The sequence below is a fragment of the Triplophysa rosa genome, linkage group LG23 (genome assembly GCF_024868665.1).
Source record: "Triplophysa rosa linkage group LG23, Trosa_1v2, whole genome shotgun sequence".
Taxonomy (NCBI): Eukaryota; Metazoa; Chordata; class Actinopteri; order Cypriniformes; family Nemacheilidae; genus Triplophysa; species Triplophysa rosa.
In genome coordinates this window covers 748,668-892,846 of record NC_079912.1, presented here as the reverse complement: position 1 = coordinate 892,846, position 144,179 = coordinate 748,668, and the positions used below count along the sequence as shown (strand labels likewise).

Genomic DNA, 144,179 nt, shown 5'->3' with positions numbered 1-144,179 from the left:
ACAAGAACCCACGTGGGGGTAAAACAGTAACAACGGATAAACAGAGACAAAGACTAACTAAACACTAGACTAACCAACAATAGACAAGAACTAAACGTAACACTTACTAAGACGAGACTGGGGGATCCACAACAGGAACACAAGCATGAGGAGACGGTGAGCACAACATGAATACAATGCTACATCCAAAGAGGCACAGCATCAAGACATGGAGCTAACACAATGACCGAACACAGGACAATGAAACATGAGGACTATATGAAGGGGAGCAAATCAAGAAGGGACAGGTGCAGGGCATGAACTAATTAACGATGTAACTAAGGAGACAAAAGGGCGGGAACAAAGACGCGACACCGGAGAGAAAGAGAATGTGGAAGGCCAAGTGGGCCAAAACTTCTCTCTCCACATTAAACAAGGGATCCTGCTGTGATTCTGCCACAAGATCAAGAAAGCCATGACAAGACGAGGCAGAATCACGACAGAACCCCCGCCTTAAGGAGCGACATCCTGACGCTCCTCAAGGTAACTAACAGGACAAGACAGACTGAGACAATGAAATAAACCAACAAAACATGGCATACAAAATCAGGGGCATACAAGATAACCAGACCAAGGGGTTGGGGTGACTCAATAAAAATAACAAACAAGGGAGGGGGGGAGGGGGAACAACAAAGTTCATGGGGGGAACAGTTTTAGTCCCTGGGTGCGCTCGAGGGCGCGGAGTCCTGGGGGACTTGGGGGAAGTGGGGGAAGTCCTGGGGTGAACTGCCAACTGGAATGCCGGCCGGACAAGGCTGTGTGCCGGCTGGAAGGCCGGCCGCACAAGGCTGGGGACCAGCTGAGTCACCGGCAGGAAGGCCGGCAGATTCACCGGCTGGAATGCCGGCTGATTCACCGGCTGATTCACCAGCTGGAAGGCCGGTTGAGTCGCCTGCAGGAAGGCTGGCAGATTCACCGGCTGGAACACCGGAAGCACTGGACTGGACACTGGCTGCACCGGACTGGACGCCGGCTGCACCGGACTGGACGCGATGGTGGAAAAGCGCTCAATGTAATCGAGAAAAAAATGATTATTAAGTAACATTCCGTTTCGCAAGTTATTTTGGCTTATGTTCTGCTCTGAATGCCCCTCCCGAAGCCGAAACTCCCTCAGCCTATACTGTCAGCGAACTTGTGTGTGGTTTCTGGTGGCATTTAAAAATCAGCACGAATGAAGATGGGGGAAAGAGATCAGCCACAAAAGCATTTGGTCAACAAAAAAGGTAAAAGCAGTTCCGTTGTTTGGGAACATTTTGCATTCGAAGAAGCGGACGTGGATCAAACGCAAATTATTTTTGAAGATTTCAATTTGAACACGAAATGTCTTCAAACGGCGTTTATTCCGGAAGACCATACCTGGCAAAATATAGCGCATGGACTGAGGGAAGCTATAGCTGCATGGGGTTTAAACGAGGAAAATGCCTCAAACGTGAAGCTGGCAGCTGAGGTAAATGGATGGATGAGACTTCAGTGTTTCTGACTCCACTTGGCCATAGGTGAGTAGGGTTCCTTCTTACAGATTATGTGTAATGTGGTGATTTGATTTAATTTAATTAGGTGATTTTACAAAAGCAACAACAACATTAGGCCTAAGCAATTATTTCAGTTACTGTGTGATTGTCTGATCATAGCTAACCTTTTCTACTACTACCGTCAGTGCTATTGTTATTATTATTATTTAATAATAATTTTATTGTTATTATTATTACCACTGAACTACTTTTTGATGTTTTCTTACACTGTCAGCAAATTTGCATTGTGTTGTGAAGATCATATTGATGATGCTAAATAATAGTAGTATTTATTGTAATCTTAGAGAATGCAATGAAGTATTCCAGGATCGACCGTGCAATGGGGGTCTGCAAGAAGCTCATCAGCAGCTTTTCCTATAGTTGGGAAAAAAAGCGGGACCTTGCAGAGGCACAGAAGCTGCTGAATCTGTCTGCACACTCCCTTAAAACGGAATGTCCAACTAGATGGGGATCTAGGCGCAGGCCATGATTGACAGAGTCCTTGAGCAGCAGAAGGCTATCGCCCAGGTCCTTTCTAGCGACCGAAAATTCAGACATCTTACACTCTCTTGGCAGGACATTGATGTACTGGAGGCCATCAATAAGTGTCTTAGCCCTCTGGTTGAATTCACTGACGCACTTTCTGGAGAGAAATATATAAGTTTGTCTTTTCTGAAACCAACCCTCCACCTCTTCAACAATTCAGTATTGGAAGTGCAGGAGGACGTACATGGACAGCTTGGACGCTATTGCTATTAGCATGTAACACGTAACGTTAAGGCTGGATAACACTGAATGACATCATCTTTACACGGAGTTTATCAAAAAATTTTAGCCCTTAAATACCTTTACCTTTAAACAACAAATTTGTATGAATCTGACCAGATATCAATAACACAGTTCCCGGTAAGACACATCAGTCATATGCCTCTAATATTCAGGTTTGCTGTAAAGAAACAGACATCGCTTGGCTCATAAAAGGTATTGTTTAAATACTGAATCGGTTTTTAATTTGTTGTTACACAATTCACCTTAAGTTGATGACATTGATTTTTTTAAAATAAATTATAATGTTTTCACTTACCTCATTGTTATGTTACGAGTGTTATTTTCAAATCATTAATACTAGGCTAACGTTATATATATTTTCTCAGCTCCCAGTCAGAATCAGATGACAGGAGATCAGGGAGAGGACGACATGTTTCAGAATTATGATGAAGTCAGAGAAGACACAAAGTTTAGGAGCAGGACACACCAAAGGATAGCTGTGACCTAAAGCTTCAATTTATTGTTTTAATAATTTTGTGAAGTTTTCCAAAGATCACAGACAAAGTAGTACTGTTAACCACAAGAAATACGAGAAATGGTTAAGAGCCGGGATAACATGAGAAGAACAGGGACATCTTTTGAAATAGTAGTGAGCATTTTTACTGTGTATTGTGAGAATTTCATATAGTCCATTCATTTTAATCATTTTAAATATTTTACTTTACAATATTCCAATATGAAACCTTATTTAAATCAAAAGCATTTGTTTGACGTATTTAATAGTTTTTGTATTTGCATTTTACCAGACAATTTCTCTGTATCAGTTATTATATACAAGCTTACATTAATGCATAAATAAATAGTTACACACAAAAAAGTACACACTAAGAACTAAGATATGGATGACTGCACAAGCACATATAATGCATGTTACGTACAGAAACAAATATGTACAGTACATTCTATGTTTATTATTCAAAATATGTTTATTCTACTATATACTACCCTGTACAATGTCTCTTATATATGTTATTATCCCCCATTTTCTGTAAAATAGTCTTTATTTTATATATGCACAATTTAGAATCTTTTAGACTGTAAATCGTATTATATTGTATTGTCATTGTGTTAAATGTCTGTACTAGAAGCTTCCAACACCAAAGAAAATTCCTTGTGTGTGCAAGCACACTTGGCAATAAAGCTCTTCTGATTCTGATTCTGATTAATGTCTTAAGTATATATATTATTATATTTTATTTACAATTTGTACAAATAAAAACAAATTTATGTATCCACAGTGTTACGTTTATTCTTTAGCATCAGCTAGCGCTTTCATCAATAGACCATTTGATCTTCAGTAGCTGACGTGCTGTGGCACTCTTAACGTGATGACAACAAACTGTAGTACCAGTTAAGGTTTAAATCCTTACGTGTAATGAAGTAAATCCATGCTCGGAAAATTATTAAATCTCTGTGAAGCTTCATAAAACGGGACACAGCCATGCCTGAAGGAACCACGGTCACGCGTGTATTTAAACGCTGCAGGTCATGACTGAACTAAAGTTTTGTATTATAGCACCGTTCCATGTTTAATATAGTATTTTAACAATACGATGTATTTCACTTATCTATATTACACGTTAATTCCCCCCAAAACGAGCGCTGGTAAAGCACATTTGCTATGGGTGAATACAACCCGGTAGCTTTCCCTGTCATGGCTCTGCCTTTATTTAGTCATGTTTTTCTTGGTCCTGTGCAGAGCTATGACAAAGCAGAGCAGTGCAGTGTTGGCTTGCTCACCAGGAGACTGCATTTATTTATTTATTTATTTATTAGATATTATTTATTAGAATGATCTTGCTTGGTCTATAAACACCATGCACTGTGCTGTGTTTTACCTTTCTGTGTTTTTCTTATTTGCTCCTGTAAAGCTGCTTTGGAACAATGCACATTGTGAAAAGCGCTATATAAATAAAATCGAATTGAATTGAATTGAAAGCCTTTGGTTTTGTGCGAGAAAACCATGGGAGGTTTGTCTTTAGACATTCCATGTGTTTTCTCGTGTCTTGTCATTGGCCCCGCCCCTCTCGTTTCATGTATTGCTTCCCTGCTGTGTCTGATGTTTCCCACCTGCCCTGTGTCATTATCCCTCGTTTGTCTTGCCCTATTTAATGCCCTCTTGTTTCATTGTCCTGTGCTCTTGCGTTGTATGTACTTGTACCTGTGTACCCATGTTTGTAGAGTTCGCCGTGTCTACCCGTGTCCTGCTTCCTTCCCTTGTCTGTGATAGTAAGTCTTGTGTATTACCTTGCCCTGCCCTTGTTTCCCTTCCGTGTTTTGTAAGACGTTGTGTCATTGTTTTTTAGTTAGGTTTTAGTTGTTTCTGTCTTTACGTTTTTCCCCCACGTGGGAAGTCTTTGTTTTATATATATATATATATATATATAGTCTTAGTTTCGTTTTCCCCCATCGAGGGTGTTTTGTTTTGTGTTCTTTAAATAAAAGTCGTTGTTAACCCCTTCACTGCCGCTGCCTGCATCTGGATTCTTCCTCCACTCCACAATCGTGACATTACCGCCCCCTGAGATTTTACCGGGAATACGTAGGCATCACTCCATGCATTGAGTGCATTGAAGACAAACTGACAGCGGAGATGAAGAGTTTGATAAATGTCATGGTAATAATAATAATAATAACAACAATAATAATAATAATTAATAATAGGTTAAGTGTTTGACATTTTGTTTTACTTTTAATACCACAACCTTCAGATTTAACATATAATTCTTATTTCCTTTATATGTTTCCTCCAAGAAGAATGCCCCTCTTGAGACAGCAGCAATGGGTCCTGATGTTACAGAGGATGCTGCTGCTCCAAAGAAAAAGAAGAAGGGACTGGGCAGCTTCTTCAAGGTCACCACAGACAAAACTGCAGGACTTCTTCTCCAACAGGATCATGCCTTGCTCTTGAGCTACAGTCGTAACTGCAGACAGAGACACTGGATGCTGAGGAAGACCCACTGTAGTGGTGGAGAGAATCTCAGCGGTTCTTCCCATGGCTTTCCAACTTGGCGAGGAAATATCTCTGTATTACAGCCACAAGTTGTTCTTCAGAGAGGGTCTTTAGCACTGGTGGAAATATTGTATCCTGCTCGCGTTCATCTTTGAAACCAGATCATGTAGACAGGCTGGTCTTTCTGGCTAAAAACCTTTAAGTGTTGTACATATTTGTTAGTCTGACTCATGTTAAACTTGTTTTATGTTCGTTCTAAGCCATTATAGTGGGCCAGCCTTAAATTGGTTTGAGTTACTGACTGGAATTTGATTGTTGATTATGTAAAAAGTTTTGAAAACCAGATTAGGATTTTTTCAGTTTGTTATGGCACATATGCGAGCAAACATATTTATACTTATTTCTAATTTATTTTTTATGTGTTACAATATAAAAGTGTTATTTGTGTTTTTTTTGTGCTCTTTATACAATTATAAATTATGCAATTATTATATATTGTGCAAGGAGAATTCACTGTTTTGTTCAATAAATGCAACATATTTCCAAAATCAATGAGTAATCGTATAAAACAATCGGGATTTCAATTATGACCCAAATAATCGTGATTATGATTTTCCCCATAATCAAGCAGCCATAATTTTAAATATGTGAACAATATGTCATGGTAATCCCATTGGGGGGTCACCTAGAGCCTCAGAAACCTGCCAGCCTGGGAATCGAACTTGCAACCTTTGAAGTTTTAAATCTGTCTCTCTGACCATTAGGCCACAACTATCTTTGACCCAATGCATCAAATATTGCCTAATAAGTGAACAAGAGTAATGATATGCAATCCTCGGGAGTTAAAATACTTCACTATTAACATCCTTTAACTGTTGGAAATTGTAAGATGTGTATATTTATCCAGTGATATTTGGAGATGTTTTAGTAAACCTAATTCAAAGTATATACAATATTTAATATAAATAGCCTACATAAAGTTTAACAATAACAGCTTACATTATTTTATTTAAAGATTATTTTCATTTTAAAAGGTTATATAATAAAGTTAATAAAAAATTAGTTGTGAATGCTAAATTGCGATGGGTGAGACTGGAACTATAATTGTAATATTGCTGTAAAATTATAATATACGTAATCTGTGCTTCCACGCCCACTTGACGCTCATCAAAAACGCACACATGCGCAGACAACCCCTAAAGCTTAGTAACATTTCCTTCAAATGAACTAACCCTGGAACGTCTTCAGAGAGTAAGTTGCTATGGTTACTTACATACCCTGAAAGTTATCTCTGTTTTTGGAACCGAAAGTTGGGGTTATCCGCTAACTAACCCTTAAATTTACCCGGGTATGTCACATAACCAGCTTTCTGGAATACACCCCCGGTAACTTATGGATATCACCCAGCACCCGAAATAATACCAAAACACTTCAAAGCAGCCTCCATTATTCGCAAACGGTGTATAAAACCTTGAAAAATAATATATGAGCCCACCAAATCACAGAGATGCCAATTCGCACGGGCTTAAGATCACAGACAACCTCTGCAATTAATACAAATGACTAGAGGTCCACAGGTAATACTAATTTTGTGCGAATAGTGTCATGGTTCGGGTGTGAGGAAGAACCCAAGTGCAGGCAGGACTGAAGGGGTTAACAAAAGACAAAAAACAAAAACCCACAATGGGGAAAACAAGACACGATAACTAAAATAAAAAACTGAAACAAAACACTTCCCACGGGGGCAAAAATAAACTAACAAAACAACTAGCGACAAACACGTCACGAACGTCTAAACAAACAAGCAAGGTAAGGGTAGGCAAGACAAGGGTATCCACGGGTAAGGTAAAACACGAAGCAGAAGCACACGACTATGGAACAATACAAAACGAACTAGCACAGGACGGCAAACACATAGGGAACACAAACAAGGGATGATAACACTAGGCAGGTGAGGGTAATGATACACGGCCGGGATATAATACGGGAAACAAGAGGGGCGGGGCCAATGACGAGACACAAGAAAGCACATGGAATGCCAATGATAACCATGACTTTCTCACACTAAACACAAGGGATCTGTCACAATCCTGCCACAAGACTAGAAAATCATGAACAAGAAGGCAGGACCATGACAGAGCCCCCCCCTTAATGAACACCCCCAGGTGTTCACCAAGGGGCCCACTAACAAGACAAGATCGACTGGGACAGTGACAAGAACCAGAAGAACATAGACAATACAATCAGGGGCAGACAGGTAATAGTGACAAATGGGTTTGGGTGGGACAATAAAAATAACAAACATGGGAGGGGTGTGGGGCAACACGAGAGTTCATAGGGGGAAGTCCAAAATGATTGCGGCTAGGAGGGGAAGTCTTGGCCCGGGGCGGCGCTTGGGAGCGCGAAGCCCCGGGAGGCTTAGTAGGGGCTGGGGCAGGCTTGGCTGCCGGCCGGACATGGCTAGGGGCTGGACGGACTGCCGGCCGGGGTGCCGGCTGGTTGCATCGGCCTGGATCCCGGCTGCACTGGGCTGGGCACCAAACTGGATACCGGACCAGACACCGGACTGGACACCGGACCGGACACCGGGCTGGATCCCGGCTGCTGCACCGGCTGGGCTGGACAAGACAAGACACTGGACTGGATTCCGGCTGCACCGGAGTGGATACCGGCTGTACCGGACTGGACACCGGCTGCACTGGCTGGGCTGGATCCCGCGCCCCCCTCCGTTGCCTCTTCTTCTTCAGCCGAGCCACCCGTCTGGTGGTCAGCTGAAGGAAGGAGGTGAAGGGCACGGCTGGCTCGGGGTTGGAGGCCTCCGACGAGGACCCCCAAGACTCTCGCCTCCCCCGCTTGCCACCAAGGCTGGCTGGAGGCAAGGCTGCAGGGGTTGAGGCGGACGGTGTGGCGGTGTCTTCAACCCTGATCTGCAGGGCACAACCCTCCGGGATCGCGGCCAGCGGAGATGGGTAGCTGGAATGGGTTGAGACCCTGGACTCTGATCGGTATGTGGCGTACTGCCACACAACGTCAAGGTCCAACGGTCTCAATGACCGCATCTCCGCCCGCGAAAGAGGGTCCCTGAGACCGGCATTGAAGATCACCGCCAGTTCCGCTTCCCTGAAGACCACCTCCTCTGCGGCATCCAGGAACCTGTTGACATAGTCCCCGAGGTCTGTGTCCCCCTGGCTAATGCCGCAGAGGAGGCGAGCCTGGTTAGATCGGGTGGCGTCCATGGCTGCCTGCTGGGTTCGTATCTGGCTAGTTCGTTCTGTCAGGGTTCGGGTGTGAGGAAGAACCCAAGTGCAGGCAGGACTGAAGGGGTTAACAAAAGACTGATTTATTAAAAGTGAAAACAAAAACCCACAATGGGGAAAACAAGACACGATAACTAAAATAAAAAACTGAAACAAAACACTTCCCACGGGGGGGGCAAAAATAAACTAACAAAACAACTAGCGACATAACGTCTAAACAAACAAGCAAGGTAAGCGTAGGCAAGACAAGGGTATCCACGGGTAAGGTAAAACATGAAGCAGAAGCACACGACTATGGAACAATACAAAACGAACTAGCACAGGACGGCAAACACAAGGACATTAAATAGGGAACACAAACGAGGGATGATAACACTAGGCAGGTGAGGGTAATGATACACGGCTGGGAAGTAATACGGGAAACGAGAGGGGCGGGGCCAATGACGAGACACGAGAAAGCACATGGAATGTCAATGATAAACAAACCATGACTTTCTCACACTAAACACAAGGGATCTGTCACGATCCTGCCACAAGACTAGAAAATCATGAACAAGAAGGGAGGACCATGACAAATAGTGCTCAGGGCACATCAAGCGATCTCTAACAAAGCAATAGAGACGCATAGTACAAACATGTTTTACTCACATAAGATTGCTGTGCCATTCCTATCAGATCCAATATTGATGGCACAGACAGCACTGCTTTTTAATTCGACCTGTGCGTTGCTCACGAAGGAATCCTTGGAGAAATTAAATGAGCAAACGCTCCATGTTTTTCCCACATGAGCTGGAACGTCTTTAAAAATAAACTAATATCGGAATCCGAAGGAAGGTTATGCAGCGACTGTATTCTTCCACAACACAGGGATGGCACAATATTTAGCTATCTTTAATGGCATGTTTGTTTATTGCTTGCTCGCTCTATCTGGTTCCGCGCCACCGGTTATGTCATGCGCAAACCAGTGGGCGGGGCTAGAGAAGTAGTCGTTGATATTTTTCTTTGGAGGCGGTGTTCAACCATAGATAGGTGCATTCCAGAACCTGGTGTTCCCTGGGCCTGGTGTCAATAACAGATGTAATCTCAGTAACAAGGGCGTTTTCAGTTCTGACACTTACATAATGTTCGCGTGAATACGATTCCCTTTATATAACAAAAGCTTGGGTTAAAATTGTGATTTTAATTCATGCCTCCTTTAAAGTTAATGCATACTCATAAAACGTTTGTCAACCAATCAGATTGAAGCATTCAACAGCCCCGTGATTTATAGTGATTTATATATTTAACACAGTGAAATTACCATATATCACCACAGGAATTTTACTTTTTTATTTTTAGCCCACAATCCTTTTTGTCTTAAATTTGTTATCGTTTAATTTTTTTTATTTTAGTATTGTTGGGGAAGTTTTTAGTTTTAATTTGATTTATTAACAGGGCATGGAAAAGAAATAGACAAAAAAGCAAAAGACTCAAGAATACTGAATTGCTATTTTTATTGTAAATAGAGGTTCCCCCAGTGGCGGTCCTTCCTACAGGCGACATAGGCGCTTGCCTAGTCTAGTGAGGGGCGTCAAATATGCGGCGAGAAAAATTATAATTAAAATTATAATGTCTATTTATTTATTTCAAGAGTTTTGCCATCCCTCTATCTACAACAATACTTTGACATAAAAAATAAATTAAACTTAAGTAAAAGAAATGACAATTCTGACGTGACCTTTAGCTGTCAATTAGCGTTTATTTATTAAAGTTTATTTTTTGTATATTTATTATTGAACAGGTTTATTCTTTTGCACATATTGTTATATTGTTTGTATTATCATTTATTAAATAAATGTGCAATTCTTTGGACAGGGGCGCCATCAGTCAAGCTCGCCTAGGGCACCTAATGGTCTAGGACCGCCCCTGGATGCTCCAATTGATCATTGGCCGATCACAATCGGCCGAAAATCACTTTGGAAAGTATGATCGGCGGTCTCTATAAAGGCCGACCCAGAAAAGCCGATCAGATGACGCAAAATGCGCCAGACCTTTTTTTTACGCGCTACGAAAATGGCTTCACCGGTCGGGCAATTCAACAAGGTATGTGAAAAAGACAATACATTAGCAATCTGCAACGTGTGTACCAAGCAAATTCCACGAGGCGGGAAGCACCCAAAACATTTTAACAGCACCAACCTCATCAGACATTTGAAGGTTAGTAATGTAAAGGAGTGTGAGTAGTTTTCAAAGTTAGCTAGCGCTAAAAGAGAGCAGGACAGTTCAGCAGCCCATCAGCTGCAGAGATCGCGTTAACCGAAAATTCTCCGTGATTTTTTTTTATCAGTGATGAAAAATCATAAGGCAATCCGTAATTTTGACGGATTACAATAAAGGTGATTTGTAATTCTCCTTTTAAATTTCCTTTTATCAGAATGTGATCGTAATGGACTGAACGTGATTGTGAGCGGCAGGAGGTAAGCTATCGCAAAGGGACGTGTGTTTCCTATTGATTAGCTCACTCTCAAATGCCTGGTCAGTTTAGCAAAACGCGCGCGCAGTCAGCAGAGCCTCGAGGTGCATATGCATCCGTCACTCCCCGCGTCCCGTGCACGCATACACACACATGCGCGCAGTGGTGCCGTCTTTACAGAGTTTTTACCTAATAAAATAGCGTCTTTTTGGATAAATAATAGCTTTCAGTGAGTGGGAAAATGTCTCTGCGTTTTCTCTGTTCAGTGAGCAGCAGAAGCAGCACATATATGACCAAACCACAGCTTACTTGTGAGTACAAAACACCTTTAACAGGCACCTGTCATTGTTACTGATTGGACATTTGAACAAACATTTGTCTGTAATTAACCTATTATTTTATGTCTGACAACAGAAACATTAAATATATAAATGAAAAGTCTAAATGAAAGTCTAGCGCAACCTCGGTAACAGAGACGTTACAAAAGCATCAACCCTACTGCAAGGACAGTAAGAAGCATAAAGAAATATCAGATAAAATGATGGAATACATTTTCTTTGATCATCAGCCACTATATATTGTGGAAGACGAAGATTTTCGGCGACTCATGTCACAGTCTGCTATGTTTTATGTAAATATGTTACTTGGCAATATTCTATTGTCAATTCATGAGACTTTCCTTTCTCTTAATTTGAATACTTGATATACAATTATTGTTGTAACGCTGCTGCAGGTGGATGAAAGAGGCCACAAAAGTACTGAAGGTGAAAGTGAATCTTTATATAAATCGGTGACTCAAACAACAGGTGAACATCCACAGGAATCAGGTAACTCCAAAAAAACAAGAAAACATCCACGGGATACAGGTTAACATCCACTTACAACAATCCATCAAACAATACGATACATTACTTCAATACCAGACAAAGAACAAGAGCAGGGTGAGAATTTATATTGAGTCTGGGTAAAGAGCGTCAGGTGTGAGAGTCATTGAGGAGGGACAGGTGAGGGAGCGTGGAGAATCAACATCCTTGGGGCAAACGAGGAAAACATACTAAGGGACCGACGGAGTTGTTAAATATACAGAGTGGCCGCGGGTCCTTAAAATGTCTTAAATAAAGTTTTCCCAATATAAGGCCTTTAAAAGTCTTAAAAAGTATTGAATTCAGATTCTACGGGTCTTAAATATTTTGGTCACATTTCCGCAACAAAATCTTTCCGTCTGACGGACCAAATGAGTTTAAAATCATTGAACAGACCTAAGATTTTTCTCCCTGCTATAGTTACTGCGTCATCAGAGAGAACTGAGGTCGCAGAATACAGGTTGAAGTACAGCTAGTTTGCGGCATCCTAGCTAGTTTAAATGGTTTAACTGCAGGTTTAATAAAAATGGCTAGAACGGTGAGTTCTCGTGGTGGTTAAAGCCGGTGTCTGGAAAAGTTTACGAGGCAAACTGTACTGTTTTTCGGAGATGTTTTAAACTCTGTATCAGCATCGATGTGGTGAAATCACACAGGCACAGAGGGAAGCAATGAGCACGCAAAAGGCCTCCAGCAGATTACAAGGTTTCTTTATCACTGTTTTTATATTTTAAGTAATGGATAATGTACAGCCGCTTGATATTTCAAAGTAAAACCCGATAGGAGCCTGGCGCGAAGCAGGGTTAACGTTACAATCGGCTGGTAATTTGAGTGGTCTCTAAATGATCAGATGCTGTGTATATGAAATATACACTCACCTAAAGGATTATTAGGAACACCATACTAATACGGTGTTTGACCCCCTTTCGCCTTCAGAACTGCCTTAATTCTACGTGGCATTGATTCAACAAGGTGCTGAAAGCATTCTTTAGAAATGTTGGCCCATATTGATAGGATAGCATCTTGCAGTTGATGGAGATTTGTGGGATGCACATCCAGGGCACGAAGCTCCCGTTCCACCACATCCCAAAGATGTTCTATCGGGTTGAGATCTGGTGACTGTGGGGGCCATTCTAGTACAGTGAACTCATTGTCATGTTCAAGAAACCAATTTGAAATGATTCGAGCTTTGTGACATGGTGCATTATCCTGCTGGAAGTAGCCATTAGAGGATGGGTACATGGTGGTCATAAAGGGATGGACATGGTCAGAAACAATGCTCAGGTAGGCCGTGGCATTTAAACGATGCCCAATTGGCACTAAGGGGCCTAAAGTGTGCCAAGAAAACATCCCCCACACCATTACACCACCACCACCAGCCTGCACAGTGGTAACAAGGCATGATGGATCCATGTTCTCATTCTGTTTACGCCAAATTCTGACTCTACCATTTGAATGTCTCAACAGAAATCGAGACTCATCAGACCAGGCAACATTTTTCCAGTCTTCAACTGTCCAATTTTGGTGAGCTCGTGCAAATTGTAGCCTCTTTTTCCTATTTGTAGTGGAGATGAGTGGTACCCGGTGGGGTCTTCTGCTGTTGTAGCCCATCTGCCTCAAGGTTGTGCGTGTTGTGGCTTCACAAATGCTTTGCTGCATACCTCGGTTGTAACGAGTGGTTATTTCAGTCAAAGTTGCTCTTCTATCAGCTTGAATCAGTCGGCCCATTCTCCTCTGACCTCTAGCATCAACAAGGCATTTTCGCCCACAGGACTGCCGCATACTGGATGTTTTTCCCTTTTCACACCATTCTTTGTAAACCCTAGAAATGGTTGTGCGTGAAAATCCCAGTAACTGAGCAGATTGTGAAATACTCAGACCGGCCCGTCTGGCACCAACAACCATGCCACGCTCAAAATTGCTTAAATCGCCTTTCTTTCCCATTCTGACATTCAGTTTGGAGTTCAGGAGATTGTCTTGACCAGGACCACACCCCTAAATGCATTGAAGCAACTGCCATGTGATTGGTTGATTAGATAATTGCATTAATGAGAAATTGAACAGGTGTTCCTAATAATCCTTTAGGTGAGTGTATATGTATTAGAATGTGTATGTCCACCGCAGGTTTGGTCTTAAATTTCATATAAAGTGGCATTAAAATGGTCTTAAAAAGTCTTAACTTTAACTTGCTTATATCTGTAGACACCCTGATATATAAATAATGCTACTGAGAAAGCTTCAAATAGCTCCTGTAATCAGTATCGGACGATATAGCTTTCAGTGATTGAGGATCGGTGATCGGCCCCAAAAATCCTGAATGGAGCACCCCTAATTGTAACATGAGGACTAGTACATGAACATAACAAGAACAATCAAACAGATGCTTTAGGATTACTCTTCATCATGTCCTTTCTGTAGAAAAAAGCAAAAACACAGACATTTTACCAATTCAGTTTTGTTCACATACCGTAAATATGGTAAGTTATGTTGTGTTATATTTACATGTTTATTGGGTCATAAAACTTACCTTGGAACCTGAATCACGACTCTTAGCTCTCAGCTTGTTGACCTGAGATTCAGCAATATCAGCCCTCTCCTCTGCTTCATCCAGCTCATGCTGCAGTTTACGGAACTTGGCAAGATTAACATTGAAATGTTCCTCCTAAAACATAATAAAGAAAAAAATGTTACTCAACACAAGATAATATGATAGAGACAAAAATATGTCTCTAACTGATTGATTTTGATAACTTACAGCCTCCTCAGTAGATCTCTTGTAGGACTTGACCTTCAGCTGGAGTTTTTCCACCAGGTCTTGAAGACGAGCCAGATTCTTGCGATCCTCTTCGGTCTACAAATCACAAGGTAAGTTTGTATGACTATGAAGACGTATAAAAAGATGTTTGTATAAAAAGACAATTTATGTCAGAGAAAGTGACCTGGTAGGTGAGCTCCTTGATGCGTCTCTCATATTTACGGATTCCTTTCACAGACTCGCTCGCCTTCCTCTGTTCTAGTTCCACCTCATTTTCAAGCTCTCTCACCTAAGAAAACCAAAAATGATTTAAAATTTACCAGCTTTTAAACATCATAGTCATAATTCTAGTCAGATTCATAAAATGTTTAAATACTGAGTTTTAACTAACCCTGGCTTCCAGTTTCTGGACCTGCTTCTTGCCACCCTTCATGGCGATCTGCTCAGCTTCATCCAAACGGTGCTGCAGGTCCTTGATGGTCTGCTCCATGTTCTTCTTCATACGCTCCAGATGAGCACTGGTGTCCTGCTCCTTCTTCAGCTCCTCAGCCATCATGGCAGCATCAGTGATGGCCTTCTTGGCTTTTTCTTCAGCATTCCTGCACTCCTGCACTGCCTCCTCCACCTCAGTCTGAAGCTGAGAATTGTCTCCCTCTAGCTTCTTCTTCTGATTCAGCAGGCTGGTGTTCTAAACATTGAGAACATTGACTTGATATCATCTCTCGATGACTAAGAGAGGGTTTGAGGGTTTTTTAAAGTGTCTTACCTGAGAATGCAGCAGCTGAACTCTCTCACTGACATCCAGAAGTTCCTGCTCAGCCAGTTTCCTTCCTCTCTCAGTCTGTTCCACCAGAGATCTCAGTTCATCCAGTTCAGCCTGCAGCAGATTGTTGCGTCTTTCCACGATGGCAATGTTCTCTTTGAGTTCATCATTACCCCGAAGAGCATCATCCAGCTGCAGTTGGGCATCCTATGAAATACAAATAAAATGATTGTAAGATTTTGTGTGATTGTTACCTAAGCATCATAATGTTTGAGATGATTGATCATACTTTGAGATGTCCATGAAGACCCTTGAGTTGTTTCTGAGCTTCTGCTGCCTGTCTGTTAGCCTGACTGAGCTGAATCTCCATTTCATTGAGATCTCCTTCCATCTTCTTCTTTATCCTGAGAGCTTCATTCCTGCTGCGAGTCTCTGCTTCAAGTGAGCTCTGCAGGGTATCCACCATTCTCTGCTGGTTCCTCTTGGCCTGCTCCATCTCTTCATCTTTCTCAGACAGTTTACGTTCAATGTCAGCCTTTACTTGATTGAACTCCAGTTGAGCTCTCAAGATCTTTCCTTCTTCGTGTTCAAGAGAACCCTTTAAATGTAAAAGAAAGTGTTCAGTTTATTTTGTCCAAATACTAGCATAGTGAACAAAAAATAAATTTAGTTTGATTCAGGGTACCTCAGCCTCCTCCAAGCCTATCTGGATCTCTGCTTTTTCCTGCTCCAGCTGCTTTCAAATTTTTTCCAACTCGTGGATGCTTTTTCCTGACCCTCCAAGTTGTTCAGTGAAGTCAGAAATGTCCTCTGTTAAACATAAAAAAAGTTTTAGGGGGAAACATGTCAGACGTAAATTGCTATTGCTACTGCTATTTAAAAAAAATCTCCAGTAACCTTGAAGGTTCTTGTTTTCTCTCTTCGTGGTCTCAAGATGATCCAGGACCTCTTCATAGGAATTCTTGAGTTTGAAGAGTTCAGTGCTGAGAGATCTTGACTCTTTCTGGGCACTCTCTAGTTCAGTCTGAGACTCCTCATACTTCTGCTTCCACTCAGCCAAAACCTGATTAGAAAGTTATGTTAAGCACTTAACAAACAATAATCACAACTTTGTCAAAAAATGAAATGATAAAATTGACAAATACATAACACACAAGAAATTTAGCACCTTGTCAAAGTTTCTTTGTTTCTTGTCCAGAGCAGCAGCAGCAGCATTAGATCTCTCCACATCAACCATGAGATCTTCAATCTCATTCTGAAGTCTGTGCTTGGTCTTCTCCAGAGAGGAGCATTTAGCATTGACAGCTTCCACAGCTTCTTCTGCATCCTGGAGACGCTGAGCAAGTTTCTTCCTAATTGTGACAGTACAAGGAGGGTTTAGGAACTGATTAGAACAACTTAAAACAGAAAATGAACTGATAAATGAACACGTAACAATCTAATAACATATATTTCTTGTTTCTTACTTAGCATCCTCGAGCTCCTCAGTCCTCTGGATGGCATCAGTTTCATACTTGGTTCTCCACTGGGCCACCTCAGAGTTTGCTTTGGAGAGACTACGCTGCAGTTCAGCTTTGGCTTCCTGCTCCTCCTCAAACTGCTCCCTCAGCAGATCAGAATCATGACGGGCAGACTGCACTGCGTGGGCCAGGGCATTCTTAGCCTATAAAACATACAGTGAGAGGTGTTGTCCAACGGTGAAAATAATTTAACCTCTTGAAAGACGTGAACTTAAAAGCAAACCTTGACTTCCTCCTCCAGTTGTCTCTTGAGGTCTTCAATCTGCTGGGTATAGGACTGCTTTCCTCTTGTCAGCTGAGAGACCAGGGAGTCTTTCTCCTCTAGCTGTCTGGACAGTTCACCTACAATGCAATATCCAACTGTTGTGTTTTTGGTAATCATGTCATTAAGCAGCTTATTCCACCACGCTATGGTCTTACCATTCTCAGTTTGCAGCTTGGCTTTCTGCATGGCGAAATCATTGATTGTACGCTGGCCTTCTTCAACCTTGGTTCTGTACTCGCTCATCTGGTCTTCCAGAGTTCTGCACATTTTTTCAAGGTTGCTCTAACAATATATTTGAGAATTTAGATTAAAGTTAAAGGTTTGCATTTTTACATTATTCTTACTGACTCATGTTTTTGGGTTGCTACTGACCTTTGACTTGACAATTTGTTCCATATTGGACACCACATCATCAAGCTCTAACTTGAGTTCACTTTTCTCTTTCTCAAGCTTCTGTTTCACTCTCTGAAGGTTGTCAATCTGCTCTCCAAGATCAGCCACACTGTCGGCATGTTTCTTCCTCAGTGTAGCAGCGGTGGCCTCATGATGCCGAGTGGCCTCTTCAAGGTCTCTGCGCAGTTTCTGGAACTCGGCTTCACGTTTCTTGTTCATCTCAATCTGGGCAGCAGTGGCACCACCAGCTTCCTCCAACCGCTCACTGATATCCTCCAGTTCTCTGGCCAGATCTGCCCTCTGTTTCTCCACTTTGGCACGAGCAGCTCTCTCAGCCTCCAACTCTTCCTCAAGCTCTTCAATTCGGGCCTGGAAATGAAACATTGATGTTTGCATTAAATTCTTTCAACAAAGGCCGCATTTATCTTTGACGTGGATTAAATTTGTTGAACATACTTGAAGCTCCTTAAGTTTCTTCTGGAGCTGGGCACCAAGGGCTTGTTCATCCTCAATTTTGCTGTTGAGCTGGCCAATTTCAAAGTCCTTCCTTTATGGAGATATCAAAATGTTTAATGAGTGATTTGGATTTTAATATGATAAATATGAATTTAAAATGTATGAGATGTTAGTTCGTACTTCTTTAGCTTCTCTTCCATTTGCTGTTTGTCATTTTCCAAGTCCATGAGGCTCTCCTGGGTCAATTTTAAATCGCCCTCCAGCTTTCTCTTGACCCTCTCGAGATCCATGCGCAGCTTCTTTTCTTGCTCAAGGGATCCCTCAAGCTTATTATATAAGATAAAATATTTTAAAAAAATGAAAGCAAATGATACTTCATGCGAATGTGAGGTAAGATTTTTTGTGATACTTACGTCATCCACTTGTTGCTCCAGCTTGGCTTTAGCTTTAGTGAGAGTGTTGACTTTGTCTTCCTCACTCTGGAGGTCATCCAGCGTTTGCTGATGGGCCTCCTGTAGAGCTTTCTTCTCCTTGGTCAGTTTAGCGATGATTTCATCCAGAGCTGACATTTCCTCAGTAAGGTTTTTAACCTACGGAAGGGGACCAGTAGGTCAGTAAATTCTCAGGTTTCATTCAAGTTTAATTCCAAGAAATGTTTTTATAGCTAACCTTGTTCTCAGTGGCATGTTTCTCTTTCTCCACTTTGGCCAGAGTGAGCTCAAGATCATCAATGTCTTTCTTGAGCTCAGAACATTCATCCTCCAGCTTTCTCTTCTTTGCAACCAGCTCAGCATTCATTTCTTCTTCATCCTCCAGTCTCTCTGTCAGCTCTTTGGCTTTGGCCTCAAGCTGAATCTTGCTCTTGATCAGACCCTCACATCTCTCCTCAGCATCTGCAATATTGTCTTGCTCCTGTCAAAGTGAAAAAAGAATGCATGAATGGAGAAGTTTCATTCGTGGTGTTCACACCTGGCTTGATAAACAAAAACAACATTTTATTTCCACATAGACTTACAGACTGCATTGCAAGCTGCAGGTCATTCTTCTCTTGGAGAATAGAAACCATCTTTTCCTCAAGATCTTTCCTGCGGGCTTCAGATTTGGCATAAGCCTCCTTCAACTTGGTGAATTCCTCCTTCATGTTGGCCATCTCCTTTTCAGTCTCAGCACTTTTCAGCAGAGGTTTGATCTTGAAGTAGAGCTTCATCCAGGGCCAATTCTTGACACCCATGAAGGCACGTACATTCCACTGGATCACAAGAAGTGAGTCTCTGTAATGTAACAGAATTTTTTTATAACTGCTTAAAGATGAATTCATGCATTGAATATCATCATTCATTGTTATGATTTCTGACCTGCGCTCAACAATCTTCAGGAACTCAATTCTTGAGAGAATACCACGAGCTCTTGCTTGAATACCAGTTATGATGAGAGCAAGACGATCGTCTCTCATCTCTTCAAGGGTACCCAGGAGACCAGCCTTGAAGAACACCTTGGAAGAAAACAGATACATACTTAACATCTTTCACTAAATTTGGGTTGAAAGTTCCTTTCAATTAACTATTTTGTCACTAAAAATGTTTGAAACATTGTACCTTAGTGTGTCCTAACTTGTATTGGCTGTGATCAAGGTCCAGAGAGCCGAGAAGTTTTTCTGCTGCTTTCTTGTTGTCAATAAACTGTCCCTCAGGAATAGCAGATGGGTTCAAAATACGGTATCTGAAAAGAGATGTAAATCATTTACTACTCTGACAATTCGTATTTTTAAAGCCACAATATGGAATATTTGGACTGCTAGATGGCGCACTTTCGAAACAACAACAAAAGGCGAAGCTAAATGACGTTATGTAGGAGAGTGGAATTATGGGACATGTCGTTTTCACCATCCAGAGGCGTATGGAGATCGCCCATCATGTTCACGGACGAGGTAATTAATTAATTTTATTTGATGTCATCGTAATGAATTAGCTTGCAAGAAACGTGGGATGTAATGCTACGTTAGCCCGCGACTGATATTGGACTTTGTCCATTGATTTGGTAGCGTAATGCTACACAGTTTTACCTGTTTATGTCATACAGTCATCGTTTAAAAAGTAAATTGGAACGAAGCCACAGCATTTACAAGTAACGTTACTGGCTACATATTTTTGTGCGACATATGCTGTATTTCATAGGGTAACTGCATTCATAACTATTCAAATAATCTGTGCAAAAGTATTACGTGTACAATAAAAAAAGTGCTTACCTGTCTATTAAAACACATGCGAGAGCAGAGTCTGTGTCGAGTCCAAGTTGGTCGCGAAGCTCTCTCCATTTAGAAAATGCTTTTATTAATATTAAAAAGGATATTAATCCTTGTTTTATTTCTTCGTTTGTCCTTCAGCCTGCTTGCCTCATTTGGCCTACGTTTACACTTTTTTGGGTTTCCTTTACTCGCCAAAGAGTAATCGTGATCCATAATAACAGAACAACAGATGCTGCGTCCCAGATGCTGTATAACCACTTTCGCATTTGCGTGTTGCCTCTACAACCGGAAACTGAGGGTAGTGCGGCACACCGGATATTAAGTCACTGATATGCGACAAATACAAGGGAGACAAGGGACGGGCCATTATTTTAAATAGGAATTTCTGTGGATTTGCACATTCTTGGGAACATTTGGGATAATGTAAGTACACAACTGCATGATATACGTATATCACACTGTGCAAGTGATTTTTGGATATTTTATAACAAACTTCTTCCATACTGTGGCTTTAATATGTGTACATTTGATGAATTTTACCTCTGTTTGAAATCTCCATACAGGATCCTGTTGGGGAAGCCCTTTCTGCAGATTCTGATGCCTTCCAGCACACCGTTACAGCGCAGCTGGTGCATGACCAGAGGATTCTCCATCGCCCCAGGAGTCTTAGTCTCATTGGGGATCAGGCAACGCACAAAGTGAGGGTGAGTGGATTTCAAGTTGTTCATCAGTTTGTTTAAGTTCTCCTATAAGCAGAAATGAAGCATAACATAAGAAGGTTGGCAGTTTTTCATTGTGAGCAGTATTTTATTTTGTTAAAAAACACCCAGTTCTCTGACTAACCCTGTGGAGCGCTGACACAGTCTGGAAAGAAGAACCCTTCTTTTTGCCACCTTTACCTCCTTTACTATCTTGGGCTGAAATCAATGGAAAATATAAAAAATATTGTTTGAACATGATTACAGATCACAATTTTTAAATCAGGATTAGTACACACCTGAGTCCGCACCAGAATAACCAACAAAGAGGACAGACAGCAGTTTCACAGTAGACTTTTGTAAGAGTCCAACCACAGTCTCATTGAGAGGATCCTTGTTCTTCACCAGCCTGTTTGAAATGTTGTAGTCAACAGTGCCAGCGTAGTGAACCAGGGAAAAATGAGCCTCTGGTCTACCCTTGACAATCCTGGGCTTCTGGAAGGTAGGATTCTTACCCAAGTGGTTGTCATAAAGCTTTGCTTTAAATGTTGCATCACTGGCTTTGGGGAACATGCACTCCTCTTCAAGGATTGACATGATACCCATGGGCTGCGGATAAAAGAAGTATTAAAGATAGTGTTATTTATATGCATGAGTAATGGGTAAGTACGACAGAATTCTCTTTTTGCCATTTTGTAATATTTCTGCATAAAAACTCACCTTCTCAATAAGCTCAATGCAGGCCTGCAAGTCCATGCCGAAGTCTATAAACTCCCACTCAATACCCTCCTTCTTGTATTCCTCTTGCTCCAGAACAAACATGTGGTGGTTGAAGAACTGCTGCAACCTCTCATTAGTGAAGTTGATGCACAGCTGCTCAAAAGTGTTGAACTGCAAGTGGAATAGATTTTGTGGTCACAGTGGTGAGACCGGTGCAACTGCATGTGCTGTTCTTCAATGATCTGTTACTGTTTGCTTACATCAAAGATCTCAAATCCAGCAATGTCCAGTACACCAATGAAATACTGGCGAGGCTGCTTGGTGTCCAGGGATTGGTTGATTCTTACAACCATCCAAAGAAACATCTTCTCATAAACTGACTTAGCCAGAGCACCAATAGAGTAGTACACCTGGAAATAGTGAAATTGTGTTAAACATTAGATAAATGCATTCTTATGTTTGTCAGTATGATTTTGCAAGCCGTTTATTCACCTGCTGGACACTTTATCCTTTGGTGACCCACTCATTTCCTACTTTGACTCTTGGATGACACAAACCCTTGAGGAGGTCAGCAGAGTTCAGGCCCATCAGATATGCGACTTTGTCGGCTTCTGGAAAGATGAAATTGTGTTAAAATGTTTAACTATTTACTAGAAAGTCAAGAGTGGTAGTACAGCACTGACTGCACAACAAAACTTGCCTTCACTTCCATCGGCTTCTGCCTGCTCCTCTCTTTGCTTTTGTTTGAACTTCATGTTGCCAAAGTGCATGATGGCACCATTCAGCTTGTAGATGCCTGTCTTTTCATCTGTAGTGAAGCCCAATACATCAAAGGCTTCCTGTAGTTTGAAAACAGCAAGACAAATCGGTCATTATTTTTGCACACTTTAAATTCACCAATGTTGGTCAACATATTCTAATAATGTCACGGATGGTGAGGGAAGAACCCAAATGCAGGAAGGCGGCAGTGAAGGGGTTAAACAAGATATTTATTTAAACTAAACAAAACAAAACAAAAACCTACGAGGGGGTGTAGAACAAGAACATAACTAAGATACAAACATAAAACAAAAGACTTCCCACGATGGGGCAAAAAATCTCTCAAACTAAAATACGACACAACGTCAAGGCAGGGTAAGGTAACTAAATAAACAAACAAACAAGGCACATGATACAGACAATGCACAGGAACTCACAAATACAAGCAACAAAGTACCAGGTACACAGAACAATCCACGAGCACAGGACAAAGAAACATGAGGGCATTTATAGGGAAGACAAACGAAGGATAACGAGCGAGGGCAGGTGTGAAACATAAGACACGGCAGGGAGACAATACAGGAAACGAGAGGGGCGGGGCCAATGAAGAGACACTGGAGAGAATGCATATTATTGTCAAAAGGACAACAATATGTTTCTCTCCACACATAACCAAAGGCCTTGTCATGGCTCTGCCACAGGACCAAGAAAAACATGACTAATAGAGGCAGAGCCATGACAGAAGCCCCCCCTTTAATGAGCACCACCAGGTGTTCACCAAGGGGTAGACTAACGGCACAAGACAGACTAACGCAGTGACCAAAACAGACAAAACATGGAAAACAAAATCAGAGGCAGACAAGCAAGAATAACAAAGGGACTTGGGTGGGACAATAAAAACAACAAACATGGGAGGGGGGGTGGGGGAACAAAAGATTTCATGGGGGGAACAGTCTTAATCCCCGGCTGCGCTCAAGGGCGCGGAGTCCTGGGGGATTCTGTGGGGGAAGTCCTGGGGGGGATCGCCGACTTGAGCATCGGTGGGACAAGGCTGGGACCTGGCTGAAAGGCCGGCTGGACAGGGCTTGACGCCGGCTGGAAGACCGGCTGGACATGGCTTGACGCCGGCTGGAAGACCGGCTGGACATGGCTTGACGCCGGCTGGAAGGCCGGCTGGACAGGGCTTGATGCCGGCTGGAAGGCCGGCTGAACAGGGCTTGATGCCGGCTGGACAGGGCTTGACGCCGGCTGGAAGGCCGGCTGGACAGGGCTTGACGCCGGCTGGAGGGCCGGCTGGACAGGGCTTGATGCCGGCTGGACAGGGCTTGATGCCGGCTGGACAGGGCTTGACGCCGGCTGGAAGGCTGGCTGGATCACCGGCTGGGACGCCGGCTGCACCGGACTGGGCACCGGCTGCACCGGACTGGGCGCACTGGCTGGATCACCAGCTGGGACGCCGGTTGGATCACCGGACTGGATGCCGGCTGGATCACCAGACTGGCGGACTGGATGCCGGCTGCACCGGACTGGACACCGGCTGATGCACCGGCTGGGACGCTGGCTGGATCACCGGCTGGGACGCCGGCTGGATCACCGGCTGGGACGCCGGCTGGATCACCGGACTGGACGCCGGACTGGACGCCGGGCTGGATCACCGGGCTGGACACCGGCTGCTGCACCAGCTGATGCACCGGCTGGGACGCCAGCTGAATCACTGGCTGGGACGCTGGCTGGATCACCGGCTGGGACGCCAGCTGGATCACCGGACTGGACGCCGGACTGGACGCCTACTGGATTACCGGGCTGGACACCGGCTGCTGCACTGGCTGATGCACCGGCTGGGACGCCGGCTGCTGCTCCGGCAGGGAGGGAAGTCCGCGCTGCCTGCCGCTGCCTCTTTCTCTTCAGCCGAGCCACCCGCCTGGAGGTCGGCTGAAGGAAAGAGGCAAAGGGTGCTCCGGCTGGGACTCCTCAGACGTGGAGCCCCAGGACTCACGTCTCCCCCGCTTCCCACCGAGGCTCGCTGGCGGCGGAGAGCACGGTGTGGCAATGCCCACAACCCCGATCCGCAAGGGACCATCCTCGGGGATAGCCGCCAGCCCCATGAAAGGCTCCGCCATGGACATTCCCCTGGGCTCCTCACGATTCATCGCGAGTTCGACCTGGTCCGCGAAGCCCAGGTGTCTCAACTGGCGCATCTCAGCTGGCTCGAAGGGTTCATCGAGGCAGCTGTTGAATATTACTTTCAACTCTGCCTCGGTGAACCCCGAGTAGCGCGCGGTGGACAGGAAGTCCATGGCGAAGTCTTTCACGGGGGTCCCCCTCTGGTGGAAGCCGAACCGGACGTGAGCCTGGCGGCTCCTGTACACCTCGTCCGACTCCATGCCGCCCGCTGGGTTCTATGTATGGCTCGTGGATTCTGTCACGGATGGTGAGGGAAGAACCCAAATGCAGGAAGGCGGCAGTGAAGGGGTTAAACAAGATATTTATTTAAACTAAACAAAACAAAAACCCACGAGGGGGTGTAGAACAAGAACATAACTAAGATACAAACATAAAACAAAAGACTTCCCACAATGGGGCAAAAAATCTCAAACTAAAATACGACACAACATCAAGGCAGGGCAAAGTAACTAAATAAACAAACAAACAAGGCACATGATACAGACAATGCACAGGAACTCACAAATACAAGGCACGAAGTACCAGGTACACAGAACAATCCACGAGCACAGGACAAAGAAACATGAGGGCATTCATAGGGAAGACAAACGAAGGATAACAAGCGAGGGCAGGTGTGAAACATAAGACACGGCAGGGAGACAATACAGGAAACGAGAGGGGCGGGGCCAATGACGAGACACTGGAGAGAACGCATATTATTGTCAAAAGGACAACAATATGTTTCTCTCCACACATAACCAAAGGCCTTGTCATGGCTCTGCCACAGGACCAAGAAAAACATGACTAATAGAGGCAGAGCCATGACAAATAATTCACTAACGTCTGTAGCCATCAGCTCTTCGGCATCATCAATAGATGCCACTTGCGTCTCTCCTTGGGAGATGTACAAGTAGTCATAGGGGTTGTTCGTGATAAGCAGCATATCTGTAAAGATCGGACATCACAGTTAGTTGTGCAGAGAAGCACGCAGGTTATGCATTTAAAAAAGTATTTACTGAGACATAAACACCTACCTAACAGTTCTGGTTTCTTCTGAGACAGAATCTGGTAGAAGATGTGGTAGTCTCTCTCAGCCTTGAGCTGATAAGTGACACGAGACTTCTCAAGCAGATCTAAATCACAGAAATTCATGTTTAGTGTTAAATGTTTGTAGATACATACTGTATATCATAGCTGTGAAGATGCATTCTAACTACAACTTAAAAAGTGTACTCACAAGTCTCAATATCAGCAGATGCCAGTTTTCCACTCACACCAAAGTGAATTCGGATGAATTTTCCCTGTTTGGTAAAGAAAATTAATTCACATAATGATTAATGGTAATTGTCACAGATACGCTGTGCACACTGCATATTCTCCAATACAGGCTGAACTTACGAAGCGTGAGGAGTTGTCATTTCTGATAGTCTTAGCATTGCCAAAGGCCTCCAGGGCAGGGTTAGCCTGAATAATTTGGTCTTCCAGGGTTCCCTAGAAGCAATCATGTTTAAAAAAACATTTAATGCCACAACCTTATTTGGTTGGTTATTCTTAAGAAAACATACTCATGGCTAGTATGTGTATGTGTTGTTCTGTGGCTGTATTAACCTTTTTCTCAGATGCTGCATCTTTTTTGCCCGTTACAGCAGCAATGCTGGCAAAGTACTGAATGACTCTCTTGGTGTTCACAGTCTTTCCAGCACCAGATTCTCCACTGTGGAAGATATTAAATAGGGAACATTTAATTTAACATTTCGTTGAGCCCTTAGCCTGCTCACTAGATGTTTTGTAACTGTATTGTATTACAATGGGTATAGAAGTGAATCATTTAAATATAATAGCTGGGATAACGTACGTGATCAGGACAGACTGGTTCTCTCTGTCTGTTGGGAGAAATCAAGGAGAATTGAAAAACGTGTACATCATTGTGTGTATGATAATTAAGTTTGTACGTTTAAAATGCAGTTCTTACCTGACAGCATGTACTGATAGGCGTTGTCAGAGATGGAGAAGATATGAGGAGGAGCTTCAGTCCTCTTCTTGCCTCTGTAGGCCTTGACCACAGATGAATCGTACACTGGCAGCCACTTGTAGGGGTTGACAGTGACACAGAAGAGCCCAGAATAGGTCTGTATCGCGGGAGATGAACAGGTTGAGTACAGTCACATGAGTATGTGCAGTAAATTCACAGATTGTCAGTTCTTAACTCACGTAGATCATCCAGGCCGCGTAACGCTCTTTGAGGTTAAACAGCACAGCGGGCTCGTGCAGGAAGGTGAACATCACCATGTCCTCAATTTTGTCGAACTTTGGCGGGTTCTGAGGATGAACATCTACTTCCTTCACAGTTACTGTCTGTGGATAACAAAACACACAAACGTGTGTCACACTGCAAATCTACACCATTTTCTGTAGGTATTGAACAATCCAGTGCATCCTTACCTTTCCATGTTGAGTGTCAACAGTGACCTTGTCACCGTCTCGACTGATGACGGAAGCTTTGACATACTCCTCCTCAGCATCAGGCACAAAGCATTCCTTCTTCATGTCAAAGGGGCGAGTTTGGGCCTCTAGACGCTCCTTCTCCGATTTTCGTAAGAACGAAGCAGCTGACCCAAACTCTGCCATTACAGCATCACTCATCCTGAAGTCTAGAAGTTAACAGATGAACAGTGTCATACAATACATGCATCCTTCCTCCTTGATCAACACTGCAGAGAAGCATTCACAAAGACAAGTGAGGCTGTGCCACAGTACTAGCATCACGGTGACAGAAATGATCAAGTGATGAATTTTACTACGGTTAATATATATATTTACAGGTAGGTATAACTTCTCACCTTGTGTTTGGCAGACCTCTGTACCCCTTACCTGCAGAGATGATGTTACGCTAAAAATGAATCAAACAAAATGTTTGAGGACACTGACTTGATTTTAATTTCACACCCATATGCCGTAAACACTCTATGCTAAGGTGTAATACATAAATGTATTTTTGAGTCAGTTTTTGAAGCAGTGCTCTTCCAGTGGAGATCTTTCAAACCCTTCCTATTACCAGGCTTTTTGGTTCTTACCTTAGGGTCGTCCTGTGTCTTGTCTCACTTCACTTTCGATGTCACCTTTTTTATAGGGGGTCACTGATCCCAAAATGGATGTTGATCATGGATGCTCCACCCCGAAATAAACCTTCAAGATTGGCCACCTTAGGATGTTCTCTACTGTTGACATATATGGTGGGATGTAACAATAGGATTCAAGGAAGAAGGACGACAGAACACCCATGTAGCTTAGAAGCGACATCGACACCACCCTAATTAGGAACTCCATTTATGACGTTGTCTCAGGTCAGCAAGAACAACAGGTATCTATTTTGGATCCTTCCACATAGAGGGACCGCCAAACATCTGAGAAATGCCAACATGTCATGGTATGTTAAAACAATTGTATTTTTTTGCACCGCCTCAATATACTTTTGTTCTCTTATAGGCAAGTTCTGGAAGTTTTACCTCCAATTAGCACAAAAGATTGATGCATTCCCAGATAGAGTTTATTCATTTTTGCAGTTTGGGTTGTAAGATAATGTTTGTTCAGGAGGTAAGAGGTCAAGAAATGAGTTTATGCTCTCAAAAAAAAAAGAATAAACTCATGTGTGTAATCCACTGGCACACTGTTTTCTGAGATATCATCTGATTGGAACGCACCATAATCATCTTAACATCAACATTCATCACACAATGCAAATGACAAAACTATTTCAGGTTTGTCTGTAGATGGATGCGATGGACAGCTAACAGCTGGCCTTTTGTGTGGGACCCTCGGCTCGATTGTCATGGCCTATACCAGCAATTCTTGTTGACAAGTATTGTTTTTCCTCAACCCTTGAGTACAAAGATAACTGTACTACATTTTCTCACCTTCTTAACAGTCACTGCTGAGGGTCTTGGACAGCTGTAGATCTGGACCTTTGTGCTGTGAGAGGCTGCAGCAGCTGTTCTGCAAATGTTACGGTGTGAACTGTTGAGAAGAGCTGCATCTTATGTTAGGAAACGTGGGATCTTTAAACAAAAGGATTAGGCTGTTCAAAAAACACGTGGTCTATTTAACATCACCAGTATAAAAAGTAATGATGTTTTAACATGCATACTTAGGAATTATATACACAACTTCTATTCTGACAGATGTCAGGTAACTAGAATATCACTTGGATACCACTGCTGTTAGATTTAGTTGTGAAACAGGCTTTAAAGGTCACTCTAAAGGTTACATTAAGTTAACCTTTACAGTGCATTATGGTTTTTGAAGTTTCTGTTTACACTCACCAATCACAAAGATGTTTACAGAATTTTTTTAATAGATGCCCTTTGATTTATTTCATTCAAATAAAATCAGTTTAGTTGGGTCAACACAACTCAGTTGGTTCATGTCCAGTTATTTTTCCTGACTGTTTAATATTTAGAACATTCATCAAAGAATTAGAAAAACTCTATTTTGTAATTGTTGAGTGTTGTCATGTACAGTAAAGGCACTAGCATTAACAATGTAATGCCTTCAGATCAAAACAACAAGTAAATATACAGTAGTTTTACTGATCCTATTCTCAGCCTAAGCAAATGCTTTACTCTGTTGCACATTGGGAACCTCTTAAAACAGCAACATTACAAAAACTTAAATACAAACAAAATACAATAACATTAATAAGTCTCCTCGTGTTCTCGTCTTGTTAAATAAATAAACAAAAATACAGAAATTAACACTTAATTACCACATAGTTCAGTCCAATTCAAAGGAACTGGAAATCATCTGCCCAGTTTCAGTGATGTTACTTTAACACAATCCATTAATGTAGTCCCAACTCAAAAGGACCAAGTCACCTGAATAAGCATGATGACATTTACATCACATTTAAATGACTTAAGTTAATTAACCTACATTAGAGCTAAATCAATTTTTTGACGTGTGAAAATGATGATAATGCACAATAAAATATAGACTTAATAGATTAGGAAACATATAGGGCCCTATCGTACACACGGCGCAATGTGGCGCAAGGTGCATCGCAAGTGTTTTTGCTAGTTTCAGCCCGACGCAGTTCTCATTTTCCCGTCCTGCGCCGCATTGTTTAAATAGCAAATGCATTTGCGCTCATTTGTGCGCCCATGGCCGTGTTGGTCTAAAAAAGAGGTGTGCTCAGGCTCATTGTTAGCACGTTGCTATTTTGAGGAACTGAAAATAGACTGCGCCATAGACCAACTCAAACCTGGTCTAAAGTCAATGGCGCACTATTTTTTTAGTTATTTAAAGAGCGCGTTAGGAATATGCGCCTATAGGCGGGTGCACATCGTGTGTGCATTCTGCCTATTACACACAGAGGGACACGCACCAGCACACAAACATGCCAAATATTAAAAATAAATGAATTACAATGTGAAAGATTATTATTGTGGACGTAAAGATAAAATATCGAGCTTGTCCTGTAGATGGTCTGCTCACGTGCTTTAACCTCTCGCACGAGCAGGCGCGTTTCCTTTCTGGAGAAGCGTCCGGTCTTTGCTCTTCCGAATTCCGCCGTGTAAATAGCGAATCCACCATGGCCACCTTAGACACACTCTAAGATACCTAGCCTGTATTTTATTTGATTAATCTTTTCCATAAGGTCTCATTCATTAGCAAAACACAAAAACACATCAAACATATTTTTCAGCATTATTCTTGTCTTTGTTAAAGGTACTTTATACAAACTCTAATCTTCATTGTTTCTTCATGTTAGTTCATTGTGCGTTAGCATACAATTTTTTATTTACAATTTTTATTAGTAAATGTCAAAATGAACATTAAGATGAATACTGTACAATGTTATTTTAACATGTTATCTTAAATTCTTTTAAATTCTAACATTAATCTATTCTTCAGTATATTACAGTATATACGTATAGACAATTAAATTAAGGTCCTAACATTACACGGCACTCATTGTGTCCTTGGTCAGTGATATTTAATTACTGCTTAGCACCTCAGGTATTGAGTGTTTGGTTAAGCAGAGGAGGTTTCAAGGTTCCTTTTCGCAAAGCTAACTTACGGAAAGTATTGTATTTGCTTCATGTTGTATACATTGTTTTAGTGGTTGGCATGAGTAATAAAGTAAATGAAGACATTTACTCTATATTAACAGGACATTTGGAAGATCTTATTTCGTAAATCTCTTTTCCTTTAGCAGTAGCTCTACTGTATCTACTCTTAGCATGACAAGGTGGAACATTCTGATCTCACACTATCCTGAGATGGAGGCGCTTCATTCTCAGCTGTTTAGGCCCCTTGACGTCTCAACTCAACAAAAGGTCAATGACTTGAACCTTTGCGCTTCATGACCATTGAGCAGGCTAAAAATGGGGACTTGGGAGGGTTAGTTTGATTTACTTGGACAGGAGAACTTGCGTGTCTGTCGGAAGTCATGTGATGCTTTTGTTTCTTAGATTGAGTTGCTTGTCATTTCTTCGTCATGCCTTGACCAAGCCAGATGCACGATGGAAGCAGTCGATTACAGGTATTAATATCTTTTTGACTATCTTTTCATCTTTAGCTAATTGTTGTAAATTTGTATCATAATTCAGCATTTTGAACGTTCGCATGCCTTTTGACCTCTCCTGTGCAAATGTTTCCCCCCCAGGATCCTCTCAGCCACACACATGTACTTTGCCCTCTGCAAGAGAAGACTACTGTGCTTTAATGCACCCCTGAGGCTCAGATGAATGAGGTAATTCAACTTTTCTATTGGATTTTGAGTCGTTGAAACATGATGATCTAACATGAACAAACAACTAAATATGCAGTGAAAAACTGCATTTCTCATAAAGAACATTGAGTCAATAAGAGCTCGGAACAGATGAGAACTCTTTCAATGCTGTTTAAAAATACTTCCACAAATTGAAGACAAAATAGTTTTGATTTTTGAGTTTTGGTTTCTATTTTTGTTCCATAGTTTTGAAGAGTTTATTGTTACACTGCTTATTGTTAGTTGAAATACTGTAACGTTAACTAATAGAACCTTTTTGTAAAGAATTACTTTAAAAAGACTTTTATCAACCAAGAGGGGACATTATCATAACATTTAAAAAGAATAGATGGTCATGAAAGGATTTATGTTTTTGTTTTCTGTATAATCTTCTTAAGAATTGTGACTTAAGGTTGAAGGCTTAGTCTGTTAAAAAAAATTAAACTGGTGAAATGGTCCTGAAAATTCTTGCGGCTAAATGTTTTTTCAGTTATATGTGTAATTACAGACTGGCCCTGTCTGAGACTTCTCACACCACAATTTTCAGTTTTTTTATATGCAGAAATCAACTTTTGTGACAAACCAAGGAAGTTAAAAAATAGGGGCTGCTTGACCAGCACCTATACAATGTAAGAATAAGTTGTGCCCTCAAGTGGTGATGACTGGCAATTGCAGATCTCAAATTAACATCATCTTAAAAGGTTCAGGACAATATTATAGTGTTAATAATATATAATATTATTATTATTTTAAATATAATATTATTAACAAACATTGATGAGACAAAAAAAATTCTACATTAATGGAATTAAATGTTGGTCAAGATTTAAATTATTTATTTTTGATCTTTCAACTTTTTTAGCATTTTCTGCTCTGTGAAAATGTGAATTATTTTTTATTTAGAGTGGTAGTTCAGTGGCTTTTAACACAGTCTGCACTGTGATTTGCACAGTACTTTAACTGGTCAAATCTCTTTCATGGTCACCCATGAAGCGTATTAAATATACCTGGCCCATATATTATTCTTTATAGTTTTGTTTGTCATGATTTATGATGTGCATATGCTTTAATCTGTTTAATGTTTTATCTTTAAAACATCGATTATACTTACCTAAGACTTTATGAAAACATTGTTTTTTTCAGCGGCAGGCAAGCTTTTTGACGCAAGGGCCATGTCAAGTTTTGTAATCTAACTATAGGGTCACAACATACTGTGTGCATGATAAATTAAGCTTTTACTACTTATTACTCCAAACCGGCACTCAATAATCACTGTACACTGGGGAGATGCAGTTACCTTGTGTTTAACAAACACAATATATGTATATTATATTGGCAGCTTTCTGAAAAGAGACAAAGCCTCAGTCAGAGCCGGCCCTCCCTATAAGTGAACTCAGCGGCTGCTTAGGGCCTCGCCGCCACTAGGGGGCCCCCAAGAGCATATGCAATTACAGCTTTATTGTGATATATTCACAACACACATCCATTTTCTCACGTAGGGCCAGACCCACAATTTTTTCTGTGGTGAGTGTCAAAATTTGTGAAATTACTGACAAAACGCAACATTGCAATATAAAAATAAGTGAGGTGTCCAATCAAATGAAAGGAGGCGGGAGTTACTGGTTACAAAGCCTAGCAGTTACCAGTCATATCAGAGAAGACGGATACTGTCACAGTGTCACGTCTTTTGCTGTTCAGCAAGACGCTTCAGTTTTAAAGTGGAAAGAGTGCTTTGCAACACACGACATACTGTAAGTGACTAAAAACGTCTTGGTTACGGATGTAACCTCGGTTCCCTGATGGAGGGAACGAGACGTTGTGTCGAACCGACAGAATGGGGTTTGTCTTGAGAACCTATCATCTTCTGAGTATTTAGAAAAGGCTAATGAAAATTGGCGAATGAAATTTGCATGCCGGGCTCCTCCCCAGATGTCTGGGTATAAGAGGGAAGCCGGCGTGCTCATTCATTCACCTTTGGTCTGAGGAGCCTAAAGCATCCTCCCCCGACCGCTGGGGTGGGCGGCCAGTGTTGTGGCATGAGGGACACAACGTCTCGTTCCCTCCATCAGGGAACCGAGGTTACATCCGTAACCAAGACGTTCCCTTTCTGTCGGTCTCTCGACGTTGTGTCGAACCGACAGAATGGGGTTCCTATGTAAGACGCCACAGCACTGAGCCGCGTCACAATCTCTAGCGGAGCGACGTTGACTGGCCTGGGCGAGTCAGACGAAGACGCTAACGCGAAATTATGACCTTCCAGTGGAGAGGAAGGGGGACCCAGAGCTTAACACAAAAGTTGGGAAGCCCCCTAACGCCGGCCGTCACAGGCGGAGGCCTAATTCTCTAAATGGCGAGAAGCCGCCCGGCACCGTATGGGCCACTGGGTAAGCATTATTCCCCCTGGGGGAAAAACGCTGCAGAGGCCACTACCTACCGTAGGGAGGAATGAATTAGTGGAGACACCACATGGTCTCACCATCAAGGGAGAACTCATGGGAAGAAAGTGCGGACAGGAGTTAACCGCAAGGTGGGAGTCCACCTGGGGAGGTCATGGGTTGCCAAGGTGGGAACCATTCATGAGGATACATCAGACGGAACAGCCCACGGAGGGGGTGTTACCACGTCTGGAGCACTAGGTCCGGTTAGAGCTATGTGGGAATAACTCAACTGTTCCCCGGCCTAAGGGGGCAGGGCTGCTCTACCCAGCCTGTCCCCTGGAAGGGTGCTTAGTGAATGGATGGAATGCCTGTTCTTTACCCGAGGGGAAAGAAGTGAGGCGGGATTGCCACTGCTCCCCCCGGAGGGGGAAGGGCTTCCGCAGGTGTACACCCTACCGGCTGCCGGTCCCACACCTTGCCAGGATGCGGGCTGACACTGGTTCCGCGCGTAGGTATTAGAACCTCACGGAGTTGTTAGGCATAGCCCAACCCGCAGCTCTGCAGATGTCTGTCAGAGAGGCGCCCTGAGCCAGCCACGAGGCTACATACATTCCCAGTGTGGAGGGGGAGAGGTTACTCCCCCGTCCCTCTTGAGGACGGGACAGCTCGTAGCCGACGAGCAACTCCGCAGGTCTTCTCACCGAGAAGAGCACCAGGACGAGAAGAGGCGCCACCTATGGGCGTATAGCCGACCAGTGGCCGAAGCCCTAGCCTGAGTGACGTCCCAACCGCCCGAGGGTGGGTCACTCAGGATCTCCTCGTCCCGTCCAGACATGGAGCCAGGTTTGCCTGGGATGCCGTAACGTGCCCCTTCCCCTGGTGAACCAGGGGGAGCGGCCAGGGGGGAGTTGTTGTCAGAGCCTCAGCTCCGAGAACCCAGTCCTGGTTAGGCCAAAGGGGCGAAACTAGTACCACTTGATGCTCCTCTTCCCTGGCCTTGCACAGGACCTGTGCAATGAGGCTCACTGGGGGGAAGCGTACTTCCACTTGTCCCGCGGCCAGCTGTGCGCAAGGGCATCCGTGCCGAGGGGGCCTCGGACAGGGAGTACCAAAGCGGACAATGGGTGGAGTCCGGGGAGGCAACAGGACCACCTGTGCCTGCCCGAACTGCCCCAAATGAGCCGGCTGCGCGGGGAGGGAGTCGCCACTCTCCGCGAGGCGTCGACTGACGAGAGAGCGCATCGGCTGTCTGGTTCAGGACGCCTGGGATGTGTGTGGCTCGCAGTGAGCTGATCACCTGCTGACTCCAGAGGAGGAGGCGTCGGGCGAGTCATGTTAGCTGCTGTGAGTGCCACAGCAGCTGTGCTGTCCGACCGGACCAGCACGTGCTTCCCTGCACGAGAGGTAGTAGCCTCCTCAATGCAAGTAGCACAACCAACAACTCTAGGCAGTTGAAATGCCAACGCAGGCGGGGGCCCGTCCACCGCACCGACACTGCTTGCCCGTTGCACACGGCACCCCAACCTTGCACCAGGGGGTTAGGGTGTGTCGGCAGAAAAGCGTGTGACCATACGCCTGCTGCCAGTGTGCCACGCTCTCCAAGGAACTTGACTCTGCAACCAGTGTTGGAGCGGTCGTATGTACATCGACCCGAGGGGGAACCACCCCCGCTGAGGATGCCATGTATCCCAGGAGCCTCTTGTTACAGGGGGACCGCTGACTGTCTGATCTTCAGGCAGTTCAACACTGATCGCGCGCGCTAGTCAGTCGCGCTGCCTCTGGGAGGCCGCGAGGGTGCGGGCTTCCTCGTCGCGGGTCTCGCGCCCCCCACCGGGGGGTGAGCGGGGCAGCTCGTGAGGACAGAGTCGAGTTCCATACTGAGAAAGAGGATGCTCTGCACCGGGGAGAGCTTGCTCTTTTCTCAGTTGACCTGTTGCCCCACCGATCTAGGTGCCGGAGCACCAGGTCCTTGTGTGTACACAACCGATCTCGAGAGTGTGCCAAACTTGAGCCAGTCGTCGAGATAGTTTAGTACCCGCACACCTCCTTCCCTAAGGGGAAGGAGGGCGGCTTCCACGACCTTCGTAAAGACTCGTGGAGACAGGGACAGACCGAAGGGGAGGACCCTGTACTGATATGCCCGTCCCTCGAACACGAACCGTCGGAACGGCCGATGTCGAGGGAGGATCGAGACATGAAGTACGCGTCCTTCAGGTCGATTGCCATGAACCAGTCCTGACACCTGACGGACGTCAGGATGCGCTTCTGCGTGATCAACCTGAAAGGCAGCTACTGTGTAGGTGCCTGTTCAGAACACACAGACCCAAGATAGGGCGCAACCCCCCGCCTTTCTTGGGGACAATGAAGTACAGGCTGTAAAACCCGCTGAACATCTCGGCTGGTGAGACGGGCTCGATCACTCCCTTCACCAGAAGGGTGGCGACCTCGGCCCGAAGTACGGGAACATCCTAGCCTCTGACTGAGGTATATCGGATGCTGAACTTGGCGGGCGTGAGGCGACTGGATCGCGTAGCCGAGACGGATCGTCTTCCCTAGCCAGCCTGACAGTCTGGGAAGCCGGACAGGCTCCCAGAAATGAGACGGGGACTAAAGGTACGATCTTTTTCATCGTCCCCCCGGGGGGTGGTTCGATGGCTAGCAGTACGGATTCCTTGCCGGGGGAGGTCCCCCGGGGAGGAGATCGGCTCTGCTGTTTTTCCTGCCTGGCGACTGCGCAGCTCAACGCACTGTCTGACTGAGAGTGCTGAGGGCTGGTGTTTATACTCGACACTGCGCTTCGCCATGACGCAACGTCGAGTTTGCCGTTCACCATCGTGCAGAGGGTGAGAGCGGCTGAGGTACCCCAGTTTATACTCGACATTGCGCTTTGCCATGACGCAACGTCGAGTTTGCCATTCACCGTCGTGCAGAGGGTGAGAGCGGCTGAGGTAACCCAGAGAGAGAGGAAAGTCTCCTTTTTTTGAGAGTAAGTGGGCGCTAGCCCCCCGGAGGGGGCCAGCAGATGGAGAGACGGGGCAGGATCCGTCCCTATCCGACTTCCCAGCGATGTGGCTGGGGTCGGGCCCAATGGTAGCCTCGATCCCCCTGAGGTCTTCCCATGACAGCCGCTTCGCCGCGGCTGCTGATGGGGCGATGGTCTCCTCTTCGCTGCTCCTCCAGGGGGGCCGCCCCAGAGCTGGAGGGCGTCGAAGAGGACCAGGGCTGCTGGGAAGCAGACAGTGCACGGGACTCGACGGCCGAGGCGGCCGAGTTGCGGCACGGAGGACTGCTTCTTACTGTCGAGAACCCTCCGGAGAGGCCGCGTGCGGGTATCGCGCCCCCCCGACGGGCGGGGGGTGAGCGGGGCCGCTGCGGCTCGACAGTAACACCAACCAGCCCCCCTTGCGAGACGGGTACGTCGAGAAAGCGGACCTTCTCAGCATTACTCATCTGCGCAAGGATTGGCCAGAGGAGTTTCTCATGGACCACAAGTGTGGACATCGTCCGATCCAGGGCCCGCGTGTTCACCTTGGTCGCCCGTAGAGCGAGGTCGGTGGCGGCGCGGAGTTCCTGCATAAGCGCTGTGTCGGTCTTACCCTCGTGGAGCTCTCTCCACGCCCTGGCCTGGCAGGAGCCATAGCGTGGAGAGAGGAGGCAGCTTGGTCCGCCGCAATGTAAGCTCTCGACACCAGAGATGCCGAGACACCACATGCTTTGGACGGGAGTCTAGGTCGAGCCCCCCCAGGTGGCTGCCACCTACGGGCATGAGTGCACCGCGGTGGCATACTCCACCTGGGGGACCCGACGTATCCTCCAGCCGTCTCAACCTCGAGGGAAGAGAGAGTGACAGAACTTTGTTTGACGTGAAACGTGCCGGGAAGGGGCGTTCCAGGTCTTACAAAGTTCCTCATGCACTTCCGGTGAACACGGCACTGGAGGCAGGCGCGCTCAAACCCGAGGCGCCATGTAGCCAGCCGCGAGCGCCGGGAGAGGCAGTGCGGGCACTGCAACCCAACACTCACGGCGGCCCGGGAAAGCATGGCCGACATCTCAACATCTGCTTTTTCCTGGGCTCGACCCCCCGAGGGAGGGAGCCCGAGGAATCGTCGGAGTCGGATGGCAGTACGTCACCCCCCGATGCTGCAAGAGAAATCTCATCATCACGCATCGTGTCCGAATACGTGATTGAGGAATAAGACGGCGGACCGTCTTTTTTTGGGGAACGGTCAGACGAGCGAAACGAGGTGTGAACGGTCCGTGAGCCGTGGCTGGCGGATTATCGCTCACAGTAATCCTCATATCACCCTCGCTGCTTGCCATAGCGGACGGCAGGGCCGTAGTCCTGCCGCCACGGAACGGGGAGCAAACGAGGTGGTGGCTGAGTCCCGTGGGAACACAGCCACCTGTGACGCAACGTCTGAATCGTCACCGCCCGCAGTGCGGGCAGGACATATCCACAACGTCTGCCCCAGCGTACTGGAAGCAGGCATTATGTCCGTCCCCCTCCTCGATGAGTGTGTTGCACCCATGAGAACAGCGGGACAAGCCACGCTGGAGAAATTTGCTCTTTTAGAAAAGGAATAACACAGAGTTGTGTTTAGTTAAAAGAACACATGTGTGTTGTCCTTAAAGGCACAGTGCACCCAAAAATGAAAATTCTATCATTTCCTCACCTTCGAGTTGTTCTGTATAATCTGTATAAATGTCTTTGTTCCGATGAACACAGAGAAAGATATTTGCAAGAATGCTTATAACCAGACAGGTCTTGCCCCCCATTGACTCCCATAGTAGGAAAAATTACTTTTATCATTTGTTTGTTCTTTTGAACAGAAGAATGTAGGACAACAAATGGTTCTGGGGTACTTTGACTACCATTGTATTTTTTCCTACTATGGGAGTAGGTGACAGAATTTTCATTTTTGGGTGAACTATCACTTTAACTGAACACAGAATGTGTTGTTTTAACTCAACCATTTTTAAAGTGTAATATAGGGCTCCCCCTTACAGTCGACTATTCGTTATTCGACTAGAAGACACTTATTGAAACAAATTTTTATTAGAATAAAATAGAACTTTATTGTCATTGTTTAGGGAACAATGAAATATAGTTTAGCAGCTCTTCGCGATTGTACAGTTATATAAATAAAATATACAGTTGAATGTCAGAACAGCCAAGACCTACATACATAAACAAAGGTATATAATGTATACACACAATAATATAAAAATATAAATCCTCTGAGGTAGTGCAGTGACAGTAAAGCAAGTAAAGCAATAGTGCAGCAGAGTAATATAGTAGGGGAGGGTTATTGCTCCTTTATAGGAGTTTTACATTTTAGTTTGGTTGGGAGTGTGTAAGTGATTACTGTATGTATTTAGGCTAGATGCTGCTAGAAACTGTTTTTCAGTCTGTTGGTTTTGGTTTTTATCAGTCTGTACCTTCTCCCAGAAGGTAAGGGGGAGAACAGATGATGTCCAGGGTGAGCAGGGTCTTTTGAAATACAGTTGGCCTTCTTCTGAAGTCAGCCAGTGTAGATGTCATGGAGTATGGGCAGTGACATACCAGTCACACGCTCAGCTGCCCTCACTACCCTCCGCAGGTCCTTTCTGTTCTCTTCTGTACAGCTTCAGTACCATACCATACAGCAGTAAGTTAGAAGGCTCTCTATTAATGTTGTCACGGTACCAAAATTTCAGTAGTCGGTACCAATACCAGTAAAATTCTATTTGAAATCCCCAAATAGCATTCTCACATAGGTGTTTCTCCTTTCCAGGTGAGTGAGCGCTGTGTGGAGAGCTGTGATGACGGCATCTTCTGTTGATCTGTTTGCTCGATATGCAAATTGGTGTTTATCAAGGTCAGCAGGGATGGCAGAGAGAGAATAAGTCTCTCAAAACATTTAGTGATGATGGGGGTTAAGGCGACTGGTCGATAATCATTAAGGCAGTTCACTGTGCTTTTTTTCGGAACCGGAATAATTATAGCAGACTTCAGGCAGGTAGGGACAATGGATTGTAGAAGCGAGAGATTGAAAATGGTGGTGAATATCCCTGCTAGCTGGTGTGCACAGGTCTTCAGGATTCTTCCTGTGACTCCGTCTGGACCAGCTGCTTTTCTCACGTTGATCCTGCGAAGGGTGGATCTTACTTGGTTTTGCTGCAGTTGTATGGGGTTGTCTCTCTCTGGCAATGCAGTGTGGATTGTCGTCACTTCATTTCGGGAGTCAAAATGAGCAAAGAATGTTTTAAGAATGTCTGGCAGTGTATTGTCTGTGGTGTGTGTTGCTGTGCAGCTGTCCTTATAGCCAGTGAGAGTTTTTATCCCCTGCCACATACATCTGGAGTTGTTGCTGTTAAGTATTCCTCTATGCGCTGCTTGTACCTGCCTTTTGCCTCTCGGATGCCCTTCTTTAGGTTGCCTTGGGCCTCTTTGTAAAATAGTTAAGAAAAAAAACAATTTTACTGAAATTCTCTTTATTTAACTTTACTTATTTTATTATCTTTAAGCAAAAATCAACTTACAGCTCACAGCAGTTTTTGGTTTACTGTTCATCAACAGGCCAGTAAAATAAGCTTCTTGAAGAGGTTTTGCACATCAGAGTATTTAAAATAACGTAATGCAAAACTTGCAATTGCTGTAATGGAAGTAAAGTGTGGTGCAGGTAACACTGCAAACACTAGCGCTCAATGGGAAAGGCCAAAGATAATATATTAAAGGAGACATCAGATGAAAACCCCTTTTCTGTGTTTCAGTGCTATAATCGGGTCCCCGGTGCATCTAGAAACCCAGAAAACGTGAAAAATAAGAACCCAGTAAGTTTGTTTTGGTGTGCCTTTCCCTGCAAGCATGTGAGAAATCCAGCCGTTCTCCGATTGTGACGTCCAAAGCGGATTTTATTATAATGTTACCGCCCCTTAATCTACACAATTCCACCCACCGCGCTCCACCATTATTGTTTTCACAAGCGACAGTGGTGTACGTGACGCCATGGCTAAAGTTCGTGGACAACATGCAATGTAGTCGCTGCACAGAGTCCTAACCTAGGAAGAGACAGGGGTGGATTTATTTTATTTTTAGTGGAAATCCCTCACAAACCATAAGTAAAAACCTGCTTGTTTGCGCGAATCACTTTCAACCTGGGACAGTACAAGCAGGATTAGCTTCAAAGTTGTTCCTCAAGAGGGATCGAGACAGACTGAACGAGACAAAACTACCGATGTAAGTAATATTTATCAACAGTCTGAATTGACGTACATGTACCGTATATATATGAGATAGCGTTAGCATATGATAGCGAAGGGAGCTAAATCAGTCACGGGCTAAATAGAACATTCAAAGCCAGTGGTAAACTTACTGTATATAAGTGCAGATGGACACTTGGAGTTTAGCTGTATGAATGTTAATACATTATGTGTGTTAATACGTTTAGCTGCGGCAAGCTGTTTGTTTTGCTAATGAACAGGGGCGAACACTGGGGTTAGTTTCATTTTAAACGTCTCAATACATTTGTGTTTAGGATGAAAAATCTGTCACAGTGAACTAGCTCTCACGTTATAGCTTGTCACTAGCTGCGTTTACATGGACCAATGTAATGCGATTAAAAATCCAATCCGAATGAAAACGCTCCATATAAACACGTCAATCAGATTAAAAATGCCCAAGCCGATTGAAATTTCAGTCGGATTGTAAGGGGTGGTTTATGCCGTTTGTAATCCGCTTAATAGGACATATAAACACTTGATCAGATTAAAAACCGAAGTAGGAAGTTGTGCGCATGTGCAAAGACGACGCTGGCTCGTACAGACGTTAGGGCGTATGACGCACGGAACGGAGCAGCTGTTGCTAAAGAAACCAAAAACCATAAATCTGACAAAGTGGTACACATTTCCATATGCTTGTCATCTCTAAATGAACATGTTAATGTTTCTATGCATTTAAAATGTCTTAGCTGTTTCCCTGAAGTGAGTTTTTAAGTGAGTTCCTTTTCAATACATTTGCAGATGTACAAACATACTGTAGGCTAAAATATCTAATCATAAAATTTCATTTATATGCGTAGTAGGCTACTGAACATTTCTTTTATTTATCATTTACTTACATGTGCTTTGGAAGAATTAACAGTCTTTACCATGTTTTACCTTGCTCCATTGTACTAGACATTCTTTTACGTTTATGAATTGTACATTATTATGCTGGTGTCTGTGACATAAAATAAACACATCTGTGATTACAACATTGTTTGAGTAGCCGTTTTGTGAATATTATAATGATACCCGCGTCCACCGCACCCGTCTCTGTTTATACGGTTAATGCTGATATATGAATCCGCATATCATCACTTCTAAAGTTCGGTATTAGCTGCTGTTGCTAAACATTTATTTAATTATTGTTTGCCTGCAGACACTCTGGTGGGTCTTGGTACTTTTGTCATGGTTTTACCATGGTAAAACCGCATCAGATGTGCTCGTGCTTCATTGGCACGACACATTACTCTGCCTTTATAAACTGTACATTTTTTTCGTGCCGTTTGTAAAATAAAATATACACAACATGTGCTTTAAAACACTGTTTTAGTGGGTATTTAAGGTGAACACTTGTGCAGTGTGCGCATGTCAGCAGATTATATCGGATTTGAAACTTGTCATGTAAACATGCACATCAATCAGATCACTTAATTTACCTTTCATGTAAACACTACATTCAGATTGCACAATCTGATTAAATTCAATCCGATGTGTCCATGTAAACGTAGCTAATGACAAGCGCTAAAATCCATGTAATTCCGCTTAGATCTGCAGTGGATTCCGTGGATTTTAGGTCTCCAGATGAATGATTTGAAACGTTTAAAACGAAACTAACCACAGAGGAATTCAGGAAATCATTCAGCTAAACCATTGCCATGGCAGTACTAACAGGTGTTTTGTGTTGGGGGTGGGGTTCGCTGTAACTCATTATCAGTTAAAGAGACATGCATCAAAACGGGTTGCTGTGAGCAGAGCTGTTTTTGACGAGGCCAGAAGGGTTTTGTTTACACAGCCGTTGAGTGTTTTTAAGCAGAATATGTTCCAGACATTTCATGAAGACCCTAATAAATCATACCAACTTGTTGAAAGTGCTCGTCTGAGGAGACCTTTAACAAGGTGCGCCACTGCGATTGCAATAAATTGGAAGAAATGCAATGCTAAATAGCTGCCCGGAGGCGCTCTTGCTATGATGTAAATAGCTGTCTGAAAGGCCGTCGAGTGGCATGACTTTCATTAAATGGACTTAGGCACGGTGCCGTAGACGCTCTTTCTGCATGTGCTGAGAGCAACGCGAGCGTGCTGCTTTCGTGTGCAGTGTAAAAATACATTCTTGATGTGCCAAATTCTGAGATTATCACTTTAGTACAACGGGCATACAACAAAGCCAGCCCGCGACTCTCAACAGCACATTACTTCTCGTGTTGCAGGCAGCCTCGCTTCACCGTCCGACCGCCACTCGCTATGAGATACAGACAAACACGGACAGAGCCAGTTCACAGTGTAATTGTGAAATAATTTAAATGCAAAACCGGAAAACCGCAATTCACTTACACGTATTGAACCGTGGAGGTTGTACTGAACGGTACAATATTATATTGAGTATTGTGGCATCCCTAGTATACACTTTAATCAAGCGTATTATGTGAAGGAATGCCGAAGAGCATGAACGTGAACGGAAAGCATATCAATAAAGGATCACAATACAAAGTGTGAGCGCTTGCGTTCATGTTCGAGGCTTCTGCTTCTCTTTACGTAATATGCTTTATTATATGGTGTATACAGAACATTTAGTGTTTTGGAATGTCACAGGAACATAAGTTTGGCCGCATTGTCGGGAAAACTGATCTCCATGTCCTCCGTGAAATCGGTGCGCCCGTCTTTATGAAGAAGGGCATGATGGCAGAGACGCGGAAAACGAATGAAGGAGGCAAGTTAAGTAAATGGTCTATATTGTTGCAGAGTTTACTTACTACTTTTGTATTTTATTTGTTCATTTAAACAATGTATTGAATATATTTATTTATTCTGACATCTGAGTTTTCTTTCTGTTGTAAAGCCGTCTGCTTGATTATTTCCACTGATATGTTTTCTTTAAAGTGCTTCAGTTTGCTGTATTTTTATTTATTTGCTTATTTACAATTTATTTTCTTTTTAAAGAAAATACTCACATTATTGGCCATTTTTCACATTATAGGCTATTTTTGCGGTCTGATCCAGAGAAAAACATTTCACTATGTGTCCGTAGGCCTTTTTTATTTTGTGCACTATTATTTTAGTTTGCTGTTTTGGTTCGTTTGCCTAAAATTGATATTCATTCTATTTTTTTTCAATTTTCACTAGTGAACAGGGCTGGACTAAATTAAAAATAAACCTTAATTTTCAAAAATCCTCTTATTTTTCCAAATGTTTCAGCTTTTTCCAGATTCTGCAAGGGGTGTGTAAACTTTTGAGCACAACTGTATATTTTAAAGGCTCATTATAATGCTTTTGTATATCTGTGTAACGAGGAAGGTGGGACGAGAGCCGTGAGGGAACGGTGCAAGGCCGGTGACGAGAGTGATAATGAGCCGGTTCCCGCCTCCTTCCTTCCTATTCTTGGAATGTATTACATTGGTGCCGAAACCCGGGAAATGTAATACATTCCAAGAATAGGAAGGAAGGAGGCGAATGTTATACAAAACGTTAATAAAATAAACCAAAACGAAAGTAAAGGGCCATCAGCTACCTCACGGTCAACACCTGCTGGCCACACAAACATAAATAAAACTTTACATAATGTCCAGGCCTGGTCCTCTCTCGTCCTTCACTCGTGTCGCTCGTCCTTTTATGCTTCCGTAGCTCCTCCGTGAGAGATGCGAGACCAGTGCAACGCGCAGCTGACACTCGTTATCACGTCACCGGCCTCGCACCGTTCCCTCACGGCTCTCGTCCCGCCTCCCTCGTTACACTCTGTAATTTAGAACAATGTTAGCAATGTACCATAAAACATCTTTTTCATACATGAAGCTTAAACCATCAACTGATGTCCCAATTACCCATGTATATTGAAATATTACAATGAATATCATAAACGTGAGAATAGTCGACATATGGCCTAAATGAACGACTATTAGTCGATTGAAAAACTCTAGTCGAGGGCAGCCGTAGTGTAATATCATCTATTGGAATTTGTTCATAGGGCATCAAACTAGTTATTTTGGACCAAATTCCAACTCAAATACAAAAATGCTTTCTCATTTACCAGAGACAGGAGTAAAATTAATGTAAATTGCATGTACATATTTTAGAACACAGCATTTTGCATGTTAGCAGAGTTTTTAAGTACATGTTTACTGTATTTGCATGTTGCCAATTTGTTCAGATCTTAGATTGGGATTTTAAATGTATAATTCAACTAGAAATATGTCTGATAAACTTTGTTTATCAGTTGAGTTGGTGTTTAGCACATACAGTGCAAATGATGCATAAAGACATTTCATTAGTTAAAAAAAGAGACAAGAGGTTGAGTGTTTCCATAGCATGTTTGGTTTATTCTACTGAACTACAAAAAAAAACACTGGCTACAGCAATCAGTGTTTGGAGAGATCCAGAGATTTTCACTCCTCATCCACCCCCTTCTGTGAGGAAAACAGAAAGAAAGAAAACAATGACGTTACTGTAAAAGTACTGCTGATTTAATGGTGGTAAATGTTTTAGGCTCAACACAAAGGGCACAGATTTGATCGTAGAGTGTGCGTACGAAAAATCAGTTACGTTCATATTTATAAAAACGGTCTTTTATGTGAAAAAGTCAGGGTCTGATCTTGTCCCAGTGCTGCAGGTTTTTGGAAATATAAGCCATTCTTGACGTTTGTAAAGGGTTTGGATGTTGACCGGTGCTCTTTTATATGTCAACGACATTAATCAGACATCATTTACAAGGTGGAGATTAGAAACTGTTCAGCTGCACACAATTTCAAGATCATTTGCGATTTACAGATTTCACACCTAAAAGACACACCTTCTGTGCGTACGTTCGTTCTGTGCATCACACATGCACACTTTGTGAAATGATCTTAAAATCAAATTTAGGACGATTTCTACGAGGCGTTTTTAAATGAGGCCCAATGTTTTTAGTGATATTGGGCAAATAGCAAAATGTGCTCTGTCTCCGATAAGGACTTCTTTTGATATTCAAATATTATTTTCAAGTCTGCAACTGGTTGATGGTCTTACCTTAGATCCTGAATCACGACTCTTGGCTCTCAGCTTGTTGACCTGAGATTCAGCAATATCAGCCCTCTCCTCTGCTTCATCCAGCTCATGCTGCAGTTTACGGAACTTGCCCAGGTTAGCATTGGCCTGTTCCTCCTATAGAATACACAGAGCATATGTGTCAAACAAGAAAAAATCAAATAATTGCAAAAGGTCATTCCATGAAATGGCAACAGAAGAATGATACTCACAGCTTCCTCTGCAGTTCTCTTGTAGGACTTGACCTTCAGCTGAAGTTTGTCAACCAGATCCTGAAGACGAGCTAGATTCTTCCTGTCTTCTTCAGTCTATGCAAATAAATATATTAGTATATACCTGTACAGTTCACACTGTATTAAAAATGTAATATTTTCCTAACATTACAGGGCTCCAGACTGCGACTAAAACTGTTGCATTTCGCGACTAAAAATATTAATTTGCGAGTGATATTTTTGCAGAGATCGCCACTGGCGACCATGCAAATTTACAATTTTAAATTGTTTCCAACGGAAGCGCCGCACATTAAAAAAATTCCAGTGTATCGACTGGCAACGGGAAAGAGAGATAGATAGAGAGAGAGAGCAGTGCAGGTAAACCTCACTTCCCGACCCCAAGAGGTGCTCCAGCGACAGACACTAGAGACTGATGTCTTTCCTCGTAAGAGCGCCCGACTCCCATGCCTCGTTGCAGGAGCGGTGCGACCGGTTACACCGGCAGCTGGGCTTTTTCCCGCATGCTCAGTGCCAGCGCTCTGCAGTCCGTTTTTTCCACATTCAGCGCCACATTTGTTATTGACAAATATACAAACACAACATGAGCGCATTTCTATGATGCGCTGTTTGCTGTGACAGATTTTAGTGAGCCTGAGGACGAACAATGTGATATTTGAGACGTTTAAAACTGAAGTTCAGGGAACATAATTTGTCTATTACTCGAGACACCACTGAATCATTTCAAAGAGAGAACAAACGGCATGCGAATTCTCTCGTTGAGTTTTATTTGAAGTTATCTTTACAATCCCTTTCTTTTTGCTTTAAACTCATAAAATGTTTACTCTTTCATACAGTATATATAATATATAAATATGGTCTTGACATACACCTTTTCTGTTGGTTCAAATGAATTCAGAGTACAAATTTGGTCGTCTGAGCATCAATCAATAACAACTCTGCCTCTTTTTAAATAAGCAGAACCAAATCTGCTATCAACTGCATTCAAATGTACAGTATAGACAGGCAGCATTTTAAGACTATTTGAACACATTTACAAACAATTATATTTGTGGACAATACAATACTACAGAGTTCTGCAGATTTTCCCCAAATTTTAGTGCAGAATTAACATGAAAAGTCTGCAGATTCCTATGGCATTGCTTATGAGGAAAAATAACTTGGAAAAAAAAACGTTATGTGAGCAAAACCTATGAGAGGGAAGATATACATATAACAGGATAACTAAAAGTATGTCATTTACAAATGTAAGTTCATGTTATGTGGCTCATAAAAAATAATTTGGCACCTGTGTTTTTCCTCTATAGGAGCCTATGGCTCTTTAGTTGATTTTTTTTGTCTGGAGCCCTGCATTAGTACATCAAACTATTCTCTACCTGGTAGGTGAGTTCTTTGATACGTCTCTCATATTTACGAATTCCCTTGACAGAGTCACTGGCCTTTTTCTGTTCCATCTCAACTTCATTTTCCAGCTCTCTGACCTAACAGATTTGTAAGAAAGTTAGTTAATTAAAAAAAGAGCTTAATCTTAACAGAAGAGGTTTGAAATGTTTTTAAAAAATGTCAGCCGCTTACCCTGGCTTCCAGTTTTTGGACCTGCTTCTTGCCACCCTTCATGGCGATCTGCTCAGCTTCATCCAGACGGTGCTGCAGGTCCTTGATGGTCTGCTCCATGTTCTTCTTCATACGCTCCAGATGAGCACTGGTGTCCTGCTCCTTCTTCAGCTCCTCAGCCATCATGGCAGCATCAGTGATGGCCTTCTTGGCTTTTTCTTCAGCATTCCTGCACTCCTGCACAGCCTCCTCCACCTCAGTCTGAAGCTGAGAATTGTCTCCCTCTAGCTTCTTCTTCTGATTCAGCAGGCTAGTGTTCTAAACATTGAGAACATTGACTTGATATCATCTCTCGATGACTAAGAGAGGGTTTGAGGGTTTTTTATGTGTCGTACCTGAGAATGCAGCAGCTGAACTCTCTCACTGACATCCAGCAGTTCCTGCTCAGCCAGTTTCCTTCCTCTCTCAGTCTGTTCCACCAGAGATCTCAGTTCATCCAGTTCAGCTTGCAGCAGATTGTTGCGTCTTTCTACGATGGCAATGTTCTCTTTGAGTTCATCATTACCCCGAAGAGCATCATCCAGCTGCAGTTGGGCATCCTATGAAATACAAATAAAATGATTGTAAGATTTTGTGTGATTGTTACCTAAGCATCATAATGTTTGAGATGATTGATCATACTTTGAGATGTCCATGAAGACCCTTGAGTTGTTTCTGAGCTTCTGCTGCCTGTCTGTTAGCCTGACTGAGCTGAATCTCCATTTCATTGAGATCTCCTTCCATCTTCTTCTTTATCCTGAGAGCTTCATTCCTGCTGCGAGTCTCTGCTTCAAGTGAGGTCTGCAGGGTATCCACCATTCTCTGCTGGTTCCTCTTGGCCTGCTCCATCTCTTCATCTTTCTCAGACAGTTTGCGTTCAATGTCAGCTTTAATCTGGTTAAACTCCAGTTGAGCTCTAAGGATCTTTCCTTCTTCATGCTCAAGTGAACCCTGCATTAAAAATGAATAAGATTTTCATTATTTGTAGAGTTTAAAGTATGTATTTGAGGCCTCAACAAGTGTTCATAAGTGTTCACTCATAAACTTGAAGTTCAATATACCGAAGGATTACTTCTTCAGCTTGTGGAGTATAAATTAATATATTAATTAATAAACACGTTATTTTCTTTTACCTCTGCTTCTTCCAGGGCAGCTTGTATCTCCTGTTTCTCCTGCTCCAGTTGTTTGCGAACTTTCTCCAGTTCATGAATACTCTTCCCACTCTCACCAAGTTGCTCAGTAAGGTCGGAAATTTCCTCTGAAAGAAAAGTAAGAATACAAATACATATTAAAAACTAGTTGTTCACAGTTGACAACAATTAAAACAATCACAAGTGCTGTACCTTGGAGGTTCTTATTTTCCCTCTTCATTGTCTCCAGGTGGTCCAGTGACTCCTCATATGAGTTCTTCAATTTAAAGAGTTCAGTGCTGAGAGATCTGGCTTCTTTTTGAGCACTTTCTAGTTCCGTTTGGGATTCCTCATGCTTCTGTTTCCACTCAGCCAGGACCTGGTTAAATTTAACAAGGCAAACCCTATAGTCATTCCAAACAGCAAGTATTTTGCCATTTTAGGTAAAGACAAAATAATTTTGCTTTGTCACCATACTTTATCAAAGTTTCTTTGTTTCTTGTCCAGAGCAGCAGCAGCAGCATTAGATCTCTCCACATCAACCATAAGATCTTCAATCTCATTCTGAAGTCTGTGCTTGGTCTTCTCCAGAGAGGAGCATTTAGCATTGACAGCTTCCACAGCTTCTTCTGCATCCTGGAGACGCTGAGCAAGTTTCTTCCTAAAAATGGAAGTAAAACAAAACATCTGAACCATCATACATTTATACTGTTACTTGTATTTGAAACTTTATTGAAAGGTTGCAGATCATACCAGGAAACAAACTGTTAGATGGTCTCAAATATTTATACACTTGGCAAGTAGATTTTTCACCGGGTCTCACTAAAAATGTTTGTATTACTTACTTGGCATCCTCGAGCTCCTCAGTCCTCTGGATGGCATCAGTTTCATACTTGGTTCTCCACTGGGCCACCTCAGAGTTTGCTTTGGAGAGACTACGCTGCAGTTCAGCTTTGGCTTCCTGCTCCTCCTCAAACTGCTCCCTCAGCAGATCAGAATCATGACGGGCAGACTGCACTGCGTGGGCCAGGGCATTCTTAGCCTATAAAACATACAGTGAGAGGTGTTGTCCAACAGTGAAAATAATTTAACCTCTTGAAAGACGTGAACTTAAAAGCAAACCTTGACTTCCTCCTCCAGTTGTCTCTTGAGGTCTTCAATCTGCTGGGTATAGGACTGCTTTCCTCTTGTCAGCTGAGAGACCAGGGAGTCTTTCTCCTCTAGCTGTCTGGACAGTTCACCTACAATGCAATATCCAACAGTTATGTTTTTAGTAATTGTTAGATAATTTGTGCACACAAACAGTCTTCTACAACCAAGTAATCTCTGTCTCTTGCCAGCGCTGGGAGAACCAAATAAGCAACACACTCAAGGGTACATGTCACTAAGCAACTTATCAAACTATGCTATGGTCTTACCATTCTCAGTTTGCAGCTTGGCTTTCTGCATGGTGAAATCATTGATTGTACGCTGGCCTTCTTCAGCCTTGGTTCTGTACTCGCTCATCTGGTCTTCCAGAGTTCTGCACATTTTCTCTAGGTTTGTCTTGAAGAATAGTTATATTTGTAGTTAATTGCTCTTAAAAACACTGATTAGTTACACAGTCTAGACATTTAAACAGATAACATTATTTCTATTGCTTACCTTGGCCTTGACAATCTGTTCCATGTTTGAGACCACATCATCCAGTTCCAGTCTTAGTTCACTCTTCTCTTTCTCAAGCTTCTGCTTGACTCTCTGAAGGTTGTCAATCTGCTCTCCAAGATCAGCCACACTGTCGGCATGTTTCTTCCTCAGTGTAGCAGCGGTGGCCTCATGATGCAGAGTGGCCTCTTCAAGGTCTCTGCGCAGTTTCTGTAACTCAGCGTCACGTTTCTTGTTCATCTCAATCTGGGCAGCAGTGGCACCACCAGCTTCCTCCAACCGCTCACTGATATCCTCCAGTTCTCTGGCCAGATCTGCCCTCTGTTTCTCCACTTTGGCACGAGCGGCTCTCTCAGCCTCCAGCTCTTCCTCAAGCTCTTCAATCCGGGCCTGGTAATGTGAAGATCACCAACATTAAAGCTGGAAACTATCAGCATTGTTCTCTTATTGTTGAAATAAGGTTTACCTGCAGCTCCTTAAGTTTCTTTTGGAGTTGGGCTGCCATTGCCTGTTCATCTTCAATCTTGCTATTGAGCTGACTCATCTCAAAATCTTTCCTAAGTATCAGAAAATAATTAGAAAGCATTTATAAGATTAAAAATTCTCTACGGAAATAGTTATTTAACACTCTGGTAAAGGACAAACTTTTTAAGCCTCTCTTCCAGCTGTTGTTTGTCGTTCTCCAGGTCCATCACATTCTCTTGAGTCAACTTTAAGTCTCCCTCAAGCTTCCTCTTTGCCCTCTCTAGATCCATCCGAAGTTTCTTTTCCTGTTCCAGGGAACCCTCAAGCTGAAAGGGAAAGAAGTTTGACATTCATTTTTCTTCATGTTAAATATGTAATATGATTTTCATTTTTAAAAGTGAGAGACCAAACCCCTCACATCATCCACTTGTTGCTCCAGCTTGGCTTTGGATTTAGTGAGAGTGTTGACTTTGTCTTCCTCACTCTGGAGGTCATCCAGCGTTTGCTGATGGGCCTCCTGTAGAGCTTTCTTCTCCTTGGTCAGCTTGGCAATGATTTCATCCAGACCTGCCATCTCTTCAGTTAGGTTTTTTACCTGAGACAAATCACAGTATAAGCTGTATTATACATTTTAACACTGGTATCACATTAAAAAGGTTTGGGTTGAGCTAAACCTTGTTCTCGGTGGCATGTTTCTCTTTCTCCACTTTGGCCAGAGTGAGCTCAAGATCATCAATGTCTTTCTTCAGCTCAGAACATTCATCCTCCAGCTTTCTCTTCTTTGCAGTCAGCTCAGCATTCATTTCTTCTTCATCCTCCAGTCTCTCTGTCAGCTCTTTGGCTTTGGCCTCAAGCTGAATCTTGTTCTTGATCAGACCCTCACATCTCTCCTCAGCATCTGTAAGATTATCTTGTTCCTATCAAAGTTAAAATAATTTATGAGTAGCGTGAAATATTTTGGTATTGAAATGTGAATAAAGAATATTCCATTTCCACATAGACTTACAGACTGCATTGCAAGCTGCAGGTCATTCTTCTCTTGGAGAATAGAAACCATCTTTTCCTCAAGCTCTTTTCTGCGGGCTTCAGATTTGGCATAAGCCTCCTTCAACTTGGTGAATTCCTCCTTCATGTTGGCCATCTCCTTTTCAGTCTCAGCACTTTTCAGGAGTGGTTTGATCTTGAAGTAGAGCTTCATCCAGGGCCAATTCTTGACACCCATGAAGGCACGTACATTCCACTGGATAACTAACAAAGCATCTCTGTAAACAATAAATAAAATGGTCAGCTTTATGTTAAGAATGATATGTGAAAAAATGTTTTAAAGACTTTAAAACACAACCTTCTCTCCACGATTTTCTGGAACTCCACTCTTGACAGAAAGCCACGAGATCTGGCCTGAATGCCAGTTATGATAAGTGCAAGACGGTCATCTCGCATCTCCTCAAGTGTACCCAAAAGACCAGCCTTAAAGAACACCTGAATTGCAAAGAATTTTGTAAAGGATCCTCTGAGTGAAAATGGATGAGTGGCTTATAAAACAAATCACTGTAAATTATACCTTAGTGTGTCCTAACTTGTACTGGCTGTGATCAATGTCCAGAGAGCCCAAAAGTTTTTCTGCACCCTTTTTGTTGTCAATGAACTGTCCCTCAGGGATAGCAGCAGGATTTAGGATGCGGTAACTTTATATAAGAACATAACATTTGTTTAGGGACCAGCTGAAATCATTTTATGCAGATAATAGAACATTTTAAAAGAATTGCACCAAAATGCATAAATAATAATTAATAGAAAATATACATAAATAGTAAACCATTCTTAAGGCTCATACTAACCGTTGCTTAAAATCTCCATACAGGATCCTGTTGGGGAAGCCCTTTCTGCAGATTCTGATGCCCTCCAGCACACCGTTACAGCGCAGCTGGTGCATGACCAGAGGATTCTCCATCGCCCCAGGAGTCTTGGTCTCATTGGGGATCAGGCAACGCACAAAGTGAGGGTGAGTGGACCTCAAGTTGGTCATCAGCTTGTTCAAATTCTCCTGTTGGTAAAATGTAGAGAACTTTGTAACTAAATCCAAGACAGCTGTGTGAGTCTTAAAATATTTTTGTTTGACATACCCTATGGAGGGCAGACACTGTTTGGAAAGAAGAACCCTTCTTTTTGCTACCTCCTTTGCCACCCTTACCACCAGATTCTGCAGTTTTGTGAAACAGTTACATTTTCATCACTGTTAAATTAAGTGCTTATTTTAATGTCCAAGCTTAATATGTACTTGCCTGCGTCAGCACTGGCATAATTAGCAAACAGAATACCCAACAGCTTTAGAGTTGACTTCTGGAACAACCCTACAACAGTCTCATTGAGAGGATCCTTGTTCTTCACCAGCCAGTTTGAAATGTTGTAGTCAACAGTGCCAGCGTAGTGAACCAAGGCAAAATGGGCCTCTGGTCTACCCTTGATAATCCTGGGCTTCTGGAAATTGGGATTCTTACCCAAGTGGTTGTCATAAAGCTTTGCTTTAAAGGTTGCATCACTGGCTTTGGGGAACATGCACTCCTCTTCAAGGATTGACATGATACCCATGGGCTACAATGAATAAAAGAATATGACAGACGTTGGGCAAATTAGCCACAAGAATTTGCATATATTTTTCAACATATAAATATATTTGTATTTGTAAAGGATTAGCTCACCTTCTCAATAAGCTCAATGCAGGCCTGCAAGTCCATGCCGAAGTCTATAAACACCCACTCAATACCCTCCTTCTTGTATTCCTCTTGCTCCAGAACAAACATGTGGTGGTTGAAGAACTGCTGCAACTTCTCATTAGTGAAGTTGATGCAGAGCTGCTCAAAAGTGTTGAACTGCAAATGGAATGGATTGTGTAATGCAACAATAGTGAAACAATTAACACTTCAAATTTAAACATTTTAAATAAAAGTAATCCAGTTAAAAGTGTCATTGAATTAAAAAACACAGTACTTGAATCAAGACAACATCACCATGAACAGGTAAACTTACATCAAAGATCTCAAATCCAGCAATGTCCAGCACACCGATGAAATACTGGCGAGGCTGCTTGGTGTCCAGAGATTGGTTGATTCTTACAACCATCCAATTGAACATTTTCTCATAAACTGATTTAGCCAGAGCACCAATAGAGTAGTACACCTGACATGCAAGACCAGGTAAATTAGATGAAATTCATGATGTACAGTATCTAATGTTTTTCACACTGTAGAAAAGATGTGTATGCCTTTGGAAAGCAAATCATGATGTTACAAACTGTTACAATTTCTCATTAAATGAACTATACATTTATTATATTGGACATTTGTCTTACCTGCTGAACATTCTGTCCCTTGGTGACCCACTCGTTTCCTACTTTGACTCTTGGATGACACAGACCCTTGATCAAGTCAGCCGAGTTTAGGCCCATCAGATATGCGACTTTGTCAGCATCTACACGATTAAAAGAATACATAATTTTCCTCTATATACACTATATTTTGACTTAATTACTTCCTAAAAATGGTATTTAAAGTGATTCCAACCCTCAGTGCCATCGGCCTCGGCCTGCTCCTCTCTTTGCTTCTGTTTGAACCTCATGTTGCCGTAGTGCATGACGGAACCAGTCAGCTTATAGATGCTGTTCTTCTCCTCTTGAGTGAAGCCCAACACATCAAAAGCTTCCTACAGCAAATATACAGTGTCTATTAAAATGAATGATATGACAAATATTTGATTTCTCACTTTGAAGCTACATCTTCAAAAATCTTGAAAACATGAAAACTCATATTGTTTCAATCCCATATACATTTTTGTTTACTCTACTCTTTTCACCCTGCTAAACATCTGCTTGAATGTTACATGAGACAATGTCCTACAGGTTTGGAAATACTTTTTTCAAGAACCGTTCCTTATAACATTTTCAAAAGCTAGGGGTATCTAATGTTATAAATTATTGTAAATGGCAAAAACATAACCTAACACCCACATCAGTTGCCATCAGCTCATCACGATCATCAATAGATGTTACTTGAATCTCTCCTTGGGAGATGTACGAGTAGTCGTAGGGATTGTTGGTGATGAGCAGCATTTCTAAAGAGAAGTGAAAGCGATCAGAAACCGTTCTTCCAATCAGAGACAATGAAATGTTCATATATAAAGAGGGATTTTACCTAGCAGTTCTGGTTTCTTCTGAGACAGAATCTGGTAGAAGATGTGGTAGTCTCTCTCAGCCTTCAGCTGATAAGTGACGCGAGACTTCTCCAGCAGATCTGAACGAAAAGATGAACAACTGATTATCTTAACACTCACTGTGTGCTAACGTTGAAATGATGATGTGCTGTACAGTACTTACAAGTCTCAATATCTGCAGAAGCCAGTTTGCCACTCGCCGCAAAATGAATACGGATAAATTTACCCTGTAAATTTGATAGTGTTGTAATGTGTGAGATTTGTTATAATACCAATACAAATGTGCAAACCTCTATAAAGCACACTCACAAATCTAGACGAGTTGTCATTTCTGATGGTCTTGGCATTACCAAAGGCCTCCAGAGCAGGATTACACTGAATGATTTGATCCTCCAGAGTTCCCTAAGAATCAACCCAACAGATACTGTAAGTTGTCGACAGGTAGTTGATAATAACATTTCTGTAAAATGTTCGAGACATGTCCAGTTAACAGCTTATTAACAAAGAGAACAACACAATCTGTTCTTTACTGGACGCATTTTGCGTTACTTTTAATTAATCTTTGTGTTGTCTCTTATTTATATAACACACAATCAACACAAAATGACATGTTTTAAAACGACACATAATGTGTTTGTGTTTTTAATTAACGCATCCTGTTTTAGTGTGTATGGGGTCGTATTCAAACGAATGTTGTGTGGCCCAAACTTAAGGCCGAAGTATGATCCGTCCGTCCTCATTCGCGCCGTCCGCATGACGCAATTTTATTAACTAAACACAGACCGGAAGTTAACTTCGGGCTAGGCGCATGCGTCCAATGCAAGTGTCTATAAGCCGTTCCCTGGAAATGAAGCACCTTTTTCTCCATTGATGGATCCCTCTTGCCTGATGCTGCAATGCTGGCAAAATACTGAATGACTCTTTTAGTGTTTACAGTCTTTCCGGCACCAGATTCTCCACTTAATGTAAAAAATGGAATAAAAACATCTAGTTAGAAAATTTGGAAGACCGTAAAAGAGAAATAGAACATAACATAAGTTGTTACATACGTGATCAGAACAGACTGGTTTTCTCTGTCTGTAGAGGGTTCAGAGGACAAAGTTAACATGGTCAAATGACTAATTACAGATCGATGTAAATGGATTGATCATCACCTGACAGCATGTACTGATAGGCGTTGTCAGAGATGGAGAAGATGTGTGGAGGGGCCTCAGTTCTTTTCTTTCCTCTGTAGGCGACGACAACTTCTTGGTTGTACACTGGAAGCCCCTTGTAGGGGTTGACAGTGACACAGAAGAGCCCAGAGTAGGTCTGTGAGAGATGAAATGATATGTGACTACTGCTATAGATAAATGTATGGCTAATTAAGATCCTAAAGAGCTGCGTTTTACTAACGTAGATCATCCAGGCCGCATAACGCTCTTTGAGGTTAAACAGCACAGCGGGCTCGTGCAGGAAGGTGAACATCGCCATGTCCTCGATTTTATCAAACTTTGGCGGGTTCTGAGGATGAACATCTACTTCCTTCACAGTTACTGTCTGTGGATACAAAACACATAAACATGCATCACATTGCAAATCTAAACCATTTTCTGTAGGTATTGAACAATCCAGAGTTGAAATTCTGATCTCCAAGCTTACCTTTCCAAACTCAGTGTCAGCAGTGACTTTGTCACCATCTCGACTTGTGATGGAGGCTTTGACATACTCAACCTCAGGGTCGGGCACAAAGCATTCCTTCTTCATGTCAAAAGGGCGAGTTTGGGCCTCCAGACGTTCCTTGTCTGACTTCCGTAAAAATGGAGCGGCTGGCCCAAACTCTGCCATTAGAGCATCCCCCATCTCTTTAGCAGACTGAGGTGATAAATAAACAATACTAAACTAAATACATAACTTAAAAAACATAAAGAATAATGAATTATTATTCTGAGGAACTTAAAGAATCATAAATATTAAGATAGTACATTTTGGATTCCTCATGCAGGGTTGTACAGAGCGACATCGCACATGCTGCGAAAAAAATTGGTCGGTGCTACGACTAAATGTAATAGTGTAGCACGCGTGCGATACAGTTTGGCAGGTACATTAGACAGAGCCGCTTGTTTGTGTGAAGTGCGTTTGTCTTTGTCCTTGTTCGTGTGTGAGATTAACTAATGGTGCACCACTATTTATTTTCGTTTTTATTTCGTTTTTGCAATTAAAACTTGATTTCTGGCTGCATCGAGTTCATTGATCTAGAGCCCTATGATAAGCGCGATGTGGGAAAACATGGAAGGAATCATGTAACTGAAATTCTACTGTTTAAATATGTCCTCTGCTTGTTCTGCATGTTTATGAGTGAATGAGCTGCACACTTTAACATGTTACAATCGTGATACTCGTGGATTTGTCTGTTTCTTACTATACAAAGAGATGAACACGTGAACTTCATCCACAAAGTTTATTTTACGAGAATTTTACTGTTTGAGTGAAGCTACTGACAAGCACACTGAAGCTCAAGCGTCCTCGCGACAACCCATCAAAATAAAAGTCCTGTTAATTTCAACCAGATGAAAAAATATTTACTCGCCGTATATTTATAAACTGTAGTAAACACCATAGTATACTTTAAAATTTACTATAGGAAGGTTTAAATATAGTATAAGACACAAGAATTTTACTGCAGTTTAATGTTGTAAATACTATAGTAAACTACAGTATTTGTATGGCCATATGTAATTACTACTGTAGTAAAGCATTGAAAATACAGAACTCTGAAAAATTAAAAAGGAGAAAATGAATTAAAAAACTAAAAAAGATATGGCCCTAATTTAATTTATGCATTTGTGTAACGTTGATCTTCTTTTTCAGTCACCTGTCTATTTATGTGACGAACTGCGCATGTGTTTTTTAAAGATGATAACAGATGTATACTTGTGCTACGACTGTTTGGCCTGTGCTACAAAACTTTAAACCTCTGTTGCACTGTTGCTATGTGCAAAAAACGTTTACGTACAGCCCTGCTCATCCTTTTTCCATTTCACATATTCTATTTCCATAAAACTGACAAATACAATTTTAAATAAAATGGCAAAACAGACTTTTCTTACCTTGTTTTACTCTGAGAAAATCAAAGAAAGTTCAAGTCTTGAAATGAGAAAGAATATTAATTTGATCGTTATTGACAAATCAAGCTGTTCTGTTGTGTTTTATTATTATTAGTGCTCATATACTGTTCAACTGTCCTTATTGAGTCTCGCTTCTTTTGTGTTACTGTTCAGTCAGAGTTAAACACAAATACAAACTGTCTTACCTTTTGATGGTACAGTGATGTGAGCTTAAATCACTGTGCAGTAAAGGATCTCTTTATATAGTATTCACACACAATGACTGTGACGTCAACCTTCTGTATTTGGTTTGCTTGCTTGTGCTTGTGCTTGTGTTTGTATGTGCATGCGTGTGTGTGTGGCACTTTTTGGGTGCCAGAAAAACAATATGTGTGTGAGTCACAGTAGTTTGAGATGTGGCATGATCTGCTAGCATGAAACATCAGAAAGGTTCTAAATCACAATGGTTCTATTAAAGCATATCTTCTTTTTACAACAATCTTGACCAAAGTTTCTATTTTTACTGCACTTTGCATTTATTGCAACACTTGACTTGCATTGGTTAACATTAACTAACAATGATCAAAACTTCTACAATATTTATTTACTTCAGGTCATGTTCAATTCAACATTCATTAAAACATTTTCATAATAAAAAGATGTAACTGTTAACACTTTAATTAATGCACAATAAACAAATATAAACATCTGTATTGGCATGAACTTACAGTACATAAAAAACGCATGCTGAAAAACTATTGGGCATTGCTGGTTCACGTTAGCTAATGCATTTACTAATGTTAACAAATGCAGCCTTTCTGTAAAGTGCTTAACGCGGTCCTTCTATAATTTGTTGTACATTCTACAAGATGTTTGTTCCTTTTGCACGTTTGTTAACAACCATGTGTATCGTGTGTCTTAATCGTATTGATATACGCTTCATTTAATCTTCTCATGAATTCAATCATAGTTATTCAAAGCCTAATTTAATGTTAGGTTCTAGGGTTCTAGCTTTAAAGCTGGATGTGTTCACGTGGCAGCTACATCTTTATGTTCTCTTAGAATATGGACAGTGAATATATCTGTTACACGCTCCACCTGATGACGCTTCTCTAGAACTCTGTGTCATTTTCAAGCTGTCCTGAAAGAGAGACAGGCATGCACTGGGAATTTCACAGGTTTATCTTTGTGCTCAAGGATAAAGGCAAGGTAACAATACTTCACAAGCAAGATGGCAGTACAGTCAAATTCTCGGACAGCTGTAAAGGCAACAATGGAAATGTGCACTCACGACCTTTTGTTCTCGTCTAATGAAGGGACAGCTGAAACACTTTTTGCTCGTTCTAGTTTTCAGCTATGATCTTAACTTGACTATTTCTTTACATATCCGTCACTTGTTTTATTATTCAAGTATTGTTTAAAAGCAGTTCTATCCTTCTTTTATTTCCACTTTATTCATTTGACAAGATTTTGCTTCAGCTCTACATAAAATCATAAAATGCCTGCGTATATACTGTATATATAAATATACTTTTTTAATATAAATATTGTAAAGGTGTGTACCAGGTTACATGGAATTGCAGATTGATTTACAGTTGTCTTTTCGGAATGTTAAGCAGGTGTTTACCCATATCTGGTTCTATACAACCTTAACTCGTTGTCAGCTCCACGCTGTTGATTTGTAGGGCGCCCGCGTGAACAACGACTCGAGACTTGCATGGTCCCCTGACCTCTCATCCCTCAGTTATTCTGCACTCTCTCATCAAGGGCCGTACTTAGTCTTAGCACTTGGACAGTCTATTCTAGGCCCTATCATCCCTTACAGAAGCTCATTCCCAGCTGTCTGCTCGCCCGGAGCAAGAATAAAAGAAACACCTTATGGCTAATGAAATTTGTAATGTGAGCTTCCTTTTGTCAGAGTGAACTTGAACAGTCTTGCATCTGTTGTCACTTGAAGGTTAAATACAGTCTGAATCCTTTGTCTCTTTGTGTTGTCTTTGTCTGCCGCTTTTTAACATGCAACTATTTTTGACACTAAAACAAGCACTGTAGATTTATCCTTTTTCAGGCCAGATATATGACACAGAGGCCATGTAGCAACTGGGTTGCATTTTAAGCTTGGCCTCTATTACAGTGAACGGTCAATAGTGAAAGCTCACACAACAGAAGTCTATGCAAAATCATTCCAAGCTAATTGAGTGATGATAAGGGTCAGAATTATTGGTCATGTTAAAAACCATTGGTCGATCCTGAACTGTTCAACAGTTACATCAATAGTATGACTATTCTGTTGAAACAAAAGGTGAGTGTAGCGCTGGACAATCATTCGATAACAATATCTGTCGCGATAGAATTAATCTCGTTGACGGTGATATGATTTTAAATACATTTTCGATATTTCAATATACAGTACATTACACATCCGGGTCTGAGCCTTCGCTCTGCTCCGCAGCTTTCGGCGTTATGGAGCGGCACTCCATCGTGCCCCAGTATAAATCCCTCAAGTTTACATTGATCATTTTTGTCCGTATATTCACATAAGCGACACAGCCAGACATCAACTGTATGCGGGCAGAAATCCATGTCTGCGCAGGTCTGTTTCCTTTCTGCAGCAACCAGCCGTGCACTACCTGTTCATTGATGAACGATTAAGAGCCACGCGTTTTTAACTCAAACAGAATAACATTTTTTGAATAATGAGGTGTTTGCGAAGAAAGTTTTGACTTCAAATTCAAGGATTAAATGCCGTTTTGTGATCATGGTGTGTGCGACAGCCATGATGCACAAGTTATAACGGATCATCTCATTTCGTCTTAAATACTCGTTTTGTCGGAATATAAACACGAACAAGTTTAAACAGTTCTCAATGTCAATTTGGAGGACAGAATGACACATTTTTTACAGTTTTTTTTTTATAGCTAAGAAACTGAAGCATACTGTAGGGCCCGAAATGTGACCTCTGCATTTAACCCATCCGGAGAGTAGTGAACACACGCACAGGAAGTGGTGAACACACGTACCCCCGGAGCAGTGGGCAGCTATCACTGCAGCGCCCGGGGAGCAAGTAGAGGGGTAAGGTGCCTTGCTCAAGGGCGCCTCAGTCATTACCCGCCGGCCCTGGGAATCGAACCCGCAACCTTCTGGTCACGAGTCCGACTCTCTAACCATTAGGCCATGAGATAGAGTTTGAGATAGAGTAATTCCGTTATCGGAATTATATTGTATCAAACCGAAATGAAGGAATATATATCGTCCAGCCCTAGGTGAAAGAAGCATCATTTAATCATAACTGAACTAGAGTTTAGTACAGTATAACATGTTTTAGAAGTGAGATTACCTGCCAAGATTCATGTTGGTAATGCAGCCTGTATGAAGAGATTTAAAAAGGTGGTTTCAGTATTGACCAATGCTTGTTAGCAATCGAAAAAAGTGTAATCACCATGCGCTGCCCTCTGGTGGATGTTGTAGTGCACTGCTATTATTATAATTACAGTATTAGCAAATTGTTATTGTTTTTCGTGTGCATTGATTCAAAGCAGCGTTACAGAAATGAGGGTGCATGCAATAGCCATGGCCATAACTGTACTGTGCAGTTTACATTTGAATTGTCAAACAACCTTAACCTGAATTACACAATTTACTAGATGTAAAATATTTTTTATTTTATATTGTATGTGCTTCATTATGAGATTATGTTTATTTTGATGCAACTATACATCATTTCAAATGTGCTGAAGTTCGGGCCTCATGTTCATTTAGCTGTAGTACTCTTTATAGTGCATTTTATAGTGCATGTGCCAGGAATGTGGCATTCTGTAACAATGATTTTAATGGATTAAATATTCTCAAGAAAATGGTACAAAAGACTGTGACAAGTGTGACGTCTCTGACTGCACCACATGCCCTGGGCCAAAGGGTTCACATCACATAATGTCTGTTTGGGATGTCTGTTGCTGTCCCTCAGGGTGTTGACTAGGGGCCATGCCCTTCAAGGTGTCTCGTTTACATGGCATTGTTTCCTTTGCTTTAGCCTTGAGGACAAAGATAACCTGTTAAATTCCATTGAGTGCCTCTCTGTCTGTGTTAAACAGTAAGATCTTGTATGCAGGGCACGTTTCATCTGTAGATGTCCATCACTTGCAAGAACTCTTGTGACTTGTTACATGACCTATTGAGACAGAACAAGGCATCCTCCATATGCCATATCCGATCTATTGTCTAACCACCTTGAACTTTTATAAGCTTAGTTTGCCTTACACAGAACATCATTTATTCGAGTTGGTTCGTCACCAATGATCATTGTTGATTGAATTCACAGCAGTACATTGTTCCATCTAAATTACTAAATTGCTTGAAAACAAAAGCTATGTTATACTATCATATTGATGGTAGGGCTGTCACGATGATGAAATTTGGCTAACGATTAATTGTCTGTTTAAAGGCTTTGACAATTATAACGATGAATTACAATTAATTTATTCAATTAGTAAAATATAGATACATTAAGAAATGTGAAAATTCTGTAAATGACTAGTAACGTTCCCTATAGAGTGACCTTGACAAAAAAGACTGTCTAAGACTGAGATATGAGGATGATGTCGTCTTGCTGTGTAGATGCAGCAAATCTGGAATGACTTTAATAAAACTCATTAACACAAAAAGTACAAATCTGATACAACTCAAATGATGAAGAAATGCCATCAGAACGTAACGGTGAGTGCAGATCAAGGACGGTGAATGTTAAATGCTGCAGATCACCCATGTTTTTTAAGGATTTACAATTTATGGTTATCTGAAATAATTGCAATTATGTCAATATTTTATAATTGCGATAGCCCTGATTGATGGAATTGATCTGAATATTTATAAAAAGATGCAGAAAATTGCCAGCTTCACTAGAAAGTAGCCAAATATTGGATCCAAAGTATATCCAATATTTTCCAGTATAACTTAACATTTTATCTCAGTAATATAATCGAAATATTTGTAAACATTTTCTTAAAACCCCTTTTACTGCCTAAGGACCTTTTTATTATGCGTGCGTCAGAGGCTGATCTTAAATATAGTGTGTTAAGCCTGATGGAGCCCTTAATATAGCAGAGGTGACAATAGCTACGGTTTCCACACTTCCTTCATCCTTCCATATGCTGAGTACCCACCTCCCCACTCTACTGGTGTAGACTCCTCCCTCATTTAACAGATGTATGAGCCACTGCATCGTCTTGAGCAATAGCAGGCACTTCATTCAGAGCCGTCTTACAGATAGAGTAGTCCTGTTCTGGAAGGCACACTAAAACTGAAATGAACTTGTTGCTGAATCCTTTTGGGAACATTAGAAATGGTAAGACAATTCTAATCACTTTGCCCTTGGACCATCATATTGAAAATGTGTTTAAACGTTTATTAATAAAAACATACCCAGTTGTAACCGATACCTCCTGCAACCAAGGTTATTTTAGTTTACTAAAATTAAAACTTTGAAAACGTCTATGTTCATTGAAATCAAATAAAATATTGACCTAAAAATGATGGGGAAAAACTTAACTAAAGGAAAAATTTGAATGTTGCCTCAAAAATGAATTGAAATAAGTTTAAAGCACTAAAATTATAATAATAAACAAAAATTGAAATAAAACTAAAATAGAAATGAATTAATATTATATAGCAACATAAAAAATAAACAAATAAATTATAAAATGACAAAAGCATATATCAAAATTGCTAAAACTTTAACTAAAATTAACATAAAAACTAAAGATCTAAAAATAAAAGCTAATTAAAAAAAAAAACTAAAATGAAAACTATAATAACTCTGCCTGCAACACATTTTTGTGTTGGTTTATTTTTGTCAAGCGATACTTTTTTGGGGATCAGCTGTAACAGTGAAGCGTGTTTGTGTGTACCACACGTGTAATGTAAGTTTTGCAAACATCTATTGATGACATACTAAGACTGGTTAAAAAATAATTTTGAATAAGACAATGAGGCAAAAGGTAATTTGCACAATTATTTTATTCTATTCAGCTACACACTAAAGGATTCAAAGACACACCAGCTTTTGAGAGATGGGAGACCTTCATTCCTCATCATGTCCTTTCTGTTGAATGGAGAAAAGCAAGATAAGAGTTTAAGATCAAGTTCATTTTATTTTAATTAGAACATAAAATTAATTTTGCCCATGATTCTTAAGATGTCTTTTCATATTACTTGCAGTGTTTTATTCTTCATGGAGTCGCCACTTAAACGTTGTAAAAACATTAAGTTGGTAGTTTCTGTGGTCATATTGTTCTTTTAAATGTAAACATTGTTCCTTACGAGAATTTATGGGGAAAGAAATCACATTTGCCAAATGTTTTAGCAGTGGATGTCAGATTCACTCAAGCTTAGCCCATTACATCAGGACAGATGCTTACCTTAGATCCAGTGTCTCGACTCTTAGCTCTCAGCTTGTTGACCTGAGATTCAGCAATATCAGCTCTCTCCTCTGCTTCATCCAGCTCATGCTGCAGTTTACGGAACTTGCCCAGATTAGCATTGGCCTGTTCCTCCTGAAGAATTGATTCTTGTCAGAAAGTGATCCCAAACTTAATTTTATGTATTCCCTGTCTATTGACATGTGAAAACATGTCCTAAGAAAAAATAAATACAACAAATTAACTTACAGCCTCCTCAGCAGATCTCTTGTAGGACTTGACCTTCAGCTGGAGTTTGTCCACCAGGTCTTGAAGACGAGCCAGATTCTTACGATCCTCTTCAGTCTGAAAATACAGTCACAGGAAAAAGGTGTGTTAATTTTACCCTGTATGCTTTGCGAAATGTTTGTTTGATTTGGGGGCTTTATGTTTATATAAAGATAATTATTTGTCAAAAGAGTGACCTGGTAGGTGAGCTCCTTGATGCGTCTCTCATATTTACGGATTCCTTTCACAGACTCGCTCGCCTTCCTCTGTTCTAGTTCAACCTCATTTTCCAACTCTCTCACCTAGCGTGGCGAATATATTAGTTTCAATCTCACCAAATTTAATGCTCCGATTTAAATATAATTGAATAATTATAGATATTTTTACATTTTACAGATTTGTATAAACTAACCCTGGCTTCCAGTTTCTGGACCTGCTTCTTGCCACCCTTCATGGCGATCTGCTCAGCTTCATCCAGACGGTGCTGCAGGTCCTTGATGGTCTGCTCCATGTTCTTCTTCATACGCTCCAGATGAGCACTGGTGTCCTGCTCCTTCTTCAGCTCCTCAGCCATCATGGCAGCATCAGTGATGGCCTTCTTGGCTTTTTCTTCAGCATTCCTGCACTCCTGCACTGCCTCCTCCACCTCAGTCTGAAGCTGAGAATTGTCTCCCTCTAGCTTCTTCTTCTGATTCAGCAGGCTGGTGTTCTAAACATTGAGAACATTGACTTGATATCATCTCTCGATGACTAAGAGAGGGTTTGAGGGTTTTTTAAAGTGTCTTACCTGAGAATGCAGCAGCTGAACTCTCTCACTGACATCCAGAAGTTCCTGCTCAGCCAGTTTCCTTCCTCTCTCAGTCTGTTCCACCAGAGATCTCAGTTCATCCAGTTCAGCCTGCAGCAGATTGTTGCGTCTTTCCACGATGGCAATGTTCTCTTTGAGTTCATCATTACCCCGAAGAGCATCATCCAGCTGCAGTTGGGCATCCTATGAAATACAAATAAAATGATTGTAAGATTTTGTGTGATTGTTACCTAAGCATCATAATGTTTGAGATGATTGATCATACTTTGAGATGTCCATGAAGACCCTTGAGTTGTTTCTGAGCTTCTGCTGCCTGTCTGTTAGCCTGACTGAGCTGAATCTCCATTTCATTGAGATCTCCTTCCATCTTCTTCTTTATCCTGAGAGCTTCATTCCTGCTGCGAGTCTCTGCTTCAAGTGAGGTCTGCAGGGTATCCACCATTCTCTGCTGGTTCCTCTTGGCCTGCTCCATCTCTTCATCTTTCTCAGTCAGTTTGCGTTCAATGTCAGATTTGATCTGGTTAAACTCCAGTTGAGCTCTAAGGATCTTTCCTTCTTCATGCTCAAGTGAACCCTGACAGATCATATTTTAAAAAAAAATTCTACCTTGCTATTTTGTACCATGTAGGGTAATTCTTACAATTTCAAACATAACATACATTCTTTAATATAGCAAATGGTAGACAATCACAATACCTCAGCCTCTTCCAGAGCAGCTTGAATTTCAGCCTTTTCCTGCTCCAACTGTTTACGAATTTTCTCTAATTCATGAATACTCTTCCCACTTTCACCAATTTGCTCAGTAAGGTCAGAAATCTCCTCTGTTTCAATAATCAAAGAAATGGTTAATACATAAAAGCAAATACCATAATAATGTGATATAATGTTAAGATAGTGATGTATATACTGTACGTCAATGACACCTTGGAGGTTCTTGTTTTCTCTCTTTATGGTCTCCAAATGATCCAGAGATTCTTCATAAGAGTTCTTCAGTTTGAATAGTTCAGTGCTCAGAGATCTGGCTTCCTTTTGAGCACTTTCAAGCTCACTTTGAGCCTCCTCATATTTCTGCTTCCATTCAGCTAGGACCTGATTGACAGAATCAGTTAGTCTTTGATAAACTGTCATTGGAACCCAGGGTAAATAAGTTAAAGAGCATTTTCATAAGTGTGTTTTTTACTTTGTCAAAGTTTCTTTGCTTCTTGTCCAGAGCAGCAGCAGCAGCATTAGATCTCTCCACATCAACCATGAGATCTTCAATCTCATTCTGAAGTCTGTGCTTGGTCTTCTCCAGAGAGGAGCATTTAGCATTGACCGCTTCCACAGCTTCTTCTGCATCCTGGAGGCGCTGAGCAAGTTTCTTCCTGTATAAAATATTCAAAACAAATTATTGAACAATAATATTTGTTTTCTTTCTTTGTTGCTGAAGATGTGCAATTCTACATGATAAGGTTTAATGCTGTATTTCTTGTTTCATACTTAGCATCCTCAAGCTCTTCAGTCCTCTGGATGGCATCAGTTTCATACTTGGTTCTCCACTGGGCCACCTCAGAGTTTGCTTTGGAGAGACTACGCTGCAGTTCAGCTTTGGCTTCCTGCTCCTCCTCAAACTGCTCCCTCAGCAGATCAGAATCATGACGGGCAGACTGCACTGCGTGGGCCAGGGCATTCTTAGCCTGAAACAAATAAAAAATATATTTTAGCTATATGTCAAAACGCAATTGACAAATGGTTGAAATACTTCGATTGACTTGAAATACCTTCACTTCCTCTTCTAGTTGTCTCTTGAGGTCTTCAATCTGCTGGGTATAAGACTGCTTGCCTCTTGTCAGTTGAGATACCATGGAAACCTTCTCTTCCAGCTGCCTAGAGAGCTCCCCTAGATTGAAGTATAACCATTACAGAATTAGTTCATGATCTTGGGCATTTGTCTAGCAACACATACAGGTAATATCTTGTCGTAGGACATACCATTCTCAGTTTGCAGCTTAGCTTTTTGCATGGTTAAGTCATTAATGCTACGTTGCCCCTCCTCGAACTTTGATCTGTATTCAGACATCTGGTCATCAAGGGTTCTGCACATTTTCTCCAAATTTGCCTAACAGATTGATAATAATAATCACATCAGAGGAACACTATAAAAAAGTAAAAAGATACTGCGTAGTTCTACTCCTGAGTTTATGAAAAGCAAAAATTACATTCTCACCTTTGCCTTTGCAAGTTGCTCCATGTTTGAGACCACATCATCCAGTTCCAGTCTTAGTTCACTCTTCTCTTTCTCAAGCTTCTGCTTGACTCTCTGAAGGTTGTCAATCTGCTCTCCAAGATCAGCCACACTGTCGGCATGTTTCTTCCTCAGTGTAGCAGCGGTGGCCTCATGATGCAGAGTGGCCTCTTCAAGGTCTCTGCGCAGTTTCTGTAACTCAGCGTCACGTTTCTTGTTCATCTCAATCTGGGCAGCAGTGGCACCACCAGCTTCCTCCAACCGCTCACTGATATCCTCCAGTTCTCTGGCCAGATCTGCCCTCTGTTTCTCCACTTTGGCACGAGCGGCTCTCTCAGCCTCCAGCTCTTCCTCAAGCTCTTCAATCCGGGCCTGGTAATGTGAAGATCACCAACATTAAAGCTGGAAACTATCAGCATTGTTCTCTTATTGTTGAAATAAGGTTTACCTGCAGCTCCTTAAGTTTCTTTTGGAGTTGGGCTGCCATTGCCTGTTCATCTTCAATCTTGCTATTGAGCTGACTCATCTCAAAATCTTTCCTAAGTATCAGAAAATAATTAGAAAGCATTTATAAGATTAAAAATTCTCTACGGAAATAGTTATTTAACACTCTGGTAAAGGACAAACTTTTTAAGCCTCTCTTCCAGCTGTTGTTTGTCGTTCTCCAGGTCCATCACATTCTCTTGAGTCAACTTTAAGTCTCCCTCAAGCTTCCTCTTTGCCCTCTCTAGATCCATCCGAAGTTTCTTTTCCTGTTCCAGGGAACCCTCAAGCTGAAAGGGAAAGAAGTTTGACATTCATTTTTCTTCATGTTAAATATGTAATATGATTTTCATTTGTTTAATTGAGAGACCCTCACATCATCCACTTGTTGCTCCAGCTTGGCTTTGGCTTTAGTGAGAGTGTTGACTTTGTCTTCCTCACTCTGGAGGTCATCCAGCGTTTGCTGATGGGCCTCCTGTAGAGCTTTCTTCTCCTTGGTCAGCTTGGCAATGATTTCATCCAGACCTGCCATCTCTTCAATTAGGTTTTTTACCTGAGACAAATCACAGTATAAGCTGTATTATACATTTTAACACTGGTATCACGTTAAAAAGGTTTGGGTTGAGCTAAACCTTGTTCTCGGTGGCATGTTTCTCTTTCTCCACTTTGGCCAGAGTGAGCTCAAGATCATCAATGTCTTTCTTCAGCTCAGAACATTCATCCTCCAACTTTCTCTTCTTTGCAGTCAGCTCAGCATTCATTTCTTCTTCATCCTCCAGTCTCTCTGTCAGCTCTTTGACTTTGGCCTCAAACTGAATCTTGTTTTTGATTAGACCTTCACATCTCTCCTCAGCATCACAAAGATTATCTTGCTCCTGTTTATTAACAGTGTAGAAGATAAGTTTGTATTTCATGTTTTTTTTTAACTTTTCTATGTTATCAACACAATAAAGCTTGTAAACTCACAGCTTGCACAGCAAGTTGCAGATCATTCTTCTCTTGGAGAAGAGAAACCATCTTTTCTTCAAGCTCTTTTCTACGGGCTTCAGATTTGGCATAAGCCTCCTTTAACTTCAGGAATTCTTCCTTCATGTTTGCCATCTCTTTCTCTGCTTCAGCAGATCGTAGCAGAGGTTTGATCTTGAAGTAGAGCTTCATCCAGGGCCAATTCTTGACACCCATGAAGGCACGTACGTTCCACTGGATCACAAGCAAGGCATCCCTACAGTGTGAATAAAAAATTGTTTAGGTATTACTTATAAAACAACAGCTCTTGTGGCATTCTTCTGGAAATGAAAGGGGGAAAAGTTCTACCTGCGGTCAACAATCTTTTGGAATTCAATTCTTGAGAGAAGACCACGAGCTCGAGCCTGAATATTTGTGATGATAAGAGCAAGTCGGTCATCTCGCATCTCTTCAAGAGTTCCCAATAGACCAGCCTTGAAGAACACCTTGTAAAAGAAAAAGGACAGTCCCATTTATTTAATTAAACACAATAAATAAATCTAGAGGTTTTGAGATTATCATGACTTTTATTAGGTTACCTTAGTATGTCCAAATTTGTACTGACTGTGGTCAATATCCAAAGATCCCAGTAGTTTTTCAGCTCCTTTCCTGCTGTCAATGAACTGACCATCTGGAATGGCAGCAGGATTCAGGATACGATATCTGTTGTTGCATATATAGAAGAGAGTCATTCAAGCTTCTTGCTTTTCAAACAAGCCATGTGAATGGCCTATAATCATGCATTTTCAGTGGGTGGACCTAAGGAATGAAACAACTTGCCCTGGTCAGATCTGCAACCTCCATGCATGATTTTAAAACAAAACAAAATACTTACTTTCTGGTCTTTGACACACAATGTTCAGCTAGAATATTTTGTGCCCACTAAAGTGTATGAATGAATGAATTTTATTGAAAGATTTTTTTATAATGATATTGTCATCATCTCAAATTCTATACTTTGTGAAAATGAGGTTTTAGTTTTCTTTCAACCACAAAATGGGAGTTGAGGTGGGAGCTTTCTTTGACATGCTATATACCTCTGTTTGAAATCTCCATACAGGATCCTGTTGGGGAAGCCCTTTCTGCAGATTCTGATGCCCTCCAGCACACCGTTACAGCGCAGCTGGTGCATGACCAGAGGATTCTCCATCGCCCCAGGAGTCTTGGTCTCATTGGGGATGATGCAGCGCACAAAGTGAGGGTGAGTGGACCTCAAGTTGGTCATCAGCTTGTTCAGATTCTCCTGTGAATAGAGATCTTTCAAGATACTGCCTATTTGTTGGATGTCATATAATTTAAAACTATTCCAAAACAACATCATGTTACCCTATGAAGGGCAGACACTGTCTGGAAAGAAGAGCCCTTTTTCTTCTTCTCCTTCCCACCTTTGGCACCTCCACCCTCTATTAAAAACATATTTATATGAACCTTGCATGAAATGCTTATTTGTCAAGAACTATTTTTCTTTCTGTGACATCATCAATACCACACACCCGAGTCTGCGCCAGCATAACCAGCAAACAGGTAAGAGAGCAGTTTCATGGTGGACTTCTGATAAAGGCCGACAACAGTCTCATTGAGAGGATCCTTGTTCTTCACCAGCCAGTTATTGATGTTGTAGTCAACAGTGCCAGCGTAGTGAACCAGGGAGAAATGAGCCTCTGGTTTACCCTTGATAATCCTGGGCTTCTGGAAATTGTTTGATTTACCCAAGTGGTTGTCATAAAGCTTAGCTTTAAATGTTGCATCACTGGCTTTGGGGAACATGCACTCCTCTTCAAGGATCGACATGATACCCATGGGCTAGCAAAACAGAATAAAACGTTTAAAAGTAGTTCCAATATTTGTCCTGTATTTCAGGACCTCTCAGTTTAAAAAAACTCACCTTTTCGATGAGATCAATACAGGCCTGCAAGTCCATGCCGAAGTCAATGAATGTCCACTCAATACCCTCCTTTTTGTATTCCTCTTGCTCCAGAACAAACATGTGGTGGTTGAAAAATTGTTGCAACTTTTCATTTGTGAAGTTGATGCACATCTGTTCAAACGTGTTGAACTGAAACAAAAATGTAGGATCAATAATGAAATTGAGACATGATCTTCTACTTGTGAGTAGATTCCTTTCCTAGTTTTCATAGTCATGCTACATTAAAACTTATAAGACTGTGGTGGTTCTTTAGGGTCACCTACTTTACATGTCAGTATACTTATACAAGTTTGTAAGATAACTTTATCTTTGTGGAAAATAGTCTAAATGTTCAAACAATACACCTGAATATTTGCTTATAAATCTATGCCCTATGCAACCAAAAGGGGTTGCTAGCAAATTTGTGCCATCTTATTTAACAGGATTATTCCCTCTATAGCAACCTTGTTCAATAGTGACTAATGGAGAACAACAATGCAATACTCACATCAAAGATCTCAAATCCAGCAATGTCCAGCACACCAATGAAATATTGGCGTGGCTGCTTGGTGTCCAGGGATTGGTTGATTCTTACAACCATCCAAAGAAACATCTTCTCATAAACTGATTTGGAGAGGGCACCAACTGCATAGTACACCTGTTCAGGAGAGATGATACAGAAACATATTAGAGAAAATGTGTTTTTTTATGTCATATTCACAGTATGATAATGATGCCATGAAGTTGTTCCCACCTGTTGGACACTTTGTCCCTTGGTGACCCACTCGTTTCCTACTTTGACTCTTGGATGGCACAGAGCCTTAATGAGATCAGCAGAGTTCAGGCCCATCAGATAAGATGATTTATCAGCATCTGTCATCAATAACAGAAGGTGGTTGAATGAATCACCGTCAACAAGCAGCTACAAGTTACATGTCAGCATTTTATCATAATACTGACCCTCAGTGCCATCGGCCTCGGCCTGCTCCTCTCTTTGCTTCTGTTTGAACCTCATGTTGCCGTAGTGCATGATGGCACCAATCAGCTTATAGATGCTGTTCTTCTCCTCTTGAGTGAAGCCCAACACATCAAAAGCTTCCTACAGCAAAAGTACGTAACATAAAAAGTTAACAAATACCACGTTCTTTTTTTCTGTTAATTAGAATTTGTATATTTGTATACTTCATATAACACACATCAGTAGCCATCAGCTCATCAGAATCATTAATTGATGCTACTTGTGTTTCTCCTTGGGAGATGAAGGCATAGTCATAAGGGTTTGCTGTGATCAGAAGCATCTCTAAAAAGAAAAGACAATTAACAATTACAAGTCTTTTTATGTGTTTTGTTTCTATAGGTCGTGTGCACATGACGTCACAGTGCCGATGGAGGGCAGCAAGTAACTTTCTCCATAGGAATTCACAATAACAAACTCAAAATACCTGTGTTTTGCATCGTTTTTGACTGTTCAAATCGATCAAACCATGAAAGGTGTTCATGTTTATTGTGTAGCAAACGTTGATGTTCATGAAGGGAGAAAATGCGAGTATTGACTGAGAAACGGAGATAAAAGTGGCTTTGTAAACCTGAATCTGCGGTTGGGATGAGCCGAGCCGGATGACTATCTAAACTGCTTAATGACCAGGGGCCTCATGTATCAACGCTGCGTACGCACAAAAACGTTGCGTACGCCAGCTTTCACGCTCACGGTCGGATGTACTAACAGTGAAATTAATGTGAGAATGTGCGTTCCTCCACGACAACTTCATGTCAGGCATGAGTTTTTTTGTGCGTATGCACATTTACAGCTTTGTCCGTATGCAATGTTTTAGTATGGAATCAACGCAAGTCTTTGTACATGAGGCCCCAGGTGAGCTCAAATTTACTGCTCAAGAACCTTGTCATGGCGCTGAAAAGATCGAGTCCTGATTAAACGGATAAAATGATAAATCTCGCCCATATAAGTCCATTATGACGAAACAGCTTAACGTACCAGAACAACGACCACTTAAAAACAAATTTCTATTAAACCTTAATTGTCATGAACACAAGCTACTGTTAAAAGAACAAGCACTTATTCCAGGAATAAGAATAGTCTCACGTTAAGCTTGTTACTCATTAAAGTTCATTATAAAGAAATCACATAATGTGGCTCAAGGCAGCGACAAACTGAGAACATAAAACTTTTCTGTTATCATGTTTATGTTTGATATCAGTGATAAACAAATGTATTTATTTTCATTAAGCTGTTTCCTTATAATGGACTTCTATGGGGAAGAAACGCTTAACGCGAGATTTTTCTCTTTCTCCATTTAATAAGGGCACGTTCTTTTAACGGAAGCTAGTATTAATTACAAGTAAGATTAATCAAAAATTTGGGCTTATCTGGTCGTAGTTCAGGTCATTAAACATAGGTACTTTGAGTTTGTGATAGTGAATTCCTATGGAGGAAAATCACTTGCTGCCCTCCAGCCGTGCCTCGCACGTCCTAAAAACCACGTGACTGCACACAACCTATTGTGTTACACACGTTTTTTCATAGCATGTATTTTCCCACCTAGTAGTTCTGGCTTCTTCTGAGACAGGATCTGGTAGAAGATGTGATAGTCTCTCTCAGCTTTGAGCTGGAAAGTCACACGAGACTTCTCCAGAAGATCTGTCATGCACAGTATTTGCATTAAAAGCCTGAACTTAATGCATATGCCACAAAACAATATGTGAAGCGAAACTTACAAGTTTCAATATCTGCAGAAGCCAGTTTGCCACTTGCAGCAAAATGGATGCGGATAAATTTGCCCTGTTTGGGAAGATAAATACAAACACGTCTTCATCTGAAAATACTGTAAAGTGGCTCATCTGTCTTCCCTGCCATTTCATTTACTTACGAATCTGGACGAGTTGTCATTTCTGATGGTCTTGGCATTACCGAAAGCCTCCAGAGCAGGATTACACTGGATGATTTGATCCTCCAGAGTTCCCTTAAAAACACAATATTCCAAATCAGTGCTTGTGTGTATGTGGCAATCAAAAAAGGTAGTGTCATTCATTTTTCTTTTCAGAATTTATTTGAATTCTTCTCAGGTAACCTTTTTGTCACTGGTTTCCTTTCTGCTACTACCAGCAGCAATGCTGGCGAAGTACTGAATGACTCTCTTGGTATTCACAGTCTTTCCGGCACCGGATTCTCCACTTCAAATAGAAAGAGAAAGTGTTAAGCGTTACAGTAGTTTCTTAACATAAACAAATAACAAACGGTTGAAACGACAAACATAACTTCAGTCCAAACTTTTCAGTGTTAGTTTTCACCTTCACTGTTAGCCCTTACCTGCCATTTCTACAGTAATATATTGTCAACACTGTTGCCAGCTAGTTACTGTAGGTGTTTTACAGTAAACTACTGCAATGACAGTCTGAAGATGCATCATTAAAAGAATCTATTAACTCACTGAAGTCACAGTCTTAGATGAACATCAAGTGTAAATAACAGATGAACGCATGCAATCTGTCAAGATCTCACCAGAGGAGAATTAAACACAAACATCATTAACATCTTCACTTATTACAGACACCACTTTCACTTTATTTCTGTCATCTCTGTAAGATCTTATTGAGAATTAACAGAGATTTAACTCTAGTTCATTATAGTGGTTTCATTGTGTTGTAAGTCACCATTATGGTGATCAGTGTTTGCTTTAGTTGGACTCTTGACTTTATTGTGGCTTGTACCTCTTTCGGTAGTTGCATTAGTATTTTGTAATGTACACTTATGCAATTACACGGAAAGCGAGTTTTCAGGAAATGCAACCTTATGTTTGCTTAGTAACTGAAAATACATCAGACAGAAGTTGATTATTATGTAATAATTATATAACATTGATGATTTATTAAGATATGTTTGGTAAAGTGATCACAGCTGTTATGAAAAAATCTTTCTTTGCAATTGAGACACACTTAGACACTTGACATACAAATCTCATCAATGGTGACAAACAATCATGAATGAGTTTTGTACTATGCACCCAGCATGCATTGCAGCATGAAGCAGTTCAGTTGATTGTCACCATTGTTGAGATTCATATGTGGATTGTTGATGTCTCTGTGTGTCCGACTCATTATGTAGATTAATATTTGTCTATATATTATGAGAATGCTATAGATTTTTTTACTGGTTCACTTCATGACAATTGTCCCATCATATGGTCACTTTTGAGCATAATGTCCTTTTCCGAAACAAACATGTTTAGAGCACACAGTCAGAAAGAGCCAACAGCCCAACTATAAGAAACACTGATCACACTAATGGTGACTTACAAAAATTCAACCTCAATAAGAGCTTTTGTAGACGTCTGACCTACAGTAACTAGCTGCAACAGTGTTGCCAATATATAACAGTGTTGATAAGCAGAATCAGACTCACGTGATGAGAATAGACTGGTTCTCTCTGTCTGTAAAGGACAATATAAAGGATATGAAATATGACATGAACAATGACATTCTGACCATGTTGATTTGTGTTGAGTAGACGCACCTGACAGCATGTACTGATAGGCGTTGTCAGAGATGGAGAAGATGTGAGGAGGAGCTTCACTCCTCTTCTTTCCTCTGTAGGCGACGACAACTTCTTGGTTGTACACCGGAAGCCCCTTGTAGGGGTTGACAGTGACACAGAAGAGCCCAGAGTAGGTCTGTGAGAGATGAAATGATATGTGACTACTGCTGTAGATAAATGTATGGCTAATTAAGATCCTAAAGAGCTGCGTTTTACTAACGTAGATCATCCAGGCCGCGTAACGCTCTTTGAGGTTAAACAGCACAGCGGGCTCGTGCAGGAAGGTGAACATCGCCATGTCCTCGATTTTATCAAACTTTGGCGGGTTCTGAGGATGAACATCTACTTCCTTCACAGTTACTGTCTGTGGATACAAAACACATAAACATGCATCACATTGCAAATCTAAACCATTTTCTGTAGGTATTGAACAATCCAGAGTTGAAATTCTGATCTCCAAGCTTACCTTTCCAAATTCAGTGTCAGCAGTGACTTTGTCACCATCTCGACTTGTGATGGAGGCTTTGACATACTCAACCTCAGGGTCGGGCACAAAGCATTCCTTCTTCATGTCAAAGGGGCGAGTTTGGGCCTCCAGACGTTCCTTGTCTGACTTCCGTAAAAACGGAGCAGCAGGCCCAAACTCAGCCATTACAGCATCCCCCATCTTTCACCCTTCAAGAGCATTTACAATGAACCTTGATTTGATGCATAACTTACTAAGTTAAGATACAACTAGTGCACAAATCAGTGTTTTATAAGTAAATAAGACATTTAATTGAGACATTTGTTCAGTATTTACTCTTACTTATTGTTCAGTGTTTATTATTCAACTACTCACCCTTGTTCTTCAACTCTTCAAATACTGATGGTTTAAAGCCCTAGTTCCACAAAAAGCGAAATCACGTCACTGTTCTGTGATTTCTACTACTGAAATGCATACAATTTACAGTTATATCAGTACACATATGAAATAATAATCAGGCAACCCAGTTCATCTTTTCACTCACCAGTAAAGAATTCTTTTGACTATGAGGTAAATGTCTATTAGGAGGTAAAGCTCCCCACAACTTACCGTATGCAGAAGAAAGTTGATGATGACACAATTGAAATCTCTCGGCTTCTTTTATAGTGCAATTGTTCCTCTAAATATGGTGTTTGGCATCACACAATGCATACTGCTCACTCAGTTTGGTTAGGAAGGATGGGGTGGGTGGGTTTGCCGGGGATAGGTGGGGGGCAGGTTCTATTGTATGTCAGTCTCTGGGAGTTAATAATAAAAGAATTATTAACTATGATCAATTATGAACACAATCATATAATAGATATTGTGTATGTATTTGTTCAACAGAAACATAATTTAAGAAAAAGACTATAGACTATAGAAATATAGGTAAATAAAAATAAAATATACTTCATCCTACAAGTATCCTACAGGCATGATTCTGTGAAACAGTTTTTTATATGCAAGACGGCAGTACTGTCTGTTACAAAATCTAAAGTATGACAGGGATTCGTTCAGTGTGAAATGTATCTTTAATGTTATACAAGATAAACACTGTATTCTTTATTCATCCAATTTTAATAGATTCATCAATAAAGTGTGTAGACACTGACAAGTTCTTCTGCCTTCCACTAGAGGCATCAGCTGTTTAACAGTTATTAGTTGGTCAGAGTCAAGGTCAATATCTGGATAGTGTGAATATTTTAGTTTGCACTATACAAGTGATGAGGCATTTGTCTCCTTCACTCTTCACTTGAGGACAGATCTCACTGTGACATTCTTGTTGAGTGCCTTTGTTTGATTGAAAGGAACAGCTTGCATGTTCTACCCAGGGCCGGTGCCAAGGGGGGAACTCGCGGGCCATGCCCTCCCCACAGGGTTGTTGTGCCCCCCACATGACACAGTTTTACTACCTACTACATACAGTTGTAATACCTACTGAAAAGAATTAATCAAAAGGTTTAAAGAATTTTAAACCAAGTGGAAATGAACATGGTAGCCTAGCCATGTTGTGTTTACTTTGTAAAAAAAAGATGAATCTAGTCCGGTTGTTGTGATGATGCGTCATTACGCAGCGTATTAATGTATGTGTACGTGTGGAGGGAAGCCGATAGCAATTAGCAAAGTTACAGACGCTCCATGCTTCACAAACAGAAGGCTCAGTCAGTTCAGCTTTGGAAAAGGAAAATTTACAACCGAATGGAAGGACACAGTTTTAAGGAGGTTTTTAAAAGGTACGCGTGTTTCATTTACTTTTAGCAAGCCTTGGTGTCGAAGGAGCGTTACATCACAGCATAGGTTAGAATTGTCAACCTGTTGTTTTTGTTGTGACTGTGTGTGGTAATATTGTTTAATGTGTGTTATTCTTGTTCACTTGTACGGAAAATAGCATCCTGCACGAGTGGTAAGTGTGCCCTTGAACAAATGTGGTAGTTTTGACTTTTTTTGCGTTAATGATGCTGATTGTGTGCCCTCCCACTGGGAGCCACTTGCCCTCCTGTTAGTCGTGGTCTGACGCCGACTCTGGTTCTACCCGACTACTTCCATTCACAGAAGGTGACAGTGACCTCTTTCTATTTGTTCTGTAACTAATAGCAGTGTTTTCTCATACAGTATGGACACCCACCCAAAAATCACTTAATTGAATGGGTTATTTTTTCTAAATACCTTTAACTCCTTGGTTAAACTTAAACATCAGTGTGTAGTGAGGTAATGAAATAATATATTTGTTTTTTGACCAGAAAAATATATTATGTTTGCGTTCTGCTGCATAACATTTTCTTTAACAGCATCAATTTGACATACAGATAACCAGCATTTCATTGCCGTTTTCCAGAAGCAGTTCAACTGAGTCGGAACTTGCAAGCTGATAAGTCTGAGGTCAAGACACTCGCGGTCTAACAAGGAGCAAGAATTGTGTGCTGAGTGTTAACAGTTCACCATCTCACACCTGCTGATATAGTGTCTAACAATCTGAAGGGTGTTAATCAGGAAACCTCCAGAAGGCACTTCCTAAGACCTTCCTGTGAGATTCCTTAAGAGTTTACAAATGGTCCGATGTCACACTTGAGTGTAAGCTGCTTAAGAATAACAGCACTGCCCACTCAACACTCTAACGTTGTTATTATTATTGTGCATAAATAGATTTGACCTATCCAATGATGATGGATCAGGTCACAAAAGGATATACTGTTACCTTTGTGATGCTTCTGTTTCTTTCCGTTTGCCCTTGAGTATAAAGATAACAGTGTGAAATTCTTCCTGAGTGCTTCGGGCTGATTGAGGACAGCTCGGACCACACGCTGAGACCTCGAGTGAAGCAGGTGCTCCCTTTGTAAAAAGCACATAAATAAAAGCATCTAGTTATAGATGCTGGCACACTTGTTGGCTGTATTGTCTTTACTGAAGTTACAAGGCCAACCGAGGGAGAGCAATCTGCCATTAGTCACAGGCTTCATATTATTGTCAGTGTCCTTTATACGGTTAAATTTGCTTTATTTCTCTCTCTCTCCCTGTCTCTTCTATATCCCTCTGTAATTAGAAATTATAATAATGCAATATACTCTCATAAAATCAAACTTTTTTTACATAAAATGTAATGTACATTTGTGTCAAATATCGTATAATTTTAAGTTTAGGATAACAATGTTCAAGTGATTTTAACTGGTTCTACAATCAATCTTGTAGAAAACGTTCAATAGAAAATTCATCCCTTAAAAAGCATAAACAAATATGGTATCATTTGAAGGGACAGATGGTTGGTTTCCTCCCCCTCCCCACCTCCCTGTTTTCAGCTCTTCACTGTTGACTCCACCTTCAATCATCTGCCCATTTCTGACCTGCTCATCACCTCTAATTTTAAATCTACAATTTCCAGCACACTCACATTGCTTTAACCTTGAAAACTCAGCTTTTGTACTCAATAATTACTTATTTGCTGTCAGAAAGAGCGGTTTCTTTCGTAACATAGTTTTGGTTTTCATAGATTCAAGGACAATGCAGAAATGACAGATTTTCTTCAGTATTTTCTTTTTGGTAAAAAAAATAAGCATTTGTCTCTGTGTTTGTTAATTGTATTTGCCTGACTAAAGCACTGTCTTAAAGCAAGCCCTGTATCATAAATTTAATTAGATAACATTTTTAAACATTGGGAATCTGTGCTTTCAACTCTGTAAATTGCTACTTTTCTATATTGGTTTTAAAAATGCCAGTTTCTTATTTTATTCTGTTATGCGCATGATTTCCTAATATTTTCTATGGACAATAAGTGAATCTTAGATAATCACCCCTCTAAATGTTTTAGTGGTATGAAATCTCCCAATGTATTTAAGTTGAATGCAGTGGCATCTTATTCTTGTCAAAACACCCTTAGCAGAGAAGCAGAGACTTATTGCACATTCATTTTATTGTACACAACTACAGGTAAGGAAGTCAAGAAGCAACACTCAGCCACACTGAAAGATCCACGTGAGAGCTTCACTCTTCGTCGTGCCCTTTCTGTGAGAGGAAAAGACATGAAAATGGGTTTGGATAGAAGGTACGCTGAAAAAGCTGTTTATAAATTAAGCTGTTTTCTAAAAGCTTACTGAGTCAGAGTTATCTTTGGAAAAACACAAAATATTGCTCATGCGCACCACCTTATACACTGGAGATACATTAAAAACAATAGGTAAGTAGTCATTTAGAGTACTAATTCATGGCAAAGTGATTGATGTTCTCAGAAAAAAACCTACTAATATTATAATTAGGATTTCAGAAGATTTGTATTCAAACTAAGTTCTTTCCAGCATCACTGATCAGTTCCAACGACTATTAAACTGTCCCTCTGATGTCAGTTACCGTAGATCCTGAATCACGACTCCTGGCTCTCAGCTTGTTGACCTGAGATTCAGCACTATCAGCTCTCTCCTCTGCTTCATCCAGCTCATGCTGCAGTTCTTGGCAAGATTAGAATTGGCCTGTTCCTCGTAAATAATCAATTACTGTCAGTAAGTGATTGGGTATAGCTAGATTTTTTTACAAAGTTAAGTTTGAACTTACGTTCCATGTGAAAATAGGTCCATACAGGACAAACAAAAAAATAGAAATAATTATCTTGGACTTACAGCCTCCTCAGTAGATCTCTTGTAGGACTTTCAGCTGGAGTTTGTCCACCAGGTCTTGAAGACGAGCCAGATTCTTACGATCCTCCTCAGTCTGCAAATACAGTCAAAGGAAAAAGTGTGTTCATTTAGCCTTGTATGCTTTTATGGGCTTTGTTATATAAAGAAAGGTATTTTTCCTTCCTCATGCTCAAGTGAACCCTGACAGATCATGTAAAGAATTATTATTATTTTTATACCTGCCTATTTAATACCTGCCTATTTTAATAATCGTTCACTGCCTTGGTAACACAAGAGACTGAGCTATAACGTCTCTGCACGCATTCTACTAGCCCAATAGACAACCGTGCCGAAAATTCCAAGCCGAGAACTGTTTGTAATCGTGCCGTGTCGAACCAGGCTCACTTGGAAACATAACTGTAACCATTTCAGACCATGTTTAGGTTGGTTGAAAAGCGCTCTAAATGTCAAAATGTAATTGACAGATGGTTGAAATACTTCAATTGACTTACAATACCTTAATTTCCTCCTCTACTTGTCTCTCTAGGTCTCTAGCTGCTTAAATTGAATTTAGCTCCCCTAAATTGAAAACCAATTCCTGATAATGGGCATTTGTCTAGCAACACATACAGGTAATACCTTGTCACAGGACATACCATTCTCAGTTTGCAGCTTAGCTTTTTGCATGGTTAAGTCATTGATGCTACGCTGCCCCTCCTCGAATTTTGTTCTGTATTCAGACACCTGGTCCTCAAGGGTTCTGCCCATTTTCTCCAAGTTTGACTAAACAGATATAAAAAGAAAAGAAATGTCACAGTATAGTTCTAATGGACACCTGAGTTGATGAGAAGCATCCAAAATATGAATTTCTCACCTTTGCATTTGCAGGTTTCTCCATGTTTGAGACCACATTGTCCAGTTCCAGTCTTAGTTCACTCTTCTCTTTCTCAAGCTTCTGCTTGACTCTCTGAAGGTTGTCAATCTGATCTCCAAGATCAGCCACACTGTCGGCATGTTTCTTCCTCAGTGTAGCAGCGGTGGCCTCATGATGCAGAGTGGCCTCTTCAAGGTCTCTGCGCAGTTTCTGGAACTCAGCGTCACGTTTCTATGGGATCAGAATTGTTGCAATATTCGGAATAAATAAACTATGATCCGCAAATAAATATAGAGAGTTTCACAAACATTTTTTAAATCCACATATGCACAAAAAGCGAACCATTTATTTATTTGTAGATCACTTTCTGCACATTCGTGGATCTCTTTCTGTGCATTTGTGAATCGCTGCACGCATTTGTGGATCAGTGCATGCATTTGTGGATGGCTCTCTGTGCATTTGTGGATTTTGAAACATTTCTAACGTCAAAACGCGCACACAATCCACAAATAGGTGGACTCCGCCCACTATCTACGCAAGCCAATCGGGTAACTTCCGCTTCCGGCACGTTCTAACTTCAGCCAATCACGTTTTGTTCTGCACTAAGATTCAGGGAGCTAACATGGCGGCTAGTGGCGGTCTAAAATGCGTGATATACTAAGAAATGTGAATGGCCTCTTCTTTATACTACTCAGTAATGATTGTTTGTGTTTCTATGCATTGTCCGTATGTTAGTAACAAACGACTGAAATGTTTATGACTTGATAACAGCGTGCACGGACTGGGGTGGACAATCCCGGTGACTGATTTGGTCTGCTGCAAGCCATCCGTTTTATTGTCTTTATGTACCAAAGTGATAAATTCCGATTTTGGCATTCGATAAAATATAATCTGTTTCCCCGATACTGCATGGGTAAGCAGCTAGTTCGCGCCGCACACTCAGCGTGGCGTGGAGTTTCAAGGTGCGCAGCGTTTGCATTGCAATGCGCACTGCAGCTGTCGGTGTAGGCTACTACCAGTATAACGATGGCAGAATTAACGTGGGGGAAATCATCAGCACTGTGAATTTCTATGTCATTCATAATTCAAAATAAAACGTAATTTAATCAGTCATCTCTGTTTATCCCATTCCTGAATGATCTCTGCTGCTGTGGCTAAACTGTTCTGTATAGGCTACTGTCTAACTCTTTGCCATGACAAAAATGATCACTGTAAGAAACACTACCCATAACATTAACAATAGTAAGCGTTGTCTTTATAGTGGTAGCAGCGTAAGTAGGCTATATTGCAAGATGACCATGTGGGACAATTCTGTCCACAATTCCCCACACAGAAATACTGTAGTAGTATAATACATTTACTATCATATGAACAGCTCATATAAAGTTTCCCATAATAACGCAAAGAACATACATCAGAATTAGAAGGAGCTTTATTGCCCAAATGTGCTCTACGCACGAGGAATTTGTCTTAGTGAGAGAAGCTGCCAGTGCACATACAGTTGAAAGTGACAAGTGACGAGACACAGGTAACAAAATATAAAAAAATAAATATGTAATAGACATTACACATATGAAAAAAAACAATATATGTCAAAAGAGCAGCGGATGCTATATTGTATGCATGTGCTACATATATACAAGTTATAAGGTGCTTTATACAAATTGTGTAAGGGAATGGGATAGCTGTATGATATATTAAATCAGTAACATATGTATAATAAATAAATATGAGTATAAGTGAGTAGTTTAGTATTGCACATATTTATTGAACAGTGGGGAGAACATTTAACTGTTCATGGGGTAGATGACCTGAAGGAAGAAACTTTATTTGGCTGTTTTGGTGCTCAGTGCTCTGTAGCGCCGACCAAACGGCAGCAGTTCAAAGAGAAAGTGTGCTGGGTGTGAGGGGTCCAGAGAGATTTTGCGAGCCCTTTTACTCGCTCACTCTGGATGAGTACAGTTCTTGCAGTGGGAAGGGTAGTACCAGTGATTCGCTCAACAGTCTGAAATATCCGCTGTAGTCTTCGGAGGTCTCGAGTGTTTGTATGTGTCCCGAGCATGTAAACTGAAATTGAGAGAGAATATGTCGCCTCTAAATGCAGCAAGTTTTAAATGACTTCATCGATCAACACAAGGTTACAATGGTAGAGAACTTTAATAAACTTGATCGCTTAGCAACTTTCAAAACAAGTCTTGTACGTCTCTTGATCTACACGACGTGGAGGAGCGATTTTTTTTAACAGACTGATTTGACCCTACCTGAGCATGCTTGTTTTTTCTAAACAAAAACATGTAAAACAAAATAATTGCCTTTTGTATTGCAGTTAAAGTAGCCTAGTAAAAACAGGCTACGGACACATTTTTTTATTAAAACTGTGCATCGTTCTGTTATCATTTTTATTGAGGTTCTGTAAATTTGCACCAACAAGCCCAAACAATTTGCTTTTGTTTTCATATATTCATATTTTTCTTATATTTAACTTCAGCTGTTTGGGCTATACCTTGGTTCTTGCGTCTCATTCTTCAGTGTTCTGCATTTACCAATAAATAGACTACATAAAAAGTACTTATTTTGTTTTAAATTTATATCTTTATCATTTAAAAACCAACAATGTATGCTAACCCCATTTAGGAGCTTTTTTAGGCCTATTTGGCACTGAATATAGAAGGAATGCGGTTATAATATAGCAAACCGCGCTATTGAACTATAAAAAAGCCAATATCACTGCAAGGAAAATTCCTTCACCGTGACAGCGCTACGTTCCCGACTACATTACAGTACATTACACGTCACATGTCTTTAGGATGTGTGTGAACGCACGCACAGGTTCCAGAAAATCACTGGCAGTGTGAACCAAAATCAACCGATCCCGTCATCCCGGGACAAATCTTCCGCATATTTTCCGGGATCTCTGTATGAAAAGGGCTTTACTGAAATGCCATGTAATATCCAGTGCCTTTTGTGCATTTGTATGGAGAACCCATTAATTTGTACAATTAGCTTCAATTCATTTTTATTTGGCAATTTCATATTTTGCTTCATACTTTTTTCATCGAAGAGAAAAGTTGTGTTGCCTCCCTTGCGTTCTTATTGACCCCGCTGTTTTTTATTTGCCAATAAATAAATGAAATAAACAGTATTTTAAAGATGTCCTATGTGTCATTTAAAAGGCAGCAATATATACATAATTATAACCCAACAATATTGATTTATTTAGCACCAGGAAAAATGGAGACATATATCGTATAACACGCTATAAGAGCACTGCCACAACCCTTTTTATTAACTACAGTAAATAGTAAATTGATTATCTGCAGTTGTATACCAATATTTACTATGGTAAGGTTCGAAAACACAAATTTTACTAGGCCTACATCATTTACTTTTGGGGTTGCTGTGTGAATTTGAGAATATATTGTGTGCACAAGATCATAGTCAAAGGATCGGCATCCTTTGTTGTGGCAAGAGTTAAGACAGTATACAGAACAGTTAAACCACAGCAGAGATCATTCAGGAATGGGATAAACAGAGATGACTGATTAAATGACGTTTTATTTTGAATTATGAATGACATAGAAATTCACAGTGCTGATGATTTCCCCCACATTAATTCTGCCATCGTTATACTGGTACTAGCCTACACCGATAGCTGCAGCGCATTGCAATGCAAACGCTGCGCACCTTGAAACTCCACGCCACGCTGAGTGTGCGGCGCGAACTAGCTGCTTACCCATGCAGTATCGGGGAAACAGATTATATTTTATCGAATGCCAAAATCGGAATTTATCACTTTGGTACATAAAGACAATAAAACGGATGGCTTGCAGCAGACCAAATCAGTCACCGGGATTGTCCACCCCAGTCCGTGCACGCTGTTATCAAGTCATAAACATTTCAGTCGTTTGTTACTAACATACGGACAATGCATAGAAACACAAACAATCATTACTGAGTAGTATAAAGAAGAGGCCATTCACATTTCTTAGTATATCACGCATTTTAGACCGCCACTAGCCGCCATGTTAGCTCCCTGAATCTTAGTGCAGAACAAAACGTGATTGGCTGAAGTTAGAACGTGCCGGAAGCGGAAGTTACCCGATTGGCTTGCGTAGATAGTGGGCGGAGTCCACCTATTTGTGGATTGTGTGCGCGTTTTGACGTTAGAAATGTTTCAAAATCCACAAATGCACAGAGAGCCATCCACAAATGCGTGCACTGATCCACAAATGCGTGCAGCGATTCACAAATGCACAGAAAGCGATCCACAAATGTGCAGAACGCGATCCACAAATGTGCAGAAAGCGATCCACATATGTGCAGAAAGCGATCCACATATGTGCAGAAAGCGATTCACAAATGCACAGAAAGCGATCCACGAATGTGCAGAAAGCGATCCACATATGTGCAGAAAGTGATCTACAAATAAATGCCATTGAAATAAATTTGTAAATATTTTTTATTTGCAAATCTCATTGTATTTATTTGTGAATTCCATTTCTTTTTGTGGAACGTCTAACATATATTTATGGTTCGCTTTTTGTGCATATGTGGATTTAAAAAATGTTTGTGAAACTCTCTATATTTATTTGCGGATCATAGTTTATTTATTCAGAATATTGCAACAATTCTGATCCCATACGTTTCTTGTTCATCTCAATCTGGGCAGCAGTGGCACCACCACCGGTCTGATCGGCCGGTCTTTTCCCTTTAGGCTTGTTCGAGCTCATGCGGCGCTTTGCAAGATTAGCTGCTTGCAGTAGAGGGAGGAGTTGAAAAAGGAGCAGTCAAGTCGGACACCTGGAAAAAAAGTCGAACACCACGTGTTTCCTTTTCAAAGTGCGATTGAAGTGGATTAGAATAGTGGATTTGTCCAATAAACAAACATTTAAATTAGAACGTAAGTAGCAACCATAAACTCTTCATATTGCAAATGTTATGTGCTGCTTAACACTGTGTGCCTAAAAATCATGGTAAACATAAGCATATATTATTAAATTACCAACGGAGTCTGTATTCATTTCATTTTTATTTTATTAAACAACACAAAATAACATGTTTATTATATTTGTACAAACAGAGTTTTAGCTGTTTTAAAAACATGCATTAATAAGTATTAGTTGAACTGAGGGTGTTATAATAAACCCGAAACGCACGTGATCGTTGTCTAGCCAATCATGAAAAGCTATGTCGTCATCACAGCCTGGTGCAGCTGCTCCTGAGATGCTGCGCCAGCTGAGCAAGCTGGCTGTTCTCGAAATGCTCTCGCAGTACTTTGATGCCACACGTGAAGGTCACGTGGCATCGGCTCCGGTTCAAGTCGGACAAAATTTCTAACCGGTATGCTTCAAGTCAGATTTCGATCGACCTGCGCAGCGGTCGATCAAGTCGAACAAGCCTTTTGTGTTTGTTTTTGACAGCTCCCCATGTGCGCGTCTCTGCTCCGCCCCTCTAGCTATTACATTTACATTTATTCATTTAGCAGACGCTTTTAGCCAAAGCGACTTACAAGTTGGGTAAACAATGGAAGCAATTGGGTCAGCATTAGGACAACAAAAAGCATAAGTGCAATAAAACATGTCTCACAAAGCGTACTATAGTGTACAGAGCTAAGTTTTTTAAGATTTTTTTTTTTTTATATAGATAGAGTGGGAAAGAGACAGAAGTCAGAACTGATCAGTCAGGTGTTGATGGAAAAGATGTGTTTTCAGCCGATTCTTAAAGATGGCTACAGAATCTGCTGAACTTGTAGCAGCGGGCATTCATTCATTCCATAAATGTGGAACCGATCCAGAGTAGGTTCGTGAGAGCGATTTTTTTTACCTTTTTGGGATGGCACCACAAGACGTCGTTCGTTTGCAGAGCGTAAGGATCTGGCGGGTATATAAGTCTGCATTAGTGAGTGAAGATAAGGGGGTGCCAAATCAGTGGTGGTCTTGTAGGCCAGGAGCAGAGTCTTGAATTTGATGCGAGCGACTATAGGGAGCCAATGTAAGTTAATAAAGAGAGGGGTGACGTGTTCTCACTTCGGTTCATTGAAGACCACTAGTTATCCCATTCATTATCTCGTTAGTGTTTACACTGGTCACCCATTAGCCCCATTATCTCTTCCCTTTATATTCCCCGCTCACTCTCCCTTCCTTGTCAGATCATTTTGGTTTACCCCGGTACGTTTGACCCGCTAGATATTTTCTAGTTCCTAGTATTAGTCTTGCCATAGTCTTGTTAGCTTCCTAGACCTGTTTAAGGATAGTTTCTGTCCCCTTCATCATTCTCTTTCGACTCCATGTATTAGTCTGGTTTCTACCTGTGCCTTCACCTGCCATTGTCTCCTAGTCTCCCCACTGGTGTTTACCGCGTCCCGCCTGACTCTCCCCTCTCGGACACCCCTCCACATGGACTACGACTATTTCACCCAAGGGATCATCTCTCCACCGGGGCTCAGATCATCGGTCGACGCTTAGCTGTGACTGCGGCTTCCGTGGCGGATCTCTGCCTTGCAGTTCGTTACCTCCATCCCAATGTCCCAGCCTACCCGTCTTCCAGCTCCCATCACTACCTCCAGCAGTTGCTGCATGGTACTCTAACCTGGCTCGGTTCGCCTCTGGAGGGGCTGTTTATTGACTGTCATGCTCTGTGTGTGCACTCTCTGGCTTAATAAAGCTTGTTTTTTGACCTCCAGCAGTTGAGTCCGGTCCAGTTCATGACAGAAGCGCTTAATGAAGTCGTACACTGCGGTTTCTGAACTGTCTTTCTCCCTCACACTTTAATCAAAAGCAGCTGTCAGCTGTCAAACAGTGCGTAAATGTCCGCTAATGTCCGATTTGTGATTCATTTTGTTGAAACAACTCGTATATCAAACACTGAACTCACGAGTCTCACTGACTGAACCCATCAAATCAGTCACTCAAAACACATCAGAACACAAGCGTGCTTAGACCATTTAACAAGAGCGGTTAGTAAGATTAAGTATTTAAAGTTTATTTATGACAATGTGTAGTAAAGTACATGTATATTAATTTAGTTCTGAGTTACTTTTGAGTTTTGAGCTAGCTAATTTAATTTATTTTATTTGGGAAAAAAAGAAGGCCAGTGGCAAAATTACAGCTTTTTGCAAAGAGGGCAATAAAGGAGGATTGTGAAGAGTGACAGGTTATATTTGTGTCAGATCATTTCATAGCAAATATATCACTTGAATATAAAACTAAATAATAACAACTGTATAAAATAACAAATGCAAAGTTTCTTTGCATTTATTTTGGGATTTATTGGGCTCGCAAGTGTTAAAGTGCAAATATGAAGTGGTCTATAGCCGACTATTTTAAAAGACAGAGTGACAAATTAACAGAACGATTCATCAACTGAGGTCATTATGCAAGGTCTTTATGATTACTATAAAAAAGGGTGCGACCAAATTGTAAGTTGGTGCGACCTACTGAGAAAGTGGGTCTGGGGAAAATGAGTCTAGAGCCCTGATTTATAAGATTTAAAATTGTTTACGGAAATAGTTATTTAACACTCTGGTAAAGCACACTTTTTAGCCTCTCTTCCAGCTGTTGTTTGTCATTCTCCAGGTCCATCACATTCTCTTGAGTCAACTTTAAGTCTCCCTCAAGCTTCCTCTTTGCCCTCTCTAGATCCATCCATAGTTTAGTTTCCTGTTCCTGTTTTAAAATTGAGAAACCGAACTACTTACATTATCTACTTGTTGCTCCAGCTTGGCTTTGGCTTTAGTGAGAGTGTTGACTTTGTCTTCCTCACTCTGGAGGTCATCCAGCGTTTGCTGATGGGCCTCCTGTAGAGCTTTCTTCTCCTTGGTCAGCTTGGCAATGATTTCATCCAGACCTGCCATCTCTTCAGTTAGGTTTTTTACCTGAGACAAATCACAGTATAAGCTGTATTATACATTTTAACATTGGTATCACTTTAAAAAGGTTTGGGTTGAGCTGAACCTTGTTCTCGGTGGCATGTTTCTCTTTCTCCACTTTGTCCAGATTCAGCTCAAGATCATCAATGTCTTTCTTCAGCTCAGAACATTCATCCTCCAACTTTCTCTTCTTTGCAACCAGCTCAGCATTCATTTCTTCTTCATCCTCCAGTCTCTCTGTCAGCTCTTTGACTTTGGCCTCAAGCTGAATCTTGACCCTCACATCTCTCCTCAGTATCGCTAAGATTATCTTGCTCCTGTTTGTTTACAATGTTGAAGATAAGTTTGTATTTCTTGTTTTTGAAAAACCTTTTCCATAGTGTCAACACAATCAAATTGGTAAACTCACAGCTTGGACAGCAAGTTGCAGGTCATTCTTCTCTTGAAGAAGAGAAACCATTTTTTCTTCAAGCTCTTTTCTGCGGGCGTCAGATTTGGCATAATCTTCCTTCAACTTCAGGAATTCTTCTTTCATGTTTGCCATCTCTTTCTCTGCTTCAGCAGATCGTAGCAGAGGTTTGATTTTAAAGTAGAGCTTCATCCAGGGCCAATTCTTGACACCCATGAAAGCACGTACATTCCACTGGATCACAAGCAAGGCATCTTTGTAATGTAGTATGACATTTGTTAGAACCCCCTAAAGGTTTACTACCTTCAATATTAAGGCATACTGGTTGTAGGAGCCATATATTGTTTATTATTTAATATTTATTTAATCTAATCTCATTTTCTGTTTAAAATATGGGAATTTTACGTTATTAAATTGTTACGTTATTTTCTTGAATATTTATGTTGATTTAAGTTTATACTCTTATAGGAAGCGAGAGGGCGCTAGAGGCCGATAAAAGCATCAAGGCAACAAACCAGGCAGTGAAGGAACAAGCGCAAACAGTCATTGACCATGCTTGTAGCCAGCTTTTTTTGTTTGTTTGTTTGGATCAGTTGTTAAGTTATTTGTTCCTTTGTATCCTACGTTGCAAATAAATAAGAAGAAAATGTACCCAGAGCACAACTCAGACAAGTTCCTTCTCCACATACAGGAATGGTAAATTGGTTTTGACCATACAAAAGTCAATGACTGTTTGCACTCGTTCCTTCACTGCCTGGTTTGTTGAACTTTGAGAAGGGCTTTGATGTGTTCTTTGAGCTTGTGCCTGCAGCTGTTGATCAGAGTTTTGATTCACATTCACACTAGTCCCACTTGTAGATTGAAACTGACTTAATACTGGAGTTTGTACTTTTTCTAAGAAATTGTTGTAATGCCATGGATAAAATGGAATACATAGAGGAGTTGAATACCATCTCTAATCTGAGAAGCATTGTCATGAAGCTCCCTTACAAACTAAGAGATGAAAATTTCACCTTCATGGGTGGCATCTCTTAAGCAGATCACAATTCTACACTTAGAGCTCACAGCAGCAATGCTAGCAGTAAAACTGGATAAGTTATTGAGAAAAGAATTAGAAGTAAACCTTGAAAGATCTACATTCTGGACCGACAGTCAATCAGTCTTAAAGTACATTGGAAATGAGTGCACAAGATTTCACACTTTTGTAGCAAACAGGACATCTTTTATCAGAGAGAACACAGATCTAGCCCAATGGAGATACATCGAAACCAAACTAAACCCAGCAGATAAAGCATCTAGAGGAGTAAATGCAAACACATTGTTAAATTGCACAGAATGGATTCAGGGACCAGAATTTCTGTGGAAAGAAGATCAAAATGCGATGATATCTACTTTCTCACTTTCAGCAGATGACCCTGAAGTAAAAAGAACTGCAACTGTGTGCAACACTGTAATACAGAACATTAATAACCCACAAATCAACTACTTTTAACTTCTCATGTTGGACAAAGTTAAAAAGAGCAGTGGCTTGGTTTCAAAAATTGAAGAACATCTTACAGTCACTTTGTGCTGAGAGGAAAATAATTCAGTCCTCTTTAAAAATGCAAAAATGCACACGAAGCAATGCAAAAAGTCTGAATGATGAAGTGAATGTCGTCAAGAGCTCATTCAAAGCTCAGCCTATCACCTTGGATGACCTAATGGCAGAAAAGGCCATTGTGACATTTTATCAGAGGCAAGTTTATGAAGATGAAATTTCAGAGCTGAAAAGGACATCACTTACAAAGAGACAAGTGAGTAAAGGTAGCAATATCTACAAGTTAGACCCCGTATTGGAAGACAGAGTTTTAAGAGTTGGTGAACGACTCAATAAATCTGCCATGTCAGACGAAATGAAACATCCAATCATTCTACCGAAGAATCACCATATTTCTACTCTAATTCTACAAGACATACATAATCAAATTGGACATGATGGAAGAAATCACATTGTGTCACAACTAAGAAAGAAGTTCTGGATAGTGAATGTAAATTCAGCAGCACGTAAAGTCTTATCCAAATGTGTGATTTGTAAATGCATAAAAGGATATGTTGGAGAACAAAAAATGAGTGATTTACCAACAGAAAGACTACAGTCTGATCTTCCGCCTTTCACCAACGTTGGCATGGATTACTTTGGGCCCTTTCAAATCAAGCAGGGGCGAAGTTTTGTAAAAAGGAATGGCGTCATCTTTACATGTATGTCCAGCAGGGCTGTACATATAGAAGTAGCCCACTCATTAGACACTGACTCTTGCATTAATGCCTTGAGACGATTCGTAATCAGAAGGGGTCAAGTGAAGCATATTCGTTCGGATAATGGAATCAGTTGGTGCTAAAAGAGAACTGCATGATGCAATCACAGCTTGGAATCAAAACAAGATTAACAATGCCATGCTTCAGAGAGGAATTCATTGGAGTTGTAATCCTCCAGCGGCCTCCCATCATGGAGGTATCTGGGAAAGATTGATTCGTGAGACAAGTCCTCTTTTCTGTTCTACGCCAACAACATCTTGAAGATGAAGGATTGCAGAGACTTTTCTGTGAAGTGGAGTCTATTTTAAATAGTCGGCCTATAACAGCAGTGTCAGATGACTGCCAGGACCTCGAAGCATTGACTCCTAACCATATTTTGCTGCTGAAATCTAGTCCATCATTCCCACCTGGATTATTTAATGAAACCAATGCATACCTTTGGCACAGATGGAAACAAGTACAATATCTAGCAGATATGTTTTGGAAAAGGTGGACTAAAGAATATGTACTTTTACTTCAGGAAAGACAAAAATGGAACAGAATTAAAAGGAAATTTCAGAAGGGAGACATTGCCTTAATTGTGGATAGTTCAGCTCCTTGCAGCTCCTGGCCTCTCGGGAAAGTGGTAGAAGTTCAAACCGATGCAAAAGGGCTAGTAAGAGTTGTCAAGTTGAAAACGAAAATTGGAATATCTATAATATAATTATCCTGCGCTCAACAATCTTCTGGAACTCAATTCTTGAGAGATTACCACGAGCTCTTGCTTGAATACCAGTAATAATGAGAGCAAGTCGATCGTCTCTTATCTCCTCAAGGGTATCTTAAAGGCGGAGTAACCGATTTACAAATTACGCTTTAGACAACTGAGTCGGGCCGAGTACCAAAACAACCTTGTAGCCAATCAGCAGTAATGTGCACAGTGCACAGGACGGACATTAGCCGAGCGCTGACGAAAGATGGGGGTAGGGGTGTGTTTGTTTTGGTGATTTGAACATCAACAATGGCTAAGAGAAATCCGACACCCTGCTTTTAACACCTTAAAAATAATAACAATAAATCATGACAGTGTACTTACAGTAAATCTGTGTGATAAAGAAATCTTTAAAAGCAATGCAAAGATATGCCCAGTTTGAATGAAGATCTGTCATACCTTAGTGTGGCCAAACTTAAATTGATTTTGATCAATGTCCAGCGATTCCAGTAGTTCCCTTTCTGTCGGTCTCTCGACGTTGTGTCGAACTGACAGAATGGGGTTTGTCTTGAGAACCTATCATTTTATGAGTATTTAGAAAAGGCCAATGAAAATTGGCGAATGAAATTTGCATGCCAGGCTCCTCCCCGGATGTCCGGGTATAAGAGGGAAGCCGGCGTGCTCATTCATTCACTTTTGTTCTTCAGAGCCTACGCATCTGATGAGCTTCTCTACGATCTTGGTGATCATTCTTTCTGCTGGAATCTACGACGTGGACAGCGGACGGTCCCTTCCTGCAGTGACTCTCCCCTGGGCGTCTCGGCAGTTCCGGAGGTGTTCGAGCAATTTCCTTTTCTAAAAGAGCAAATTTCTCCAGCGTGGCTTGTCCCGCTGTTCTCATGGGTGCAACACACTCATTGAGGAGGGGGACGGACACAATGCCTGCTTCCAGTACGCTGGGGCAGACGTTGTGGATACGTTCTGCCCGCACTGCGGGCGGTGACGATTCAGACGTTGCGTCACAGGTGGCTGTGTTCCCACGGGACTCAGCCACCACCTCGTTCGCTTCCCGTTCCGTGGCGGCAGGACTACGGCCCTGCCGTCCGCTATGGCAAGTAGCGAGGGTGAGATGAGGATTACTGTGAGCGATAATCCGCCAGCCACGGCTCACGGACCGTTCACACCTCGTTTCGCTCGTCTGACCGTTCCCCAAAAAGACGGTCCGCCATCTTATTCCTCAATCACGTATTCGGACACGATGCGTGATGATGAGAGGTCTCTTGCAGCATCGGGGGGTGATGTACTGCCATCCGACTCCGACAATTCTTCGGGCTCCATCCCTCGGGGGGTAGAGCCCAGGAAAAAGCGGATGTCGAGATGTCGGCCATGCTTTCCCGGGCCGCCGTGAGTGTTGGGTTGCAGTGCCCGCACTGCCTCTCCCGGCGTTCGAGGCTGGCTACATGGCGCCTCGGGTTTGAGCGTGGCTCCAAGCCGCGCCCGCCCCCAGTGCCGTGTTTACCGGAAGTGCATGAGGAACTTTGTAAGACCTGGAACCAGTGTTAATTTTGACAGCAAATTTTGATTTAGTTTTAGTCATAGTCTTTTGACGAAAATGCAATTTAGTTTTAGTCACATTTTAGTCAACCCCATCATTTTAGTTTTAGTCTAGTTTTAGTCGACGAAATATGAAAAACATTTTAGTCGAATAAATATACATTATATTTAGTCTACTAAAATCTAAATGGTTTAAATCATTTACTTGGAGTAATTAAATGTTCCATACAAATATTCAACTGTTTTGACATAATTTACTTCACCTTAAAATGAAATTAAACCAGGTCATTACCTTTATTTTTCAGAAAAGTTCAGTAACTAGATTTGCATTGTTGGAACATTAGACCATGAAGGACATGTTCCAGTTCATTCAATCCCATTTGACTCAATTGACTCGTTAAGTAGGGCGTATTCATTCAGTTCATTCAACCAATGAAACGCTCTGACACGGCTCAAACTCAAAGGCTATTGGCTCATGGCATGCCTCTTGAAGAAAGAGTCTTTGCTTGATACAGCAATGAATGAGAAATAGCTTTCAAAAAGACATATGATATAAATTGTATTACATTTCTTTAATCATGCAAACATGTAACATACTTGGTTCGAATATACAGTTTGACTCACTTCATCACTTCTATAATCAGTAGAGGACAGCGCTGGTTTCTTTTTGCTGACTTTATGTTGCATTTCACGTTATGCAGCAGCTCGTGTTAGCAGATAAGTTAACATAGGCATATAAAAACCTTTGAGCTTCCTTCATAATGTGTTTCGGGGTGACTCACCTGCAGTCGCGCTTCAAGTTTGCGGCGTTTTACCGGCGATCGTGAAGGAAAATAAGACGCTTTGTAACCCGCGTGGAGACACAGAATACATGTGTGTGCTTCCCCTTCTCCCAGAGACTTCTCTCTACCGTTTATATGAGATAAGCACATGCGCGCAAATTGATGTCCGCCAGGTGGGACAAGAATATTTTCGTCTCGTTTTTATTAGTTGACGAAAATGTCAGTATATTTTATTACAGTTTTCGTTATCATGCATTCATTTTTATTTAGTTATCGTCTCGTTTTCGTCAGTGAAAACATGTCGTTAATGAATACTTTTCGTCATAGTTTTCGTCAACGAAATTAACACTGCGTGGAACGCCCCTTCCGGCACGTTTCACATCAAACAAAGTTTTGTCACCCTCTCTTCCCTCGAGGTTGAGACAGCTGGAGGATGCGTCGGTGTCCCCCAGGTGGAGTTTGAGGGGGGCTCGACCTAGACTCCTGTCCAAAGCATGTGGGGTCTCGGCATCTCTGGTGTCGAGAGCTTACATTGTGGCGGACCAAGCTGCCTCCTCTCTCCACGCTATGGCTCCTGCCAGGCCAGGGCATTGAGAGAGCTCCACGAGGGTAAGACCAACCCAGCGCTTATGCAGGAACTCCGCGCCGTCACCGACCTCGCTCTACGGGCGACCAAGGTGAACACGGGGGCCCTGGGTCGGACGATGTCCACACTTGTGGTCCATGAGGAACTCCTCTGGCCGATACTTGCGCAGATGAGTAACGCTGAGAAGGTCCGCTTTCTCGACTTACCCGTCTCGCAAGGGGGGGCTGGTTGATGTTACTGTGGAGGGTTCTCGACAGTAAAAAGCAGTCCTCCGTGCCGCAACTCGGCCGCCTCGGCCGTCGAGTCCCGTGCACTGTCTGCTTCCCAGCAGCCCTGGTCCTCTTCAACGCCCTCCAGTGACCTGGAGGAGACAGCGAAGAGGAGACCATCGCCCCATCAGCAGCCGCGGGCAGCGGCTGTCATGGGATCACCTCAGGGGGATCGAGGCTACCATTGGGCCCGACCCCAGCCACAGCGCTGGTAGGTCGGATAGGGACGGTTCCTGCCCCGTCCCTCCATCTGCTGGCCCCCTCTGGGGGGCTGGCACCCACTTACTCTCAAAAAGGAGAGTTTCCTCTCTCTCTGGGTTACCTCAGCCGCTCTCACCCTCTGCACGATGGTGAACGGCAAACTCGACGTTGCGTCATGGCAAAGCGCAATGTCGAGAATAAACACCAGCCCTCAGCACTCTCAGTCAGACAGTGCGTTGAGCTGCGCAGTCGCCAGGCAGGAAATATGGCAGAGCCGATCTCCTCCCCGGGGGGCCTCCCCCGGCAAGGAATCCGTACTGCTAGCCATCGAACCACCCTCCGCGGGGGCGATGAAGCAGATCAACCTCTAGCCCCCTGTCACAGTTCTGGGAGCAACCAGACTGTCAGGCTGGCTGAGGAAGAAGATCCGTCTCGGCTACGCGATTCAGTTCGCTACACGTCCGCCCAAGTTCCGGGACGTCCTTTTACCTCAGGCAGAGGCAGGGATGCCCCCGTACTTCGGGCGGAGGTCGCCTCCCTTCTGGTGAAGGGAGCGATCGAGCCCGTCCCATTGGCAGAGGTGTTCAGCGGGTTTACAGCCCGTACTTCATTGTCCCTAAGAAAGGCGGAGGGTTGCGCCCTATCTTAGATCTATAGTCAATAAACTGTCCCTCAGAGATGGCAGAAGCATTAAGGATGCGGTATCTATCATGATGATCATGAGTAGTGTCAATGAACATAAAAATCTATCGATTTAAGTATTGCTTTTGCTTTTAGAAAGGTTAAATTTACCTCAAGAATCCACAAACCACAAGCCCTTTCTGCAGATTCTGATGCCCTCCAACACACCGTTTCAGCGCAGCTGGTGCATGACCAGAGAACTCTCCATCGCCCCTGGAGTCTTAGTCTCATTGGGGATCAGGCAATGCACAAAGTGAGGGTTGGTCATCAGTTTGTTCAGATTCTCTTGTAGATTTAAATAAATGTTGAGTTGTTGTGCTTAAGAAATACATACTAGAATATTGCACAACACAATCAAATTGGTAAACTCACAGCTTGGACAGCTAGGAAATACAATCTATATGTTACCCTATGAAGGGCAGACGCCGTCTGGAAAGAAGATCCCCTTTTCTTCTTCTCCTTCCCACCTTTGCCACCTCGACACTCACCCATGGCTAATAAAAGAAACGTTTAAATAAATTGTGTGTAAATAAATGTTATGAAAGAATCAATTATTTGGTTCCGGACTGCATTTGCCTACAGCACACCTGAGTCTGCGCCAGCATAACCAGCAAACAGGTAAGAGAGCAGTTTCATGGTGGACTTCTGATAAAGGCCTACAACAGTCTCATTGAGAGGATCCTTGTTCTTCACCAGCCAGTTATTGATGTTGTAGTCAACAGTGCCAGCGTAGTGAACCAGGGAGAAATGAGCCTCTGGTTTACCCTTGACAATCCTGGGCTTCTGGAAATTGTTTGATTTACCCAAGTGGTTGTCATAAAGCTTAGCTTTAAATGTTGCATCACTGGCTTTGGGGAACATGCACTCCTCTTCAAGGATCGACATGATACCCATGGGCTACTTATTTGTCCTGTTTTTCAGGATCTCTCAGTTAAAAAAACCCTCAAATTTTCAATGAGATCATTACAGGCCTGCAAGTCCATGCCGAAGTCGATAAACTCCCACTCAATACCCTCCTTGTATTCCTCTTGCTGCAGCACAAACATATGGTGATTGAAGAACTGCTGCAACTTCCCATTAGTGAAGTTGATACACAGCTGCTCAAAGGTGAGAAACTGAGACATGATCTTCTACTTAAGAGTAGATTCCTTTCCTTGTTCTAAATTTTATTTATTTTTTGCCATTTGAGTCTCTATGATTATATTCATGGTGATAATCAGTATTTAGTAATGAGCACAGTAGTTTAGAAACAGTGTTATCCATATTCACTTATTCTCTCAGTCTCTCTTACACACAATTTATCAAATTGAAATTCACCTAACCTACATGTAAAGACATGTGACTATGGGAGGAAAGGGGAGAACCCGTAAGAAAATTTAAACTGAATAATACATTCGGGCTTATAAGATTTTTAGCTGTGAGGTAATCTGTATTTCAGGATACTGCAAAGTTTTATTCAACATCCCCGAGGTTCTCTTTTGGAGAACATGGGGCCAAATGTTTTTATTTTTGATTCAATGCCAAAGCATACAGAGGTTTGTTGAAAAAAATGCTCTCTAAAATATCCTTTTCTCTAATAACACCTGCCACCAACTAGCACTTCATGTTGATACCAGTGGTTCTCAACAGGGGGGCCGTGGCCCACAAGGGGTCTGACTTCCAAGGGGGCATCAAGATGACCAATAATTTAAAATTAAGACAAAATGAGCACTGAAATACCTTTAAAAAAAACTAAAAACCAATATACGTCTAATTGTTTGGCCATTTTTATTATGAAAAAACATTTTTCAAGTTACTGTCGAGAAGTTTTTGTGAGTGGGAGGGGACCTTTGAATATAAGTGAGTATGGTGGGGGGCCTTGGAGTCAAAAAGGTTGAGATCCCCTGAGATAAACTAAAAGACAAAGGACAAGCCCTTCTCTATGCCTGGTTCAACAATAAGTATTTCAACTCAAGAAAGGAAATTGTATGTGCTGTATAAATGCTGTAAACATTGTATGTTAGAGCTAGTGTTGTCACGATACCAAATGATCATTGCATCGCACTCTCTACCGAGTGCTTACACAGATACACACGGAAGCGTTTGAAAGTCTATCAAAGTATATATAGTGTATCTGTGTAAGCGCTCGGTAGAGAGTGCGATGCAATGATCATTTCACGCGCTTCCGGGTTTGGTTGCGCAAGCGCTCGGTAAGGAGCCATTCAAAGACATATCCGATGATCTTGGAAACACAATAGCTAATGAGAGGTCTTTCATAATCTGTTCAACAGCGCTCAAAATGATAGCGGGAAATGCAAGTATTGTCACATTTAGTACCGACTGGTACCGAAGTTTGGTATCGTGACAATACTAGTTAGAGCTAAAACTTATTTAAGCAAGAAGTGGTTTTCATCTTATGTTAGAGGACCTTTCTCAAAAGCAACTATAAGAGAGCAACATCACAATACTCACATCAAAGATCTCAAATCCAGCAATGTCCAGCACACCAATGAAGTATTGGCAAGGCTGCTCGGTGTCCAGGGATTGGTTGATTCTTACAACCATCCAAAGATGATACATCTTCTCATACTGATTTGGAAAGGGTGCCAATGGCATAGTACACCTGTCCAATAGAGATGATAAAGATATGTTTTAGAGAAAATGTGTTATTATATTATGTTTAAAATATAATAAAATATCCCTCCTGTTGGACACTTTGTCCCTTGGTGACCCACTCGTTTCCTACTTTGACTCTTGGATGGCACAGAGCCTTAATGAGATCAGCAGAGTTCAGTCCCATCAGATATGATTTATCAGCATCTGTCATCAATAACTGCGGAGACTCAATTGCGGGAATAATAGAAGGTTTTATTGAAAGTTCAACAATATATTCCACCACGGGACACCGGTCTCGGCCACGGGAATCACGGGAGAGAGAAAACCACTTCAGGAGAATCTGATCAGAACAGCCCACAGGAACCACGTGAGTCCGCGGGGAGAGGACTCAACCCGACGGCACTCACGGAAGATACGGAAGTAGGCAGCAGGGTGCGGGAGACCGGAGAGGAATAGCGCCCACCCGGACTCTCCGTACTACGGGTGGGTGGGATCTTTTAACGGGCACTGGCCAACCTGATGCCCGGACTTCCCACAGTAGAAGCAAAATCCTCCTAGCAGACGCTGCTGCTTCTGTTGTGGAGACAAACGTGAGCGACCCAGTTGCATAGGTTCATCGTCGGTGCCTGCCCCGAGTGTTCTCTGAGAATCGTTGGCGTCCCGGACTCGCCAGGAGGGCGGTGAGAGTTGGCGGCGTCGGCGGTTAAGCCGACTCTCGACCTGAAGACACAAGTTGGTGAGAGCATCCAAGTCCCGAGGAGGAGAGTAGAGATCTCGTCCGTGATGGTGGAATTCAGCCCGTCGAGGAATCGAGCACGTAGCACCACTTCGCTCCATTCGCAGGCGGCCACCAGCGTCTGAAATTTGATAGAGTAGTCCGTAATCGAACTCCTGCCTTGGGTCAGACGTGAGAGCTGTGCGGCCGCCTGCTCACCTTGGGTCGACCGGTCAAACAGCCTCTGTCATCTCTGCTCGGAAATCCCCAAATGAGCGACAAGGAGGAGCCTGGGCGTCCCATACGGCAGTCCCCCATTCACGGGCTCGACCCGTCAGTAGAGTGAGGACAAATGCCACTCTCGCCTCTTCAGTGGCGTAGTGACATGGCTGGAGGGAGAACACCAGAGCGCATTGTGATAGGAATGGCCGGCAGGCATTGGGATCTCCGCCGTAAACTGGAGGACTATTGACGTGAGGCTCTGCCTCCACTGGAAGACCTTGCGACGAAGAGCTGGCAGCAGCCTGGCTTATGGTGACCTCTCAAAAATTGAGAGCAAGAAAAACTAGGCACTGGACACTACGAACTATTAAATAGGATTAACCCCGAATTAAGGGGAAAACCAAAAGACTAAAGGTATCACTAGGACTAGACTAAGACAAGACTATGATCGGTAAGGAAACGACTGCAACAAAAAACAGTCTGACACAAGATGAGAGAACGAGAGGGATTAAATAGAGGAAACCTAAATAGCGGGAATGAACTGCAGGTGGAACATAATGAGGGACCAGAGGAAGCTACTGATCGGGACCGAGCTACAGGGGTGAGAGTGATGAGGTGATGGTAAACCGGTGAGGGGAAAGCCTGGCAGGGCGAGTGACGCAGACACCGAACATGTGTAGAGCTGTCAAACGGCACTCCACGTGTTCGACAAAACACACACCCACACAAGACACAAAGCCACGACAAGACTGGGATCACGACAAATTCACTCTGGCACGCTGGATATTAGCTTCTGGGCCAAATCTTGACTGATGGCGATCCTTTCTTGCCTAATAATGCTCTGAGATGATCACAATTCTTGGGCTTCTGCATTTCCACTCACTTTCTGAGGATTGACCGCAGGTTCTCTATATGGGATTCATTGACATGCAGTAAGTTGCTTTTTTTGCAATTATTTAAAATGCATCGGATCACTCTGCATAATAATCTTTAAACAATGTGAATGAACACCACAACAGCTTCAGCAGAAACATTGCAAAACACAGCATTTATGTGACTCCCAATACTTTTGGCCACGACTGTAGATTTTATTACGTCATGGTGGAACACTCCAACATATTCAATTGTAGCATCTTTCCTTGCCGGTAGGGCTTTTCGACACAGTCACATTTCACAAAAAAAGGTATAAACTTCTGGTTCTAACCTTCTTGTCACTCGTGTCCTCCTTTCCACTACCAGCAGCAATGCTGGCAAAGTATTAAATGACTCTTGGTGTTCACAGTCTCACCAGCACCAGATTCTCCACTATCAATACAAATTAGAATTAAATCAGTAAAAAAACAAGCCTATTTTTATCCCAGCATCTGAATAAAATATGTAAAGTCTTAAGTGATAAGAATTGACTGGTTTTCTCTGTCTGAAAAAGGAAGTTTTCTTTTTTAAAGAAACATTTATGGTTAATAACCTTATGTCATTAAAACAATTAACAGTTAAAAACAGTGATTAAAGGGACGCACCTGACAGCATGTACTGATAGGCATTGTCAGAGATTGAGAAGATGTGAGGAGGAGCTTCAGTCCTCTTCTTTCCTCTGCAGGCGACAACAACTTCTTGGTTGTACACCGGCAACCACTTGTAGGGGTAGGTCTGTGAGAGACATACACACACGTTTGTGTCCCGCTCATACATGATCAAGTGAAAACAGAGAGTTTGACTCACGTAGATCATCCAGGCTGCGTAACGCTCTTTGAGGTTAAACAGCACAGCGGGCTTGTGCAGGAAGGTGAACATCGCCATGTCCTCGATTTTATCAAACTTTGGTTCTGAGGATGAACATCAGCTGCCTTCACAGTTACTGTCTGTAGGCACATGAGAATATTCATTTAATGCTCTTTACAGTGTATATGCACAAAATGATGTGAAATTGTTCTCATTATTATTGTTATTTAGTCAAACTGCATCCAATTCTGCAGGTTTCTTTCACACAGGAAATAAGCAACTGTTTTGTAAGCATTCATCGAAAGTCTCTCTGATTGAAAACAAAGCCAGTTCTATGTTTGGAACTTACCGTCCCCTTCAAAGTCTCATGGGTGACTTTATCACCATCTCCACTGATGATAGTTGCTTTAAGGTACTCCTCTTCAGCATCAGGAACAAAACATTCTTTCTTCATGTCAAAGGGGCGAGTTTGGGCCTCCAGACGTTCCTTGTCTGACTTCCTGAGATACGGAGCAGCAGGCCCAAACTCCTCCATTACAGCATCCCCCATCTTTCACCCTGCTCACAAATGTAAATGTATAGATTGAATTCCACAATGATCACCCGACACATAAGTATAATGGCTCTAAAAACTATTTTGTACACCTAAGGTTCTTTCTGCAGATCACAAAACATTTAAAATGACAAAGCAATATATTCAAAATAAAAACAAACATATTTGACAATATAATTAATTCGGGCAGGGAAATGGCTCAGGAAAGTGGTTAGGTCTGAGAAAAGCTTATTCAATCATTTGTTTGCACATGACACTTGCTTTGATATTTGTTTATTTAATTGAATAAAAATACAGTAGACAGGGAGTGATAGAGTAGAGGGAGAGGGAATGATGTCGTGTGATCAAGGTGACTTACCTTTGTAGTTCACCACTCCAAACACTGATGCTTTATTGTCCTAGAGACACACAAAAAAAACAAAGCAGTATTACTAATATTGTCAAACAATTGTCATGATTCCATTATAGTCTATATTTACCGAATATGCTGAACACTGTTTTTAAATATTGCATCACTCTGTGTCTGTTAGCGTACCGCTTGATGAAACAATAGAAAACCTGTCTGAGGCCATTCACTCTTCACCCCTTTTTATAATGTAAGTGCTCCTCTAAATATGGTTGCAGGAATTCTATGAAGCATATGAGTGTCTGAGTCTGGTTTGGATACAGATGGGCTGGGTCACTGCTGGGGGTGCATTAATTTAGTAAAGTGTGTAATTCCTGCAGATGAGAGATCTCAATATACTTTATGATAGTCGAAGCATGAGAAGAATGCGTATTGTACACCTTAATGCCAATGATCATTCTTGTAAGAGAAGAATGGCAGTACTGTGTTGAAGGAATGGGACGTTGGTTTGGCACAAAGGTTGAAGAAACTGTAAGGGTTAATGAGATGATGAAGTACAGCAGACTACAGTTCTATTGTATTTCACCATTATACCTGTAAACAATCACTTAACCCGAGGTCGAGGTCCAGGGGGCGACCTGCTAAATTGTGTATACGTGAACGATTGTACATTGGATAAGAACTGTTGGCTCAAAAGTGCGCATGTGTGATGCATAGAACGAACGTACGCACAGAAGGTGTGTCTTTTAGGTGTGAAATCTATAAATCACAAATGATCTTGAAATTGCGCGCAGCTGAACAGTTTCAGATTTCCGCCTTTTAACTACGTCTAATTAATGTCATTAATATATGAACGAGCACCTGTCAATGTCCAAATCCTATAGGAGTGGCAAGAATGGCTTATATTTCCAAAAACCTGCATCACTCGCACAGGCAAAAGTGTGCACGTCTGCTCAGATCCTGACGTGGCGCTAAGCACGTCAAAGACTGTTTTTATGAATATGTTCCTGTGGATTTTTGCGTACGCACACTCTACGATCAAATATGTGCGTACGCACGTTTTATAAATGAGTCCCCAGCTCTTTAAAGAAAAGCATTCAAGGACTATCTACAGTATAGAACGACCAATAAACTGTATGTTTTGTTGCCTGTAGACATCTGTGGCTAACTGTTATCTACCCAAAGGAGATAGTCTTTCCTTTGTCTTGTTTGTTCCATACTGTTTCCTTGCCATTGTCCTTGAGTACAAAGATAAACCTGTGAAATTCCTTCTGAGGCCCTGATGAAATGAGGGCAACTGATGAGCGACACTTGAGAACTCAGATGTCCCATTTGTAAAGGTCTGCAAGAGCATAAATAATACGGCCTTGCGAGCCGTATACATGCTAAAGTTACATGACCAACTGAGGAAAAGTGATGTTGGTCTGGTGGTCACAAGGTGGTTATTAATAACCGACCTGCAGCATTGATGTAAAAGTGGAAATACATGCAGAAAAGGAGAAATTATGCATTAGACCATTTTTCTGTGTAAACCAATTTCGTTCCTTTTCAAATGAGTAATCAATGTTAATATTCTGTTTGTTCATATACACCTGTTATTTGGTGTCTTGAGGGGGTCAATGAACTGTTAACATTCTTTATCTCATAGGACGAAAGGTCAAAGTTTGAGTTTCCTGTTCATTTCTTTTACATTATGGTGGTTTTTGAGCCTTGAGATATCCAACCTGCAGTTCTTATCCCCTGGCCGTATATCTTAATATATATCCCAAGTGCGCTGTGGCTTAAGGTTATGTGATTATTGGTTCCTTTGTTAACTTTTGAGGACCTCCTCCCCATGTTCACTGGTTAGACTCCACCTCTAGCCAGCACTGTCCTGTTCTTCACCAAGTTTACCAAGCATACACTGCTCTCTAAAGGCATTCAGTGTTCAACCAGCCAAGCAGAAGCTCTTCAGTAACATTTTCTCTAAGCAGTTTCATTTTCTTCATTAATCTCATTTCATTTCATTTGCTCATTTTACAGAATGAAGTCTCATGCAGTCAGCTGATAAGAAGACACCTACAGAGTCCACCAGTGATGCACCTAATACAGAACTTGCCATGTTGGGAAAGACAACAAATAAATATGGTAGGTGTTCATTTTCTGTGAAGATATTATGAAAGTTTTATCCTCAAGATTTTGGGTAAAGTAACAATAACAAATGCATTTACTTAATATGCATTTTGTCCGGGTTTATGGTGTCATCAAAAGTTAATGAATGAAAATTGTCATAGAAATGTGCTTTATACTGTACATTTATCATCGCCAATATAAGTGTCAAAATACATACAATACAATTAATATGGAACTATTATGTCACTTGATTTGTTTCATAAACAGTTACTTATTTTAGTCTTATTTTCTGTTTGTGTCTTTGTGCTGCACAAATCGATTTAAATGTCCTTCCTGGAATGGAACCTTCCTACTTTTTCCAATTTTGTGACTTTTAGATAGGATTGTTCTACAGTTCTTTTAAAGCGTTGTGATTATTAATAGAGGTATTAGTACAGTGTATAATGGGAATAGCATATGAAGACTGCTCAAGGAAAGATATCTTTGAAGACATTCATTTCATAACACAGTCCGTGTCAAACAACAATTTATAAACAGCAATTCCATGAAAATGTCAACCTTACCATGAAAAAATAAAGTTTCTACTAAAAGAACAAAATCATTTTTAATTTGTCCATTTAGGCCTGCTTTATATTGTATTAATGTACTTCAATAAAAATTTTAAGAAAATTGCATTGATTTCCCAACCACATAAGATATACAACAATGCCAAAATTACATTTTCCACCAACCATTTTTCATGCTTTCTGAAGAGGGATCAAAGGCTCCCTTTTTTGTACTTTATGTTTAAAAAAGGCATTTTGCAGAAAGATGAAGGCATGTCTGAAAAATTAATACACTCACTCTGTCTTACTATTACTGCCTTGTAAATTTATAATGGCTATAATTAGGATGTCACAACGCCTCACTGCTGTGTCACGTCCATAACGTTTTAAAGTTTAAGTTTATGTCATATAATAATTACAAATACAAATAACTTGAAACTTAACATACAAAGCCAAATATGTATGTTGATGATTTTAAACAACAATTCATCTCACTTATTTGCTCTGAACAACCATAATAATTCGTTACGGGCGTGACAGTTTTAAGCACGTAATATTGAATCATGTATCACAGACGCAGATGACATGTTGTGATCTGTTTTAAATATCATTATATTTGTACAAATTATTTTGTCCTATAACATTTTATAAATTACTAACACTATTAATTAATAACAAATTATGAGAACGTCATAACATACTATTTATAACCTTTAGCATGAGATACCTTGTCAAAAAGCTAAAAATAGCATAACATAAATGATTGCATATAGAATTGTAAAATAATAAATGTGCTTCAATGGTAAGATAATACCTTATAAATATATCTTAAAATAATATCTTAAAAATATATTAGACAGTAATTAAAAAATTAGTGAAAATAAAATAGCATGTCATGATGAGACAGACTGCCAAAAATAGTGTAAGGCAAATTAAGATAAAGTCTGCTTTCAATCCACTTCCATTCTCAAACTACTGGCCTGGTGCTGCTGTCTAGAAACAGCTGTGACATAATTATGGCACTGTGGCTGGATATGTCTCATTACATTTTGTTTTATGTTCTCTAAATTTAAAGACAGCAAGATGAAAGGCCAATAAAACAAAGTAGGGATGCTGTCACGATCTGCGTGGCGGAGAACCCAAATGCAGGCAGCCAGAGGTGAAGGGGTTAACAAGAGGATTTATTGAACAAAAAGTACAAAACAAAAAACTTCCCACGTGGGGGAAAAATGTAAAGACAGGAACAACTAAAACCTAACTAGAAAACAACGACACAACGTCTTATAAAACACGGAAGGGAAACAAAGGCAGGGCAAGGTAATACACAGAAACTCACAATCCACAGACAAGGCAGGGAAGCGGGAACACGGGTAAACACGGAGACTTCACTTATACAAGCACACGGCATGGGTACAGGGTACACAGTACAACGCAAGAGCACAGGACAATGAAACATGAGGGCATTTTAAAGGGAGAAAAACAAAGGAAGATAACGAGGGGCAGGTGAGGAACCTAAGACACAGCAGGGAAGCAATACAGGAAACGAGAGGGGCGGGGCCAATGACGAGACACGAGAAAACACATGGAGTGTCAAAAGATAAACACCCCATGGCTTTCTCACACTAAACATAAGGGATCTGTAACGATCCTGCCACAAGACTAGAAAATCCTGAACAAGAAGGCAGGACCATGACAGAGCCCCCCCCTTAATGAACACCCCAAGGTGTTCACCAAGGGGCCGACTAACAAGACAAGACAGACTGGGACAGTGACAAGAACCAGAAGAACATAGACAACACAATCAGGGGCAGACAGGTAATTATAACATTTGGGTTGGGGTGAGTCAATAAAAATAACAAACATGGGAGGGGGGTGGGGACAGACAAGAGTTCAAGGGAGGAAGTTCAAATGGGTTGGGACATGGGGGAATAGTCTTAGTCCCCGGGGGCGCTTGCGTGGTTGGAGTCCCCGGAGACTTGGTGACGGCCGATATGGCTGTCGACCGGACTTGGCTAGGGACCGGGCGGACTGCTGGCTGAGACGCCGGCTGGAACGGCTTGAGAGGCTCGGTGAGGCAGCCATTAAAAATTACTTTAAGTTCTGCCTCACCGAACTCTGTTTCTCCTGCTGCCGCCGCGGTGGGGTCCACAGGGGCTTACATAGATAGTTACATAGATATCATAGGGATAAACAGATCGCCACACTGTTATTGTGCTTGCAGCATTCGAATAGCGTTCATCTGATTGTTTACGTCCTACCTTAAAAGGCAAGCCTCTCTAGTGGATGCTCGCTTTCTTGCCCGTGTCCTGAGAGACAATCTCGCGTCTCAGACTCATTTGCCTGTGGGAAGACCTGCTCAGTCACTAAACGCGATATCCGCGCTCTAAAGCGCATCTTTAAAACTTCAAAGAAAGTGAGCATATTCGCGCTCTAAACGTGCCGCATGCGCATCTTTAAAAGTACACAGAAAGCGAGCATATCCGCGCTCTAAACGCGCCACATGCGCATCTTTAAAAATTCACAGAAAGTGAGCATATTCGCGCTCTAAATGCGCCGCATGCGCATCTTTAAAAAGGCGAGCATATTCGCGCTCTAAATGCGCCACATGCGCATCTTTAAAAGTACACAGAAATCGAGCGTATTTGCGCTCTAAACGTGCCACATGCGCATCTTTAAAAGTAGGGCCTACACAGAAAGCGAGCATATTAGCGCTCTAACCGCGCCGCATGCGCATTTTAAAAAGGCGAGCATATTCGCACGCCTCTATAGCAGATCTTTGAAAGTACAATGAAGATTATCCGCGCAAACGCCGCCACTCCGTCACGGTCTCCTTGAACGCAGACGCTGGCTACACATTAATAATATGTGAAACCATATAATTTGCAGTGTGGCTGTTTTGTATGAAGTTCATGAATTTTGCAGCAGAATCTACTGATATCTCGGAGGACAATATCCGATATCCACTTGAAGTCTCTGATTGTGGTTGTAAAGCATTTGTTCATGATTTTCCATAGTCGGGTAAGTGCCGGTTTCAGAGCTGTCACGGCCGTAACGGAGATGTGTCACGGGTGTAACATTGTTTTTTCCTTATGAATGCAAACACATTTATTAAAACAAAATCAATATTTCTTGTTATATAAAGAGCCATCCCTTCTCCATTTGTTGCGTGTTATTGCTTTTGGTTTGTGCATTTTAATTCACAGAATTTCAGCAAAGCTTCCTGTCTCCCAAAAACGTGTCTTTTTTTGTCACGTCCATAACACTTTAGGAATTTTTTCCTTTTTTAAACAGAAAACTCGTGCATATACTGATTTTTTTCTGATATCTGCACTCTATTGTTAGGGCTGTAGAAAAATATAAACAGATGGTTCAATATATTGGTAACAAATTAATTTTCTGGGAATTTAAACTTCAAGTTTTGACTGCAATTGTCACATCCATAATGCTGGAATTACCCAACAGGTTTAATTTTAAAATATGCCACACACCATAAGAGAAGTTTCGTTTGCACGCTTTATTCTACAGAACTACAGTACAGAGAGGGATTCTAGAAGTTCACAGAGTCACACCAAACAAGTCTTTCAGAAAGAGGAGAGCTTTACTCTTCATCATGCCCTTTCTGTGAGAGAAAGAAAACCCAACAACGTTAGTCCAATTTACTTGGAAGAAACACTTAAGCGGACAGAATATTTGAGCGTTTTAAGACAAATAATAATACAGTATTAAATAGAAAATAAGGAAGATGACTTACCTTTGATCCTATATCACGACTCTTAGCTCTCAGCTTGTTGACTTGAGCTTCAGCAATATCAGCCCTCTCCTCTCCTTCATCCTACTCATGCTGCAGTTTATGGAACTTGGTAAGATTATAATTGGCCTGTTCCTCCTAATATAGAAACACAGCACACATAATTGTTGGCAAAAAATAATATACAAGCTAGAATATACACACAAATTTGTACTTACCGCTTCCTCAGCAGATCTCTTGTAGGACTTGACCTTTAAAGTTTGTCCACCAGGTCTTGAAGACGAGCCAGATTCTTGCGATCCTCCTCTGTCTGTTAAAAGAATTGTGAACATTTTTTTGGGTAGTTTGAGAATGGCAAAATTGGGTTTAAAAAAATTACCTGGTAGCATTCCTTGATGCGTCTCTCATATTTACGGATTCCTTTCACAGACTCGCTCGCCTTCCTCTGTTCTAGTTCCACCTCATTTTCAAGCTCTCTCATGTAACAAAACCTAAAATGATTTAAAATTTACCAGCTTTTAAACATCATAGTCATAATTCTAGTCAGATTCATAAAATGTATAAATACTGAGTTTTAACTAACCCTGGCTTCCAGTTTCTGGACCTGCTTCTTGCCACCCTTCATGGCGATCTGCTCAGCTTCATCCAGACGGTGCTGCAGGTCCTTGATGGTCTGCTCCATGTTCTTCTTCATACGCTCCAGATGAGCACTGGTGTCCTGCTCCTTCTTCAGCTCCTCAGCCATCATGGCAGCATCAGTGATCGTCTTCTTTGCTTTTTCTTCAGCATTCCTGCACTCCTGCACCGCCTCCTCCACCTCAGTCTGAAGCTGAGAATTGTCTCCCTCTAGCTTCTTCTTCTGATTCAGCATCTGATTCATAGGTTTTTATCAGGTATTCTATACATATCCAATAAAACTGTAAAAGGAAAGGTTTGTGAGAAGTCTGAAACATATGTTGAAGATTGTGGATAAATGTATGTAACAAAACAAAACTTATGTAACATCAACATTTTGGATATTAAATAATCCTTCAAGATCAGATTTTGTGGTTTGGTCCATTTACCTTTTCGATGAGATCAATACAGGCCAGCAAGTCCATGCCGAAGTCAATGAACATCCACTCAATACCCTTAGTAACCTTAGTAGCACTTTAAATTTTTTCTTGACTACCAGCAGGCAGTATATGTTTGCTAGGGATGCACCGAATGTTCGGCCACCGAATATATTCGGCCGAAAATAGCAAAAAACGCATGTTCGGTATTCGGCCGAATATGTGAAATGGCCGAATAATTTTACCGAACATGACTCGAGAAACGATCAACTAGCAACCAGCGCAGAGAGAGAGAGAGAGAGACGTGCGCTTTATTAATGCCGCAAACATTTTGGCAGTGTGTGTGTGGAGCATTTTAAGGTGTCAGAGAAAGACAAAGCACGGGACTTGCCGCACGGAAGTAAATTTCCGAATGAAAGCGTCTTTACCGGTCGGTAACTTGTGGCTATTTCAGACGGGAGCGGGCTGTCTGACAGTAGCCCCGCCGCTCGCGACATCCTTTGACATCATACAGTGGTCGCGCGCACACAGTTCCCTGTACTAAACAACTTGTCAAAGTATGTTCTGTGCATCCCGGCCACGAGTGCACCAGAGAACAGTCAGCTTTTGTGGGCGGAGTTTGCAGGAGAGACGTGAACTGATATGGTTGTCAGTCAGCATCAGTCAGAATAGCTTGCGTTCGATGTTTTTTTTTCTTACAATCATTTTGCAACGTAGCCTATAATAATCCAACAGTTTTAGTTTATTCGTATTTTTAGTTTATAGGCCTAATGTGGAATGACACTTTTTAATGAAGTGTTTTGTTGTAGGGGTACAGAGTAACTTACATTACATTCTTTTACCAGTCAGTTATAGGCCTAATTAATATAGGCTATTAAATTTTTTGTTTTAATGTATTTTGTTTTGCTCAATTTTATATTAAGTTGTATTGTATTTTATTGAAAAGCAAGACAAATTTTTAAAAGCAAATTTTGACTATTCAGTTTGTGCAATAGTGAAAAAATAGCTTAATAAATAGAAGAAATGCAAAAACCATATTCGGTGTTCGGTATTATTCGGCCTTCGGCCAAGTGTTTCACATCATGTTCGGCTTCGGCTTCGGCCAAGAATGTTAGATTCGGTGCATCCCTAATGTTTGCTTACATCAAAGATCTCAAATCCAACAATGTCCAGCACACCAATGAAATACTGGTGTGGCTGCTTGGTGTCGAGGGATTGTTTGATTTTTACAACCATCCAAAGAAACATCTTCTCATAAACTGACTTAGATAAAGCACCAGTGGCATAGTACACCTGTCAAGTAGAGATGGTAAAGTTACATCTTGTAAAATGTGTCTTCCTCACAAAGTGTGTTTTGATGATATGTTCACAGTATGATAATGATGCCATGAAGTTGTTCCCACCTCTTGGACACTTTGTCCTTTGGTGACCCACTCGTTTCCTACTTTGACTCTTGGATGGCACAGAGCCTTAATGAGATCAGCAGAGTTCAGGCCCATCAGATAAGATGATTTATCAGCATCCGTCATCAATAACAGAAGGTGGTTGAATGAATCACCGTCAACAAGCAGCTACAAGTTACATATCAGCATTTTATCATAATAAAATGATTCTCCACTTCAAATAGAAAGGGAAAGAGTGGTTTATATGCCAGTCAGTAGTTATACACCCTGCTGCCTCTATAATTACTCTTTTTCACATTTCAGAATACTAGTAAAGCCACCAAATCTTAAAACAACACTTCTAATACGTTTCATTTATGCCAAGGTACAATCATCAATTTGAGCATAAAACTTCAAATCAAAAGGTTCTTAAAGTCACGACAAACATAACTACAGTCAAGTCTAAACATTTCTGTGTTAGTTTACACCTTATTAAGCAGAATCAGACTCACGTGATGAGAATAGACTGGTTCTCTGTCTGTAAAGGACAATATAAAGGATATGAAATATGACCTGAACAATGACATTCTGACCATGTTGATTTGTGTTGAGTAGACGCACCTGACAGCATGTACTGATAGGCGTTGTCAGAGATGGAGAAGATGTGAGGAGGAGCTTCACTCCTCTTCTTTCCTCTGCAGGCGACGACAACTTCAACGCTCTTTGATGTTAAACAGCACAGCGGGCTCGTGCAGGAAGCTGAACATCGCCATGTCCTCGATTTTATCTAACTTTGGCGGTTTCTGAGGATGAACATCAGCTTCATAGTTACCATCTCTCAAAAACAAATATGAGATAAAATATTCAAACCTACAAGTTCATGTTGATTCTAACAATGCACACAGATTAACTTCAATTTACTTTGCCATGAGAAGTCTCGCAGGTGACTTTGTCACAGTCTCGACTGATAATGAATCCTTTTACATATTCCTCTTCAGGGTCAGGGACAAAACATTCTTACTTCATGTCAAAGGGGCGAGTTTGGGCCTCCAGACGTTCCTTGTCTGACTTCCTGAGATACGGAGCAGCAGGCCCAAACTCCTCCATTAGAGCATCCCCCATCTTTCACTAATAATAAATAGTAAACGTGTAAAAATGTAAAAAAATCATCTACATCTTCTGCTCCATTAATCCGTTCAGATTTGAGTCAAACCAATCATATGCACTGGTCATTCACATCGTGGTCATATCCCTGCCAACTGCTGTCCCATAATGACAATAATAATGCATTCTTCATGTGCCATTTGTATCCAAAATAACTGTTGTAAGCAAACCATTTGTTAGCCAAGAAAACAAATGGAAATGTATATATTTTTGACCTGTAATGGTTTGTTACAAGGCGACAGAGGTAAGTAGTCCTAATAAAGTAACTCTTGAGATCGAGTTGTCTGTCTTTCACGGTCTCTCTCTTAATACACCAACAACATCCACAGTGTTGAGTTTATGTGGAGTCGTAGACTAAGCGGTTCTCATTGGTTAAGGACTTTAAAGCTAAGCAACACACAGCAGTTAAGTTTAGATAGTAGATAGAATTCATTCATTTTGATGTTGGTAAATTAGAGAAGAACCCATTCCTAAAGCTCAACACAGAAGTTTCAAAGTCACAGCTTCAGATGTCTGTCATAGTTAGCACAGGCTCAGACACGTTCAAGGTCAATCAGCCACAGATGAAATAAAGACCCGGCTCACAGCCACATTCTTGTCCGAACATTTGTCCTTGGGTACAAAGATAACCCGTGACATTCCTGGAAAGTGACGCCGCAGGTTAAGCCGCAGACAGTAGCACATCCATGTATGTGTAGAACACTTCACTGAAAGATAAATATAAATGAAAGAGGGATGGATGAATGACATTGTTTTATTGCAGTGATGAATGTATAAAGCATTGCTCAGTCTATCACAAGACAAGCTGTGAATCTGCTTTAGAGGGGCTATCATCTTTCTGTAGAGTCAAACGTTTGGTTGCCTTCCAAACAATGCTGCTTATGTGAGCCTCTGTTAACAGCATCATTCACTGCTGAAGTTGAACTCATAAAATCCAGTTAGCCATTTTGGTTTTATTTGCAGGTATGATAGACATTATGACCAACACATAGATCAAAAGCATTCAATTCATTCATTGTGGAATGAAAGTTATTACATTCACTATTGTCCAAAAGGTTATTATTAGAACTCAAGTGTTTGCCAACAGACATGTGCCAATTAAAGACAAATAATGAAACACCAAGTGAAGACAACAGAGAAGTAAAGGTCAAAGCGTTCAACAAGGTGCAGGTGTGCAACAAGTGAAATGTGCCGGGCAAGAATCTCATAAGAAAGATTACTCTTTATTGACCCGCTGGATTAACGGTTTTGTCTAACATAAATAATAATAATGGTGATGACCTTGAGAGGTTTCCAGAATCAGCCGCTGCAGTCCAGAATTGTGTTATGGTAAATATGGTCATGGTCACATGATGGGCCACAAGTGACACGAAAGAACAATAATCTTTGAAAAATACGAACCGTTATAGTTTAGAAAGATTCTGAAAGAATATATTTACGCTTAATGGATCTGGAACATGATGATCGTAATAACACAAAACACATGACCTGTAAACAGCTGATCTAATTTTAAGATTGGTCAAAGATTTATTTATATAAGCACAGCATTTTTTTGTTACTTCATTACTTTGTAATTCTTGAGCAATCATCATTCATCTCACAGCTATTGTCCTTGATTATTATAGGAGTAGTCACAATCAGTAAAATTACTACGAAGTGCAATTTAAAGAATCTTAACAAGAGTAAGCGTCATAACTCATAATCCCGTAATCCTTTTTTTCATAATCGGACTGAAAATGCAACAGGCAGAGGCAAAACAGCATCAGATATAAAATGCAAATAATCCAGACAGTGTCGACACTCAAATGATGTTTTGTTCACCTGGATTTGATATTTAAGTGTTTAGAACAAGAGAAAAGGAATATTTCAGGTTCAACACATGACAGCATGGGTGGTAGAGGTCTTTAACGGAGCAGAGGGTTTAAATGCTCAATCCGAAGCTCAATTTTGTTGTTTTATGAACCTCTAGTTGTCTAGATCATCATTTTTGGGCAGAATTACTATTGCAGGTAGACAAACATCCAGTTTTGCATTGCTGACACAACTTTCTACAAACTGAGGGATGTCACAGAGGTTGCATTGTACTGAAACTGGGATATTCCTTTGTGCTTGAAACAAAGAGGGTTGTGGTGAACATGAGAAATCATTCTGGCTTCTTGCATCATTCCAGCATTGTCTTCTCTAACAATTCTCAGAGTCCTCCATTCATAGCAGCCACTTGTTAAAAAACTACAAGAGAACACAGTCCTCGTCTCTTCCATCTCGAGTGAGAACTTAAACCTGTTTTGTGTCAAAAGACGATAAATACATTTGTGTGACCACTGAGATTATTTCAAGCCCTTGCCCGTGTGAAGTTTGATATAACTAATATGCCACTGAATGCTACATGGATCAGTCTCAAGTCTAAGATGTACACCACTGGCACTGCACGCAGACGTCAAGAGTGTTTCCGTTCTCCTGCTGTGCCACAGAGCCGGTGTCGCTCTGCAGTTCCTAACCCTTCACCCCTCACACTTCAGGATGGAGTCCATGTGCACCAACTCCACCGATACGTGTTAGGACTGACTACAAAGGTAAGAGGACGATGCCTCAAATACTGTGCGTGGTTGAAGCAGGACAGCTAGGTCTCTGGATTGGGAGTAGCGAGAAGAGGAACGTTATCCCTCCTCCTTCGGACCAGCGGAGGACGTCTGTACTGTTCTCCGTCGGCCAGTGTCTGTGGAAGGGGTTTCCGCTTGCTCTCTGGAAGCAGCAGGATGGAAAGAACCGCCAGCAGAGCCAGAGACGAGTAGACCACGTGATGCAGGAAGTAGCCGTAGTGATTACGCAGATCCATCAGAGGAGAACTCAAGCGGCCCACGCAACCCAGAGCCATGACAGCTCCCACCCCACTTCCCCTGCAGACACAAGAACGATAGTTACAACCACGTCACTTACCGCTCATGTCTCAAAGGGGTAGTTTACCTAACAAGAAAAGTTCGGTCATTTATTCATGTGGTTGTAAATGTGTATGTGAGTCTTTCTTCAGCGGAACACAAAAGATGATATTTTGAGGAATGTCTCAGTGGTTTTGTGTTCATATAATGGAAGTCAACGGAGTTCAGTGTCGTTTGATTATCGACATTCTTCAAAATATCTTCTGTTGTGTTCTGAAGAAGAAAGAAACTCATACAGGTTTGACATGACGTGAGGATGAAGAAATGATGAAAAATATCATTTTCAGTGAACCATGGCTGTAGTAAACCATAACACCAGTTGCAAACATAGCTTAGAAAAGTTATCCACGCCTTATTCTAAAGCAGTGGTTCTCAACTCTGGCCCGCGAGATCCATTTTCCTGCCGAGTTTAGCCCCAACTCCGATATAAAACACCTGAACAAGCTAATCAGCGTCTTCAGGAATAGATGCGTTCAATTTAATGCGGCGATATGCCAAACAATCTGCGCAGCCCAACATTAAGTTGAACGCGTCTGTTCCTGAAGTCACTGATTAGCCTCTTCTGCTGGGCTAAACTCGGCAGGAAAATGGATCTCGTGGGCCAGAGTTGAGAACCACTGTTCTAAAGGATGACTTAAGCGTCTCAGTATTTTTAAATCACTAATAATAACAATACATTTCAGAACAAAAGGCTCAGAGAGGTGCTTCAACAAAAAAAACTTTGTTTACAAAACCAAAACTTTGTTTACTTATTGATCAACAGCGCACTTGGCCACATTTCGACGAAATTTACAATTTTAAAATACAGTGTGCACACTTCACAAGTACAGGACCAACAGGTGTTCATGAAGCATGACATCTGACGATGAACTATTCTGCTTTTTGTAGTAAACATAGCCAGGTGTGTTATTAATAAAGCCTCACGGGTATAGCTTGTTCACCTGATGATAGTGGGCATGACTTCAGCGGTAAACAGAATGGAGAGCGAAGCGGCCGCCTGGGATGAGAACAGACCCAGAATAGAAAACACCGTCATGGCTGACTCGCTCAAATCTGCAGGGACACAAATTCATGTGACTGTTAAATACAGTAAAGCCAAATACCTTAACGATCAATATCAAGTCTGCCCAGATTATTATTTATAATACCTTCAAAAACAACACACCGAGTCTCATTCATTTGTGAACACAAATGTGAGAAACTGGTTTCATGCACTGGGTTGACGCACACATTTTTGAATTATGCCAAATAACCAAAAAAACACTTTTGTTGAAACAAGGGTAAGAAAGTGCAAGTGTACACACAAGAACTTTTGATTCACACATAATTCAAAGACCTGTAACCACCACCATTTGCCTTTGGATTATGTACAAGGATTGCTCTCGTTTCATCATTCTTACCACAAGATGGCGACACACAGCACACCAACAAACACTCAACAAAACAAACTGCCCAAAGAGTGAAGGTGAAAACAATGTTCCACTTACAGTTCATAAGTCCGAGCAGAATAAGAGAGGCTATTCCAGTCAAGGTCATGGCCAGGAGAAGAATTCCACGACGACCCCATCTCTCCACCGTCGCCCAGAGCAACAGCCAGGCCCCGCCCCCCGCACACACAGACAGCAGGTAGGTCCAGTAGAAACTGGGGGTGGTGCCCTTGACGTCTCGTCTGAAGGAGCTGTAGCAGTGACTGATGCCGTGAGAGATAAATCTGACGACAGACACAGTTCAACCCTTGACATTTATATTTCAAGAAATGTGTGAGCATAAAAGTTAAAATGTAACTGAACTACAACCGACTAAAGTCTGAAATGAGACGTCACCACTAGATTAACCACTTATAAACAATACTTATAAAATCTGATGTTCTGCTTTATGAAGAACAACGTTGTGACTGCTAACGTCAAGGATATCTGACCATTTCAACACATTAGTAAGTTCAACAGAAATGACTTACGAGGTGAAGCCCAACACACAGAGGTTTTTCCAGATGTTTCTGCTGTGTAACAGTTCTGGTAATGACAGGCGTGGACGACCAGGAGACGAGAACGAATCCGTGTCCAATTCTGTCAAACGAGAAATGCTTTTTGAGAAATAAAGAGAACATCCACAGGAAGAGCTGCTTCTAAATCACTCCGGTGATGTTTAGCCCCATCTGAGCGTCCACATGAATACATAAACGAACACTGACCCGTGAAGCTGTCGTCATCTCTCTGTCGCTCATTCCGTTCACTGAAGGAATTCATGTCTCCTGTCCTCTCGGAGAGCAGAAGCCAGCGTGGTGATTCTGGAAACACCCCTGGAATACTGAACACAAATACATCTTTAAAAACGTCATTAAAGTGCGCAAAGAACATTTGACAGGGTAATACCGTCATCTGATAAACTAATGACTGAACTAACGACGGCGCTGTGGTGTTAGTGGGATGGTCTGGTAGCCATAGAAACAGAAACAATTCATCATCACTGGGGAGCGTTAATGTGCTGGAGCTCACTGGGAATTTTGAATCAATATTTCTGAAAATATAAAAACAATTCTAAATCAAATAAAATCTGACAGCAGACGTCTCAGAGACGCAGACAATAGATAAGAAAAAAAAAAACATCTTGCAGATGTAAATGCAGACATCAAATAGAGATCTCCCAGATGTACAGTTTACATCAAAAGTTTACATCCCCCATTGCAGAATCTGGAAAAAGCTGAAAATTTGGGAAAAACAAGAGGAATTTTGAAAAATTAAGGTTCATTTTTTTATTTAGTCCTGCCCTGAACAAGTTATTTTACACAAGAAATGTTAACATGAAGTTCACACCAAATAATAATAACATAAAAAGCCCTGGTCAAAAGTTTACATCCCGCTGATTGATTGATACTGTATGATGTCACCTGCACAATCAATAAGAGTTTTGATGTTTTATCATAGTTGTTTAAAGGCTTCTTGTCCCGAGTACAAGAAAAATGATCCAGGTCCTCCAGAATCTTTGCTTTTTCATCATTTCTGTATATTTGACTCGTGTCCAGCAGTTATAGTTTGATGTCGAGATTCATCTGTTTACATTGAGGACAATCAAGAGACTCATACACAACTATTACATTAGATAGAAACATTCAGTGATGCTCATGAAGCCAACCCGGTTCATTTAAAGTCAGGTGGGTGTAAACCTCTCACCATGTTTTTTGGTGTAAATTGTTATTGTTTTGTTCATATATTTATTTTTTCATTTAGTAATGTCTTTCAGAAGCTATAAAAATACATATATGTGTCTCAGGAAATGAAATATAAACAATTTACACCAAAAAAAATTTTCAGAGGTTTACACCCACCTGACTTTAAATGAATTATTTTCCCCAAATTTTCAGCATTTTCCAGATTCTGCAAAGGGGAATGTAAACTTTTGACTTCAACTGTATGTGTGCTACCAGGGCAGCATGTAACTTCTGAATGTTGTGTTATTATTTAAACCTTCGGTGTAATGCTAAAGTTTAATTGCGTTTCAAGTATATCAAAATTGTTCATGCTGATTGTACTTATCTACTAAATGTCCAAATGTAAATTAAATTCTAAAATGAACTCAATATAAATGTGTCACTTTAGAATTATGATAAAATGGCTCTTTGAGAGAGAATAACACCCGAAGGGTAGAGTAACTGTAAAGGCTTCGCAATTTTGAAGGATCTACAAAAACTGAAATGAAAAAATGAATGCAAACAGAACCACTGCTACACCTCACAGTGTAAAGTCGACTGACCCATAGCAAAGAAATAAAGACAACGGAGCGGCTCCCGTTCCCAAGAGACCCCTCCAGGAGTGACACCCGAGGGCCACGCCCAACAGGAACAGTTCACCTGCAAACATCATCAGGCCGGACATCATCGTCGCCAACAACCTCAGAGAAGGATCACAGAGTTCCACACCTAAAATTCAACAAGCAAAATAAAACACAAACCGTTGTTTTGTGTTAACCCAACATGCATCAGTAAAACAAGAGCTGAAGAATGCGTTTATACAGATCACACATCTTTCTTTGCTATTAAAATCGAAATGTTTTTCATTTGACTGATTTCTGCTACTGTGCCTTTAAGAACTCCACATGAAATATAAATAAGCAACGGCACGTTGTACTCATGCGCTGTGGTTTTCCTGGCCCACCCTTACATAACCTGTAATCACCACGGCACGAAACAATGTATCCAGAGTTGACAGTCTGTGCGCGCATTCCACCCGTGTCTGACTTACGTGTGACGTACAGCGTGATGTAAACGCCAGCGCTCGCAGCAGCCAGACAGAATCTCATGGTGATGAAGACAGGCGGAGACGGCGAGACACAAACCAGCACTCCAAAAACCACAGTGAGCATCAGAGAGACCAGCAGAGACTTCTGTCGGCCTAATCTAGAAGTAAACCCACCAGCCTTCAATAAACATTTGAATTGGATTGGAAATGATAACACAGACAGAGGCTTTCTTACCGGTCAGACATGTAGCCCAAACCCAGACTGCCAGTAAGGACACCCAGAATGAAACAAACCTCCTCTACTGGAACCAGCCAGTACTGCGTACACACCAGATCCCACTGAAACAAGAGCAGGCCGGATCAGCTTCAGCACAGACAGCGGCGGAAACACTTCAAATCTTCATTTCAAATCAGCATTGTGGTCATTTCAGTGCAGTTTCTGTTGAATTTCAACCAAATCCAACCACAGGAGTGACACAAAGTCATCCGACAGCGATGTGAAAGACAGACAGCATGACAAGACACCTGACAACTGAGAAAAATCCGGGTTAGCATATAAAAAACAAATCATTTTCTGTGCAGTATTTGAGATTTGAACAAGTACAGAGCATCTTTTCTGTTCTTTTCGCCCGTTTCTTCCGTTTTCGTTTTCTGCAAATAGAAAGAAGACTTTTAGTTGAAATTTGGGAGAAAAATATTGCGAGAACGTTTTACCCAAACACATACCGATAAAGAGTACGTTTTCTCTGAAATGATCTTAGATTTTTTTCCGCGGCTGTTTTTAGTAACGGTGCCATTCAAAAACATCCTGCGCTCATAATGAAACAACTACAGAGGCGACCAGAGAATTTTTTTCTCCCAGGCTAAACAGGATAGTGTTACCCCAGAAAAAATTCTTCCATCATTTCTTCATCCTCATGTCAAACCTGTGTGACTTTCTTTCTTCACAGAACACAACAGAAGATATTTTGAGAGCTGTTGAGAATCAAACTACACTGAACCTCACTGACTTCCATTGTATGACCACAAAACCATTTCTCAAAATATCTTCTCTTGTGTTCCACCGAGAAAAAGTCTGATCGACTGATCATCCAGCCCAGGCGATCTCCGTCAACAATCCAGAGCAAAGATGGACCCTTGTTATTTTAATCCTAGCACTCACTTTAGTTTACTTCCTGTAAAGCTGCTTTGCAACCATGAAACGTTGCGAAAAGCACTACAGTATATAAATAAAATTGAATTGAATTGAAAGACTCACATACAGATTTACACATGACAGAGAATAAATGACAGAATTGTTATTTTGTGGTAAACTTTCCCTTAAATGTGGTAAATCCCCAGCGCTTTGCGGCAAATTTGGGGTTTGAACAGTGTGCCTATTGAGTCTTTCAGCTCACAAACAGCTTCTTGAGGTTCAGCGTGTAACGAGATGAAAATATTTCAAGCGTTGCATTTCTGCTGCAGTGTTTTAATCACATCACACCCGCATGGAATGCATCTGCTGCAAGAAACCTGCGTCAGGAAGGGACCAAACCGGTTCTACTGTACATCCATAACTTGTGTTCAGGGCGGGGAACCGTCCGGTCTCTGCCCACACTTACTGCACACAATGAACAAACATTATTAACCTTCTTGATCTTTCGCACTGTGCTTGTTCTTGACTAAACAAACGGGACTCGAGGAGAAACTGAGATCTATGCATTACTGATGTTAACACTCATTAGTTAAGTGTTCTGGGCCAAATACAAGTTAAAAGAACTTGAACAAGTTTCTAGAAGCTGGCTTTAGAACTGTCATGATGTCAGCTTGTTGTTTGAGTTGTTTTAAAAGAGACACTTTTCATGAACATTATTACATCACAAGATCACACATAAGGATTCATGAAAGTCCGCCCACCCACCTCTGTGACAATATTATTTCTCAGTCCTTCCGTGACGTTGTAGTCGAAGCCCACGTCGCAGTCTGTCTGACCAGACAGTGTGTTGTTGATCATCACGTCCCGCTTGCACTGACCTACACCTCCGTCTGTCTCTGCTCGCACGGAGACGTTCAGTACCTGAGGGACGGGCGAGGGTCCCGGCAGGCGGCAACGGAAGGGTGACGCCAGGGTCAGCAGCGGGTCAGAGGACAACAGAAACGCCAGGAAGAGGTTGGGCAGTATGGACATGCCGATGAGGAGCCTCTGCCTCTTACGGCCCAGGGCCAGAACCATCACCTCCCCGGTGGGCGGCAGAGCGGGGGGCAGCGGGAGGCTGGACGGGGCGGGAGACGATGGCGTGGGGGAGGAGGGGAGAGAAGGAGGCGGGGCTGGGCAGGGGGACGGCGAGCCCAGCGGGGATGAGGGTGATGTCATCATTTGGCGAGGCTGCAGCACAATCCTCCGGACCCTACTGTACGGCTGCCGACAGGAGAAAGAGAGACACCTGTCTGTGGCTCTCCCTCTCTCTCTTCCTCTGTCTGCCCGAAGATGAATCAAAGAGAGAAAAACCTGTAAGAGAGAACGTTACAGAAGCGTGAAATCAAATGAGGGATGCACCGAGTATTTCTGTTTCAGAAACATTTTAACATCAGACGGATGGATGGACAGAAAAACACAGAGAGACGGCATCTGGTTGGATGGATGACACAAAGACAGATAGAATAGACAGACAGACAAACAGAAAATGACAGTCTTAAGGGTGAAGTATGTTTGATGTTCTTTCTTGAGTCTGTAATTTTCCATATTTTTCTGTAAGTCTAACGAAGAAAGTAAAAGTGTGAGATGATGTTAAAGAGGCCTTAAAGAATGTCTGCCACATAAGTGCAATGACAGACAGAGACACACAAGTCTTGATAAACACACAGAATCATAATACGAGCACGAGCGCAATGCTAAACATCAGTCACGTGTCCTGCCATTTAAATGACTTTATTTATTAAAGATGAACAGATTGATGATGATCAGAGAGTCTCACCGGCGGCTGCTGATGTCTTCGCGGGAGAAACAGTGCGTCTGATGCTGATCTGATGACGGTCTGATCTTACAGCAGAACTCCAGCTGATCCAGAATGATGCTGCTGTGTTTCGGGCTCGTTCGGCCCAGTCCGGCGCATTAAATCCAGCGACACAAAAGCGTCATTCTTTCACTGACACGTGCTGATTTCTGTTCGCCACACATGAACAAACACACGCGCGCGTCACACGAATGTAAATACAGCGACGATCAAACAAACACGAATCCGGTTCCTCCGGCTGGAAGAGAAAAGCACGGGGCGCAAAACTGGCACGACTGGATCCGAGAGTCGCGAGACATCGGGCGCATTCGAGAAACATCGGAAAACTTCGGCGCCTGTACATACCCGCGGCCGCTTGAGGGAGCCATTTAACCTTCTGTTAGTGTCTGTCCACTGTTATGTGAAATAGTAGCTACACACTGTGCAACGATAAACGTTTTAGACAGCAATATGGTAAAATGTTGCCACATCACCTCAGAATGTTTTGAGGAAAAAAGTATCTTGCAGTAAAATCAAAGGAAGAGATCTCTAAACTGCAGCTGATATTAATACAGTGTGCTATGTTTAGTAGAACTGCCTCCAGTAATTCACCATTACAGTCCTCTTAAAAGAGTAAATGAATTTGGACACAGAGTTAGTCTAACTGTAAAAGAAGGAATCATGGGATGGAATGAGTGCACTCGATGATGGAACATCCCAGCAAACACAGAACGTTCCCCTAACGTTAGTTTTTGGTTCCCTTTTGGGTAGTTTTTTGGGAACCAAAAAATAACGTTCTAAGAAGCCTGAAGATAATTAAATGTTTATTCTTCTGTCAATAAAAACCTGCTTTAAATAATGTGTTGAAGTCATTGGTTATTTTATTTCGATATCTATAATGTCTGATGTTGAGGTAGGCCTACACACAGTGTGGTTTTATTAGAAATGATATACTGTGCTGTTTAAATCGAAAATTAGGCTACTTCAGTGATGAAAAAGGAATTATTAGGCTAAAAGAATAATCTTAATGCATTGATTTCATCCTCCATATTGTGTGGGATGATGTATTTTACTTATTTTAATTAGATTAACGTTAGACAAGCGATGGATAAAAACACAGCATGGATGTATTCATTACTGACGTGTAAACGGACCGAGAAAAATATTTTAGGCTAACGTTCTGGGAACGTTCCCCTAACGTTAGTTTCTGGTTCCCAGAAAGTTTTATTAAGGTTTGTTTTTGGTTATCTTTACGGAAATAAAACGTTAGTGGCACACACATTTAGGCCTATAAACTTACACACAATTACACACTTTTTTTTTTTAAGTAAGGTGAATCTAAGCAGCTTTTAAGGTTTTCATTATGCATTAAGAAAGGTGTTGAAACTAAGTTCAAACATTCTACTTCACATCGTTTTCTGCTCTTTCGGAAAGTATGGTAATGTTATGGCCAATCAAATCAGTTATTTGACTTTCAGTGACATGCTTTTTATTTATTTTAATTGGTATTTCACAAGACAAAACAGATTAACGATTATCCCAATTCAGTGACATGCATTATAAATTAAATTATAATAACAAATAATTCATTATTATTACAGTATGAAGACGTTTAGCCCATTATTTTTGTGGGGGGCGGAAAGGGACCTGGGAAATGGATAGAGGGGCGCTGGCCTGAAAAAGGTTGAGAACCACTGCTCTAGATCATCTATTGTACTGTATAAAATATACTCACACAGCATGTGATGTCCACACGTTTGCAGAAACAAAACATGTTGTCTTCACTTTCGTCACTTCAAAACTACCACAGGACACCATCTTGTCATTGCATGAATTCTCAATGTAATCTATTAAACACAAAAAATCTCAAATTTGGTCCAATTTAAACAATAAACCCTTGTATTGATGGTTCGGTGTTGATCATTTCTATAAACAGCAGTGGACTTCCTGTAATACTCATCAGATGTTCTTGGGTCAACATCATTGTTTACTCTGGGACAACATTACAATCAATCAACCAATCAGATTTTAGTGATAATTTTATAGTTAATGTGGAGTTCAGGCTTTCTAGTGCACGCCATTGTTTGTTACGGAGCTCGGGGTGAGACACGGAGACAAGGACAGAGGACCCAAGTGCAGACAGCCGATAAGGGGTTAACAAGACAGACTTTAGGACACTTACAAAAACCTTGAAACATGCTCTTTAATGTTGTATTAGAGTCCCCAACAACATGTTAAAATGCATCAAAGGTAAAAAAAAATGCTATTTTCTTAAAATAAGCATTTAGTATCTATCCATTTCTCAAAGATCCCTAAACGATTCCTCCGAAGCTGTTCAAATGTTCCGCTTCTCTAAGCTCCTCCCTACCGTGAGTCCAGTGTGCTCCGATTGGCCAACTGGCCCAATCAGTTGTGATTGGTCTTTCTTCATACACTGCGTGTCAGAAACGAAACGCCCATTACCACAGTTCTTATCTCAGGAACGTTTTTGTAAACAAAGACACTGTGTAAAAATGGTATCAGTATTACCATATCACAAGTTTTTATCTTCATAAACTTATCTTCATAAACCATTCAGACTATTGTTTTCTGTTGATCTTTTTTCGTCATAGCTGTGGGAGAGCAACAACGGCTCTATCCAAAAGTTGATCATTACTTTGATTATACAGAGAGTAGGGATGTAACGATTCACTCAGCTCACGATGCGAGTCACGATTCTGATCTCACGATGCGATTTATTCACGATTTACTCACGATTTATTTTTACAAAATGAGTTGAAACAAATTAGAAATGAACAACTTCCCTTGCATTATTTCTTAAATGCTTCACGTTTCTTTGTATAATAATATATAAAAATATATATAAAATATATAATAATTATATTCACTAAATGGCTGGTTGTCTGAGTGGTGCCTGCAGAATGATATAGTTTTTATAAATAACTGGAAGAGTTTTGAGGGCAGACCTGACCTGTTGAAACGAGATGGTCTCCATCCCTCCTGGGCTGGGACTTCCATCCTGTCTAGAAATATGGCAAAAAGTCTTAATGCTAATGCTAAAACTTGACTCGCTGGGGCCCAGGTCAGGGAGCAGACAGTATGGCTTAACCAACTGTCTGCTTGCCGTCTCACGTCGCAGAATACACAAAATGTACAACATGTAGTAATCCGTTCTCCCAAACATCACAAAATAGAGACTGTGTCTGTCCCCCGGATTAGCAAACATAAAATAATGCGTAAACCTCTTGAAAGTAATTTAATAAACGTTAAACAAACTAAACATGAACAAAATACAGATAATCAACTGTTACGACTCGGATTGCTAAATATTAGATCTCTCTCTAATAAAGCACTTTTTGTTAACGATATGATAACAGATCATAAAATAGACATGCTCTGTTTGACAGAAACATGGCTAAAACCAGATGATTATATTGCTTTAAATGAATCTGTCCCCCAAGATTATTATTATAAACACGAGCCTCGTCTAAAAGGCAGAGGGGGAGGTGTCGCAGCACTTTACAATAACTCTCTTAGCATTTCCCAGAAGTCGAACTCTAAATATAATTCTTTTGAAGTCATGGTTCTTCATGTTTCAACACCTAATACTAAAGATAAAACACTTTTTAAATTGATTCTAGCTATTGTATATAGGCCTCCAGGGCACCACACAGATTTTATTAAAGAATTTGGTGGGTTCTTATCAGAACTAGTACTGGCCGCAGATAGACTCCTTGTCGTTGGTGACTTTAACATCCACGTAGATAACGTTACAGATGCCTTAGGAATGGCTTTCAAAGACACTCTTAACTCCATGGGCATTAGTCAACATGTGTCAGGACCCACTCACCTTCGTAATCATACTTTAGATTTAATACTGTCTTACGGTATAAATGTGGACGACGTTAAAATCCTTCAGCAGAGTGAAGACATTTCGGATCATTATCTGGTATTATGTTTGCTTCACTGGCCTACGGCTGCAAATAAAACTCATTGTTACAAATATGGTAGAACAATAACTTCAACTACCAAAGATGCGTTTCTCGATAATCTGCCCGAATTGTCTCAAATCATGAGAAATAACGTTGAAGATCTTGACATTACCACTGAAAATTTTAATTCCACCTTCTCGGTAACGCTAGACAAAGTTGCTCCACTACGTTTAAAGAAGATTAAAAATGGCAGCCCCACACCGTGGTATAATGAACACACTCAGGCTCTAAAGAAAGCGGCCCGAAAAATGGAGCGCAACTTTAAGAAAACTAAATTAGAGGTATTTCGTACAGCATGGAAGGATAGTATTCGAAAATACAGGAAAGCCCTAATAACTTCTAGATCCGCCTACTTTTCATCACTAATAGAAGAAAACCAGCACAACCCTAGGTTTTTATTTAACACGGTGGCTAAATTAACAAAAAATAAATCGTCAGTGACTTCTGATCCTGTATATCAGCATAGCAGTGATGAATTTATGAACTACTTCACATATAAAATCCAAGATATTAGAGAAAAAATTATAACAATGCAATCAGAAGTGAAACCCGCTGAACAAACTAACTACAGCGCCCTTAAGGAGAAAATGCAATTATTTTATACCGTAGATCAAGATGAGCTGTCTAAAATTATTAGATCATCTAAATCAACAACATGCATACTAGACCCTATACCTACAAATCTACTGAAAGAGATGCTCCCAGAAATTATAGATCCTCTTCTTGGTATTATTAACTCATCTCTGACATTAGGACATGTGCCTAAAGCATATAAGGTGGCTGTTATAAGGCCCCTTGTCAAAAAACCCCAACTCGACCCTAGAGAACTAAGGAACTACAGGCCTATATCGAATCTACCTTTCATATCTAAAGTTCTGGAAAAAGTAGTTTCAACTCAATTATGCTCCTTCCTCCAAAGGAATGACATCAATGAAGAATTCCAGTCTGGATTTAGAGCATGTCACAGTACAGAGACTGCTTTGATCAGAGTTACAAATGATCTGCTATTGGCGTCTGACCGAGGTTGTATCTCGTTATTGGTGCTGCTAGACCTTAGTGCTGCATTCGATACCATTGACCACAGCACACTCCTACATAGACTCGAAAATTATGTCGGCATTAAGGGAATAGCTTTGAAATGGTTTAAATCTTATTTATCCGACCGTTTTCAATTTGTAGCAATAAACAATGAGGTGTCACGCAAATCGCAAGTCCAGTACGGTGTACCACAGGGCTCAGTCTTAGGGCCTCTGCTCTTCGCATTATACATGCTACCTCTAGGAGATATAATAAAGCGACACGGAGTTAGCTTTCACTGTTATGCTGATGATACTCAACTTTATATTTCCTCGAAGCCTCATGAAACACAGCAGTTCCATCGAATAATGGAATGCATAGTCGATATAAAAAACTGGATGAGTAACAACTTTTTATTACTGAACTCGGACAAAACGGAAGTGTTACTTATTGGACCGAAAACTGCTATAAGTAACAACCAAGAATACTGTTTAACTATTGACGGATGTTCCATAAAACCCTCGTCGTCAGCAAAGAATCTTGGCGTTCTATTCGATAGTAATCTGTCATTTGAGAGCCACGTCGCCAACACCTGTAAAATTGCGTTTTTCCATCTTAAGAATATATCTAAACTACGTCATATGCTGTCAATCTCAGATGCAGAGAAGTTAATTCATGCATTCATGACATCAAGACTAGATTACTGTAATGCACTGTTAGGTGGTTGCCCTGCAGGCTTATTACAAAAACTCCAACTGGTCCAAAACGCGGCAGCTCGAGTTCTTACACGTACAAAAAAGTATGAACATATTAGCCCGGTTCTGTCAACCTTGCACTGGTTACCTATAAAGCATCGCGTTAACTTTAAAATCTTGCTTATTACCTATAAAGCCTTACATGGTTTAGCTCCTCAGTACTTGAATGAACTCCTTTTGTATTACAGTCCTTCACGTGCATTACGCTCTCAGGCGTCCTGTCAGTTGGTAATACCTAGAATTTCAAAATCAAGTGCAGGTGGTAGATCCTTTTCCTATCTAGCGCCTAAACTTTGGAATAGTCTTCCCTGCACTGTCCGGGAGGCAGACACACTCTGTCAGTTTAAATCTAGACTAAAGACGCATCTTTTTAATCTTGCATACACTACTCTTCCATAATATAAATCTTCAGAGGGTTTAGGCTGCATTAGTTAGATCAACCGGAACCAAAAACACAACTGATGTACTTGTTGCATCAAAGAGTACAGAACAGTACTCTACTCTCAGCCAGTCTTGTCTCATTGTTCCAAGGTTACCACAGCGAGCAGGATGCAGTTCATGGCCTGACCTGATGGTAGAGCGGAGAATGGGAAGTGGGGACCTGACAAGAGCTGAGATGATAGAGCTGGATAAAGAAGGACGCGGTCTCTTGACATGTCTTCACCACAAAACTTCAAATGCTATTAGATTATTAATGATAATCTTAAACTATAATTTATTTTATTATTAAGTTTATTTATTTTATTTAGCCTTGTTGTGCAAGCTCTCTGGAGCTTGTGCAGAGGCAGCAGCTTTTGCCAGAGGGGAACTGGAATCCCCTGGTTGGGCCTGGGTTCTCCTGAGGTTTTTTTTCTCGATTAGAGTTTTGGGTTCCTCGCCACCGTTTGCATACTGTTTTTGCACTATCTGCCTGACCGGGGGGGCTGCTTTAGAATTTTAAAGTTTTACTTAATTAATATTGCATATAGGAATTTATTATCTGTTATATTTGACCTGTGCTTCTCTCTCCTTTATCCTAAATGTGTGCTCTCACTGAGCGTGTGTGTGTGTGCGTACTTGTCTGTGTACGTACGTGTGTGTGTGTGTGTTGTGTGTGTGTGCGTGCGCATCCGTGTGTGTGTGTGTCTCTGTGTCTGTGTGTGTTGGTGCGTGTTGTGTGTGTGGAGTGTTTTGTGTGTGGGTGTGTCTGTCTTCTGTGTTTCAACCTTTTCTTGTTTTTGCAGGTACAACTTTGATTGTTTTGCTTGTAGTCAATGTGTCTCATGTGCAGCTGCTTTGTAACAATGAAAATTGTAAAAGCGCTATATAAATAAAGTTGAGTTGAGAGTTGAGTATAATAAAATAATGTTTTATTTCAAATAACAAAACTAAACTGCAATTTTATAACAAATTTATAATAGAAAAAGTCTCTTTAATATAAACAAACTAATACGGTCTGAGCTTTTCTTGGATTTTTTTGCACTTAAGAAATATCAGCATGTCCACGTTTAGGTTTGCAGTGAAAATAGCGGCCCCTGCTGTTCAAAAAATGTATTGCGATTCAGTCCACACCTCAACCGATTTGAATCGTCACTCATTATAACCGATTTTCAACCGGCTCACGGTGAATCGTTACATCCCTAACAGAGAGGAGTAACTGAGCAAGTTAGCGAGAGTTTCCAAAGATAATGCACACACCTTTACATAATAAAATGATATAGTGCTGCAGTCCGTTTTTAAAATAATGACAAGCAAACCGTTTTGTTTGAAGGGGATCGTGAACACAGCTAAAATTTGCACACTTGACAAAACCATAATGTGAGACACGTTAGCAAAGTGCTACCGTGACTAAACGATAAAGGGATACAGTTTGTACAATACTACGACATGTAAAACGACAACAGTCTACAATAACCGCCACATTATTAGGTAAGAGTTGGATTATTAAAACTGTAACACTCTTAACTTATACGTTGTTTACCTGGAAACCTACAGCTGTACTAAATATACAACACGGATTAGCACAATTACTTTAACGTATATTGTAAGCACTCAATTTAACATGTACACAACGTATTTATCATACTTACAGCTTGTGGTTCTGAGACGCTTGTTAGTCCAAATAAAGTTGGTATTGACTTATCTTCAAGGGTCTAGCGGCTGGCAAATCCCGCGTTGAACTCGCCAAAATTTGAGAAGCAGTCGTCGGTAAAATGACAAGCACATAACACAAGGTTGGAATTGTACTGCAGTGGTATCGTGGAAAAAAAAATGTAACCACTGATCCTTCACATCGTCATCCTTTGGCAGCGAAAACAAAGTACATTTGCGTTCACAGCACAAAACACAGCGTCCCCTCGACATGTTGTATACGCAACACTACCTGAAGTGCTAGTGGGCATGTCAGAGTGTTCCTGTTTCATGGGAAGGCGGGATTGTGCTGATGCATTACACTGTGACGTGTCGATGTTACACTCAAAAGATTCGAAAGCCTAACGATTTGTTTGGGCGGTTCGGAGTCGACTCCTTACTTTGGAAGCCAATATCTTAATTTATCATGGACTTTTTGAAATAACTTTGCAGATCGTCAAAATTGAAGGAAAGCTACGTTACACACTGAAATGCCGGTAATTTTATGAGATTCATGAAACCTGCTCTTTAATAATAATTTAAAAAATACAAAACAAAGACCCACGTGGGGGAACATAACAAAACATAGCAACACAGACAGGGACTAACTAGACTAGAAATAATAACATTAGCCATGACCACTGTAAACTAAACTAACTACGCAACAAGAACTCACCACACGAAGACAACCACGACGCAACAGAACAATGATCCAGCAGAGGGCAGAAAACACAGGGACCTTATAAAGGGGACAAATCAAGAGGGAGCAGGTGTGGGGCATGAACTAATTAACAAACAATAACGAGGAGACGAAATGGCGGGAACAGAGACGCCACACCGGAGAGTGGAAGACCAACAGGGACAAACGTCACTCTCCACATAAAACAAGAGGTTCTATCATGGTTCTTCCACTAGGTCAAGAAAAGCAAGACAAGGTGGGGCAGAACCATGACAATTGTTATTCACATAAAAACCTTGACCAGCCAATAAATGAATCAATAAAATAAAAATTATATTAAAACATACAATATAATCATATTTTGAAATCTATCTTACCATTACATTTTCTTGAGCTGCAGGATTTTTGTTTCTTAACGATTAACATTATACAAATTACTAACATTTTTGAATAGAAACAACAAACAGAACAGTATGTTTTCAAATAAAGAAGTCTTCAAGATTCTGCAGTATTTGTCCCTAATCAAATAAGCAAATTGTAACAACTTTGTACAAAAGATCTGTGCCTGTATTCATGAAAAATCTTAGCACAAAGAGTTGCTCCTAGTGACAAAATTCTAAGAAAATTCCTAGAAATGTCGGCGTTTCCCCTTAGAATTACAGAAAAGATCCTAGTAAAGAAAAAAGTAATTCATAAAGCATCTTAACCCTTAAAAGAGCTGGGCCCAGTTGCATAAAGCACCTTAAGTGTAATTTTCCCTTAAGTGTGTCCTTAAGTATACCTTAAGTTTTACTTAAGTTATTCTCCTATTGTCTTTGGTAAAGGAAAATCACCCCTTAAGTGTCATACTTAAGGGAAAAACTTAAGGTGCTTTATGCAACCGGGCCCTGCTCTTAAGGTCCCAAATTGTTAGGAGTAGCGAGGAGGACTTTTAGGAGGCTTAAGAGTTTCTTTAGCAGCAGAGAAAATAGACGAAACACACAGTGAGAAATGTGTTGCAATGCATGACAATTTCCATATTACTTTTAAGGTTTATCTGATTTTTATTGTTTTTTGTGTGTTCAACTTTTGATTATCTTGGTTTTGGTTTTCTTCTATAGCTGCTTTCAGAGCCGGCCCTCCCTATAAGCGAACTCAGCGGCTGCTTAGGGCCTCGCCGCCACTAGGGGGCCCCCAAGAGCATATGCAATTACAGCTTTATTGTGATATATTCACAACACACATCCATTTTCTCACGTAGGGCCAGACCCACAATTTTTTCTGTGGTGAGTGTCAAAATTTGTGAAATTACTCACAAAACGCAACATTGCAATATAAAAATAAGTGAGGTGTCCAATCAAATGAAAGGAGGCGGGAGTTACTGGTTACAAAGCCTAGCAGTGACCAGTCATATCAGAGAAGACGAATACTGTCACAGTGTCACGTCTTTTGCTGTTCAGCAAGACGCTTCAGTTTTAAAGTTGAAAGAGTACTTTGCAACACACGACATACTGTAAGTGACTAAAAACATTTCATATTCAACAACTGTTTAGTGTTTAACTATAGAAATGTTGAACATCCGACAGTATTCATTGATGCAAACGAAAAAATGCTGATTCAGATGAAAAATATGTAATTTACGTGATTCGTTAATTCCTCGTTTTATTTGGGATAAGGTTAAGAATAATTGTGTGCATATTGTAAATTAATTTAATGGTTATCAATACTCTAAATTAACTTATACATAAATAATACTCTAAATCCAGTTAAACATCGTATCCATTTTAAAACATTGTTGTTTGTTTATAAAGGTTTGCATGGACTGGCTCCGTCATATATCTCTGATCTCCTGTTTCACTGTAATGCTTCCAGGGAACTACGATCTACTAGTAGTCTTCAGTTAACTGTTCCAAGGACACGTCTGAAACTGAAAGGCGACTGTGCCTTTTCAGTGGCTGCCCCACAGCTTTGGAACAATTTGCCAACTTACATAAGATTTGCTCCAACATACACTGATTTTAAGTCCCTTCATAAAACGTATTTATTCAATATTGCATATGGTCGCAAGTAAGCACAGTGGCATAACTGTAGTGTATTATTTGTTGTTCTGTTTTGTTTACACTTGTATTTTGGTATATGTTTTAATTTTTGTACAGCACTTTGGCCAACAGCTGTTGTTTTTAAATGTGCTTTATAAATAAATATGACTGACTAACTGACTAAATAAAAAAATTAAAAAAGATTAAATCATCAAGGGCTGTGTGGCTTTAAAGGGGTGTTTTATAGGTTGTGGTTCTGCTTAGGGCCCCGTAAAGGCTTGGGCCGACCCTGGCTGCTTTGATGCAATGCAAATTGTAAAAGCGCTATAAAATAAAATGACATTGAATTGAATGACAGTGAGTTAATAAGACACAACACATTAGATGTTTGTAACCGATCCTATTAGAGACATATCCAAGACAGCACCTAAATGTCATAGCGCCAGAAATATGAGAAATCACTACATGAACATATTTAGCAACTGGAGAAATGCAGCTCTGCAGCAGAGATGATTTGGTTCTGTCACATCCTTCTATAGTGATCACACAAACAATACAGCACTTACAGAAACTTATTGTGTCACTGTTCATTTTCTATCAAATACGTTGACATTAACAGCATGGTATAAATATATAAATTATATATATATAGTGCGTGCGTGTTTGTGTGTGTGCTTGAGTACCTTAAAACAGGAAAAACTACATGTGCAATTTCAAACTAATGACCCTATACTTAAACAAGCTCTTTTTTCCTTCTTGGCCAACCAACCAATCACAGTCTTTAAAAGACTGTGTCATACATAGCAACGGGGTCAGCCCCGCCTCCTCACTGAGATAATTTTTTTTGTCTTTTCCTTGCTCAGAGTTGCTCTCAGATTGGTCCTGAATCGTTTTTAAGATACGACTCCTATGTAGAAGTTTTTAAGCTAAATCAAAAGCTTTAAATCTTAGAAGCTTGAAGAATACGGGCCCAGGGCTTTAAAAGACTGTGATTGGTTGGTTGTCCAAGAAGGAAAAAGAGAGCTTCAGTTTGAAATTACAGACCTATTATGTCCTTTTTGACCTATATCACTGACATTATATATATATATATATATATATGTGTGTGTGTGTGTGTGTGCGTGTGTGTGTGTGTGCGTAAATTATTATTATTATTGTTTGTTTACTGTGCTAATTTAATTTTCTTAATTGAGTTTTCTTAATTTTCTTAATTAACAGTTGATAAGCCTAAGAGTGGGAACAATTGCTCCACTCTTTCCAATTAAACGAATTACTGGCTTGTCTATTTAAGTGTGGTTTAAATGTTATTTTGAATGTGCAAATGTGGAGGTAAATACAAAAAGAACGAGAAAGCCCAACTGGATAGAGGAACCGTGTTTACTGTTAGCCCAGTTAGTTGATGAACATAAGACTATCCTTAAAGGAAAATTCGGGTCGGGTGTCAAAGCAGACGTGGGAGCTTATAGCGCAAAATATTAACGCTTCATTCCCACTAGTTGTGCGCACCACTGAAGACTGCGAGAAACGCTGGTATGTGTTGCAGTCAAAAGCCAGAGAGGAAATTGCAGCATACAAGCGGGAGTCATCACGCACAGGTGAGTGCCACCACTTTTTTAAACCAATGTTTAGTTAAACCGCACAATTATACGTACAAATGTCGTGCACTGCCTTGTTCTCTAGGCAGTGGACCACCTGCTGAACAGCTGTCCCAGGTAGCCCAAACCGTGTATAATATCTTTGGTCACTCAGACACAAGCATTACCGGTTTGAAGGAGGGCACAGACATTTAACAAAGGCAATGCCATTTCTCATATTTATCTCTTGAATTTTATGAATGGCACAATTTGTGGACAATTTGTTTTTGTTCAAAGATAGCAGAGATGAAATGATTTCTCCTTTCAGCAGCACAGAGCCTTCATCAGAGGAATGGCGACCCTCAGTCTGAAGCGCCTCATTCCCTGCCTTCTGCTGCTCCAACACCATCCCTAATGGACAAAAAACTCGAGATGGAGATGAATGTCCTAAAGCAGCAGAAAATAGAGTACTACAAACTAAAAATTGAGCTACTTAAAAATAATAAATAATGGGCATTTGTGTATTCAAAATATTTTTCTGAAACATTCTTTGGCAAAGGTGTGTCTGTCCAGTGTATTCATCATTGTTATATTGCATTCACTGTAACTTACCCGAAATACAAAGTAGTAAATTGGGCTCTGTAAGGCATCCCACTTTGATGCAGATACCCTTGTGGAGGGTATTGATCATCATCCTCTTCATCGCTCTGACTGTCCTCGGGAGGGTCTGCAATTTGTCTGGCTTTACAGATGTTATGAAGCACTGCACAGGCTGTTATCACTTTGCAGACCTTTCCAGGTGCCTATACGACATTGCGCTCTCTAAGGAACTTCTGGATCTGGGGATGACGATCCGTTATGATGTATTCCACTTCCGAACCATTACTCTCCCAAACCATTACTCTCCAGATGGTCCAGACAACGCTGCAAGCCCTCCTTCTCCATGTGGTAGCAACCGCCTACCTCGTGGCACTGGGTGTCAATAAAATTTTAAAGGCATAAACCTTGAAATGAATATTTATTACATGGTTACATTGACAAATGTATTATATAAATTAATTTTACGCGAACAAGCTGCATGTCAAGAATGGTGTTGCTTTCCAGGTGCATCAAGGTGTAGCTGCCGAACTTTGCTGAGGGCCCTAAAGAAATAAGATGTTATGTTTTTGCTAGTCCTGTCTCTAACATAGAAGTGGCAATCAGAAGAATTCATATAACATAAAATGATTTTTAAATATAAACGGTGTATCAGCCCTCATATCTCCAGCAACTGCAACTTTTCTCTGTTCTTGCAGCTTTTTGAAAATATCGGTCTGAAGTAAGTTCCACCTGTGAATTATAGCAGGCTCAAGGTAGTTCCTAGCATGTCTCCTAAATGCATCGTACTGGAAGATCTGAAGCTGCATGGCCTTGCAAATCTAAAAAATCATGAAAAACATTATAAACTATATATTAATAAAATAGTGATTAAAACAGATTCATGAGCAGAAGGGTATTAAAATGACCTTTTCAAACAGAAAGAATGACGCACCACTGAAAGAAATAGCTGCAGACACCAGTAGGTTGCCAACAGGGGTACTTCTTTGACAGGCTGACTCTCCCACTTTCTGTGATGACTGCACTTTGGACAAAGCTGGATGAACAACACAGGTGCGTACTCGTCTAAATTGAACATCACACCTTGTTTTGCAAACTGGACATGTTTCAAACAGCTCTCGGAGGCAGCTATGAAAAACAATGTACTCGTCATTTGTGGTCTGTTGCCTAAAGTAAGAAAAAAATGAAATGTTTTTTCTTTTTTTTATGTGTCCATTCACGTTTACAAAATAAAACAATTAATTATAAAATTGAACATAATAATCAAAGGTTTTCAAAAGATACGCTAATTGGGACTCCTCTGTAACAACTGTGTCATCAGGGTAATACGTGGAATCGTGTGGTTCCATATATTTTATACAAGCTTAAAATCAGTTCAATGATAATAAAGAACTATAATTATTGCTTTTACAATTTTAATTCATGAACAGCATTACTGAATTCAATTCAATTCAATTCAATTTTATTTATATAGCGCTTTTCACAATGCGCATTGTTCCAAAGCAGCTTTACAGGAGCAAATAAGAAAAACACAGAAAGGTAAAACACAGCACAGTGCATGGTGTTTATAGACCAAGCAAGATCATTATAATAAATAATATCTAATAAATAAATGAATAAATAAATAAATAAATAAAGTCTCCCGGTGAGCAAGCCAACACTGCACTGCTCTGCTGTGGCGAGGAACCCAAACTCCAATGCTGAATAATGGAGAAAAAAAAACCTCGGGAGAAACCAGGCTCAGCCGGGAGGGCCAGATCTCCTCTGACGTGTCATGGCTGCACTCAGTGACCCCGACCAAAGCCACCGAGCAACGTCCACGAAGAACAGGGAGAGCCCACGAGCCGCGACCCAGGAAGCCCCACCCGCCGAAACCGTGCAGGTCCAACCCGGTCCCATTCCGCGATCAACAACAGACAACAGAGGAACAACCAGGGAAAAGTAGTAATGGCATAATTAACTTTATTCCTCTGTTGTCCGACATCGACCACAAAACAAGACCAACCAGACCAGACCCACACAGTCCCAACAAATGAAACGCCCCGAACCACAACCAACAAGCCCCCCCACTCCCCACAACACCCACCCAGCTACCTCCAATCAAAGTCACTGAGTGCAGCCATAACTTCAAACTGCTGTCGTGTGATGTAAGTTTAGCATTAAATACCAAGTATTGTAAATTTAGCATTTATGTGACAGGTAGTCCGTCTTTGCTCTCGGCTGGGGATGGAATTGTCTGAGCTGGGCCGGCCAGATGGTCGCCTTTTTCTTGGGTGGTGATGGAATTGCCTTGGATGGAGCTGGATGGTCAGTCAGTCCGCAGGCTCTCGCAGGAGGATGGCACGGGATTTTCAGATGTAGCTGGCGTAATCTCTAGTTGTGGATGGGCATATGACGTTCATCTGGGTCTGGCGGAATCTCTCCCTACCTCGGGATGGGCATCCCGAGGCGAGGGCAGAAACAGAAAGAGAATAATTAGCGTAGCTGCTGTTCATTAGCTATGTATTAGTGAATGCTTGGCTGAAAAGATGTGTCTTTAATCTAGATTTAAATTGGGAGAGTGTGTCTGACCCTCGAATAGTATCGGGGAGGCTATTCCAGAGTTTAGGTGCTACGTATGAGAAAGCTCTACCCCCTTTGGTGGATTTAGTTATTCTAGGTGTTATCAAAAGTCTGGAGTTTTGAGATCTTAGAGAGCGTGATGGGTTGTAGTGTGGTAGAAGCTCTGTTATGTAGGTAGGGGCTAAACCGTTTAAGGCTTTATAAGTAATTAAAAGAACTTTAAAGTCAATACGATACTTAATGGGTAACCAGTGAAGGGTTGATAACATTGGGGTTATGTGATCGTATTTTCTGGACCTGGTTAGAACTCTGGCAGCTGCATTCTGAACTAACTGTAGTTTGTTTATTGATGCTGCAGGACAACCACTAAGCAGTGCATTACAGTAGTCAAGTCTTGAGGTCACAAATGCATGAATAAGCTTCTCTGCATCAGCCACACATAAAATATTTCGCAATTTGGCAACATTTCTAAGGTGGAAGAAGGCTGTTTTTGTGACATTTGAGATGTGATTTTTAAATGACAGGTTGCTGTCTAATATAACGCCAAGGTCTTTAACTGTATTTGTTGGAGTAACAGTGCAGCCTTCAATTTGCAGGTCATAATCCGAAATATTCTGCTCACGTGTCTTTGGTCCGATAAGTAATATTTCTGTTTTATTAGAATTTAAAAGAAGGAAATTACAAGTCATCCAATGCTTTATATCGTCGATGCACTCTGCCAATTTGGATAGTTGGAAGGAATCATCTGGTCTTGATGAGATATATAGCTGAGTATCATCTGCATAACAGTGGAAGCTAATTCCATGTTTTCTAATAATGTTTCCAAGGGGCAGCATGTATATGGAGAATAGCAAGGGTCCTAAAACCGATCCCTGAGGTAATCCATAATTTACTTGCGTTAGATTTGATGATTCCCCATTTAAATGGACAAATTGATGTCTGTCTGATAAGTAAGATCTGAACCATTGTAGTGCCTGTCCCTGAATACCGGTATAATTGTGTAAGCGATCTAGAAGTATTTTATGGTCTACAGTATCGAACGCAGCACTAAGGTCGAGCAGGACTAGGAGTGAGATGTTACCTTTATCTGATGCTATAAGCAGGTCGTTTGTAATTTTAACGAGCGCAGTTTCAGTACTATGATGCGGTCTAAAGCCTGACTGGAATTTTTCGTGTATGTCATTATTTTGTAAGAAAGAGCACAACTGAGTGGACACTACTTTTTCTAGTATTTTAGACAGGTAAGGGAGATTTGAAATCGGTCTATAGTTTCCTAGTTCATTGGGGTCTAAGTTTGGTTTCTTGATAAGAGGCTTAATGACGGCCAGTTTAAAGGGTCCTGGGACATGGCCTAGATTAATTGACGAGTTGATAATGTTATAAATGGGCTCAATTGCAACGGGTAATAACTCTTTTAATAATTTAGTTGGTATGGGGTCTAATAAGCAAGTTGTAGGTTTAGATGTTGCAATAAGTTTAATTAAATCTTCCTGTTTTATAGGTGAAAAACACTGTAGCCTTTCTTTTGGGGCGATGGTTGGTACTAATTTATAGGACAGACTTGGAGGTTGAGTTTTTACTATTTTGTCTCGTATGTTTTCGATTTTCTCTGTAAAAAAATTCATGAAATCATTGCTACCAAGGTGCGGCGGAATACCCAGGTCAGGTGAAGTCTGTTTATTTGTTAGTTTAGCAACTGTACTAAATAAAAACCTTGGATTGTTTTTGTTAGTTTCTATGAGGTTACGGAGGTGCTCAGCCTTTGCTGCTTTTAGTGCCTTTTTATAACAGTTTGCACTCTCTTTCCACGCAATTTTAAAGACCTCTAATTGGGTTTGTTTCCATTTGCGCTCCAGTTTACGTGTTTCTCTTTTAAGGGCGCGAGTGGTGCTATTGTACCATGGTGCTGCGTTTTTCTCATTAATCTTTTTTGACTTCATAGGTGCGACAGCTTCTAATGTATTAGAGAAAATAGTGCCCAATTTGCTGGTCATGTCATCGAGCGATTCTATATTTATTGGTATGGTTATTAAAGGAGTCAGATCTGGCAAGCTCTTTGTGAAACTATCTTTAGTAGTCGAGGTAATTGTTCTACCCTGTCGATAACGAGTTAAACGGCTGATTTCTGCAGTGCGCAGTGTACATGTTATAAGATAGTGATCAGTGACATCGTCGCTTTGAGGTATAATATCTATATTGGTTAGATCGGCTCCGTGAGATATAATCAAGTCTAGTGTATGATTAAATCGATGAGTGGGTCCATTGATGTGTTGTGTTACTCCAAAAGAGTGTAATAGCTCTGTAAACGCCACTGCTAATGCATCGTTAGCACTATCTACGTGGATATTAAAGTCTCCGACAATTAGTACTTTATCAACGTTAACCAATAGGTCCGATAGGAAGTCCGCAAACTCTTTCAGAAAATCAGTGTAGGGACCAGGGGGTCTATACACTGTAGCCAACGTACAAGAAAGCAATGGTTTTTTACTGTCAATTGGAACAATTATGTTCAACGCAAGCACTTCAAATGATTTAAATTTATGCTCCGTTCTCTGAGTTACAGTAAGAAAGTCTCTAAAAATTGTTGCGACACCGCCACCTCGACCAACCGCACGTGGCTCATGCATATAACAGTAGCTTGGTGGTGTACACTCATTTAGACCGTAATAATCATTTGGTTTAAGCCAGGTTTCGGTAAGGCAAAGCATATCAAAATTGTTGTCTGTGATCATTTCATTTACAATAACTGCTTTTGAATTTAGTGATCTAATATTTAGTAGGCCGAACTTTATGAGTTTGTTTTGGTCGTTTATTACATTGTCCTCAGGTTTAATCACGATTAGATTTTTTCTCTGAGATTTGGCTATTTTGTTATTTTGTAGTATTATTCGGGGGACAGACACAGTCTCTATGCATTTGGAAGCAGTAACATTTATAACAGATGAGTGGGAGGAACACAGACTATGGTTAAAGTTTTGACTTACCGCTGGGAGACGTAGTCAAGCGGTGCGTAGCGTCTTTGAGATGTTGTCAGACAGAAGAACCGCTCCGATGCTGCTGGGGTGCAGGCCGTCAGGGCGGAAGAGCCTAGGTCGCTCCCAGAACAGATCAAAATTATCAACAAAGAGCAGCTTCTGTTCAATACACCATGACATCAACCATTTATTTAGAGCAAATAGTCTACTGAACTTTTCATTCCCTCGTCGGTAGGTAGGAAGCGGCCCTGATACGATGATCCTCGCCGTGGGCGATGCGTTGCGTACCGTCTCGATCAGACTCCTGAAGTCCCTCTTCAGGATCTCCGACTGCCTCATCCTGACGTCATTCACCCCCGCGTGCAGCACGACAGCTCCGACGTTAGCATCGTCCTTCAGGATCGCAGGTACCTGCGCAGAGACATCAAGAACACGGGCGCCAGGAAAACAATGAGTGCGCACCTTACCTTTAGTGGAGGAAGCGCGTACGTTCCGGACGATTGAGTCTCCGATGACCACAGCGTTGCATTCCGTCTCGCAGAGGGCGGCAAAGCGGTTCCTGGTCGGGATCTCGAAGACCGGTGGCGGCGGTTGGGTCATCGCTCCAGTCCTGGCTCGCGCCTTTCGCCGTGGTTGTGCCGGTGCAGGAGTGAAGTTCATTTGGGCTGACCGTGTTCTCGAAGCCTGGGCTCTGTGCAGAGAAACACGCGGAGTAGAAGTGGAAGGAGTATTAAAATCGCGATGAAAACTTACCGCGGATTTGCGAGCGTCGGCTCTGGATGTTTCCAGCGCCGTTTTTCGTTCTCGCAGCCGTGACTGCTTCTCTAGTAGATCCTGGATCTGCTTCTCCACAGCCTCCAGTTCCGACTGAAGTGCGATCGTTTCCTCATCTGCACACAGAGGTACAGACACATCTGAAACATTAGCCATCAGTGATTTAATAATGAGAACAGTGTGTTAAGCAGTAAGCAGGCAGGCTGGGAATGCTAACAGCCTGAGGCTAATAGCGAGTGATCCGATAAAAATAAATTATCTGTGCGTTTAAATACGATTTTGGTATGGGATATATTTAAGGATATGTTTTACCCTCGGAGGATAACAATTTAAAACACAAGTCTTAAGATATAACAAGAATAAACGATGTATTAAGAATAAATTTGAAAGAGCTCCGACTCAAACCACGCGCTCTCAGCAAACAGGAAGTGACGTGAAGGAAGGCAGTTGAATCCTGACAAAAAGGTATGAATGTGACATACCTTTGCTCCTTTTGTACGTTCCCTTTATTGTGCTCCAAGACAACTGTGTGCCGAAGGATCGCGTCATTGGAGACGGTGCAGGCAGTGTTTCTGTACTGTCCGCTTGAGATCCAACATTTTTTGTTCGAGATGACATGGAAAATTGTGCGGAACTGTGGCCCTGCTGAGATGTACCCTAAAAGAAATATGTGTACATTTTGGTTTGTAAAAACCAAAAAAAATCCGGTGTTAAGATTAATTGACCATAAACAAACAACCATATACAGTACATCATACAGCGTTTGTGTGAGATAGAAACAAAAGGGCTTCGGCCCTTCTTGATCAACCAGTGTTACACCACGTCTCGTCGCGACTCAACAAAGACAATAAACCCAAAATAAATACTAAATATAAAAAGACATTATAAACACCACATTTGTTGCCTCTAGTGGGAACATTATTACTGATTATTAGGACTTATGTTGTCTTTATTCACGTTGCGCGCGTGTCTGCATTTGCAGATCACAAACACACGACAAACTCAACTCGCGTTAGTCCTTAACAAAGTCTTTTACATTAAAAATATACTTACAGGCTGCGAATCTGAAGCGCCAGCAAAGTTGTAATGGTTGGAACGGCCCCACTTTTTAAGCAAAGCTTTCGTGCACTGCCGGCCTTGATCTCTCCCAGGTTCATGAAGCAATCATCGGTGAAATGCGCTGCACACACTTGAACATTCGGATTGTACTTTTCTGGAACAGTGTTGTAAATAAAATGTAACCATTGGTTTTTAGTTGTCTCATCTTTTGGCAGGGCAAACAAAGAGTCTTTCTTTTCACAACGAAACACACAGCGTCTCCACGACATGGCTGCGGCAGCGACGATACAATGAGATTTACAAGTACGCCCACCTCACTTGCATTTACATTTGGGCGTTCTTAAGTCCAATCATGTTACGAAGTGACGTACATTCGCCGGGGCATTTCAGGCAGGTCTGGGTGAGC

General features: G+C 41.3%; 7 protein-coding genes and 2 pseudogenes across 8 annotated transcripts in view; all 9 read right to left on the bottom strand.

The window, feature by feature from the left end:
• Positions 1 to 13,018: 13,018 nt before the first annotated feature.
• LOC130547342 (myosin-7-like) lies at positions 13,019 to 27,280 on the bottom strand (annotated as a pseudogene).
• Positions 27,281 to 45,317: 18,037 nt separating this feature from the next.
• Positions 45,318 to 58,524, bottom strand: LOC130547340 (myosin-7-like). Its single transcript, XM_057323218.1, has 38 exons — positions 58,400 to 58,524; positions 56,952 to 57,164; positions 56,706 to 56,849; positions 56,465 to 56,621; positions 56,360 to 56,387; positions 56,167 to 56,269; positions 55,620 to 55,712; positions 55,474 to 55,537; positions 55,292 to 55,390; positions 55,108 to 55,211; positions 54,665 to 54,803; positions 54,454 to 54,572; positions 54,132 to 54,281; positions 53,804 to 53,974; positions 53,387 to 53,696; positions 53,228 to 53,304; positions 52,943 to 53,148; positions 52,666 to 52,789; positions 52,447 to 52,583; positions 52,111 to 52,366; positions 51,779 to 52,021; positions 51,523 to 51,699; positions 51,285 to 51,430; positions 51,106 to 51,196; positions 50,640 to 51,029; positions 50,414 to 50,540; positions 50,118 to 50,236; positions 49,841 to 50,037; positions 49,473 to 49,656; positions 49,209 to 49,374; positions 48,999 to 49,123; positions 48,508 to 48,816; positions 48,222 to 48,425; positions 47,848 to 48,144; positions 47,649 to 47,753; positions 46,255 to 46,350; positions 46,025 to 46,159; positions 45,318 to 45,426 (listed from the first exon to the last, which is right to left on the bottom strand). The coding sequence occupies exons 2-38, from the start codon at positions 57,150 to 57,152 to the stop codon at positions 45,406 to 45,408; spliced, it is 5,814 nt and encodes a 1,937-aa protein (XP_057179201.1). The 5' UTR covers positions 57,153 to 57,164; positions 58,400 to 58,524; the 3' UTR covers positions 45,318 to 45,405.
• A 5,847-nt stretch (positions 58,525 to 64,371) lies between these two features.
• Positions 64,372 to 76,996, bottom strand: LOC130547341 (myosin-7-like). The gene is made up of 38 exons (XM_057323219.1): positions 76,893 to 76,996; positions 76,518 to 76,726; positions 76,272 to 76,415; positions 76,031 to 76,187; positions 75,920 to 75,947; positions 74,589 to 74,691; positions 74,388 to 74,480; positions 74,236 to 74,299; positions 74,060 to 74,158; positions 72,699 to 72,802; positions 72,463 to 72,601; positions 72,257 to 72,375; positions 72,011 to 72,160; positions 71,482 to 71,652; positions 71,090 to 71,399; positions 70,923 to 70,999; positions 70,634 to 70,839; positions 70,136 to 70,259; positions 69,906 to 70,042; positions 69,558 to 69,813; positions 69,224 to 69,466; positions 68,968 to 69,144; positions 68,736 to 68,881; positions 68,557 to 68,647; positions 68,091 to 68,480; positions 67,856 to 67,982; positions 67,645 to 67,763; positions 67,364 to 67,560; positions 67,065 to 67,248; positions 66,808 to 66,973; positions 66,581 to 66,705; positions 66,150 to 66,458; positions 65,864 to 66,067; positions 65,489 to 65,785; positions 65,274 to 65,378; positions 65,059 to 65,154; positions 64,810 to 64,944; positions 64,372 to 64,493 (listed from the first exon to the last, which is right to left on the bottom strand). The coding sequence occupies exons 2-38, from the start codon at positions 76,716 to 76,718 to the stop codon at positions 64,473 to 64,475; spliced, it is 5,814 nt and encodes a 1,937-aa protein (XP_057179202.1). The 5' UTR covers positions 76,719 to 76,726; positions 76,893 to 76,996; the 3' UTR covers positions 64,372 to 64,472.
• A 3,451-nt stretch (positions 76,997 to 80,447) lies between these two features.
• LOC130547434 (myosin-7-like) lies at positions 80,448 to 103,734 on the bottom strand (annotated as a pseudogene).
• Positions 97,360 to 98,388, bottom strand: LOC130547346 (myosin-7-like). The gene is made up of 3 exons (XM_057323225.1): positions 97,954 to 98,388; positions 97,775 to 97,860; positions 97,360 to 97,649 (listed from the first exon to the last, which is right to left on the bottom strand). Exons 1-3 carry the CDS (start codon positions 98,258 to 98,260, stop codon positions 97,539 to 97,541), a joined length of 504 nt encoding a protein of 167 aa, XP_057179208.1. The 5' UTR covers positions 98,261 to 98,388; the 3' UTR covers positions 97,360 to 97,538.
• A 5,368-nt stretch (positions 103,735 to 109,102) lies between the features above and the next one.
• On the bottom strand, positions 109,103 to 110,977 carry LOC130547347 (myosin-7-like). Its single transcript, XM_057323226.1, is given in 6 exon segments — positions 109,103 to 109,792; positions 109,925 to 110,059; positions 110,140 to 110,180; positions 110,183 to 110,231; positions 110,301 to 110,401; positions 110,504 to 110,977. Coding segments are annotated over 6 exon segments (645 nt in total). The 5' UTR covers positions 110,802 to 110,977; the 3' UTR covers positions 109,103 to 109,771.
• A 3,746-nt stretch (positions 110,978 to 114,723) lies between these two features.
• On the bottom strand, positions 114,724 to 124,242 carry slc22a17 (solute carrier family 22 member 17). Its single transcript, XM_057323220.1, has 10 exons — positions 123,645 to 124,242; positions 122,591 to 123,178; positions 120,926 to 121,029; positions 120,694 to 120,848; positions 120,206 to 120,371; positions 118,647 to 118,762; positions 118,413 to 118,521; positions 117,943 to 118,166; positions 117,397 to 117,508; positions 114,724 to 116,416 (listed from the first exon to the last, which is right to left on the bottom strand). The coding sequence occupies exons 2-10, from the start codon at positions 123,044 to 123,046 to the stop codon at positions 116,140 to 116,142; spliced, it is 1,719 nt and encodes a 572-aa protein (XP_057179203.1). The 5' UTR covers positions 123,047 to 123,178; positions 123,645 to 124,242; the 3' UTR covers positions 114,724 to 116,139.
• Positions 124,243 to 141,313: 17,071 nt separating this feature from the next.
• LOC130547344 (uncharacterized) lies at positions 141,314 to 143,146 on the bottom strand. 2 transcript variants are annotated; one of them, XM_057323222.1, is made up of 3 exons: positions 142,694 to 143,146; positions 142,430 to 142,631; positions 142,290 to 142,351 (listed from the first exon to the last, which is right to left on the bottom strand). In XM_057323222.1, the coding sequence occupies exons 1-3, from the start codon at positions 142,868 to 142,870 to the stop codon at positions 142,323 to 142,325; spliced, it is 408 nt and encodes a 135-aa protein (XP_057179205.1). In that variant the 5' UTR covers positions 142,871 to 143,146; the 3' UTR covers positions 142,290 to 142,322. The 2 variants fall into 2 exon arrangements, with proteins under 2 accessions (XP_057179204.1, XP_057179205.1); XM_057323221.1 differs by having other exon boundaries at positions 141,314 to 142,351; positions 142,430 to 143,146.
• A 56-nt stretch (positions 143,147 to 143,202) lies between these two features.
• Positions 143,203 to 144,179, bottom strand: part of cebp1 (CCAAT/enhancer binding protein (C/EBP) 1) — a 4,211-nt gene continuing 3,234 nt past the window's right edge. Inside the window, exons 4-5 of the transcript XR_008961868.1 lie at positions 143,768 to 144,179; positions 143,203 to 143,371 (exon numbers count right to left, since the gene is read on the bottom strand). The exon at positions 143,768 to 144,179 is cut by the window's right edge and continues 1,115 nt beyond it. The gene's annotated coding sequence lies outside the window, so the exon portion shown is untranslated. The remainder of the gene's footprint in view (positions 143,372 to 143,767) is intronic.

Coding starts and splice junctions, on each gene's coding strand:
- LOC130547340 (XM_057323218.1), bottom strand. CDS start 57,152: ATGGGGGATGCTCTAATGGCAGAGTTTGGGCCAGCCGCTCCATTTTTA. Junction 56,850..56,951: donor CTGACACTGAGTTTGGAAAG/GTAAGCTTGGAG, acceptor TTGTATCCACAG/ACAGTAACTGTGAAGGAAGT. Junction 49,124..49,208: donor GGAAAATAAGAACCTCCAAG/GTACAGCACTTG, acceptor CTTTTCTTTCAG/AGGAAATTTCCGACCTTACT.
- LOC130547341 (XM_057323219.1), bottom strand. CDS start 76,718: ATGGGGGATGCTGTAATGGCTGAGTTTGGGCCTGCTGCTCCGTTTTTA. Junction 67,764..67,855: donor TAAGCTGCAAACTGAGAATG/GTATGTCCTACG, acceptor ACTTCAATCTAG/GGGAGCTCTCTAGGCAGCTG. Junction 67,561..67,644: donor AACTAGAAGAGGAAGTGAAG/GTATTTCAAGTC, acceptor TATTTGTTTCAG/GCTAAGAATGCCCTGGCCCA.
- LOC130547346 (XM_057323225.1), bottom strand. CDS start 98,260: ATGGGTATCATGTCGATCCTTGAAGAGGAGTGCATGTTCCCCAAAGCC. Junction 97,861..97,953: donor TTATGCTGGCGCAGACTCAG/GTGTGCTGTAGG, acceptor TTCTTTTATTAG/CCATGGGTGAGTGTCGAGGT. Junction 97,650..97,774: donor CGGCGTCTGCCCTTCATAGG/GTAACATATAGA, acceptor AATCTACAAGAG/AATCTGAACAAACTGATGAC.
- slc22a17 (XM_057323220.1), bottom strand. CDS start 123,046: ATGATGACATCACCCTCATCCCCGCTGGGCTCGCCGTCCCCCTGCCCA. Junction 120,849..120,925: donor TTGGGCTACATGTCTGACCG/GTAAGAAAGCCT, acceptor GTTTACTTCTAG/ATTAGGCCGACAGAAGTCTC. Junction 118,763..120,205: donor TCTTTATTTCTTTGCTATGG/GTCAGTCGACTT, acceptor ATTTGTGTTCAG/TATTCCAGGGGTGTTTCCAG.
- LOC130547344 (XM_057323221.1), bottom strand. CDS start 142,870: ATGGCTAATGTTTCAGATGTGTCTGTACCTCTGTGTGCAGATGAGGAA. Junction 142,352..142,429: donor GAGACTCAATCGTCCGGAAC/GTACGCGCTTCC, acceptor GTCTCTGCGCAG/GTACCTGCGATCCTGAAGGA.